This window comes from Ixodes scapularis, unplaced genomic scaffold (genome assembly GCF_016920785.2).
Source record: "Ixodes scapularis isolate PalLabHiFi unplaced genomic scaffold, ASM1692078v2 PGA_scaffold5__190_contigs__length_132052651, whole genome shotgun sequence".
NCBI classification, from domain to species: Eukaryota; Metazoa; Arthropoda; class Arachnida; order Ixodida; family Ixodidae; genus Ixodes; species Ixodes scapularis.
The window spans coordinates 31,387,299-31,509,194 of NW_024609880.1; the positions used below are offsets into that span (position 1 = coordinate 31,387,299).

A 121,896-nucleotide genomic window follows, 5' to 3' on the forward strand; every position below is an offset into this window, starting at 1 on the left:
AGAGAGTTGGCGGAAGTCACGTGGTTGTGAAACTTTTTTTCTTCAATCAACATATTTGCGACTTTTTAGAAGCCACAAAAGGGTATTATATTTCTTTGCTAGTGCATTGCTAGTGCAGTGGTTCTCTCCTCCGAGGACAGCAAGAACGACATGTCCCAGAACAGTGTTATTCTTTGTGGCTTGAGCCACAACGGCGGGCGAGATTCGGATACGCGTGCTGTAGCGAAGATGTCAGCTGGCACATTCTCTTCAACGTTGCTCCCAGGTAATGGAAGTCTACCAAGTGCATCAGCATGATCTAGATTCCTTCCTTTTTTGTAGGTCAGCTTGTACTTGTACACTGAAACCTTGAGAGCCCACCTGACAAGCCGAGGTGAAGCCTGGACAGGAACTGGCTTGTCGGCACTCAGCGATCCGAGGAGCGGCTTGTGGTCCGTGAAAGCTTAAAAAAGGCCCCCCCCCCCCCCAAGTACTGGTGGAACCATTCCACCCCGTAGACCAAGCCTAACGCCTCTTTGTCAAGTTGACCATAGTTTTGTTCTGCTTGGGACAAACTCTTTGATGCAAAAGCAATGGGTTGCCCTTTGCCATCGGCTTCACTGTGCACCAGTGGAGCGCTCGACAACTGTTGGTAGAGCGCTCCACTGGAAATGGAGAGGTCCCTTGTTTGATACCAGGACCAGGCAGATTTTTTCGGTCGAGCACCAGTCGCCAAGCTGTGTTTGTCCTTTGTACCCCTTATTCAGGGATTATTTTCGTCATTCTTGTCCAGCTCGCTTGCACTTTTGCATTTAATTGCATCATCGTCATACTTTTTTCTTTCTCATTGGAATGAGAGCAGTTTTATTACTGAATATTGCCTTTTGCACAAGCTGCTATGGAGGTCTCCTGCTCCTGGGGATGAAAGTACTCATTCGTTCATTACACCTTTAAAGGCTCTATAGTCAGCCATTTTACATGATACAAATGGAACTATCAGGTTGTCTACAGCCAACAGTCCTGCTGTCTTAGGGAACAAAGTAACATTAATATATCACAAGTCAGTGTTGCACCAAGGTGTTTATAAGGGAAGAGTATTGATCAGTTCAGAGGCAATGAAATATTGGATGTGCATTTCCAAGCAAAGTGAACCAGTTTACTTGCAAGAAACGGACAATTTAGTAGGTAAATCATTAATAAATATAAGTAACAGCACTGGACCTACCATAAAATACCGGGCAAGCGCCCACTTAAAATTTAGAGATAATGGCAAAAAAATGGGGGGTGGGCACTTGTCCGGTCATCAATTTTACATATAAATGTACTGTGCATATTTTTTCATATCTTAAGAAATTTGAATATGGGCACTTAATGTGGAATGGGCGGATGCACGGTATTCTGCGGTAGTATGAATCCCTGTGAAACCCCAGAATTACTGGCACATTTTGGCCTCAGCAGCCCTTGTGCCGTAAAACCAGTCATTGCCCATAATTACCAGGCTGTGGTAAGTTGGCCACTGGCCAATACCGCCATAAACAAGATAACTTGCCCCGCGAAAGCGGACAGTACTACGTCTAAAATAGTTGTTTGTTCATGTTTAGGGTTCCTGTTTACCAAGGCTGGTTGAAACATTTCCGTACGAACGTGACCGATTATGTTTACCTTCAACCATTTATTTCAGCAGTCAACTCTTCCTTTCCACAGAACACATTCAATTGAGGCATGACCACCACCACATTTAAGTAACAAAAATATGTTCTATTTTTGGTCTGAAACTTTACAGGGATCCATGATGATAAACTTTCGCCCAATGCTTTTCTAGGCATGCAGGCTGTAATTTACACCTCGCTCAAGTTATTTTGCGTCTTGATCGACTACAGAAGCCAAATTATTCGGCAACACAAAAACACATCAGGTGGTGGCCTATATTCAAAGTTAGGACGTGCCTGCGATCGAGCAGTCGGCACCTATGCACTTTGAAAGAGAACAAGTATAAGCATGGTTTCACACACTACTTTCATAAAACGTATGGTTCTCCTTAATGCTGTGCAAACACTGCTCTGTGGCAAACATTTTCCAGAGAGGGGCACAATTTAAAACAGGTCTATGTTTCCAATTTTACTTCTTGAGCCAACTCCACCGAGCTTCAAGATTCTTCCAAAAAAAAGAAATGATGCTGAGTAGCTTTCATGCAAACGAATAAGGTAACTGATGGAGGGTGTTCACCAAACTATCTATATGTAGTGACATGGCATTTCCTTATGGCTTCCCACCATTATGAGCCCTTGATTCCAACATGGACACAAACCAAGTGTCATATTTAAATAAAATTTCTCTTGATTTTAAGCTTCAAGTTAGAGAAAATGCTGACAAAGTATGTCTGTTTCCCTCTTAAGGAGTGCAATGCCAAAGCTCACCTAACGCGCTTGTACACCGTTGTAAGAGAAGGTTAAACGGGACCAATTGTACACCCTGTGGACCAGATACCCAGAAATCTGGATCCTAACCACCATACCAACATGGTTGAAAAGCTGAACACGATATGGAGATCCGGCATCCTCTTTGATGTACATAACCATTCTTTCTTCCTAAGGCCTTTCGTGATCTATCAGGCATCGAATCGTCTCATCAGGGGATATGCCAGGTCAACTTCCAAGTGTCCCAGAATAAACAAATGGGTGTGGAGCTTTATGTTAAATCGTGTCTTGCACCTCCGAGTTTGCGCCATGTCGCCATGGCACCAATTCACCTGAGTGATGCCCAAACCATGCCAAAAGATTCAAGCACAATTAGAAAGGATAAAAATCAATTTAATCACATGAACAGCCAAAACAAGTTTTGCAGCAGCACTCGGGCATTTACCGGCTATGGTAGCGCCTCTTCCGAGGACGGTATGTTGCGGCAGCTTGGGCCGGTGGCTCCCTGATGTCGGCCACCTTAAGAAACTGGCGGATGCACAGCCAGTTGTCAAGACCGATCTGGTCGAGCTGGACCCCCCCATCGCTGTTCTCGCACACCACAGCACCCCTGACAACACCAACTTCCACCCAGAAGTGTTGGTCGAGGTAGGTCTTGTGGCTTCTCACCCTCTGTGTAGCCGCCTCTTCAGACTCCGAGGCATACTTCATCACCTCCTTGATCAGGGTGGGACTCGCACAGACCCGATCGAAAGCGCCGGCGTAACGTCTGCCACGGGAGCCCGTAACGAAAAGCACCGCACGGTACAGCATTGACAAGTTCCGACGCGTCACCTCCTGGAGCTGCTGGGTGACGGGATAGTTGGCTAGCACCGGACCCATGTGAACCCGAAGCAAGTGGTCGTTGTCAAGCAGGTATTTGGGCAGCAGTTCCAGTAGTGGGCTTTTCTTGCAGTTCCTGGGGCATATGTTCAGTGACCTGAGGACAGTGTTGGCTTTTATGATCTGATGGACAAGGTCCATTTCAGCTGGCCCGAAAGACCACCGATCCATGCTCAACTCCGAGATGCTTCTGTTGTAGGAGATTCCCTTTAAAAGGGTGTGGGTCGACTCCTTTGTGGTCTTAAACTCAAGCGTCGCTTCTCTCAGGGTCTTGGTGGATGCCAAGAAGAGTGCTATACAAGTTGCAGCATCTCCCTCGACCAGGTCGTCTCCCAGGTACATGGAGAGCTCCCTAAGCTGATGGAAATTAACCAGCTGCTGCAATGCAGAAGGCGTGGGGACCTCGCTCCATATGCATAAATACCGCAAGTTGAAAGGCTCTGGGTAACTCAGCACTCCTGCAAGGTCAGGAGCTTCATACTTGTCAGTATCAAACTCAACCCTTGCCTCAGTCCCCGTCTCGTGCAGAATGTGGCAGAAGGCAGTTTCTAGGCAGTTGCAGATGTTTCGTAACGTGACTCGCTGAAGCGATTTGTTACAAGACAGGGCTTCCAAGAACCTTTGGTAGACACGGACATCCACATTTTTGTGCTGAACCAGATTCAGTGAAAGCTTTTCCAGTGTGGTACTCTTACGAACTGCATCGGCAAACGCATCATAAGACCTCACTAAACCGGCCGAAAATCTCAGTTCGCGAAGGCCCGTGTTCCGACCCACAAGTTCGGCAAGGGGAGCCCCGCCCACGTCACCCTTATCCCAAACCTCTAGAAGCTTTAGGGATCTGAGCATTGCTACACTTTCTGCAAGTGATTCCATTTCAGGCTTTGCCAAACTGAAGCCGTTCAAGCACAGTTCCTCAAGGCTATTATTCGACTGCAGTCCCTTGAAAAAGTTGTCAAGGTCGGTTGTCTCTGAACTGACACAGCCTTCAACGCGCAGCTTCTTCAATGTGACGTTCTGGGCGACGTAGTTCGCAAAGACTACACCTCCCCCTGGCTGAAGAAAATGGCCCGATACACAAAGTTCGGCAATACTTGAGCCCAGGCTCTGCAGCAGATGTTTTGCATCTGAAGGATCAACGCTTGAGCAATTAAGCTTAAGTGACGTCAAGACTGACGTCCCCTTGAAAGCAGTTGCCAAGTGTTCCGCACTGCCACCAGGGTTTATCAACAAGCGAACAAACGAAAGGGACCTCAAAAATGGCATCCTCATAATGGCAGTTGCCAGCGATACTGCGACATTCACCGACAAAGTTAACGGTTCCAAGTAGAGCTTCTGAAGATCTGTCAGACTATTGAGGGCCAGTATGACCATTGGCCACTGTTCTCTACTGATCACACAATCAATTGTCAGCTCTTGTAGCCCGGAGTTGAGGCAGAGAGCGTCGAAGCAGACATTCCATGGGAACCGGGGATACATAGCTATGCGAGGAAGCTTCACGTGAGTGATGCAGCAGTGCTCCTTGAGAAGCCAGTGAAGCAATATACATTCAACGGGACCATAGTTTTCCGGTCTCCCGCTGCTGTGGCGATAAGGCAGGCAGAGCAGGCTGAGTGTTTCGGGTGCTGTTTCCAGCAGTTCCATGTCGCTTGCCAACAGGAACCGGCTCCAGACACTGAACTGGTCCAGGAGGTGGCATGGCTGGCTGTCACTCTTGGTGCACGGTGCAAAGAACTGGCTTAACCTTGCATAGCCACTGATGCTGCTGAGGAGGGAAGTGATGTCCTTCAACGTTGATACACCCCGACATCCCCGTTGGAGGGATGAAGCATATCGGCGGAGTTCCAGGGCGGCCGTCCTGAAGAGAGAAGAAGCAATATACGCTCTGATGAGTGACATATGAACATCATCACCCTTCAGATTCAAGGGTGGTATTAACCATGACTTTAAACTAAAATATGAAGGCTGTTACCAAATTATGAGATTCTGTTCTCAAGCTCTATCTTAAAGCAGTGGCTCGGTGGCTCCAACTTAGCAGTGTATCTTGTATACATTGGTGGCACATTCAGTACTGCACTGCGTGCCCTTTGGGACCCAGTGTTTTTTTCTGCCTTGTCAGCATCGGACAGATTTGGGACAGTTTACAAGAGGCCGAGAAAGCAGTGTTAACGTTGTATTTACCGGCTATATATTTAATAGTGATGGGCCAAACTTTTGCCGAATCCAATATTTGGCGCTGAATCTTGGGATTCAGCAGTGACGAATTTTCAACAAACTTTTCTAAAGATTCGGCAAAGATACATTGTTGCCAAAACTAAAAGTTAATATTTCATTTTTTAGGGTGAAAATATTTTTAGGTTTTTGTTTTAATTAATATTGACAGTTATTACTAAATAAGGTGATATTCAACATGGTAATTGTATCGGTGTCATTTTTATGTGATTACTGGCAATTTTACAGTGACTTTTTGCAGAACTGGTGTGGCAACGAGGTTGGGTAGTAGCAGATGCAGTCACAATACGAGTCAGTTTTTAGTCCTCATAAGTGCAAGCGTAGATTACTTTACAAGTTCATCACAGACTGCATTGATATTCAGTGTTAAAAAAAAAAAAAAAAAAGATGTGTGTGTTTTGTTTAGACAAATTACATTGTATAGTGTTTCTATTAACATGCCCTGTAAGTTCAAGTACACCAGACCTAGTCAAGCTACCTCGTGGAAGCTTTTTGTCTTGTTCCCTCAGCACAAAAGTGCTGAAATAAACAAGTTCAAGCTCAAGCCTGCAAAAGTGTACATTGTTGAAATACAGGCGGCAACACTGTTTTCTTACTTTCTCTGCGAGTCACCGTTTTGTGCGTGAAAATGAATGAAACTGCTGCTGAGCCTCCACCAGAAGGGGTAACAATATTATTGTAAAAAAACATGTTTTTTCGATTTGCGTCCCTTCAGCTTTCCATTACAGTGTGCGCCCCATATTTGCAATGTCTCATTTTTAACGTTTAGAAAGGCTGGTGCCTGATGTTAGGACACACGCAGACATTTAGGAAGATGGGAAGAGTTAGGAATATTGAATGTGCAACGTCAAGCATGATATTTTTGTGTTTAATCTTATGCGGATAAATAAAAAAATGTGAAATAGTGTTAATTAAAAGCAATATTATTAGGTTTTGGCACAAACTACTTGTGAGCCGAAAACAGGATTGCTATAATGGCGAGGAGCGCTTTAAAAGGACACTGACACCTACCAAACATTTTTTTTTTATTTTTTGCCAGGCAATTTATTACAGTATGAGAAGACTACCCAATCAATATTTTGCTACAGCGTCACATATATTCTTAAAAGTAAAAAAACTCCAGTGCGCGAAACCAAAACCGAACTGGAAGGAAGAAACATAAAAGAATGAGAAAGTTACCAGAAGTCACGTGGCTGTGCAGCTTTTTTTCTTTTCAATCAACGTATCTTTAAACGTTTTAGAAGCCACAAAAAATGGGCGTCTTATTTTCAGTCTTTTCTTAGTATTGAGTGCGTGCCTTCGATGGCCCACGACTCTGATTATCTTTGGTGGTTGTGGCTAAACCACAGAAAATAGCTCGTGACCATGGGAAAGAGAGTGAGTGTGACTCAAAACGGCCAGTTCTCGATTGGCAGTTTTCGTGTGGAAAGAAAACGAATTTCGAGCCGTAAATTGTGTTCTGGGTAGTTAGGGTGTCATGCACAAATAAAAACCTTGGCAAGCATCAACACCCTGTCAGTGTCCCTTTAAAGTTTGTGTCAGTCAATGTTGCAACTACTTTGTTGCAACTTTAGAAAGATCAAATAAAAATCACGTTATCCAGAAAGTATCGCATCATTTGTCACTTGCGACTGCATCAATTCCTGTTCAATCTTTTGTTCTTGAGGCAGAAAATATTGAAGAACCACACTCGCAAAGGCTGACAACCACACAGTTTCCATATACCCCACACCTCGCCGTAACCACTGGTAGTACTTCACTGTACGATGGTGACCATACGACGCCCATCTGCAATCCATGGCCCTGTCACATTCTCGCGAATGCGCAGACGTTTGCCGAATTTTTGCTGAATCTGAAGTTTGGCGAATTCGGTCCATCACTCATTTTTAATGTTGTGTGATGCTCTATGCAAGTATGGAATTAGCTTATGCATCTTTTATCTTGACATGGCTGCACCTTTAGGTTAGAGGGAGTACCCTACGTTTTGAATCCTTTTTACTTGCTGTACGAAACCGGTTGTCATCTGGTGTTTGCAATAATCTGGTGTTTGCAAAGTTTTGCAAGAGCCACCTAAGACATGTTATGGCAACCCCCCTCTTTTCCAATTTGGAATGGGCACTTATGAAAGATACAAGTCCTTCATATGTTCACCACAGCAGGGCAAAAACTGTACTGGGAATTCAAATGACCTAGCCACAATTTCTGTATCTTGCTCTTTACGAAGTTCATTCTCCTGCAACCTCGTGTTTTTCGTTCTCCGTCTTTTTGGCTTGCCACGTTTTTGTTTTGTTGTTATTTCTGGTATTAAAGGTTGGTTGACCTATCTTTTTTCTTGAAAAGTTTGTTCTCTTGTTTGCCTTGGTAATGAAATGGAAGAGGGAAGCTTTCAGGTCACGCCTCTTGAAATTGTCGCTAGTCCTGCCTTCGGACCATAACCAGTTTACTGTGCAAAAGTTGCCCGTGGGAATTTCGCTTCCTGGACCGCAATCATATGTGAAGGACTCCTTGCAAGAGGCCTGCGCAGCCATCAACAGCCTTTTTGAGAAATGTCTCCAACAAGATGCCAAGGAAATTAAGGAAAATGTATGGGTCGCACAGCAAGACTACACGAGCCAAGATAGTCTGCCTTGCCAAAGAGCAAGGCAACACAGCAGCTGCAATTGAGATGAGAAAGATCCTGGGGCAGCCCATAAGTAACAGCATGGTATCATCACTGAAAGATATGTATTTATACTCAAAGTAAAAGAAAGGTAAAATTGGGGAATTCGAATCAGGATGTGCAACGTTACATTCGGAGGCTACAGGAGTAGGGAGGAATTGTCAATCGGACCATCATCGTTGTCGCTACTTGGGGTACTGGGAAAGTAAAAAGCCAACTATGCTCATGAGAAGGGTGGCTCGGTGACAGTTGCTGCACTGTGATAGCGCCCGCGCTGCGTCGAACTATGTTTGAACCTTTAAAGTAGCACTCGACGCAAATGCGTGAAACAGCACCCTTAAAGATATTGATTAGCCGCCACAGATACTGATGCTTTGCAAAGGGAAGAAATCATGAACTGATGGCAGTAGGGATGAACGCAGTGTGTACAAGGAGGCTCACCGCCAGGCCCGTGGCCAGTACCGCGTGGCCAGTTCTCCTCTACTGAGTAATAAAGCAATCTATTTAAAGGAAATTAAAAAAAAAAGAATCCTCTGAAGTGGGAAATTTAGGTCAAGATGCCTGGATCCAGATATGGAAAAAAAAAACCTAGCTGGGGATCCCCTCCCCTGCTGCGCACAGGATCACCACTTATGCATCAACTCACAGCAGCCATGACTGGGTCTTTGAATGTCAAGTTTCAGTGAACAAGCCCAAGGTTTTCTGCGACATATTAACAATTTTCTTTATAAGTTTATATGTGCACCCTCGAATACACAACGGTGTCTTGCAGTGCACCCTTGTCAGCATTCACGTGTAATACAGGACTACTGCAATGAAAGACCGCAGTCCAAGTTCACGTTGCAGAAACAGTTCTCCCAGACTGTGTCTGATTTTGAACTGCCAACTTGTTGCGGTTAAAATTACATTAATTCCTGAATTCACTTACCTCTTCAGATTGGCCGCTATCAGAAATATTGGTTATTATAGGAAATTTTCGTTGCTAGACGTCCGCTCTAAAGTTAATGTACACATAATATTTTTATCGCCTAGGCGTACTATTGTCAAACACTTAATGTGAATCGTTAAATCGTGAATCTTGCCAATCGTCCCGCTAAGAACATCTTTATATACGCACATTGTAATTCACATCATATGTACATTGCGCATACCGCGTGGGTCCAATGGCTTGAAGGCACTTAAGAAAGTGTGACATCTTTTTTTTTTTTTTTTAGAATATTTAAGAAAACACTGGCATCAATCAAAAGTTATAAATAAAGACACTTATCTTCCTATTGACAAAGAGCAAGGGTATTCCCTTGGGCTGAAGCGCACACCCAGCTCGCCGCGCGTGGAGCGAAAGCTCGCGCTGCAGAACCCAGGGATCCTGGGTTCGAGCCCCACCCCTGCCCGTTTCGATCTGGATGAGCATCGTACCGGCGTGCGGTCGTGTATCACTACTGCGTGATGCACGTTAAAGACCCCAGGTTAGCAGTCGTACTGCACTGGCAAAATTGCTCATCTACAGTGTAAACCAGTGTCGCCTCATCCTGGCAGACCAACCTTACACTGTATAAACACTAAACGTCCAATTTGACTTTGATTATTCCCTCTGAGAAAAAACCTTTCTTGTTGGCTATTTGGCTGTTCGAGCTAAACAAGGATGCGGCAGGAGGGAAATCCGTCTGACCTTGCTTTCAAATATTTTGTTCAAATGCCCCCAAAACTCAAAAACTTTTTTTTTTTTTTCAGGAGCACGAAAAAGGCTTATTTTTCTTTCTCTGCCCATAGAAAAATTAGCGTCTTTATTTGTAGCTTTTGATGAAGGCAAGTATTTCTTTTACAATTCTCAAAAGACATGTCTGCCACTTAGTAGCGCCTTCATGACGAATTCCAGCACCATAGCGCGCCAAACATATTTTGACGATTTTTTACAAATACTTTTGATCCATTGGGCTTACGCGGTAGATGGCATGCCAAAAAAAGAAGAAAAAAGAAAAGCGTCTCGATTTTTGCTTATTAATAAGCCTGTGCCGTCGTGTCTTTGGTGAAATTTGTATTTTTTAAAGTTGTGCGTGTGTTTTTCTTCTGGATCGATCTACCGTAGTATACCGCGCATCCGCCCATTCCACATTAAGCACCCATTACCGAAATTTGTAAGATCTCAGAAAATATGCACAATACATATATATGTAAAATTGATGACCGGACAAGCACCCATCCCCCATTTTTTTGCGATTAATTATCTCCAAAGTTTGAGAGGGCGCTTTGCCTGGTATTTTACGGTAAGTTGTTTATGTAAAATTCACAAGAAAAACCAACACTCGCACGTGGAGAGCTCATATTTTCATCATATTATTTTATGAAGTACCTTTCTGCAAATTTTTGGCTAGTTGGTCAAACAAAAAGACACATTAGTCGTTAGTTGTTTATACAACAATAGTTTAGTCTACCAGAACATGGCGACATTGCTGCCCACTATAAATGACCGGGTTACTTCTACCGTGTTACTTCTTTGTCTGGTCCTTCGCCTTTTGCGCTGTTTTTATATCCCGAAGTATGTCGCACCAGCTCGCTCAGGCCTCAACTTGAGTAATTTAGCCAGTGAGTATGACTGTTAGCCTGGGATCTTTACGTGCACCACGCAGTGGTGGTACACGACCGCACGCCAGTAGGATGCTCATTTAGATCAAATCGGGCTAGGGGTGAGGATGGAACACAAGCATGGGCGTACCAACCGGGGGGGCAAGGGGGGCGCTTGCCCCCCCCCCCCCCCCCCCCCCAGTTCTCAGAGTGGGGGGCAAGGCATGTGTTTTGCCCCCCCCCCTGAAACAGCTGCCACTGGGCAGGGCAAACACTGGCCGGCAGCACCCAAGGGATAGTATACTAAGGGCGCCCACCGGCCTTGGCGGGGGGAGGGGGGAGGTTTGGTTTGCCCCCCCCCCCCACTCAAAAACAAGTTGGTAAGCCACTGAACACAAGATCTCTGGGTTCTGCAGAGCTAGCTTTCGCTCCACGTGCTCTGAGCTGGTGTGCGCTAGCCCACTCGGCCACTGAACCCCTGCTAGTTGGTCACTGGTGTCAGCTAGTTTTGCAAGCTAGAAAGTATTCGCAGAAGACAACATATTTTGCAGTTGGCACGATGCGCGTTGCCTCAATTCAAGGAAAGTAGCTACAAAAATAATCATAATTATCCTCCTTAACTGAACCAACTGGTGATTATTTCCCCTGCCCTGTGATAATTGCAGCGGTTTTAGGGGAAAGCAGATTAGTGTAGCAAACAAAAAGTGTCAAAAAAGTTTAAGGGTAGGTGGCGCAAGCTACCGCCTGGTAAAAAGAGATGCAGACTGTGTTAGTTTACTTACCCATTTTTGCATAAAAAAGATCATGATTAGTCTGAAAAGTCGCGCTATAATTTTGAAAATTAGGCTTTTATTTTTAAAAAAAAGAAATCAGAGTGCGTTTTTGAAGAAACTGCGCCCCGTGTCAGCCTAAAATACTGTTGGTCTAATGGTTAAAAAGTAGAACGCTGGAGTTTGTCATGCGGCAAAAATAACCCACCAAGAGATGCTAGCTGTCACCTAGAATCGATTTATTTCCCTTCGACACGCACATGGTTTTGGTAGGATATCCCGTGACTTGGGACGTTTTGATACCGCTGATGGTGATAAGATTTCCTAACTGTGGCAAATGTACTGCGTGATATGTGTGATATTGCATTCTGGCTGTGAACTGTTCGGATCACAGAAGAACGAAGTTACAACGATCGCAGCGATAGCGGTGATACCGCGTAACGCCTCTTCAGGATTTTTCCAGCGAAAGCTACCTATGTCGTAGTGATCGCGGGTGACCCGGGTGAGTGTCCTTTTTGACCAGCCGCTAGCTATCTGACGCCGTGCAGCTTCCGCTCAGTTATGCGTATTTTGGGGGTTCGACACTTGGTGGCTCGTAATAAATCGTTACGTTCTTTAACTAAAACCAAAATGCATTTCTGTGTCGCTCTTTTTCCTCGCGGTAAATAAGAGAAGCCAGGCAAGTATTTCTGGCTTCGATAAAGAAAAAATAAGCGAAACAAGCATATTCACTAAAACATTGTTCGCTAAAATGTCATTCGCTGAAATGAGCAGTATTCGCTAAAATATTGATTCGCTCAAATGACCTCTTTTCGCTAAAGTGTCATTCTTGGAGCACGCGGAGCGAAAGCTCGCGCTGCAGAACCCAGCATCCTGGGTTCAATCCCCACCCCTGCCCGTTTCGATCTGGATGAGCATCGTACCGGCGTGCGGTCGTGTATCACTACTGCGTGCTGCACGTTAAAGACCCCAGGCTAGCGATTGTACTGCACTGGCTAGATTGCTCATCTACAGCTGGGAGACTCGTCGCCCGTTGAGGCAGACCAAGTTCTAGGCTGTATAAACATACACACAACCCAATTTATGGACCCGTGCCGTACACGGCGGCTGATCACGCCGGTGACATCTTTCAAAAAATGTTCCCGGGCTAAAAGTAAGCTAGTAACTACGCTTGTGCTCGAACCTAGACAACTGCGATAGTGAAGGGAAGGGCTGAAAAAGAGATCGGCAATCTTAGTAGTTTATTGAGCGTGCTGTTCTCGGTCGCGCCTGACGGGAGCAATGACGTTGGCAACGAAGCCAAGCTGGCCAAGCTTTATCCCATTGTAGCCAAGTTTTGTGACTACATCAGTTTACGTATTTCCTCACACAATTGTAATGATTTTTTTTTTTTTTTTTTGCGTACTCTGTAGTATTTTTAGCATTGTAGGGTTGGCAGGTCTGTACACAACAGATTCCCACGATATTCCCGCGCCAGCGGACAACGTGGCGTACTCAAAAGAGAAAGCGACGTCACTCTGACTACAGAGATCGAGTTAGTGCACCGGGCACCCACGCCTATTCATTTTGCGAACAGCAAGACATCAGTGCCTGAACCTTCGCTTATATAATTCCCTGCTAAACAAAGAACGAACCGGTAGAATCGAGCCCCAAAGGAGACACTTACATGATGGGTTTAGGAGGAACCGCCGGACGTTTCCTGAGCTGTGGAGGCATCGTCAATGTCCATCAGCCCCAACGACAAACGCGTGTTTTTGTCCCTTTGTGAAGCTCACGTCCTCACGTGAAGCTAACAAAATACGATGCAGGTTGCCCCCATTTCCACTGCACCAACGTCCAATTGACTTCACCGCGCAAAAAAGCATGGAAACCAGAGCAACCAGAGCGCCAGAGGGTGGATGGACAAATGATTATTGACTGTACCCTTTATATTAGGTGGTAGCTATCGCCATCTAGTTTAGTATAGCTTTTCAATTATATTTCGTCTCTCGTTAAAACCCCTCAATTTTGCCAAATTATATATCTAGATATTTCTTCTTAAAAGCTACAATCCGTGTGGTGGAGGCGCTTCTTGTAGCCCAGTGCACCCGCCTACCGCCCCACAGGTCGTGCGCCTAACCCAACGAGGTTGCCCTAACCCCACAATTTTGTGACATAACACACTTCCCTAGATCGTTTCCACCAATCTTCAAACCTTCTCTTTGTTATTGTAATTATTTTTTCCTCTATCCTCCCACTCCCATCAACAAAACCCAGAGCTCCTGCCAAATGTATTCTCATCCCGTCCAGAAGGGTGGGACGAAGTCCTGGGGGGCTATGTTCGACAAATGTTTTGTTTCTGTTAAAAAGAAACAGAAGTGACGCAAGTGGCGATATCGCGTCTGATTGGATAGAGGCTCAAATGATGAAAGTTCCCTCTTTGGTCATTTGAGCCTCTAGCCAATCCGACGCGATATCGTCACTTCTGTTTCTTTTTAGGAGAATCGAAACATTTGTTGAACATTGCCGCCCTGTGCGATTTACATAACCACATGTTCTATCGTTTCTTCCTCATTGTGGCATATGGCAGTCAAGATTAAAAAAACTTGTCCTTGCCTCAAACAACAGAGAGTAATTAGGCAAGCCACGCTCAAACGAAGTAGGTTCATAATGAGCCAGCACTGATCAGTGATGAGTAGCTGTTGTGTGCAATATCCTGTAAACCGTGACGAAAAAAATATGTACCTTCCCCCCTCTTTCCCAGCCACTGGATGCTGAATCAAGCACGTTTCTGGACTGCGAGTGCTGCGGGTTACAAATACAGTCGTCAGAGTAAAGTAAAATGCTGCTCCAGAGGCACATACAGCTTCATGCACGTTGCACTCACAAAACATATCCACACGGTGTCGATCAGGGCCGTAACCAGGGGGGGGGGGGGGGGGGGGCGGGGGGTTCTGACCCCTCCCCCCCCCCCCCCGAAAGTTTTTTCTGGGTACGGCCCTGGTCGGTGCACTTGCAGCCAGCCGATTTTAATCTCCACCTCTGCGCACGCGCAGTGGCACCGTTCGGCTACCGGGTACCAAACCGGGACCGGTTCTCCGGTTGGCTGTAACTCTCCATTATACGCCACCGATGCACATGATTCATAGGCGAAAATAAGACAACAGACACTTTCAAAATGGCCGCCGTTGTCCCCGAAACCCGCCCCCCCCCCCCCCCCCCCCCCCCCCCGAAATTTTTTTCTGGGTACGACCCTGGTGTCGATTCTTGATCGGTATCCAAGCGTGTGAAGGCACAGAGAAGCAGTATTTCGGCGTGCCAAAGAAGCTTAATTTGATCACGCTGCAAGACCGGCAAAACTTGCTTTCGACGAGTTATACCTTTTTCCTGCGGCAGTGCGTTTCCTTAAAAATGTTTATATATACTCAACGGCGTCTCATGGCTTACACAGTTTTAAAGAACTTCGGCGAATGACGACAAACGAGCAGAAAACATGCCTTCAGCACATGCCGCCAGCCTTTGCAACGCTAGCAAAATCACAATTTCGCTGCATGCAAGATGGACGTTTGGTGGCCGCACTCGCGCTGCAGCGACCAAGCCGACAGAGCCGTATATGCAGAGAGTTTGGCCCACACCGAAGCGGGCTGGGCGTGTTCCAGGGCGTCTTCGGAAATTCGGCCAACTTCCCTCTACCTTTCTGCCTCAAAGCGCAGTGCTTCTCCAGCTGTCCAGACAGCTAGGACACCTTTTCTGTAGTTCACAGCATTTGCTGTACTGGCAAGCAGTTTTTTCTCCGGTTCTGGTCCACTTTGAGACGTTACATTTGCCGGAGGGGAAATGCCTAAGCTTCCGCCCAAGGACAGAAGCTGCCTTTTGTTTCTGTCCTTGGGCGGAAGCTTAGGCGTGCTCATTGCGTGGGTCTGGACAACCCCTCACACGCTCTGTTGGCAGCTATGGTCAAAGCCTCCACTGGTGTCAGTGCCCGACCTCCCGAGAACAAGGAGAGGAGGCGAGACGTGCTGTTTGCATGGTTGATGTCCTCACTAAAACATGTGCACACCATTCACAATCTTGAGAAGCGTGCTTGCTTTTTTATTGCTGCGCACGACATTTGCTGTGTCCTGTTTGGGGCAGAATATGGGGCTGCTTTCACAGGCGGTGTCTTGCATTCTGGTGTGCGTTCCTCATGCCGTTCGTCGTTTCAGGATAAAATGTTGCATTCTTGCATGTGTTTTTTTTTTTTTTTTTTGCTGTTTGCTGTGCCGTGGGGGCCAGTACAGCCTAGCTCATCAGCTGATCGTGTTTCGGTGATTGCATTGTTTTTGTACAATGTACTGTTCAGTCAAGGCCAGTTTTAGCTACTGTTCAGAATTACTGACGCAGTATTGCATTGTGAGGCTGGCAAATCTCAGGGCTTAGATAATACGTAAAAACACCCAAGAATGCAGTATATTTCATCCAGAATGGTGCGTCGAATGCATGCCTGAATGCAAACTGCTTATCGTCTGCAGAAGCACCACACTGGTCAAATTGCTCCTCTATACAGCAAAAACGGGTTTTTCTTTCACATTGTAGGGCAGTGTAATTTCTCTTTAACTAAACATCTGCGCATGACCAATCTGACATTACTTTTGATTGTACATATAAGCATGACTTGGTTATTCATTCACACAGTGAATGTTTAGACTAAATCAATCGAAACGATTCCTCTTTTTATGAGTAAGTGTAGTGTTGCATCTTGCGTGTCACTACTGTTTGATGCACATTAAAGACCCCGAGCTAACAGTTGTACTGCATAAGTTTCTGATCTACGGCAGAGGCACGAAACACCCATTGGGACTAACCGATTTCACACTGTCTAAACATACAACACAACTGGCAATCTTTCATCAAAGCTGTGAACCGAGCAGCTCTCAAACGTTTACACTGTAAAAATGTCGAGGTTACGGTTTTTCAGTATTTTTCACTATTGGCTGCTCTCTGGAGTGCATCAAATCAGTAAAAGTGCACCCTCAGGAAAGCAAGTACGCTCAAAGCAACAGTGATATTCACACACACATTTGTCAGGTTTAATTGCCGCCCACCATTTTGGGCAATAAAAACTAAATTGTTAGGGTTCATGGTCAACACACATATTGCACGAAAGCCAAACCTGACGAGCACACTGCTGTGTCAAGCTAGCATGTCTACAACCAGTTTCCGTGAAGTTATTAACTTCCACAGATTAACGCAAATCGAATGCAAAAGTTTAATTTTATGTATATTAGCACAAACCCTCGTGAGCTTTATGAAGTGCATCTAGCAACTGGGGCATTACCTTCAGAACTGCTGTTCCCAGAGCATGCAACTAAGCCCAGGAAATCTGACATTTTTCTTCATGTAGCACCACACCTTTCTCTTTATAAAAAAAAAAAAAAAATGCAACTAAAAATGTTATACTGCTGCACCTAGTTACTGCTCAAGCAAGGACTGGTCTCAGGGTTAAAAAGCATTATAAAAAAAGTAACACTTGCGCAAACCTGATTTTCTTTGCTATTGAGAAGGGAACCTTTCCTTTCGGTGGGGACTGGCCAACACCACCTAGATAGCAATGCTGTAGCGCTGAATGTACCACATCAGCCACAAGAGAAAAGCGTGGGGCACAAACCGGACATGAGGGCTGGGACTCGCATTTACTCAGCGAGAACGCTTCTGTGTAAGCCACCTTGACTAACTCTCATAAGGAAAAAAAAAAAAAAAATCTCTCCCAAGGCCGTGCATGTCCACACTTGGCAGTGCTGTCCATATAGTTGCGTCCCGTTAACACGGGCACCTCCATTCTTCCAAAAAGTCGTCCATAATGCGAGTCATCCACAATAATGAAACAAAAATGCACGTATTTGCCAAGCTCGTTGCTGAAAATTTTGTTCGTATAGCGGGGTATTTGTGCTAACAAGGTCTGTATTAGTGAGGCACGACAGTATAACCACTTTCCCTTGACTACCGTTATAGAAATGCATGGTTATGACTAGGGTTCCGTGTCTTGGGTGTTAACTTTCCTTAAAATTTAAGGGCGTTTCAGTTTATTTTTCCCCACAATTCTGCATTTTTTTTTTTTACAAACTCTCCACTATCTTTATTCTCCCTATTTTTTGGTGCCAATTTTCAGTGTCGGGCAAAAAGTCGGCATGTACCGAGGCTTATGATAAAAAGAACAGGTCACGGGTGTGGGATTCCCCTGACCCCTGGGAACGCACGCACGACCCGAATACCTGGAAAATGTCTTTGTACCAATCAGAGAATGAAAGGAGCAGCAGCCTTGCAGTCAGTCCAGTGCAAGCTGTGTTTTTGGGCCAACAAAACAGAGCTGTAGATGAAGATTTTTTTTCCTGTGACACATGGCTTTTCCTTATTCAAGGACAGCTCCCATCCTGGGTTTCTTGGCCTTATTCTTAATTTTGTTAAAAGACCAGCTGGGGGTCACTTTTCAGCGTTTATCAATACATACTGAAAAAAAAAAAAAAAAAGAATCCTGGTTAGGATCTGGCACTCCAAGAAGGCTTCTTCTAGGAGTGGGCATGCTCCAAAATTAACTTAATCAGTCTCACTTCGGCATAAAGGTTTCATACCTTGGCCATCACTTGGCACATTTTTAAACACCTAACTCTACCTAGTGTTGATTTACCTGGCTGGGTATGTGGCATTACTGTCCCAAATAAATCACATTAACCAAAGTAAATGTTGAAATAACTAGATGAATCTTAAAGGACACATGCAGAGGAAAAAAACATTTTTTTAAACGGCTTAGATGGAAAAAGGACGCCATAAAACGACTTTCCAACGAAGAAAAAAATTTTTTAGAGCTATATTTAGGGGCGCAAAACGAATTTGTAGTTGGCGCCCGCGGGCACCGCGGAAAAGTGGTCCGTATTTATCACGTGGTACTTGTGCTCTATCGGAAGCTTCCTATGGCCTCTAAAAGTAACTTATTCATCTTTGTTTGAAGTATAAAAAAAAAAAAAAAATTAAGACGAATAAGTAACTTTTAGAGCCCAAAGGAAACTCCTGAAAAAGCGCAAGCAGACGTGATAGACCTGTGTGCCGGTCAGACTACGGCGGCGGCGCCCCGAAGCAGACGAACTTGTGCGGCGGCGGCGACGGCGGCTTGGAGAAACGCGTTGAAGCGGCGTTCGCACAACGCTCAGCGTGCGGCGGCGACGCAGCGCGGCGGCGCGCGGGCATACCACGTGACCAGCGGCGGCTCCCGCGAGCGCCAACTACGAATTCGTATAGCGCCGTAAATATAGCTCTAAAATTTTTGTTTCTTCGTTGTAAAATCGTTTTATGACATCCTTTTTCCATCTAAGCTGTCTAAAAAAAATGTTTTTTTCCTTTGCATGTGTCCTTTAAATGCCATAAATTCTAACACCATGATACCCTCCAGCAGGTAGGCTGCATAGTTACTGTAGGCTGCCGTTATTCCAGGAGGACAGCATTGTTATTGCTATCGACCCTTGCAGCACTGCAATTTTTGAGTCATGTTAGCTGAAGGCTTTCAGCTAAACAAGTATGCACTCCGTTGACAGCCTATTTTGGTGAATGTTCACTTTGACAACTGTTGACTCCAAGGAGTGTTTCAACTGACAAGCACTTGTCATGACAAGCTCTCATTGAGCATTCACACTGATGAGCGTTCACTCCGACAAGATGTTTAACATGGTAAGTGTCCACACTGACAAATGACCACCGTGTCAAGTGTTTATATTGACAAGCAGTTACCGTTACACGAGTTTAGAATGTTCACACTGACAAGCATTCACTTTAACAACAGACCCATCTGATGAGTTTTCACTCTGATGAGGCCTCGTTTCAATGGTGGATCACTCTGATGAAACTTCACTCTGACGGGGCACCACTAGAGTGAGTACTCTGACAAGCAGCTCTCACTGTGGTGAGGGCGGCAAAGTTTCGTTCCAATGAAGGTTCACACTCAGAAAAGTTCACTCCGATGAAGGTTCTCTGAGAAAAGTTCACTCCCATAAAGGTCCACCACAACCTACTCCGGTAATGGTTCCAATTGACCAAGATCATCCTGCTAACCCTGAGGAGTAATCAGTGCTGTGAAGAGTGCACAGATTGCGTCATTTCAAAGTCGCTTCCCTTCCACAAGCGCCTCGATGCCATTGTCAAAACGCAATCCGTCGCCCAGGGCAGGGGAGCGGACCCAGGGCCCCAACCAGACACGATACCACAAAGTACCCAGGGCTTCTCTCAGATTGCGTCGCAGGCCAGCATGCTAGCGCACGATGCCATCCCAGGCGAAAATTCTCATTAGATTCCAATTGGAATTTCCAATTGGTACCAGTTAGGTTTTCGGACAACCAATTGGTCACTGTAATGGGAACCAACGGGAACCATTTGAAACCCATTAAGTTTCCAACTGGAATATTTTTTCCAACTGGTGAGACATTGGCCAGTGTGCTTCCAATTGGAACCCATTAAAACCGATTGGTTCCAATTAAAACCAGTTAGAATTCCAATTGGATCGAATGATAATTTTTAGCTGGGATGGCGGCGCTCATACGTCGTCTGGTTGGTCCAGATGCCCTGTGCCTGCACCACCAGCATGTAGCCGGACAGGGCCACCGTCAGCATTTGGAAGAGGTTGAGGGTGGAGCAGAAGAATCCTCGCCAGCCGAAGACCCCCAGCAGCCAGCCAAAGTGGGGTGCCAGCTGGCCGAGCAGGAAGAAGAGCCGCATATGCCTCTCATGGACGCCACGCAGTAGTCCAACTGGTAGATTAGACTGTACAGCGTGCCTGCAAATGTGGGCATGAGGACAAAGTTGAGTGGAGTTTGTTTCCAGATCTCCCAAGGCATGTACTCAGATCTCCCAAGGCAGCAGTGCCTATTATGTAAAACTCCGAATCTGGTATCTCATGACGTGCCTTCCCGTGGCTATCCATCTGTCATGAAAAAAAAAGCCCACCGATTTGGACTCCCAAGAACTTTGAGTATTTTGGAGAGCATGAAGTACAGGGTGCACAAAGTACCTGAGAACACAACTTCAGGGCACATAACTTCTCATACTCTTACTATATCTGTCTTGACACTTGACTTTGACTTCTACTGCATCTATGTCATCTATCTAGTGTATCAATTTCGAAATGGCAGCTTCTGGTCTGACACAAGAAACGAAAAGGCATGCTCTCCTGATTTGCTTGGCTGCCAACCACAGTGATTGGGATATAGCCACCTCCTTGAAAGTGTCAATGTCTTTCATTTTCAAGTTCAGAAAACAGCTTTCGGATTCTGCTGGGGACTTTGCATCTGTGGCCAAGCAAAGAAAACATCCCCAGTGGTCAGACGTCGCCAGGATGCCCAAGTTTGTCCAGCTGGTGCAGGACATTGTGAAAGGCGGCCCCACCAAGCCAATGAGGGCCATTGCCAAGCAGCTCAAGGTGGCAGAGTATATGAAGCTTTTGGTGCATGAGGACCTTAGATACCAGTTCTATGTGATGAGGATCCGTGTCATTCGGTTCAAGCACTTGCTGAACAAGTTCAAGCTCCCTGTAAAAATGGACGTGCTTTGATTTATTTCCAGCGGCTCTGTGCAAGCCCCGATGAGGCCCCTACGGCAGTGGTGTATCCAGGAATTTTCCTTTTTGGATGGGGAGGGGGGTTCTTGAAGCCCCATAGGTTTCCCCGCTCACTTCGCCACTGCCCTACAGTCATGCATGTGGACAAAGTTTCTGTCATCTAGTGATAGTCGTAGCCATTGTGAGCACTGAGGTTTACAACATGCAGCCACACTCCTTTCAACAGGGGCTTGGGCCAACTCGAAGGCCTGCATTGAGACCTTGGCGTTGTAGTAAAACCTTGTATAGAAGGGGTGGTCCAGGGAGGCTGTACATTTTTCAACAGTACTCTGCTTCATGCCACACAGCCCACCACGTCGTGTTGGAGAGTAGACACTTAGGGCTGTGGAAAGGACTGTTCACGTAGCCAGGGGGGGCGAAGGGGGGGGGGGGGGGGGGGGGAGGCGGGCTCTTTTCCTTCCTCCACACCGAAACAAAATTCTGGCTACGTGCCTGTGTTGACTGCATATATGAGACGCTTTTGCGGGGCAACCTTAATCAAAAGAATTGTGGAACCTTTTCAGTGTAGCTGCTTATACTTTAAATTTGTTAAGTTGACTAATCTCACAGTTCCCGCTTGCAGATCACTAGGCCGGCCTTAGCAAACAGTTAAAAACGTGATCAATATAACGTTGGTAAATACTCGTGATTCTGTTTTCTTGTTTTCATGTCTTGCAGCCTACTAAAGAACATTTCAAGAATGATCTAGCTGGGTCTGCTGGCACAAGATCTATCAACAGAGGACAGTTTAGATTAAGATTTTAGGTGGTGTAATTCGGTACATCTGCAGTATCCCCAAGCACCTACTTTGGAGTAATGTTTTTACATTACGTTTTCAAGCCTTCTCCAGCAACAACATTTAGATCTTATTCTTTGTGCAACTAATGTAAATGGTTGACCCATACACACATTCTGATGCAACTGTTTGCATGGGTTTACACGAATGGACACCTATTTGTGAACAGGTTCCACATTTACGCAAATCCTATACAAACATTATCTGGGTAGGGCATTGTTTACAAAAAAAAAAAAAAAAAACTACAGCCGGGTTAGCATGGGCTTGCGACTTTGGCGAGCCAGAACATGCTCATGTGAAATGCCTTTTTATTGGAAGATTTATATAGATATTTCAATAAAAATGCAACAAAAAATCTCTAATATAGAGTTTTTTTATGTCTCTTTAGCAAAAGCACTCTGTGAAAGTGCCATAGATGTGCACATATTTTGGGAAGTTGAATGTTGAACGAGCTATCGCGCAACTGATGCAGCTTCTGCTGCTGTGTAATCAATCACTAACATCACAGTTTTTTTTTTTTGCATTCCTAACTGTGATATAGGTATGGTTGACAAATAAGATAGAAAACTTATCATGAAGAGAATAGAATAAAATTGATGATGCTTACCTAAAACGTGTGGCAGCGACATTTTTCATTCCAACGATTTGTATTGGGTTTGGAAAGGAAAGTATCTGATTTCTGCCTTTAATCTTTATGTCACAAATAAAAATTGCACTCCCGCAAATATCCTCAATCCAGCTTCTCTATTTCGTAGGACATGCTGTCAAGCAGTTGCAAGCTGAACGTCATTTGAACGAAGGACAGTACAGTGAAGACATTTGAATAATCAATTGGGAGCGACTTTAAAACAACTTTCGTGCTCTGTTGGAAACTGCTCATTCAAAGGTTTTGACTAGTTCCAGCAATGAGTGAACATACCTTGAATAAACTCGCTTTCACAATCTTTCAAAGAATGTTCCTGGCTTCACTACAATATTTGTTTCTTTAAACTAATAATTTTAACCTGAAAAGATACCCGCTGGTGGTTAATGTTCAATCGCAGGCAAGCAGAGAGGGCTTTGTCTACGCACGAAAGTACCCTACTGCCTTGGCTTTTTTTTCTTATATTTATTGGAACCGCTTCGGTATTGCAAATTACAAAAACAACGAGTAACTGGAGCAGCACTTTGTATAAACTATATTTTGAACACAGTCTTTAAACAAATGATTATTCCCTAAATGCCCATAAAGTTATAATTCTAAAATATCTTGTAAAATATGCTTTCAGAAATACAGAACCATGCATAGTTCAGACGTCTCTAGATAAAAGTGATTTGTTAAAGTTTGTCCCCAAGCAATTGGGGCCATATATAAACCACCACTTATGTATGTTTTTTGCACATCTGTTGGAACTCTGATGTGGACATCCCTAGGATATCCAGTACATCTCCGATTTGGATGTACAGAAATGGATGTCCTGTGTACACCTATGAATGGCAGTTCTCCGGATATCTGCTGAACGTCTGATGTGGATATCCCTAGGATTTCAGTACATCTATGATTTGGATGTACAGAAATGGATGTCCTGCGTACGTCTATAAACGGAAGTTCGGCGGACATCCGTTGAAAACCTGATTTGGACATCCCTAGGACATCCAGCACATCTCCGATTTGGATATGCAAAAACGGATGTCCAGTGTACGTTCTACGGACGTCCGCTTCAGGCACAGGATATTCGCACCTTCCACGGACGTCCGACGGATATCCGTGGTTTGTTGGGATGCGACCTAAGGTTGGCTGTCTGACAACCTCCACGACCACGTCAACCCTAACGAGTGGCCTCCTAACTCTCTAGGTGTAAACTCCCTGGACTATTATGTTTGGGGTGTTGTCGATAGAAAGACCAACAAGCAGCCTCACAACCTTAAAGAAAAAGGCTGCCATTGAGGACGCTGCGGCCAACATCAACAAGGAGCCCCAGGCAGCACACCAATGTCGGTCCTACATTGGCCTAACATAGGCAAAGACCGGCCTCAATATTGGACAATATTGGAAGCGCTACCCTTTCCAATGTTGGCTCAGTGATTGGTGCCGATGTTGGGCCGCTGTTCAGCCATCGTTCCAGCCAATGTTGGCCCATCATTGGTGCCAACGTTGGGCCATTGTTAAACCATGGTTCCAGCCAAGGTGCTCCCACATTGGCGAAGACCGGCCTAATATTGGACAACACTGGAAACGCGACCCGATCCAATGTTGGCCGTCATGCTGAATTTCGGCCATCGTTGCACTTGCCCAGCTCTTTGCAAGTGCTCTCGCCAAGTTGTTTGCAAAAAGGAAGGTAAACAGACACAAGGGATTGTTTTGAAATCTCCTAAAAGTTTATTACACATAGATTATTCTGTAGACAAGCACAATCTTAGCAATTTGTAATATGTGAAGAGGTACTACTCAGCTGTGATGCAACTAAGATTGCAAAGCAAACAACAACCGGGGTAATTCTTGAGTAGTGTCCAGTCTCCCGGCAGCTGGCAGAATTTTTTCCCCAAAATTCTACCGCTATACTCCGTTTCACCTTATGTTCTACCGCAGCGAAGGCTGGAAGCGCGAGCTCATAGCGTTGACAGCTGCCCTTACTGCACGAGAGCTTGCGCCGCCGAGATGTGCCCCAGAGCAAGGAGCTCGTGCTTACAGCCTTTCCTGCGGTACAACATAAGGTGAAACAGAGTATAGTCGCCCCTCATTGGCGGTGCAATCAGTTCATCGAACTACATTTCATAGACAGATCGTTTCATCAACACACGATGTTTCATAGAAAAACTCAAAATATGTTTTTTTTTCCTTCTTTTTTTTTGTGTTGCAATGAACCGCTTCAGACTTAGCATGAAGCAGCGTGAAAGGGTGGGCTGGTTCGGTGAGCACGCGCCTCAGGAATACACGTGCGTTGAAATACACCTACAGCGAGCAATTCGCGCAACGAATGTCGATGAAACGTAAATGTCGACCAGGAAGGTGGCCACGAAACGTCTTTTTGCGAAACGCAGGGAGAATAAAAAAAGTCAGTATTCTACCTGCAGTTGTGACATTATTTTAGACAGATAATGGCAGGCGACTTTGCGGGATTGCGGGAAAATTATTCTCCCGGCTGCCACGAGATAGGCACTGCCCAATTCTAGAGGTTATCCGGAAGATAACCTCTAGAACGGACAATGATCACCAAGTAGGTTGCAGCACACTTACGTTGAATATACCGGACTTGAAAGATATAATCCGAAGTATATGCATCGACACGGACACTGCAGAACAACCACTCAAACACAAAAACTAGAAGGAAGTGATCCGTGAAGATTCAACACGATGTAGCACACGCTGCCATTTGCCGAACCGAACACTAAACGATTCACAAGAATGTCTTGGGCTTCTTTGAAGAAATCGACACGGGTAGGACTTTTCGAACGAGATACCATTTACCACAGAAGCGAAATCCACAGCGGGCCTGCACCCCGCAGGCCGCATCACGCGCGAAACTAGGTCCGGTCTTTGAGACGCAGGCATTCCGAGTTTGTCAACGGCTAATGCGTCATCCGCCAAACCACGTGATCACGCTTTTGCCGTCACCCGCGCACAGAGAGCGGATTCAAATGATAAAACGTGTAGGAGTCATTCGTCCGGCGAGTACGCACCGTCTACTGCGCCTTCAGCTTAGGGAGAGAGAGAAAAAAGAGAGATGGAGTACAAAGCAAGCAGGCCAGAACTTTGTACAGATGTACATAGTTTGTAAAATAAATTGGTTCGCCAAAGAACTCGCAAAGTCTCCATCGCCTCCTGAGAACTTCAAAGACCATCGGCCTGCAAAACTTGGCAGGACCAAAGTACCAACAACAAACGAACCAACATTCACTGGCGCGCCAGTAAATGTTGGTTCGTTCGTTGTTGGTACTTTGGTCCTGCCAAGTTTTGCAGGCCGATGGTCTTTGAAGTTCTCAGGAGGCGATGGAGACTTTGCGAGTTCTTTGGCGAACCAATTCATTTTACAAACTATGTGCATCTGTACAAAGTAGGGGAAGTTGGCATACTCGGATCGAACAGGTCTAACAGATCTCCAAATCAGTCCAAAATCGACCTCCCTCGCCCCGTCCGAGGCTTTTGAAGGCACTCACTCCCTCGCCCTCAGGGAAGTCTTAACCAATGGTTTCAAACTTTTTCGAAGTCACGGGGCGTCAGCCCTCCAATGGTCAGCTGGGGGCCGACCCGGCCGTCCATCAAGTTTGCAACGGCCACAGCTGACAGCTCCGTAACATTGGCACAGCCTTGGGTTCCAGACAGAGTGGCGCCGCACCAGAGCTCCTGGCCCGAAACTCGATCGTCGCCAGCGTACCCTGTGGGACGCTGGAGCCCACAAGAAAACGCGCGCACACACAAAACAAAACGTCCCCTTCGCGGAAGAGACAACGTCTTCGCCGCGGGGTGCCTGCTCGAGAGGACCGCGGTCACCCGTCGAAAGTAAAGAAAACAACGACAGCCAGGGTGCGTCCGCTTCCCCTCTTCCCCACACCCCCGCGCGGCCGTAATGAGGACCACCCGGTGAGGGGGTCCCTCGCGACTCCTTTACGCCTCCCCACCAGGAGTGTTTCTGGTCCTTCTTGGACCTGCTAACAGTTTTATTACCCCTCCCCCAAGACGAAAGAAAAAAACGATAACAAAAAAAAAACAAAAAAAAAAAAAAACACAGAACTACGGAAAAACCAAAACGGTTATTTCCGCGACAATCACAATGCCCGTACACATTGGCCGGCACAGATAGTAAAAGCACAAATTATCACCAAGCCAAAAGACGAGCCACGCCGAAAAATCGCAAAGTCTCCATCGCCTCCTGAGAACTTCAACGACCATCGGCCTGCAAACTTGGCAGGACCAAAGTACACCACCAACGAACGAACCAACATTTACTGGCGCCAAACATGCTCCCACCGCGATAGCCGAGGCGTCGGTGTAAAGCCAATAAGGCCTTTCCGGATCTGGCGTGTACAGCGCCACCGCGTCACACAGCGCCTTCTTGAGTGCCACGAAGGCCCTGTCAGCTGCATCTGCCCAGGGCAGTCGGTTCGGGACCCTCTTACTGGTTAGCTCGGTGAGCGGTTTCGCGATCTCCGCATAATTCGCTAGTCCCTATAATACCCGCATAGCCCCAGCGCGCCACGCAGCTCCCGCTTAGTGGTAGGGACCGATAGGCCCTCGATGGCGAAGACGTTGTCTCTTCCGCGAAGAGGACGTTTTGTTTTGTGTGTGCGCGCGTTTTCTTGTGTGCTCCAGCGTCCCACAGGGTACGCTGGCGACGATCGAGTTTCGGGCCAGGAGCTTTGGTGCGGCGCCACTCTGTCTGGAACCCAAGGCTGTGCCAATGTTACGGAGCTGTCAGCCTTGGCCGTTGCGAACTTGATGGACGGCCGGGTCGGCCCCCAGCTGACCATTGGAGGGCTGACGCCCCGTGACTTCGAAAAAGTTTGAAACCATTGGTTAAGACTTCCCTGAGGGCGAGGGAGTGAGTGCCTTCAAAAGCCTCGGACGGGGCGAAGGAGGTCGATTTTGGACTGATTTGGAGATCTGTTAGACCTGTTCGATCCGAGTATGCCAACTTCCCCTACTTTGTACAGATGCACATAGTTTGTAAAATAAATTGGTTCGCCAAAGAACTCGCAAAGTCTCCATCGCCTCCTGAGAACTTCAAAGACCATCGGCCTGCAAAACTTGGCAGGACCAAAGCACCAACAACGAACGAACCAACATTTACTGGCGCACTCCCCCTCTTTCGGCCTTCACACCCCTCCCGGCCCTTTCGCAGTCGCCGGCCTAGCCCCCGCACTCGGCAGTTCCGGCTCGCTCGGCCCTAATCCACGCTTGGCCCTTCCGCGAGGGCCGGCCGAACTGGTAGTGACCCTAATCTTCTAGGGGGACAATGGCTGTGTCCGGGCTACACAAGCGAGATTCCGAGCAAGAGGGGACTCCCTTCTTTCCGACTTCTTGAGCTGTTTGGTACAATGCGCGATTTATGAGTTGAGGAGGAAAGCTAAACAAAAAAAAGTTGAAAAAGTGTTTCATGACTCCTTTAATGTAAAAAATACTAACAATCGACGAAGCGACGTTAAGTGCTGGATCTATAGGCTTCTTGCACTGACGTCACATCGCATACTTTTGCACACCAAGTAAAAGGAGGAGAAGGAAGCTGCTTTTGTAAGAATTTTGAGCGACAGGTTAATCTTCTATAATCTTCTGGGAGGAGAATAGCGACGCTGTGCTAATCCGGGAGGCACAAAGGAGGGTCCTGATAAGAGGGGAGCTCCTTCTTCCCCTCTTCTCTGGAGGGTATCGGAAATGACGTCATGTGCAAGGGGCCTATCCACAGAGAATGCGAGCTTGACCCACTTCGGCTTTTGTGCTGAGCTGGGACCGTGCATGCTGCATTGTTCATGCAGGCCGGAGTGGAAACAAAAGGGCCCCCCTCTCCCTCATCGGAGAACACAAACTCCAGCCGAACGCTGACGCCGCGTTCGGTTATGTCGGCCGAGCGCTGAGTCATTGTATATTTGCTGTCCCCATCCATGTAGTTCTAAAGTTAACCGCTTGGGGTGTTACGGTCGCTCCTCCCCAATAGGGAGGTTCTAGTGAGGGTGGCCGCAACTCAAAACCTGGAGAGCGTTTGCAATTTAATGGCGGCGTCTGAGGGAGAGGATTGGGAAAGGATATGCGCAATGTTGCCTCCAAGAGAGCAGACGCCCGCTCTGTTGCTCCATGCGCCTTTCCTCTCCTCGCCTCGCGGCTGCAGGTCGGGGAATATTCTAACTTTTGCCTCGTGATTACATGGCGGAATCGCAACGTTTTGAAGGAACGAGGTGTGTTTTCTGTCTTTTGTGACAAGATGAACAATGTCAAAAGTATAAGATGCCAATTCTTTCAACAATAAATCGTTGCACAGCTCCTTTAACCCTTTGCCTACCGCGAAAATTTTGCAAAAAAACTGTTTGAAAATATCGATTCTCTTTTTGTGCCCCATAAATTTAATATGCAATACAAAGGCCAAAAAAAATTATTATATGAGAGATCTTTGAACACGCTGCGAAAGAAAAGGGGACTCAAGTTCGGCTTCACTGCATTACCGCAGACAGTTCACATCACCTTGCACATGGACGTTCAGGCCGAGCGTAGCAGTACTGCAGGCAGTTCACATCACCTTGCACGCAAAGTGAACACAAAACGCAGCGGGGTCGGAAGGGGATTTTTTACGTTGATTCTAGTCCAATGCCTACATGTCCTCATCGAAATCGGAGTCATCTGAGCCAAAAAACCAATAACTCGGATGCATCGCTCTTGCTGTCCGACGAACGATTAATTTCCTCGTCTTCCGAATCTGAGGAGACACCACAATATCTTTGTTTTTGTCCCAATTTTGAGGCAAGAACGTCCCTATGCACGCAGCGGCCAGAAGTCATAGAGATCATGCATACTAACTCTACAGGGTGATTCAAGGAGAGGCCACCAGGATCTTTAAATCAACCGCAAAATTAGGTTTCACGCTACGACCTTGTGCAGCGTCGGCTACAGATGGTGCAAAATTTTTTTTCTAAAATTTGCAAAGAGCAAACTTTCCTGAGGAAAAAGTAAAGAAAGAAAAAGGCTTAGCTCCTATGGAAACGCAGCAACACCACCGGTCTTCAAACAACACGGCGCCGTTTCGCACGGGAAACAAGAGATGGCGCAACGAACGAGCATACGGCGAATACGGCGCCGAGATGGCCGAGAGCCAGCGTCTTTGGCGGACAATCTTTTCGACTCAAAAGCGGCGCGCGTTTCGCAGGCGGCGACATTCACAGAAACAAAAACGGTTGCGGTAACAACAAGGAACTACAGTTTTTTTTGTCTGCTAAAGACGCCAGCTCTTGGCGTCGTATGCTCGTTTGTTGGCGCCAGTTGGCGTCGCGACCGCTTGCACCATCTCCTGTCTCCCGTGCGAAACGGCGGCGTGTTGTTTGAAGACCAGTGGCTTTGCTGCGTTTCCATAGGAGGTAAGCTTTTTTCTTTCCTCACTTTTTCCTCAGATAAGTTCGCTCTTTGCAAATTTTACAACAAAAATGCACCATCTGTGGGCAACGCTTCACAAAGTCGTAGCGCGATAGGTTAAAAAACCAAATTTTGTGGTCAATTTAAAGAGCCTGGCCTCTCCTTGAATCACCCTGTAGAGGAAAAGGTCCGCCATTTTCCCAAGCATTCTGGCTGCCGCCCCCGCAACGTTACTAAAACACTCAGTTGGGAAACTCGCCGTCGAAACCTGGGCCGCTGGCGTCCACCGAGACCGAGCTAAATGCGACAACAGCGCCACTCTTTATTGTTTGTCTGTACCGTGGTCACCTTGAGCTTTTTGAAAGTCTGTTTTTGCGTAAGAACAAACGGAAAAGACTCTTTTTGTATAAAATTCATTGGAGTTTAGTACAAAAAGAGGGGCGCGTTATGTTTTTAAAATCTTTAGTTTGCATGGTTTTGCGGCACAATTAATATTGTTTTTATACAATATTTTTGCTTAGCGTGCCAATGTAGGCCTCCAGTCAACGCTAAACTAAACCAGATAACCGGCTTCGTGGGTGGGGCGCGAGTGGGTGCGCCACTGATCTCTAGATCAGTGGGGTGCGCCCCAGGAATACGAAACCGTGAAACCACCAGATTGCCGAGATTTCGATAGAAGGGAAGTTAATGCAGCGTAATGTGCAAGTTGCTTTTTATAAGCGTTAGAATAGCTCAGAATTTAGTTACAACGTTAAATTATCACTTTGTATTGCCATGAGTTTTCAGACTTCGCGATTAGCATTGCGACTGTCGTCCTTCATCTGGCAACACTGGTTTCTTTTTCTCGTGTTCTGTCGGTCTTCCGCGTTCTTTCACTCAGGACCCCGGATGTCGGCGCACGGGATTTGCCACTCCTCCTCACCCACCTTTACTCCTGTGCCAGAACTTGACGCCGTCATTCTTAAATCCCCTGTTGCCTGCGTTGGGACAATTTTCCACCAAATTCAGAAATGTAATATGTTTTTATTTTCTGTGAAGCGCCATCTATCCACGGCAAACCTAACTAGAAACACGAGCCGAGCTCGCCTTCGTGGAGAGCGGTACAAACCAGTGGTACAAACAGTGTGGATGAACCCAGGTCGTCGAGGATAGGGAAAGGTTTAAAGAACTTCTTCGGCGAATGATGATGAACGAGTAGAAAACGTGTCTTCAGCACGCTGCCACCAGCTTCTGCAACGCTATCAAAAACGAGATTTTGCTGCATGCAAGATGGACGTCCGGTTGTTGCTTCAATCTTCAGTTAGGCTAAACACAACAATTTCTAACCAACAAATTTAAAGAGACGGTAACACCCCCCCAAATTTTTTTGTTTTTTGTTAGGCGATTAATGAGGGTGTCAGAAGACTACCCAATGAATATTTTGCCGCAGCATCACATATATTTTTAATAAAGTAAAAAAAACGCAACTGCTCGAAATTGAAACTGGACGGGGGAGAAAGAATATAGAGGAGAGAGTTGGCGGAAGTCACGTGGCTGTGAAACTTTTTTTCTTCAATCGACATATTTGCGGCTTTTTAGAAGTCACAAAAGGGTATTATATTTCTTTTCTATTTTTAATAATGAGTGTGTCTTCAATGACCCACGACTTTGATTATATTTGGTGGTTGTATCTAAACCATAGAAAATGACACATGACCACGAACAAGAGAGTGAGCCAGGCTCAAACCGGACAGTTCTCGATTGGCAGTTTTCGGTCGGAAAGAAAACGAATTTCGAGCCACCAATTGCGTTTTAGGTAGTTGGGCTCTCATGTCATGTACAAATAAGAACCTTAGCGAGCATAAATACCTGTCAGTGTACGTTTAAAGGTCCAGTCTGCAAGGAGGTTGCCGCAGCCGTTGGAGACTAGTATTTGTTGTATTTTCTTGATGTTTCTCCCTTACAGCACTACTGCCATGGCCTACTGCAGGTGTGCCACTTGTGCTGCTAACTTGTTTTGGAGTTTGCAGATGTGTCATCTCTGGCGTGTCATCTGTCACTTCCACACTTGGTCTTAGGCAAGCATCTCTTCCGTCCTCCGGCTCTGGTTGGCTTTGGTGTATGGAGTAACCACTACGTAGCTGGTCAATGTGACGATTCCAAGTCGCTTCTCAATGTGACGATTCCAGGTCGCTTCCAGGGGCCTCCGCAGACTCTCAACCTACGATGCAGCGTGCATCGCGCTGTGCCGTTCTGTTACGGTTTGAATAAACGGATTACCCCTGTTATATATATATTGACATGTTAGTGGCGCCCTCTTAGTGGCGGTTTGCCCTCGTGAATAAAAGTCAGGCCTAGCTGTGTGGTACACACACATGTTGGCGGCCCGTCTGAATCCATGGGTCTGGGTCTGATTCAATCGACAACAATCAATATATAACATGGTGTCAGAAGTTAAAATTTCGCAACTCGGCAACTCCCCGAAACAACTACAGTAAAGCAACAACTGTATCACCATGGCGTTTCCCCTGATCCAACCGCCCAAGCCGTTTGAACCAGGCAGCAACCCCGCCGAAACGTGGTCGGAATGGAAGACGGCGTATGAACTCTATGAGGCAGCCTGCGAGTATACAGACAAGCCCCCAGCAACCAGGCGAGCGCTCCTGCTACACGTCATCGGCCCAGCAGCACGGAAAATTGTCGACACATTCGTCTTTCCAGCTCCGGCAACTGGTGAGCCTCTAACAGACACAGTGGCCGCTATCTTTGCGAAGTTCGATGAGAAGTATCTGCCGTACAAAAACGTGACGCAGGCGGCAGCTATTTTCAACTCAATGTGCCAAAAAGAAAATCATCCGATTGACGACTTCATCGCTGAGCTACAAGGCCAATCGAGGAAATGCGATTTCGGCGACCAGCACGACCGCCTCCTAGGCGACAGGATAATCATTGGCATTCGCGACACAGCTCTGCGAGAGCGGCTGTTTCGGGAAAGGAACCTTACTCTCGAAAAGATCATCATGACGTGCAGAGCGGCTGAAATTTCAAAGCAGCACGTATCTTCGCTGTTGACGACTGCCGATAGACAAGAGGCGACGGTCGACAACTTGAACTGCGGAAGACAGCGGCAGGAAAACAGACAACAACCGAGAAAACAGCCCCAATATCAACAAAGAAGCAACCATCCACAACATAGAGAAGCCAAGCACCAGAAAAGCTGTAGTAGGTGTGGAACCACTCACCTGCCCCGACAGTGCCCCGCCTACGGATCCACTTGCTACGCCTGTGGCAAGTTTGGACATTTTGCAAAGCTATGCCGACAGAAACAACGAGTGGCACCGCGACACGTCCGAACTCTAGACGTGGAGGAAGAAGTGACTGTTCAAGATTTTGGTCTGGGCAGCCTGACTGTAAACGACATCGCAGAAGATTCACTCTCCGACTGGCTTGAGACTGTCGACGTCAGCGGCAACCCAGTGAATTTCAAGCTGGACACGGGTTCCGATGTCAACATACTTCCAGAGCAGCTTGTGTTTAAATGGGAACCCCATCCAGCTATCAAGAAGACTCAAGCAAAGGTTACAACGTATCTGGGTGAGCAGCTTGATATAGAAAATGAGTGCCAGTTCCTTTGCACTGTGAAGAATGCCCAGTCCAACGTCAAGTTCTTGCTTGTGAAAGGAAATCTCAAGCCCATACTTGGAGCAGCTGCGTGCACAGCCTTAAACCTTTTGCATCGAGTGAGGCACATCGAAGTGGCAAATAAAGCCTCTCATCCTGCTCCGGACTTTGAACAAATACTTCAAGAATTTCCAGAAGTATTCAAGGGCATCGGCAAACTCCCAGGAGAATACAGCATTCGCCTGAAACCGGATGTAAAGCCTACGGTGTCTGCCCCTCGCCGGGTGCCAAGTGCACTCGAAGAAACTGTGAAGGCCGAGCTCACAAGAATGCAGGACAATGGCATTATCAAGGCCGTGACAGAACCAACTGACTGGGTTCATCCCATCGTCATCATCACAAAGAAGGATGGAAATGTGCGGATCTGTCTGGATCCAAGAAACCTAAATGCAGCAGTTAAGAGGCAGCACTACCGCATTCCAGTTCCAGAAGAACTTTTTGCGCGGCTATCTGGGTGCACTGTGTTTTCAGTGCTTGATGCCAAAAGTGCATTTTGGCAGCTGGCTCTTGATGAAGAGAGCTCGTACCTGTGCACATTTGCCACACCTTGGGGTCGGTACAGGTTCCTCAGAGTTCCGTTTGGACTCAGCACAGCTCCAGAGCTCTTTCAGCAAGCCATTGACAGAATCTTCGAGCGCCAAACCATTGTGATGCCGTACTTTGACGACATCTTGGTAGCCTCTAGAACGCAGAGTGACCATGCAACCCATCTGCGAAAGGTGCTTGAAATAGCATGCAACAACAATCTGAAGCTAAACAAGGACAAGCTCAAGCTGGGACTGTCTACAGTAACCTACCTTGGTCACCAGCTTACCCAAGAAGGCATTGCTCCTGACCCTGAAAAGGTAAAGGCAATCCAGGCCTTACAACCACCAAATGACAAGGCAGAGCTCCTGCGATTTCTCGGAATGGCAACATACCTTATGAAGTTTATTCCAAACTTCTCAACAAAGACGCAACCTCTGCGTGAGCTCCTGAAGTCCGACGTGGCATGGCACTGGACTCGCGAGATGTCCAATGCATTCAACGAGATCAAAGACAACCTGACCACTGCTCCAGTGTTGCATTACTTTAATGCTTCGCGACCAATTGTGATATCAACCGACGCCAGCTCGTATGGAATTGGCAGCATCCTTCTGCAGGACGGACATCCAGTGGCATACGCATCAGCAGCACTAACGCCGGCACAGCAGCGCTACGCGCAAATAGAAAAGGAACTGTTGGCCATAGTGTTTGCGTGTGAGCAGTTCTACTACTACATCTGTGGTCGAAGCGTCGTGGTGGAGACTGATCACAAGCCCCTCATCGGCTTGCACCAAAAGGAATTCTACAAAATCTCCCCCAGACTCCAACGCTTGCTCCTTCGTATCCAGCGTTTCACGGTGAAGCTAGTCCATGTGCCTGGAAAACACTTGACAGTTGCTGACACACTGTCTCGTGCACCTAATCCAGCGCAGACCATCAAGACAGTAGACGAGGAACATGGTGTCCTGGTCTGCACATTGGTTCAAGCATCCACAGCAAAGCTGGCTGAAATCCAAGCTAGCACGGCAGCAGATGAGGTCTTGAAGCGTGTAACGACCTACATCGAACACGGTTGGCCAAATAAAATCTCAAAGGTCCACCCGTCAGTCAGACCCTTCTACTCAAGAAGAAGTGAGCTCTACATAGCCGATGGCTTCGTCTGCTATGGCGAACGACTAGTAGTGCCAGAAGCATGCAAGAAGGATGTGCTCTCAAGACTTCACATGACCCATCGCGGCATTGTCGCATGCAAAAACCTGGCTTCCCAAAGCGTCTTCTGGCCTAGGATGAACCAGGACATCGAGGAGCTGATCAGCAGCTGTGAAGTTTGTCAACGCCACCAAAGAGCAAATCAAAGAGAACCACTTCTTGACCGAGACTTGCCAATACGCCCATGGGAGAAAGTAGCCATGGATTCCTTCTACCACGGTGGCACCACTTATTTGCTTGTGGTAGATTATTACTCGAAGTTTGTGGAAGTCAAGAAAATGTCGACTACAACGGCATCTGCTCTTATATCAGTGCTCAAGGAGCTGTATGCGTGCCACGGCATACCAAGTGAAGTTGTCAGTGACCAAGGCCCCCCATTTAATTCTGTGGAGTATAGAAGCTTCAACAAGGAGTGGGATATCGTCCACAACCCATCGTCACCACTCTTTCCGAGGTCCAATGGACAAGCAGAAAGGACAATACAAACCATCAAGGCCACAATGACTAAGGCTCTCTCCGAAGGAAAGGACTTGGCACTAGTGTTGATGACCTACAGAGCAACGCCAAGTAACGGCCTTCCATCTCCGGCAGAAATGTTGATGGGAAGAAGAATAAGGACTTTATTACCAGCCTGTCCAAGCAGCTTGCTGCCACACTATCCACACAAGTCATTCTCCAAGCAGCTTCAAGCAAGGCAGCGTGCACAGCATAAACATGCGGATCAACATGCGAAAGAGATGCCTCATTTTCAGAAGAACCAGCCAGTTTGGTTTTGGCATGGAAAAAGTTGGAGAAAAGCAGTTGTGACACAGGTGGGTCCAGCTCCACGAAGATACCAGGTGACATCGCCAGATGGCCAGAGCTACGCACGTAACCGCCATCACCTTCGTGTGAGAATCGACTCCAGAGAGTCCAAGCCCAACCGGAAAGCTGACCCGAGGAAACCCCGACTGACGGCTGAGGACTACTATCCTCTAGACTCCTCGCCCACTGCCAGCAACTCCCCTCGTCAGTCCAATGCAACAGACTCGCCACCACAAGCTCAACCCCGCCAGACTCGCTCAGGAAGACCTGTGAAGATTCCGTCAAGGTTCCTGTACTAAACCCAGTCGGACATTTTATTTTTGTGCATTTGTTACTTGTGTGGCGGCATGTTATATATATATTGACATGTTAGTGGCGCCCTCTTAGTGGCGGTTTGCCCTCGTGAATAAAAGTCAGGCCTAGCTGTGTGGTACACACACATGTTGGCGGCCCGTCTGAATCCATGGGTCTGGGTCTGATTCAATCGACAACAATCAATATATAACAACCCCGAGTAAGTGAAAATGGCGACGAGGAAGTTTCTTGAAGGATGGATGACTCTGCTCATCACCGGACGGATTCCGGAGTTTATCCCCGGCGGAAACTGGAGTTCGTAGTTGGAACGCCTCGAATTCTACTTCAAGGCTAAGAACATCACAAGCTCCCAAAGAAGTGAGCCGTACTCCTGACGTCCTGCGGTGAATCAACTTATGACACCGTACGAGCCCTGCTCGCGCCCAAGAAGCCTTCGTAGGTCGAGTATGAGGACATCATCAAGGGCCTCAACGAACACTATGACCCCAAGCTGGCAGAACTACTCAGTCGGTTCAAATTCCACCAACGGAAGCAAACACCGACAGAGTCCATCTCAGAGTATATGGCCGCACTGCGAAAGATTGCCGCTGACTGTAACTTCGGCCCAGTGACGACCGCATCGACCACACCCACTCCGGCAATGGCCACGGCGGCCACGCCTGAGTCGGATGTCAGTTCATCATAAGAAAGCCGACAGGTTCCGCAAGCCCCAGCGAGAAAATTCTCCACGGTGATACCACTCCAGGTGATGCTGAGGGACTGATTTATTTGTGGCACCAAGGATTTCCAGCTTCAACAACGTTTGCTAGTGGAACGAAACATCACCTTCGACCGCGCCTACGCTCTTGCATTGGCAACAGAGTCTGCCGCCAGCCAGCAACTCCAGATGCGGAAACCAGAAGGAAAGGTGCACAGTTCTACTCCAACCACAAGTAAGGGGGCAAAACCATCAAAGAAACCATGTTTTCATTGCACGGGCATGCATTCACCTGATGAATGTAAGCACGCGAAAGCCACGTGCAAATTTTGCCACAAGAAGGGACACCTCTAAGCGTGTTTCAAGCGCAAAGCTCAACGGAAGGCGCAAGAACGCTCGACAAGTCATACTCATCAGTTGACAGCTACACAAGATGAGATGGATGGAGACCTCTTCGCTGTGAACAGCGTCACTCAAGGGGACAGATCGAAAATCGTCGTTCAGCCCCTAGTGGACGGACAACCTCTGAAGATGGAAATGGACTCCAGTGCATCGCATTCTATCATCGGCTCTAAGACTGTTTCTCGCGTTTGGCAAGATCAACTGCCTCAGCTTGAACGCTGTGATCTCTCTTTGCACGTATGGGCTGGGGACAAGATGCAGTTTGCTGGAAAACTCCCTGGCGTGTGATTCAAAGGGAAAGAAGCTCGTCTCAACCTCTATGTGGTTACTGGAGCAGGAGCAAGCCTCCTGGGGCAAGACTGGTTTTCTGCTTTCACATCAAGGTGTCCGGAGCACCATGCTGTGTCGCCGATAACTCTCAACGATATTATCGCAAAGCATGACAAGGTGTTCAAAGGATCCCTTGATGGACATGTCGGCACCCCACTGCACATTGACCTCAACCAAGAGGTAACACCAAAATCTTGAAGTGTCGACTAGTTCCCCTCGCTCTACGGACAGCGGTTCACGAGGAGCTGGACAAACTTCAAGATCAGAACATTTTGGAGCCAGTGAAGTCGTCGTCCTGGGCAACAGCTTTAATCATCGTTCGGAAGAAGAACGGCAGTCTGCGGTTATGTGGAGACTACCGATGCACGGTAAATCCTGCACTCAGGTCCAACGCATATCCGTTGCCCATGGCATCAGAATTGTTGTCAATCGTTAGAGGAGGCAAGATCTTCTCAACGATAGATCTTCAACAAGCCTATCAACAACTACACGTTGACGACGCCATGGCAAAATTACTGACCGTGGCCACCACGAAGGGACTCTACCGCGTAAAGCGAATCTCTTTCGGAGTTTCGGTGGCGCCGCTGCTCCTTTAGCAGTTCATGGATACCTTGCTAACCGGCCTAAAAGGTACCGGCGCGTGCCTCGATGACATCATGGTCACGGGGACAACAGAAGAAGAGTGCCTGCAATGCTTGGACGCCGTTCTGCAAAGGCTGAACGAGGCAAAACTGCGCGTATGCAAAAAGAAATGCAAGTTCGGTGTTCCGTCCATGGAGTTTCTTGGCTACCACGTGGATGCCAAGGGTGTGAGCCCAACTAAGAAGAAGCTAAAGGCAATCATCAAAGCGCCCATACCCACCAACAAAAAGGAGCTACAGGCTTTCCTGGGTATCCTGAGCTTCTGCAGTTGATTTTTGCAGAACCACGCATCCATCGCCGAAAAGCTGCATCGACTCCTCGACAAAGACGCCCAGTGGCGCTGGGGTAGCGAAGAACGCGAGGCCTTCCAGAAACTGAAGATCTTAACCTCAGCACCAATTTTGGCTCACTTCAGGGAAGAGCAACAACTTATCCTGTCTTGCGACGCGTCGAAATACGGCGTTGGAGCGGTTCTGTCTCAGCTCAGCGAGGACGGTTTTGAAGCACCAATCGCCTACGCTTCGCAAACGTTGGGCAAAAGCGAACGCAACTATGCTCAACTCAACAAGGAAAGACTAACAGTTGTATTTGGCATGAAGCATTTTCACCAGTACGTTGCCGGTCAACACGTGACTGTCTACACGGACCACAAACCGCTCTTGGAGATAATGAGCCAAGGACGCCAGATTCCACTCATGCTCTCACCGCGCATGACGCGATGGTGCCTCATGCTAGGTTGCTACGACGACTTGCGCTATCGGCAAGGCAAGAATCACCAGAACGCAGACGCGCTCAGCCGGCTACCTCTGCCAGACACAGAGGACGAACTGGCGCCACCAGGTGATGTACTCTTGCTGGAAGCCATGGAGAGTCTACCACTCACTGCTCAGCAGATAGCAAGTCTCACTCAAGATGACCCGGTGTTGTCGCAAGTGTACAAGGGACTGTAAGATGGCACAACCTCCAAGTGGACAGGTGACGATTTCACGCTGTACAAGCGTCAAGAACTTGAGTTGGCAACACAAAATGGCTGCGTAACTTGGGGAGCACGTATAGACCTTTTTCAAATACCGACAACACCAGGCGGTGGCTGCACGTACTAAAAATCGAGGAAGTGACCTACCTGCGCTACCAATCGATATTGGGAGCTACGCTACCAGTTGCTTTGCTCTCCGAGCTGCGTCGTGTGCCCAACGAGACTTTAAAGAGGGAAATCCATAGCGTCCATCCAAACGTCGTGTTTTTCTTTCCGTCCACTTTCTTTTTTTGTGTAGCACAATTATATATATGCTGCAATTACGTGTCCTACTCGTCGATCTACAGCCTCATTCCGAATTTCCTCGATTTTTCGTGCCGACCTCCACCGCTTGGCATCGCGCGTGCGCAGAACGCTTCTCGGAAAAGGTCCATTATCATACCACAAGCAGCGCGCGAGCAAGCCCTGAAGATGCTACACGCAAATCATCCAGGCATTGTGGCGATGAAAAGCATTGCCCGAAGTCTTTTTTGGTGGCCAAGGCTAAATGCAGACATAGAGGACACCGCAGCTGTGTGCTAGACCTGCCAGCAACATCATCGGTCAAAAACAGCAGCACCGACACCGGACTGGTCACCTGCCAACCGACCCTGGGAGACAATCCACATCGATTTCGCAGGACCAATCGATGGGGTTTCGTATTTGATTATCGTCGATGCATACTTCAAGTGGTTGGAATTGAAGCCGATGCGTGCCACGACGTCCACACACGTCATTGACGGTCTATGCTCCGTTTTTGCAACCTTTGGCGTACCGAGAATACTTTTCTCCGACAACGTGCCGAATCTCGTATCAAGCGAAATGAACGAGTTTTTGACAAAAAACGGCATCAAGCACCACACTAGTGCACCATACATCCGGCAACTAACGGGCAAGCAGATTGGATGGTGGGCGAAACGAAGAAAGCCCGCTTGAGGTTTACGGAAGGAACAGTTCAGTGCAGAATCGCCAGGTTCTTGTTCTGACAGCACACAACGGTCTCATCTTTCACGGGAAGAACACCAGCCGAAGCAATGTTCGGCCGACGAATATCCACACCCCTCGATCTCATGAAGCGAGGGTATACGAACAAAGACCGAGAGGTTCCCAGCGATGGAGTAACGGCAGATTATTCTATCGGACAACCAGTCTACGTGAGGAATTGCGGTGGAAGTCCAACCTGGCTGCCAGCGGTAATTGTGAAGCCGATGGGAATTCGATCATTCCAGACAAGGTCGAATGACGGAAGACTTAGGCGTCGACACGTGGACCACATTCGCCGCCGACAAGAAAACAGAGGAGCTCCGGACATGGAAAAGGAAATATCTTCCTTCATGAGCTACCCGAACGCCTAGACCGCCAACGAACCCCTAGGTTTGGGACAACCGGAACCACGCGGAGAAGAGATCACCACAGACGACAACACCCCGGACGGTTCAACAACCTCCGATTCAAGGACTAGTTTCGGTCGCAGATCAAGCACCAGCACATTTGCAAGGCTATGTCTTGAGTTTTAAACCAGAAGGGGGAAACTGATATGTATGCGGAGGGCAAGTTCGTCTGCTCCTTGCGCAGGGGGTAGCGGTGACGTCAGAACGCCGAGCCCTGATTGGCTGATCGCGACCCCCTATCTGAGCGTCGTCTGCTTCTTTGCAACGTCGTCTGCTCGCAACGTCGTCTGCGTCTGTCTTACGTTTCCTGCGACTTTCGGAAGTGCAGAGGCCAGATTCACGAAACGATCTTACGTCACAAATGTGCGTAAGGCAAAACTTAAGAACAAATTCGTATTCACGAAACGAAATTTTCGTAAGTTTTGCGCAGGTTACGGCGAAATCCTACGACAGCTCCGAAGCTGTCTTACGCGGGTCCATATCACAAGAGCGAATGACATTTTAGCGAACGGCGACATTTGAGCGAATGGTCGTTTTAGCGAATAACGGGGGCGCGCGTTAACCCATCCGTCGCGCTGCGCTTTACGCCGCTTCGCGGCGACAGTCTACGGCAACTCATTACAAAAATATGAACTCACTTGGCCCACCCGAAAACGCCGCTTCGCGGCGTCCGACTATTCGCTAAAGTGTCGTTCGATGAAACGTGGGCGTTCGCTAAAACGTCATTCGATCAACTGAGTGCCTCCCGTCTTACGCACTTCTTACGATCAAGTCAGCATGGCCGACAGCGTCGCGGTCGCGACGACCCACGGACGTTTATTTTTCTACGTGAGCTTCTCACGCGTCCTGACTTCAAGCAGCAAAAAAAAAAGTAAAAATTACTTGAAACAGAGCACGACGAACAAGAACGCTGGATCCACAGACACCGGGGAAAAGCTCCAACGGCGACAATTCCACCGAACGCGACCAAACGAGCTGGGCAGTTAGGCCTAGCAGGCACTCCGCGACTCGGCGACCGTCTGCCCACGACCGGCTGACGTGCTGAATGGAATATGCCCGCGCGACCCTTGTGAACCCTTCCCGTGTTATACTTTGATCGCTGACCTTAATTTTAGATTAAGAGGTCAATTTCTTCCTCTTGTTATCTCCTTGTTTCCCGAGGCAACGGTGAATCTCGCCGCTGAAAAAGCGGCGAATCTCCGACAGACGCAGGAAAGGTAAAGCAGCCATCGCTTTGACTAGCAGACGTAAAGCAACCCGCCGGCGCCGGTAAAGAGTGAGGGGTCTCGCCGCACACGAATGGAGGTAAAAAGTATTTGGGAGAGAACTTGCGGACACTAAGCAAACAAACCTCGGCGCCCCGGGACGCGTACCTCGCCAATGAGTCCTTTGAGTTCCCTCCTTGATGCGCGTCTGCTAGTTGTTAGACGAAAACAACGTACCGCTGGAGTTATTTCGTCTGCCCTCCCTTAAAGGCCAAGTCGAGTTCGCTCCGAAAGTCGCAGGAAAAGTAAGACAGACGAAGACGATGTTGCGAGCAGACGACGTTGCAAAGGAGCAGACGACGCTCAGTAGGGGGTCGCGATCAGCCAATCAGGACTCGGCGTTCTGACGTCACCGTTACTTCCTTTCTCATGCGCAGAAGACGAAAATGAGCCCACTTGCGAGGCGTATATGTATTGCTAGTATCCGGCGGCGCGCTCAGCTACATACCGTGACTATGCATATAAGAACCCTGGTGCAAAGTCCAACCGCCGATCGAGGCCCGCTCGCACGGATCAAGTTTCGTTCACAGAGACGGCTGTTACCTGGGGCCTCCGCAGACTCTCTCAACCTAAAGTCACTGGATCCTGAGAAAGTAGCGGCAAGCTCCCCGTATGGTCGCCACGTTGGTCCGTGAAATGAGCAATTTCTTCTTGGCTCCTCCTTTCTTGGTGAACCAATCTGAATTCGCTGGTAACAAGTAGCTTTATGGAGACGTTTCTTGAATACCGAGATTTTCCTATCCACACACCGGCAAAACAAACGTGCATCTTCGTACCACCACCAAATGCTGTGTTGGTGCTTGGAGGCACTGAAAAATAAGTTTACTGTCTTAAAATATGCAAGAACAATATAATTGTAAGAGTTCTGTGGAGATGGGCATGATTGATTAGTTGATTGCATACACAATGACAAAGACGCTTATATTGGCGAGGAACGTCTCCACTAGGATGATGCACCATGGTGATCTTGGCGCGACTGTTTTAGAACGACCCTCTGGAAGCTTCGAAGATTTGAATGGACCAAGATGGCGATCTCCATGGCAACGTAGACAGATTATCCGATTGCCTTGCGAGGTTTGGGTCATCTGTATGTTAGTACCCGTTTGTGTCCGGCGTGCAAGTAGGGAAGGCAATGGCGCTACTTTCCCAGGATCCAGTGACTTTATCTCAACCTACGACGCAGCGTGCACCGCGCTGCGCCGTTCTGTTACGGTTTGAATAAACGCATTACCCTGAGTATGCGAAAAGGGTCTTGCTTTGTCTACAAGTACATTTGTCCGTTCAGATCTGGTTGCAGAAGTGCCAGTCGAGCTCGCAGTTCACAACTGAAAAACAGTCCGGCAGCTGTCTACCAGTTGTACCATGTGGTGTGGTGGGATATGCCAACAGGAAGTTTGGCAGCTTTTTGTTTGTTAAAGGGACACTGACAGGGTATTTATGCTCGCTGAAGTTTTTAGTTGTACGTGACATATGAGAGCTCAACTACCTAGAACAGAATTTGCGGCTCGAAATTCGGTTTCTTTCCGCCCGAAAACCGCTGATCAAGAACTGGCCGGTTCAAGTCTCGCTCACTCTCTTTTCCGCGGTCACGGGCCGTTTTCTAAGGTATCGATGCGACCACCAAATTTAATCAAAGTCGTGGGTCACTGAAGGCACACACTCTATATTAAAAATAGAAAAAAATATGAAAACCATTTTTTGTGGCTTCTAAAAAGCTGCAAATACGTTGATTGAAAAAAAAGTTCCACAGATAACCGGAAGCATTCTGTGCGTGCGTCGTTTCGCGTATCGTGGGACGCGCAGGGACGGCGTTGGCAGCGGACGACGAACTGTCGTTCGCGGTACCGGCGAATTTTGTCTGCCTTTAAAAGAGAAATTTGGGACTGGTCAAAAGAATTGGTATTCATCCCGTACGACACGCCCGACCACCAAGCCGATTTGCACGAAGACGTCGCCGAGCCGTCGCTCCCTTCTTGTGGCTGAAGACATCGCTCGCGCAAACGTCAAGCGCAACGTGTCTACTTCGAGTTGAATATGCGCGCGTACGATTTCTTTACTAGGTGAGAATGTCGCCAATGCGTGGTGCATCCCGACTTCGACCCGGGAGTGCTTTTGCTACAGGAAAATCGGCAGCAAACTTTCCAACTTACAGTTTATCGGCTGAATTGTTACTAAGGAAAGAGATCCCCTACTTTCGATGCGCCCCAGTAGCTCGATAGGAGGAAGAAGAAGTGCTCGCCATTGAACGCCCGAATTTTCGCCTTCCGATTTTAAGTCACTTACTGGGGCCCTTGTGGCCCTGGGACCCGCTGCAAAGAAGGCAGCGATTTAGCAAGACGCAAGATGAGCTCCAAGGAGAGCAGCATGACGGTCCTCGTTGACCGGGTAAATGAACAGGCAGTGGAATGCTCCAAGCAGTCCAAGGAATATCGTATCATTCTTCCACGTCTACCGACAGGTATGCTAGTTACAAACTCCCTCTTTCTGCATGCGGACATGTCCGGAAGGCCCTACAAGGCAACAGACTTCAAGGAAGTTCTGTTTTCGATGATTGAACGAACCGATCTAATAGCATTGGGCCCATATCAAATGAGCCATGTCTGGATGGCCGTCTTCGCCAACGGAACCGCAAAATGCAAAATCAAGGCATGCGAAGAGCTTGAGATCAAGCAAAAAAGGTGCCTCGTGATTGATCCAACCAAGGACGAAATCAAGATGAAGCTTCTGTGGCTACCACCTCAGCTTCCAGACAGTGAAATCAAGAAGGTGTTGGAACCGTTTGGAACGGTCAAAGATATAACAAGAGAGAAGTGGAGATTTTCAGATCTCGAAGAAACAGACACCCTGACCCGAATAGTGACCCTCGCCCTCAAAGACCATCTCACGGTAGACAAGGTCCCACACACGCTGAACATCTACGGAGTGAACACCCTGGTGGTCATTCCCGGACGACCTCCGCTCTGCCTGCGCTGCAAAGCGATTGGCCATATCCGCAGGCAGTGCTCGACCCCCCGCTGCACGCAGTGCTGGCGATTTGGCCATTCAACCGAGGAATGCATTGTTACCTATGCATCTAAGCTACAAGGTAACGCCTCTCCAGTGGCTGATGTGAGCGAGCACATCATGGACGTCGATGAGATGTTCACGAAAGACTTGGAACCAATGGGCGAGTCTCAGGAATCCCACGAAAATACCTCCAGTTCAGGTGAAGGGCCCTCGGGTCAACATGATGAAGCACCCAAGCCTAGTCGGGAAGAGGTCTTAACGCAAGAAACGCCAACTAGAACCAAGGACGACAGCTCAACCAACAAAGCCAAGGAGGCAAGAAAGTTGTCCATCCAATCAACTTCGCCTACTTCGAATGAGGGAAAAGACGAGAGGACGACCAAGAAGGCGAAGGTGGACACAAGTGAAGCCCTTCTGATTGAGGAACCTTGCTGCTCTAAAGATGCCCTCGTCGTTAGTGAAGATGAACGAGGGCGCGTGGACTTGCAAGAACAGCGGGGAAAGTCGAAGTTTAAGGAACGGAAAAAGACAACCTAACCCGATCAGAAGCCAACGGGTAAATGACCACAGTCAACCTTGGCACCACCCAGACGAGTACTTTCACCATATGCTCACTTAACGTTCGAGGTATAAATTCGCGCAAAAAACAATATCAGCTGTTTCGGTTTTTAGAACCGCACAACATCGACATAGTAGCACTACAAGAGACAAAAGTTTCTGAAGGAAATGTTCTGTTCTCGGAAAACACCCTATGGGCAAGCTCATACGACATCTACCACTGCCCAGCAATTGATTATTCTGCTGGATGTGCGCTCTTGTTTCGAAAAGGTTTTGACTATCGAATGTGCAGTTTAATCGAAGGTGCGGATGCAGGAAGGCTCCTAGTTGCTAATGCCCTTATACAAGGAAACCCCTGCCGCATAGTCGTTGTTTACGCGTACAATGACCAAGCGCAAAGAGAAAACTTATTTAATCAAGTAAGGATACATGCTGATACCAGATTCGATGTTATTATGCTCGGAGATTTTAACTGTGTTTTGCATGTCAAGGACAGAATTCCGAACAAGAAAATTATGGACCCAAGTGTAGACGTTCTCCGAGCTCTGGTTAGGGATTGCGACCTTATAGATGTTTGCACAACACAGAACGTTCTTAAATACACACACTTTCAGGGTTCATCACATGCGCGTTTGGACCGAATCTACGTACCTGGTTCGGCCAGTAGAGCACTTAGTAACTACAATGTGATCCCTACATATTTTTCAGATCATTGCCTGGTCATTGTCAGTGTAGGTTCGGATCGAAAAAGAAGAAAGGAAAGACCGCAGTCATGGGAATGTTGGAAAATGAATGAAACATTGTTAGGAGATAATGAATTTCAAAATGCAGTAGAAGGTCTCATACATGACCTTGAACAAGTCAAAACCGGGTGGTGCCAAAGTTGGGATCTGTTTAAAATGAGGATACGGGAACAAGCGATTGAGAGGTCATCGATAATTAGGTATTATGAAAAACAAGAAGAGAAGCGCTTAAATGGAGACCTCTTATACCTATACAATCTTGAATGCCAGCAGCCAGGGATGTATAAAAATGAAATCAAAAACATTAAGAAACGAATCGAAGATTACGACAAGAAGCGCTATGAAGGAGCTGCTGTGAGGACTCGCACCCTACAACTAATTGAAGGTGAACAGCCCACGAAGAGAAACATTCATGCTGAACGAGAGTACGTCCGAAAAAAGTCAGTGTCAGTGATAAAACTAAATGGTCAAGAATTGACAAACGAAAACGATATTCAGAATGCATTCGTCTCTCATTACGCCGATCTTTTTGCAACAAGTAATAAGTCTCCCCATCCACGTCTGCGTGAAATAATAGCAAAATTGCCCAGCTTAGAAAATGAAACGAAGGAAAAACTAAATTCTCCCCTTGATATACAGGAGATTACGCAAAACATCACCGAAATGAAAAGTAATAAAGCTCCCGGTCCTGATGGATTGCCTGCAAGCTTTTATAAAAAATGGAAGGAAAGACTAACACCAATTCTTTGCAACGTTTTCAAAGAATCTTACGCCGAGGATACCTTGCCACTGTCGTTTCGGAAGGCACATACCATACTTATTCCTAAATTCAAGGACCCAATCAAGCTGCAAAGAGTTGAAGGCTACCGACCTATCAGTCTCTTGAACTGTGACTACAAGATTTTGGCTCGAGTGCTGGCTGGAAGACTTCAAACAGTAATAAGTCTAATCGTCGGTGATCATCAGACATGTTCCATCAAGGGAAGAAACATACAAACTAATCTCCACACCGTACGATCAATGTTGGAGATATGCCAACGTACACAAGACTCTGCAGCTATATTGCAACTTGACCTCGCAAAAGCGTTCGACAGAGTGGACCACTATTTTCTTTTTGCGCTCTTAAAGCACAAATATTGGCGAAATTATTGAAAAAGGCGTAAAGCTTTGTTACAAGGACATATCGACAAGATTACTTCTAAACGGATCTCTGACAAAATCTATACTAGTTCGAAGGTCGGTACGCCAAGGTTGTCCACTCTCGCCGCTACTCTTCAATATCTACCTAGAGCCTCTCTGCAGAAACATCATCAATGACAAAGACATACAAGGGTTTCGCCTTCATGCGTGCGAAGTCAAACTCCTGGCTTACGCGGACGACTTGGTCCTGATTTGCTCCAACAAACCAAGCATCGTAACAGCGATGTCACATGTCGACGACTACTGCCCAGTGTCTGGTGCTTTGGTGAATAAGGATAAAAGTAGTGGTTCGTGGTGCGGGGAGTGGGGTACAACACCTGCCAAGTTCGTCGACATCGAGTGGACAACGAGCAAGCCGCAGCTTTTAGGTGTGCCACTGAATGTCATGGACAATCCGAAACCCATGTGGGATTCTTTAGAAACCAAAGTCAAGTCGGCCGTTCGTATATGGAAGCTAAGATACCTTTCCACCTTTGGCAAAGTTGCCGTTTGCAATATATTTCTTTTGTCAAAATTAACATACATTCTTCAGGTCATGCACTGTTCTAGACTTACAGTTAACAGGTTTAACAGGATTTTTGCAATGTTTATTTGGAATTCAACGTACGAGCCCATGCGGAGATCAAACCTCTTCCGACGAACGGAGGACGGCGGCCTAGGTCTTGGGCATATCTTTGTTAGGCAGCTAATGGCGAGATGGAAATTTTATCGAACACCACAGCACCCGTTTCTAGAAACGTGTAAAACATATTTCTTATCAAAGTACACAGGAACAGCAGTAAATACAGAGTCATCGAGCAAAACGATCACTTTACGCGGCTTCTACAAAGAGGTAGCAGACACCATTGATTTCCTGAGAGCACGGTTTACCAGTGACTTCTTAGAGACATGTTCCAAGAAGAAGTTACTTAAATGTCTACTAACTTCTTTGTTTCCAGATCCACTGTACCGATTGGGTGTATTTGCTGCTCCCCCTAACTGCGAAACTGATGTTTTAAAAAGAGTCAAACGCTTGCCCATTCCACCGAAGTGCAAGTCGTTCTTTTTTCGCTTTCACTCGCGGACAATACCTGTAAAGGAGTGGCGAGAGTCACGGGGTTTTGACGTATTTTGGAGCACAAACTGCAGGCTCTGCAAAACAACTGAGACATTCACCCATGCATTTGTGCTCTGTGTTGATGCAGTCTTCTTCTGGGACGTTTTCAAGAGGACAGTGAAAAAAGACTTTGAAGTCGAAGAAAGTAATTTCCGTTACCTACATTTTGGAGACCAGTTAGATACGGTTCTCGACACATTAGTTGTGATAGGTTTATATAGCCTGTGGAAGACACGGAAAGTTGATACGGACGGAGGGGTTGCCAAACCGTCTTGGGTGAACTTTAAGAATATTGCCACATTCGTTTGTCAGAGCATGCTAGCGTGCTGCGAAGGTAATGAAGAATGGAAACAAGCCATAGAAGGCATCAGTCGTTCACCTGACGTCATATGAGTCTGTGTCACGAGACCAGGATTTTAACACTTTAGGGCCCTCTTTGCCAACTCCCTGTAGAGGAAAACTGAAGTGTGCTGTACATCCTTTGTTTCCAACTATTTCCGAGCTTTCTAATATTTCTAGTAACACTCTCCTTGTATAGGTTGACAACCGTTCAATTCTTTTGTGTCTGACGCTTTGTACATAATGTAAATTGTATATAGTGTTCTCGTGTATATACCCATGTAAATAAACACTTTTGAAAAAAAAAAAAAAAAAAAAAAAAAAAAAAAAAAAAAAAAGCCCCAGTAGTTTAGTGGGAAAGACGTCCGCTTCACACGCGGTAGGACCGGGTTCGATCCCTCGTGAAACCCTCCTTTTTTTTTTTTTTTTTCAAAATATTTTTTGATGTCTACATTTCTTTTTTTACAATTATTACTGAAGAAACAAACAAAAAAAAAATGAGAAACAAATGTTGTGGACGACGCGTCGCTGAATTAAATGGTATGGGATTTCCTTTTTGACACCCGCGAACTCAATGTAATCACTTTTCACAAAATGCAAGGAGCATATAAATCAGGTAGCGTCCGCTTTCCGAGGTGCCCGTAAATGGTCTACAGGAATTGCAGCCAGCCATTGGTCCCGATCCCGTTGATGTATCGGAAACTCTGTCGCACAATGCCACTTCTGTTTCGGACGCAGGACATGTGAGCCAGCTCTTCACGCAACATCTTGGGTGCATTCTTTTCGGAGCCGATCAAAATTCACCACGGGCACTCACTACTCATCTCCAACTCCTCAATGTACAAAACGACTCATCTTGGAGTACAGAACAACGAGCGGAACATACATAACTGCAAAAGAATCCCACGGCGAACAGTTCCCGTACGCCGCATGTCGTCTGCTACAAAAAAAAAAAAGCAAAAAAAAAAAAAAAAAAAAAACACGGTCGAGTGTAGCCACGTGACTTCCGCCACTCACTCTCTTCCCTCCACTTCTCCGACCTCCGTCGGGTTTCGGTTTCGGTTTCGAGCAGTTGCGCCTTTTGGCTTTATTAAAAAAATACGCTACTCTGTTGCAAAATATTAATTGGGTAGTCCTCCGACACCATAATGAAGCGCCTGGCAAAAAATTAAAAAAAAATTTTGGGGGGTGTCAGTGTCCCTTTAAGGACCTAACCTACCCTAACCTATTCCCCCTTCATGCTGTGCTTGAAGGATTGCACAAATCTTTCTGCAAGTTCATTTGTCCCAGGGTGGTATGGTGCACTAAATGTGTGTCGCACACCATTCTCATTGAGAAAGGTCCGACGTTCTCCTGCTACAAATTGGGGACCATTGTAGGTGACAACGCGTTCAGAAAGTTTGTTCCGTACAAACATGTCGCGAAGGATGTTGACAGTGTGTACTGCAGTTGTAGAGCTCATGACGGTAGTCTTCTGGCCATTTCAAGAATGAATCAATTGCAATGAGGAACATCTTGCCGAGGAACGGTTCTGCAAAGTCCAAGTGGACAAGATGCCAAGGTCCGCTGGGATTCTTCCAAAGACGGAGTGGTACCTTGGGAGGCAGGTTGCTTTGTCGGAAGCATCCGCTGTACTTTCTTGGTGATAGTCTCAATGTTAGCATCGATGGAAGGGGCCACCACACAAAGGAACGTGCAAGCGCCTTCGTCTCCACGGTGCCTTGATGTCCTGTGTGCAAGTCCCGCAGGATGGGTTCCCGGAGCTAAGCTGGAATAACTGTCGATTATTCCCTGATATACAGAGTTTGTCCTTTTGTCAGTAGAAGCGCAGGATTTCGTCATCTTGATTACAAGGGTTCCAGCCATTCAGGACGTGGAAATGCACTCTCAACAGGATGCGGTCGCAATGACTTGCTTGTCTGATTTGTTGTGCTGTCACGGGAAGGGGGGTCTCTACTTGAGCCATGTGGAAGAGTTCCGTTACAAGTGTTAACCGAACTTGCTTCCAATCGGCCAACGTTCGTCGGCGGCAAGAAGCGGAAGCATGACTCACATAGTTCAGTTCCAACAAAACTAACTGAGGGAGCCGTGTGGGCCCGTTTAATATTCAGACGTCATACTAGGCCACCAGGAGACCTTGTGGCGCTACGTGCTGGCCAGGAATATAACAGACCTCCCCCCTAAGGTACAAAGGTAAGTAACAGTTAAGGGGAGTACAGCTGCACGGGCCTCCTAGTCCTTGTGCCACCTCGCAGCTGGGGTGGACTGATGCTTGTAGAATGAGGAGTTACCCCAATGCTTGCGACACTGTCGCTTTCACCCACGCCTCTTTTGCCTGGCTCGAACAGAGCGCTGAGAGCACCAGCAAATGGACTCTTATTTAATACTTGTGGTTCCAACTGAACTGCAGCACCAGCAGGCTGACACGTCTCTGCCTTGGCCGTAGCTGTCGTAGAAGCATCGGTTGGTCTTGAACGCAGGTGATCGCCGTGCCAATGCCACAGTGTGCCATCTTCAAGGCAGACTTGTGCCAAAGAGTGACTTGTGCCAAAGAGTGACTTGTGGTATTGACGACTTGAGCAGGCACCCAGGACGTACCCTGGCGAACACGTTCTCCCCAGGAGAGAGCAGCGGTCCGTCGGCACCCTTTATCAGTATACAGCTTGTTTTAGCTGCTTGAACAGCACTGATGATTGGAGGCTGGGAAGCAGGATATCCAACGGTGTCTTGAACATCTTTTCCATCAACAACTTGCATGGTGCTCTGCCCATGGCCTCGTGCGGAGTAGTTTTCTGATGAAACAGGAATCTGGAAATCCGAGTCTGAATATCCCCAGAGCCACTTTTCTTGTGTTCATTCTTAATGGTTTGTACAACACGCTCCGCTGCCACACTGGATGATACGGTGGCACAAGCATGCGGCGAATCCCGCTGCGTGTTAAAAGTCCAAGTACTGCTCACTTGCGAATGCAGGCCCACTGTCTAACACAATCAGATCTGGTAGACCGTCCTGAGCGAAAGCCACTCGCAGGGTTGTAGGGTAGCCTCTGCAGAAGTTGATGAGACAGGAAATACTTCAACACATTTTGAAAAAGCATCCGCTATGACCAAAAAAGTATTCCAGGGCATCTGTTGAACTGGTTGTGGAGCCCGTTGATGAGCTTAGCAAACCGAGCAGCTCTTCACATCGAGGGTTATGTCGTTATCGATACCCGGCCACCAGACGCGACTTCTGGTGATCATTTTGCTCTTCTCGATGCCTGGGTGGCTCGAATGAAGCAGGTCCAGGACTTGAGCCTGCACATCCTTTTGGGATCACTATATGTGCTCCCCAGATTCAGAGCAAACAACCCCCTCATGCAGGCTAAGTTCCGAACTCCTTGCACAAAAAGGGCTAGTTTATGATGCTAGTGCAAGGTTCTCTCCTCCGAGGACAGCGAGAACGACATGTCCCAGAACAGTGTTATTCTTCGTGGCTTGAGCCACAACGGCGGGTGAGATTGGGATACGCGTGCTGTAGCATGAAGATGTCAGCTGGCACATTCTATTCAACGTTGCTCCCAGGTAATGGAAGTCTACCGAGTGCGTCAGCATGACCTAGATTCCTTCCTGGTTTGTAGGTCAGGTTGTACTTGTACACTGAAAGCTTGAGAGCCCACCTGACAAGCCGAGGTGAAGCGTGGACAGGAACTGGCTTGTCGGCATTCAGCGATCCGAGGAGCGGCTTGTGGTCTGTGAAAGCCAGGGTGTCGAACCGAAATTTTTATCGGTTCGGTTCCAGTTCGGGTTCACGGCTTTCGGTTCGGTTCCGGTTCAGTTCCGGGGAGCAAAAAATAACGGTTCAAACCGGTTCGAACCGGTTTGAACCGCTAAATTGAGAATATATTTTTTGCGTTGTTCTGGCAATATACACTATTTACGCCGTGAAACAAATAACTATATAGTTTTTCGATCGTCCATGCAATTTACTTTTGTTTTTAGGTGCCAAAAATATGAAATTCAGTTATTTATTTCGACGCAACAGTAGAATAAAATCTACATTAACATACATAACGTCGTGTTCATACGACTCAACATCCCTTTGTTTACCAGTAACACATATATTTCACCTGAATCAAAATGTTTAAGTACAAGAGTAAAGAGTTGAGCTTATTGGTACATGCCTGTAAATAGATCAGCTTCAAATTTAGAACTATACTGTATTTTCTTGTCTTTTCTTCACGTTTAAGTAAAATTCTAAAGTTCAAGCTGATCTATTTACACGGTATAAAATGTCGCGAAGTGTGGTAGGTCGTCTAAAATACCCGTGATTGGTACAACTTTGTGTCGCAGTATTAAAAGTGAAATTGTGTTCTTGAACTAAGGAATTAATTACATCACATAACATTATGAAATGAGATCTTCGTGGCGATATATATCATGAAATAAGGTTCACGAAATACACTTCACAATATATATGTATATGATGACGACCCAACTGAGCTAAAAGCAATGAAATTTTTAAAATGTAACAAATGTTTTAGGATAATTCCTTCCACTCTATTTTTATAGAAACACCGAGCGGCAATCCAAATGCCTGTTGTTCTAACCAAACATTGTTTACACTCAGCACCGCACGCATGCGACTAATCATGGAGCAAGGAGTAATTGCAATTGTTCACTCTAGTACATACGCACCTTCGCACTCGGATCGAATCTGGCCCAAAATAGCGCTTGCCCGAGTGAACATTTTCTTATACAGAATAAGCTGGCATAGCCTGGGTGTTGAGGTTTGTTCTTGACAAGATGCTGGACAATTTAATTTGCAAATGAGCATCACCCTTGCTAATTGATGATTTTAACACAATAGCATTAAGGAGCTCATGTCGCAGAAAAGCCGATGTTGGTGGCGTGACTGGAAAATCCTGGTTGGTCGATAGGTTCATGACGTCTGAGCTACATGCCCTTGCGCAAGAATTTCAAACAACCCAAAATGCTTACGTGAAACGTGACATCACGCATGGAATGAGAGATTAAAACATGACATGTAATGCGAGTTAAAGCTTGCCGTATGTCTCAAATGATTTCACTTTTGAAAGTAATTAAAGAAATGAAAAATTAAGAATTTTAGACGGGATTCGAACCCACGACCCTTTAGTTGCGAGTCAGACGCTTTTCACTAGGCCAGGCGAGGCACGCTTGCGCGGCAAATGAGAATGCGATGCAAATGAGACCCGTTGACGCTATTGCGTTCCACTTTTAAAGGCGAAGCTTAAGCGTCCTCAAGATTTTTTTTTGTTAAGTAAAATGAAGTACTATTTCACGTTTTACTCGACATGGCAGCTACTTAATTAGACACTTTCTGGCGGTTTGCCAGAAAGTGTCATCGTCATAGTTCCGCCGTGCGCCCCCTGTTTACTTTGTTTTTGTCCAGCCCACAGACACATAAAAGTAACGTTCACCACATAAAAGAGGCAATAACAGACTTCTATATGTTTGAGAAGTTATATGTGTGAGAAACACAAAACAAATAGTTATTTAAATTAGCTTCAAATCCGAAACGTATGTAAGGCCGCCCCATATCACTTACAACGTGTTTGTCGAGGATAAAAACGCCGGAAAATATTGGCAGAACACTTTTCAAATAATTTGGGGGGCATTGCTTTAGGGTGGTCGGCCCTCTATTTATGTTGTCAAATATTCAGTTAGTAATTAACAGGGATGGGCAAAATACATGCAAATATGTATTGAAATACAAATACAAAATACTTCGTAAAAACTTTATTTAATTACCAATCTAATTACATTTCTAAAAAAACATTTAAGTACAAGATACAAATACAACCAAATGTATTTGGTCTCCCTCCAAATACTTTTCCAAATACATTCCTCAAAATTTGCGTCAGCGACTTCAGGGCACCTGAAACGGGTTTCTGGGTATCTCATTTTAATTTTGCATCGTACACTCGGGAGTTAGTGTGCGAGGCTCTAGTAACGTAATAGAAATATAATCACAAAAAAATATAATCAGCTTGGACGTAATAGGTGAAGCAAGTACAGCTTCAAGCAGTTTTTTTTTTTGTCGATTACATTTTGGTATAGACCAACAAACAACCGAGACGACCAAGACGTGCAGCACTAGCTAGAGAATTTTTTTTATTGTTGATACTTGCACCAGTTACGAAAATCTGGACGACCCGCGCATTTAGAATGTTCCAGGCAAAAATATGGATGGAAATCAGGCTGGAAAGCATCACAAGTAGTCACAGGCACTTATTTAGCCAGTCTGCCAGTGAACGTCGATTTCGTCACTATTCTTGCCCTGGACTAGCACCGTAATCACAGAGTCTCTAAACGCTTGTGCTCGACTGACAGACACTGCATTAGGCGCGGGGCGTAGTTTTCTTCCTGCTCTGGACAGTGACAATAAATTTGAGGGATGTATTTTCGCCCACAAAATTGTATTTAATTACAATTGTATTTTAAATACCCACGTTTTAGTATTTAAATACTCACGTTAAATACATTACCCAATTTGTAATTACATACAAATCCAAAATACACAAAGTATTTGAAATACGTATTTCAAATACTTGTATTTGAAATACTGCCCATCCCTGGTAATTAAATATATATTTATATTGATCAATAAGTTTTACTTTATAAAGTTCGCATAACCGCTTGAGACCGACAGAGAAGGACGATACTCGAAACTACGCGAGCTGTGGAGTAAGCGTAAGAGTGTTTTACTGTTTTTTGATTGACAGTGTGAAACATCGGGTTGCAGGGCACGCTAAAAAGACTCTGTGCTCACATAATGAATTGGAAGTCAAATACACGAAATGTTCAAAAAGGGTGAGATAATTAATTTTATTTTTCCAAATAATCCCTTGCAGAACGCCTTACTGCAAAAAGAGATACGTAAAGATGCACGCAATGGAATTCATGATTTTACATAAATAGCGCAAAGGACAGACGAAGATTCTTAAAATCTTAGTATAAATTACATTTCATCAGCTTGCATGAGCTTGAAACTTCGCGAAATACTGCCTAATGTTATATTCTGTTTTACCTGCACTTGTTTTGGGCCCTCACTTTACAACACTATGCTAGAATAGTCATGCGCTCTAATATTTCTCTAGGCTGCCATATATAATCGCGAGATTGCTATAAAAACTGCACAACTTTACAATTAGGACATCTATTGCTAGTGTTGCAAACATCACATTTCACCAGAAAGCTGAACTGTTTAACATGGTACGCACGTGATGTCATCACCCTATAGGCTGATGGTCATTGTGATTTCTTCTTGCTGAGAAAATCGAATTCGATGGTGCGAAATGCACGCTGCAGGAGGTTGAAGCTCAGTGAAAGCCAAGTATTTGAAAGGCTAGTATTATTATTCTTAGTGCATCGTTGTGAGGAACGGCGCGAGCGTCTGGAATGACAAAGACGTGCTTTTTGGCGAGAGCGTTTTTACAAACAAAGTAGTTTCCGGAGTCACGCTTTTTGGTCTGCGCCAAAGATGCAGGGAAGAGGAACCTTTACAACACAGTATGCTTTTAAAACTCCCCCCCCCCCCCCCGCACACACACACACATACACACAGACGCACTTCTTTATACAGCGGTGCTGTTAAGGGCTAGTTTTCCAGTGTCGTATCCGTCAGCAAACAAATGATGACACTAAACTCTGGAGAGCTACCGCGATCTATAAATGACGACGGCAAGCAGACAACCGGCTTGCCGGTTGTCTCGTGGCCGCCGTTGCGCATAGATGGCGGCAACCTTTCGAGCCTTTCCACTCTGGCTTGCCCACTTGCGGCCGGCGATTACTTCATTCCCACCATAGTACAGCTTCTTTGGTCTTCCTTCTTCACCAGAGTGGAAAGGCTGAAAGTATTCCTGAGGAATTGCCTCCTCCGTTTGTGTCTGTTAATTTGACAATTTTATTTGACACTTAATAACCGCATCTCTTCATTGCTTTTATTTTTCACCCTGTGAAGTTTAAAAGGTTCATAAAACGATATGGGGTTGGAATGTTCATGACTTTTCCGAGGGTACTGGTCCTCTGGCCCAAGTGTACTCGCACAGGCCACCATTGATTCAGAAGCTTCTTTGTCGCGGTGCAATGGAGAGGATTAAACGAGACTATTTCTTTTAGTCTTGCCTTCGCAAAGATTGATATCATAATTGTGGGATCAAAACCACCCGCCTGTCGACAGTCGAGCGCGGCTCATGGATTGGACAGGAGAACTGCGTGAGCACCGTACATCGGCTCGTAACAATCAATGCCTCGGCGGACACTAGGGTAGTGGCTCGTGTCCAACCACTGCGGTGATGAGAATAGCCGAACTCTAACAATGCCTGGAGCTCAGCACGAGTTTTCTTCCTTTAAAACCCCAGCGTGGGGGTATGATTAACGTTGGCGGCATAAGACAGGCACTAGGCGACGTGGCCGCTTCTGGCTCCGAGTTGAGGGGATGAACGATGCTCATATATTTCTCTAATTTTTGGGCGACTGTCATTGCCTAGAAAAAAGAACAAAGCCAAGTTCAATCAGTTATTAACGTTTGGGAGTGATCCTGAGTAGTATTTAGTAATGTATAGAAATATTTTTATAGCTCATTTAAGCAAAATACAGAGGGGGTCGAAACTTGGGCAATAACTTGAAAACGACGCTCGTGTGAGACTTACAGCGACTGCCAACGTTCGGCTGTTCCTCTGAGGTCACTAAAATATCTCCTTTTTTTAGGTATTCCTTCCGTACACACGTGTACTTCTATGTAACGCCACATTAATAAGTCGCATTTAGTCATTTCAGAACTTCTATTCTCAGGAAAATCTTTCGGACGCAGTTCAGCAACAACGAAAAAACTTTTCGGTGCCTCAATAATGTAAAACTGGTCTTGCAACAGTTTTTTTTTTTGTATTTCAATAAATAGTGTTAAAAAATAACCCTTGACGTTGATAGCTTGCGGGAACATCCATTAGTTTTTCCCTAATAACAGATGCAGAAAAAATAAAGGGCAGAGACACTGTCGATATCTCCTCAACTCGCCATTTGAACAAGCGGCCACGTGATTTGACGCTAATTATATACCGCCAGTGTTCACGGTCATGCCCTAGGCGGCTAGGGTTTGGAAAGCAAAAGCTTGGCCTGAGCTTCAGATATTGTTAGAGGTGGGCTGTTAATTCTCATATTTAATTGACATTAGCCATTACCCGAATATTTGGCGATGCTGATTGTCACGAACCCGAGCTCTCAACTAGGGGTTATGAAAATCGCTTACGTCACGGTGTCACGTGACTCTCAGAGCGAAATCGTAATGTCATGTTACGTCATGCTGTGAATAATGTTAATACATCTAACGACTTCCTCAAATTAAATCGAGTTGACGCAGTGAGTCACGTGACGTCACGAGGCCACGTGACATTATTTGACAACATGTATTGACACCATGACGTCACGTGAGAACGTGACATATGATTAAACCTAGTGCCAATACAAAGGTGCCACGAAAACCCACAATTTATCACACATTGCAATTCTCTATATGACGATTTGATCAATAGATAGAAATACAGCCGCCAATTTTTTTTCCATGTGTTCATTTTGTAATACTAACAAAAAAGAAAAAAGAAATATTACCTTGAACCGTTCTGAACCGGTTACCGTTATATTTCTTTTCGGTTCGGTTCCGGTTCAGTTCCAAGATGGCGGCGAAGATTTCGGTTCGGTTCAGTTCCGGTTCGGCTAAAAATAACGGTTCTGTTCCGGTTTTCGGTTCGGTTCGGTTCCGGTTCGACACCCTGGTGAAAGCTTAAAAAAGGCCCCCCCCCCCCCCCCCAAGTACTGGTGGAACCGTTCCACCCCGTAGAACAAGCCCAACGCCTCTTTGTCAAGTTGACCATAGTTTTGTTCTGCTTGGGACAAACTCCTTGATGAAAAAGCAATGGGTTGCTCTTGGCCATCGGCTTCACAGTGCACCAGTGGAGCGCTCTACCAACTGTTGGTAGAGCGCTCCACTGGAAATGGAGAGGTCCCTTGTTCGATACCAGGACCAGGCAGATTTTTTCGGTCGAGCACCAGTCGCCAAGCTGTGTTTGTCCTTTGTACCCCTTATTCAGGGATTATTTTCGTCATTCTTATCCAGCTCGCTAGCACTTTTCCATTTAATTGCATTATCGTCATTCTCTTTTCTTTTTCATTGGAATGAGAGCAGTTTTATTACTGAATATTACCTTTTGAACAAGCTGCTATGGAGGTCTTCTGTTCCCGGGGATAAAAGCACTCATTCGTTCATCACACCTTTAAAGGCTCTATATTCAGCCATTTTACATGATACAAATGGAACTATCAGGTTGTCTACAGCCAACAGTCCTGCTGTCTTAGGGAACAAAGGAACATTAATATATCATGAGTCAGTGTTGAACCAAGGTGTTTATAAGGGAAGAGTCTTGATCAGTTCAGAGGCAATGAAATATTGGATGTGCATTTCCAAGCAAAGTGAACCAGTTTATTTGCCAGAAACGGATGATTTAGTAGGTAAATCATTTATAAATATAAGTAACAGCAATGGACCTACCACAAAATACCGGGCAAGCGCCCACTCAAAATTTAGAGATAATTGCAAAAAAATAGGGGGATGGACATGGGCGTACCAACTGGGGGGGCAAGGGGGGCACTTGACCCCCCAGTTCTCAGAGTGGGGGGGGCAAGGCATGCGTTTTGCCCCCCCCCTGAAACGGCCGCCACTGGGCAGAGCAGACACAGGCCGGCGGCGCCGAAGGAATACCAAGGGCACTGGCCCCCGACCCGCGCGGGCATATTTTTAACGCGCAGGCGATACAAACCTTAGCAACGGTGCTCACGCACGCCGGATTGGCTGGTTTGTGGAGCCTTGCCCCACGAACAAGGCTACACGGTAACCTAACGGAATCCATCCGCGAGACATGGGCCGGACGGGCCGTCCAGACCAGGACGTAGGCCCTTACACAAAATAAAGTTTTGCTTGCTTGCTTGGAGATAGGCGCTGCCGCCGTCAACATAGGCAGCGGATGCAATGCAAGTTTCCGAAGAGGTAGCGTAACTTAGTGGTGAGGTGTCTGCTGCCTCATACGTGTCAGACCCGGGTTCTATTTATGGTGTGGGCCGGCTTACTTCTTTTTATTTTTTTTCTCGAACATTTTGTTTTGTCGAGGCATTTGGCGATATTTACATTTCTTTTTTACCATTAACACTAAAAAAACGAATGTTGTTGACGAAACATCGCTAAACTAAATTGTATCGACTCTATTTACGGAAGTGCATGGGGGGCAGCGGGGCTTGGGTTGCAGACCGGACGCCGCAAAGCGGCGTGTACGGGGGGTGGGGGGGCTAGGTGGGTTAATAGATTTGTAATTAGCAGCCGCACACCGTCACCGCGAAGCGGCGTGAATGCAGGCGCGGGGGTGGGTTAACGCGCTTCGAGTGATACACGAGCAGCCCATCCGGCGTGAGCGTCGTTGTTAGGGGTTCTATCGCCTGCACCGTAAAAGGAGCAGTGTGTGCACCTCCTTTTTACGTCAAGTGACTCAAATCGAAAAACATGCATATTTACAATATTGTTATCTCTTCTGGTGAAGGCTCAGCAACCGTTGCATCCGTTTTCGCGCACGAAACGGCGACTACCAGAGAAAGTAAGAACGCAGTGATTGCCTTTATTTTAACAATGTAAACACACTTGCAGGCGTGCGCTGATGAAGCCTCAAAATCAAAGCTCTCGTAGTGTGATTCGTGACTGTGCCGGCTACTACCCAACCTCGTTGTCACGCCACTTTCTGGAAGCATACACCAAAATTACAAGTAAACACACAAAAGCGACATCGATAAAATTATCTTTTAGAATATCACCTTATTTAGTCATAACTCTTTCAATGGGCGCTACAAGTTGTATTTATTTTAAGAAGAAGAAGCAAAACTTTTTTCGTGAGAAAAAACAAAATATCAATGTTAAGTCTGGTAACGTTGTAATTTTGCCGAATCATTGCCAAATCTTTAGAAAAGTCGGACAAAAGTTGCGCCGAATTTTCGATTTGGGGGGGGGAGAGGGTCTGGTTTGCCCCCCCACTCAAAAACAAGTTGGTACGCCACTGTGGACGCTTTGTCCGGTCATCAATATTGCATATAAATGTACTGTGCATATTTTTTCATATCTTAGAAATTTGGATATGGGCACTTAAAGGGCAACTCCACTCAATTCTGAAAAATTTAGGCTTACATGTGATTCCATTTCACAAAGCACTACTAAACAGCTCTACGTCCTCGGATTCGCGAAATGTGGAATATTATTTGTGTAATCTTAATTCAAATGTCAGCTGATACTGAAACCGAAACTTTGGTTGCGTCAGGCAACATTGGTCTCGTGTTGTCAGAGTCATGGCGACGTCACGTCGAACCACGTGGTCTTGTGACGTTTGTGGGAGCGAGGGACAGGACACGCGACGCGGGCAGGTCGCTTTGCATGGCGTGGACGGTGATGGCCCGGGGGAGAGGGGAGAAGACAAAAGAGGAGAGGGGGAGCAGAGAAACAGACCGATAAGCGCACAGGGCAGCACAAACTAGCGCATCCGCGTTATGGTGATCACGTGGACGCCGTTCCGCCAACACCGGGAGGAGAAACTCATGACGTCATCGTTCAATTTCGCTCGGAGAAGTAAAAACAAACAAAATGTGAGAACGACGTAGTCATGCCTCTGACGTAGTGGCTCAACGTCGGCCGCTCCAACTCCGTCGCATTGACTGTGCTGACGATTGCGCCTCATGTCGCACGCTAGAGTTGGCAGATTTCGGCGACTTGGCTGATTTGAAAGTTTGCTGGCCAGTTTATTAAATATATAGACGGAATTAGACCGTAATATTTGACATGAGGTCTTCCTATATGATACTGAAGAGGGCTACATAGTTTTCTAAATATCAAAAATGAAGCGGAGTTGCCCTTTATTGTGGTATGGGCGGATGCGCGGTATTCTACGGTAGTACAAATCCCTGTGAAACCCCAGACTTACTGGCACATTTTGGCCCCAGCAGCCCTTGTGCCGTAAAATCAGTCAAATGCCCATAATTACCAGGCTGTGGTAAGTTGGCAACTGGCCAATAATAACACCATAAACAAGATAACTTTCCCCGCGAAAGCGGACAGTACCACTTCTAAAAGTCTTGTTTGTTCATGTTTAGGGTTCCTGTTTACCAAGGCTGGTTGAAACATTTCCGTACGAATGTGACCGATTATGTTTACCTTCAACCATTTATTTCAGCAGTCTACTCCTCCTTTCCACACAACACATTCAATTGAGACATGACCAACATCACCCTGTATTTAGGTAACAAAAATATGTTCTACTTTCGGTCTGAAGCTTTACAGGGATCCATGATGATAAACTTTCGTCCTATGCTTTTCTAGGCATGCAGGCAGTAATTTACAGCTTGCTTGAGTTATTTTATGTCTCAATCGACTACAGAAGCCAGATTATTCGGCGAAACAAAAACACATCAGGTGGTGGCCTCTATTCAAAGTTAGGACGTGCCTGCGATCAAGCAGTCGGCACCTGTGCAACTTTGAAGGAGAACAAGTATAAGCATGGTGTCACACACCACTTTCCTAAAATGTATGCTTCTCGTCAGCACGTGTCAGCACAAGCTGTGCAAACACTGCTCTCTGGCAAACATTTGCCAGAGGCACAACTTAAAACAGGTCTATATGTTTCCAATTTTACTTCTTGAGCCGACTCACCGAGCTTCAAGATTCTGCCAAAAAAAGAAATGATGCTGAGTAGCTTTCATTCAAACGAATAAGGTAACTGGTGGAGGGTGTTCACCAAACTATCTATATGTAATGAAATGGCATTTCCTCATGGCTTCTCACCATTATAAGCCCTTGATTCCAACATGGACACAAACCAAGCGCCATATTTAAATAAAATTTCTCTTGATTTTAAGCTTCAAGTAAGAGACAATGTTGACAAAGTATGTCGGTTTCCCTCTTAAGGAATGTGATGCCAAACTTGCGTAACGTGCTTGTACACCGTTGTAACAAAAGGTTAAACTGGGACCAATTGTACACCCTGTGGACCAGATACCCAGAAATCTTGATCCTGTCCACTATACCAACATGGTTGAAAAGCTGAACACGATATGGAGATCCGGCATCCTCTCTGATGTACATAACCATTCTTTCTTCCTAAGGCCTTTTGTGATCTACCAGGCATCGAATCGTCCCATCAGGGGATATGCCAGGCCAACTTCCAAGTGTCCCAGAATAAACAAATGGGTGTGGAGCTTTATGTTTAATCGTGTCTTGCACCTCCGAGTTTGCGCCATGTCGCAATGGCACCAACTCACCTGAGTGATGCCCAAACCATGCCAAAAGATTCAAGCACAATTAGAAAGGATAAAAATCAATTTAATCACATGAACAGCCAAAACAAGTTTTGCAGCAGCACTCGGGCATTTACCGGCTATGGTAGCGCCTCTTCCGAGGACGGTATGTTGCGGCAGCTTGGGCCGGTGGCTCCCTGATGTCGGCCACCTTGAGAAACTGGCGGATGCACAGCCAGTTGTCCAGACCGATCTGGTCGAGCTGGACCCCCCCATCGCTGTTCTCGCACATCATAGCACCCCTGACAACACCAACTTCCACCCAGAAGTGTTGGTCGAGGTAGATCTTGTGGCTCCTCACCCTCTGTGTAGCCACCTCTTCAGACTCCGAGGCATACTTCATCACCTCCTTGATCAGGGTGGGACTTGCACAGACCCGATCAAAAGCGTCAGCGTAACGTCTGCCACGGGAGCCCGTAACGAAAAGTACCGCACGGTACAGCCTTGACAAGTTCCGACGCGTCACCTCCTGGAGCTGCTGGGTGACGGGATAGTTGGCTAGCACGGGACCCATATGAACCCGAAGCAAGTGGTCGTTGTCAAGCAGGTATTTGGGCAGCAGTTCTAGTAGTGGGCTTTTCTTGCAGTCCCTGGGGCATATGTTCAGTGACCTGAGGACAGTGTTGGCTTTTATGATCTGATGGACAAGGTCCATTTCAGCTGCTCCGAAAGACCACCGACCTATGCCCAACTCCGAGATGCTTCTGTTGCAGGAGATTCCCTTTAAAAGGGTATGGGTCGACTCCTCCGTGGTCGTAAACACAAACCTTGCTTCTCTCAGGGTCTTGGTGGATGCCAAGAAAAGTGCTATGCAAGTTGCAGCATCTCCCCCGACCAGGTCATCTCCCAGGTACATGGAGAGGCTCCTAAGCTGATGGAAATTAACCAGCTGCTGCAATGCAGAAAGAGTGGGGACCTCGCTCCATATGCATAAATACCGCAAGTTGAAAGGCTCTGGGTAACTGAGCACTCCTGCAAGGTCAGGAACTTCATATTTGCAAGTATCAAACTCAACCCTTGCTTCAGTCCCCATCTCGCGCAGAATGTGGCAGAAGGCAGTCTGTAGGCCGTCACAGATGTTTAATGTGACTCGCTGAAGCGATTTGTTACAAGACAGGGCTTCCAAAAACCTTCGATAGACACAGACATCAACATTTTCGTGTTGAACCAGGTTCAGTGAAAGCTTTTCCAGTCTGGTATTCTTACGAATTGCATCGGCAAATGCATCATAAGACCTCACTAAACCGGCCGAAAATCTCAGTTCGCGAAGGCCCGTGTTCCGACCCACAAGTTCGGCAAGGGGGGCCCCGCCCACGTCACCCTTATCCCAAACCTCTAGAAGCTTTAGGGATCTGAGCATTGCTACACTTTCTGCAAGTGATTCCATTTCAGGCTTTGCCAAACTGAAGCCATTCAAGCACAGTTCCTCAAGGCTATTATTCGACTGCAATCCCTTGAAAAAGTTGTCAAGGTCGGTTGTCTCTAAACTGACACAGCCTTCAACGTGCAGCTTCTTCAATGTGACGTTTTGGGCGACATAGTTCGCAAAGACTACACCTCCCCCTGGCTGAAGAAAATGGCCCGATACACAAAGTTCGGCAATACTTGAGCCCAGGCTCTGCAGCAGATGTTTTGCATCTGAAGGATCAACGCTTGAGCAATTAAGCTTAAGTGATGTCAAGACTGACGTCCCCTTGAGAGCAGTTCCCAAGTGTTCCGCACTGCCACCAGGGTTTATCAACAAGCGAACAAACGAAAGGGATCTCAAAAAGGGCATCCTCGTAATGGCAGTTGCCAGCGGTACTGCAACGTCCTCCGACAAAGTTAACAGTTCCAAGTCGAGCTTCTGAAGATCTGTCAGACTGCTGAGGGCCAGTATGACCGTTGGCAACTGTTCTCTACTCATCATACAATCAATTGTCAGCTCTTGTAGCCCGGAGTTGAGGCGGAGAGCGTCGAAGCAGACATTCCATGGGAACCGGGGATACATAGCTATGCGAGGAAGCTTCACGTGAGTGATGCAGCAGTGCTCCTTGAAAAGCCAGTGAAGCAATATACATTCAACGGGACCATAGTTTTCCGGTCTCCCGCTGCTGTGGCGATAAGGCAGGCAGAGCAGGCTGAGTGTTTCGGGTGCTGTTTCCAGCAGCTCCATGTCGCTTGCCAACAAGAACCGGCTCCAGACACTGAACTGGTCCAGTAGGTGGCATGGCTGGCTGTCACTTTTGGTGCACGGTGCAAAGAACTGGCTCAACCTTGCATAGTCACTGATGCTGCTGAGGAGGGAAGTAATGTCCTCCAACGTTGATACACACCGACATCCCCGATGGAGGGATGAGGCATATCGGCGGAGTTCCTGGGCGGCCGTCCTGTAGAGAGAAGCAATATACGCTCTGATGAGTGACATATGAACATCATCACCCTTCAGATTCAAGGGTGGTATTGAACATGGCTGTTAAACTCAAATATGAAGGCTGTTAAGGCCCGCTTCAGACGGGGCAATTTCGCCCAGCAACTTGACGTCGCAACACCAGCAACACGGGCCGGCCGCGTTCACACACAGCAACCGAATTGCTAGGACTTGCCACCATCATCATAAAATTAGATTTTTCTTGCACTTTATAGACGCACAGCTACCCGCTAAAAACATGTTTTCATAACTTTGAATGGCGTTGGGAATACTAACTCGTCTTTCTGAAAAAGCTTATTTCCAAAACCAATCCATTTCAAACCAGAACTAAGTCTTTAGCTGTCATCATCACCACCACGAGGTGTCACGTGAAAATATTGTGTCCCTGATTGGCTGCTGCCGCTTCAAATGTATCCGAGTTGTTCGAGTTGCTCGTCCGTTTCGAGCCGGACCCGATCTCAGCAATTCGTGTCGATGTAGGGAAAGCTAGGGAACAACCCGCCATCAACTCCGAAATTGCTTGAAAAGTTGCACCGTCGGAAGCGGGCCTAACAAATTATGAGATTACGTTTTCAAGCTCTATCTTAAAGGCCGCTGTACAAACGGGACGTTCTGCAGGGAAGAACCTTCTCTCCCGAATCTGGAGACGGGGAGGGAAAGGGCCAGCGTTGGGTGGAAAGGGCGTCTAGAAAACGGGATCAGCCGGACGACACAGTGCGGTCTACTGGCTCTAGAAGGTGGCTCGGATGAAGAAAACTCGTTTTGCTTCAAAACTCTAAAAGCATTCTGGAACGTGAACTCTTGCCATAGATAAAAATAACACATACATGAAAAACTACAAAGGCACCTAAGCCTTCTCCTATGATGTGAGAATGCGTGAGCATTACAGGCAGAGTTATGTTGGCGCAACTTGCAATAAAGAAAGAAAAGAAAAAGTTATGTCGGCGCAATTAGTTTCACGATCAAGAGGGCCTAGCTTCGAAACCGGGCAGGGGATGGTTTTCTTCTCGTCTTCTTTTTTTATTTTGTTTATTTTTTTTTTGTTCGGTCACGTGAGAATAAAAATCACATGAACAGAATTTTTTTTTTTTTGGCCACGTCACCAGAGATTTTTTTTTTTTTTTTTAAATTATTTTTTCTCTTCTGTCCTTTTTTTTTCCCTTTTTTTCGGTTTACGCTCCCTTTTGCAAAACTCTTTGCACCTATTTCGCGTTACTTTGGCGTTAGCCAAATCATTTCATTTATGGCAGGGAATTCTGCCGTACGTATCTTATGTTACTATTACCAATCCTGGCTTGCAATACGCATAGAGGATTTCGTCCGGCAACCAGTTTGGGAATGACGAGACCAAATTTGTGTTATAATTTTTTTGAGGTATAAGCATAATTTCGGCATCGTTATCCGTCGGTCTCTATGATTGGCTCTTCAAGTATCTTTTGAGAAGGCAGACGACTGGCATTTTTAGAGTGCACGTGTGTCGACCAGAGTGAACATTGCTGAAGCGCCTCCAGTGTGATTTTGGCCGTAAATAACTGGAGGCCCCGGGCAAACCCACCCAATGTAGAAAAGTATCTACCTTTCTGGTTTCATAGAGAGCTATAAAGGGACGAATCCCAGCCGAGTCAAACTACCGGCTTGCAAACGCAATCGTGTTGACAATAGCTCCAAGAAGTTTGTATGACTCTCTCTGGCGGTGTGCAGAGGGTAAAGGCACGGAGGTAATATATGCTTTCGCCTAGTCACCTCGCAAACGGTTGGGTATTGGCTGCAGAGATTCATTTTGCTTTGTTTTATTACCGGGATTATAGCTTGATTTCTGTGTTCCTAATTTCACAGACAGAACAAAATCGCTTTTCTCGTGTGGCGTCATGGCGGCGAGACAGAAATCAATCAGTGTACCGGAATTCGACGATTGTGCTCGTTCTATAGCGCTTTTAAAACCGTGCGATCACGGCTGTGCAACGTCAACAATGCATAAAATGCAGTTACTTGTACTCGTATTGCATCGTGAGGGAACGACTATGACTGGGTAAACAGGAATACGGAGAATGGGTGCGTGTGATTTGTTGAAGTTCGAATCAACAAATCAAGCTTCAACGAATGCGATAGTATTGCATTCATCCAACCAGGTACCGTATTTTCCGGTGTATAAGACGCGGCTTTTTTCAAAAGTTCTTGCTGGTGCGTCTTATACAACAATGCGTCTTATACGCAAATTTTTTTTTTTTGCGAGTTCAGAAATTTTAAATTTACTCGGTTGATGTTCAAGCTTGTTTCACCAAAAACAAAATATCGCTACCGATCACGCGGTCGTAACACGGTGATACTTCAATACGGGGACCACCGCGTGCCACGTTTTAGGTGAACTCCAAGATTGCAAACATGCGGTCGTTGCGGATGCGGAGGTCCCAGGCGTAAGTAATGTGAAATGCCAACAGATGGCGACAATCACGCTTCTCGCCAAGACAAGCCAGGACAAGCCAGGACAAGCCGCCTCTCTTTTTCAGTCGCCATTTTCATCTTTGTTCGCTCTGCGTACGTGCGTCGTCGTGTTTTCCTGCCATCTGCCCGGTCTTGCTACAATATGCCACCGCAGTCGCGCAAGAGCTACACAGCGAAGTTTAAATTATCTGCGGTCGAGTACGCTACCGAACACGGTAACCGGGCTGCAGGTCGCCGTTTCGACGTCACCGAGAAGATGATTCGCACATGGCGACAGTCGTCCACCAAACTACAGGCGATGAAAAGTGGAAAAAAGGCTGACCGCGGAAAGAAGGCGTGGTGGCCTATGTGGATAAATTCGGGTGCGTCTTATACACGGGTGCGTCTTATATACCAACTTTTTCAATGAAAGCCTGCATATAGGGTGGGTGCGTCTTATACAAAGGTGCGTCTTATACACCGGAAAATACGGTATATGAGTTTTCAGACGGTATATACCTTCCAAGTATGCGATTCGTGTTCTGCCAGTGGTACCTCAGCTAAATTAAAAAGCAAAATCCACGTTGAAAAAAAAAAAGTTTACGGTGACTCGAGCCGCTCCCGCGCCAAATCATGTTTCACGTAAGCGTAATCTTGGGGTCGGTGCACGACGAGTAGTCTTCAATCATAAAAATAGTTTGATTACAAATATTGACAATGCTAAAAATTTGAAAGCCAAGCAATGAAGACAACGGTGTTCTTATAAACATTATATACATTTTATTTTACACTGTTTGAATACGCTGCCGTCGTTATGTTCTTGAATTATTGGCTAGCTTATGGCGGACAGGGAAGTCTTGCAGGACCATATGATAGGACCTACACTAAATTTGCTGCGCTTCGAAAAATGTTAGTCCAATGCATACAAGCTTGTTCAAGGCGGACGGAGCGTTGCGCATCCGGCAAAGCGCAATCGGTCGCTGCCCGCGGCGATTTTTTTTTTTTTTGACTAGCGAAATAGTTTTTAGTCAAGCAGCAGGCCCCCTCTTCGGCGGGTTAGGCCGGATTAACGGAGGCATCTCCTAATCCATTCTCCGTGTTGTCCCCTCGGGGGAGGGCGGTAAACAGGTGGGGGAGGGCGGTGAAGGAAGGAAAGGAGGGCAGGAGAGGAGGAAACGCAGAAAAGGTGGAAAGCGCGAACTGTACGGCGGCCTTTAAAGCAGTGGCAGGTATGCCATATGTAAACCCTCTAACAACTTAGCAGTGTATCTTGTATACATTGGTGGCACATTCAGTACTGCACTACGTGCACCTTGGGACACAGTGTTTTTTTCTGCCTCGTCAGCATTGGACAGATTTGGGACAGTTCACAAAAGGCAGAGAAAGCAGTGTTAACATTGCATCTACTGGCTATATATTTAATGGTGATAGGCCAAACTTTTGCCGAACCTTGGGATTCAGCAATGACGAATTTTCTTAATTTTTCCGAAGATTCGGCAAAAATACATTGTTGCCAGAACTAAAAGTTAATATTTCATTCTTTAGGGTGAAAATAGTTTTTTTAGGTTTTTGTTTTGATTAATATTGACAGTTATTACTAAATAAGGTGATATTCCACATGATAATTGTATCGGTGTCATTTTTATGTGATTACTGACAATTTTACAGTGACTTTTTGCAGAAGGGGCGTGGCAACGAGGTTGGGTAGTAGCAGATGCAGTCACAATACGAGAGTCAGTTTTTAGCCCTCATAAGTGCAAGCCTAGATTACTTAACAAGTTCATCACAGACTGCATTGATATTCAGTGTTAAAAAAAAAGAAAATGTATGTGTGTGTTTTGTTTAGACAAATTACATTGTATAGTGCTTCAATTACCATGCCCTGTAAGTTCAGGGCACCAGACCTAGTCAAGCTACCTCGTGGAAGCTTTTTGTCTCGTTCCCTTAGCACAAAAGTGCTGAAATAAACAAGTTCAAGCTCAAGCCTGCAAAAGTGTACATTGTTGAAATTAAGGCGGCAACACCGTGTTCTTACTTTCTCTGCGAGTCACCGTTTCGTGCGTGAAAATGAACGAAACTGCTGCTGAGCCTTCACCAGAAGAGGTAACAATATCATTGTAAATATGCATGTTTTTCGATTTGAGTCACTTCAGCTTTCCATGAGAGTGTGCGTCCCATATTTGCAATGTCTTGTTTTTAACGTTTAAAAAGGCTGGTGTCTGATGTTAGGACACAAGCGGACATTTAGGAAGATGGGAACATTTTTAAAGGTAAAAGAACGCCAGTGCTCGAAACCAAAACCGAACTGGAAGGAAGAAACATAAAAAAGGAGAAAGTTACTAGAGGTCACGTGGCTGCGCAGCTTTTTTTTTTTTCTTCAATCAACATATCTGAAACACTCTAGAAGCCACAAAAAAAGGGTGTCTTATTTTCAGTCTTTTCTTAGTATTGAGTGTGTGCCTTCCAGGCCCCACGACTCTGATTATCGTTGGTGGTTGTGTCTAAACCATAGAAAATGCCTCGTGACCATGGGAAAGAGAGTGAGTACGACGCAAAACGGCCAGTTCTTGATTGGCGGTTTTCGGGTGGAAAGAAAACAAATTTCGAGCTGTAAATTGTGTTCTGGGTAGTTAGGCTCTCGTATGTCATGTACAAATAAAAACCTTGGCAAGCATCAACACATTGCCAGTGTCCCTTTAAAGTATGTGCCAGTCAATGTTGCAACTACTTCATTGCACCACTGGAAAGATAAAATAAAAATCACATTATCGAGAATGCGTCGCACCATTTGTCACTTGCGCAGCGGACAGCATCAATTCCTGTTCAATCTTTTGTTCTTGACGCAGAAAATATTGAAGAGAACCACACTCACAAAGGCTTACAAACACACAGTTTCCATACACTCCACACCTCGCCATAACTACTGGTAGTACTACACAGTATGATGGTGACCATACGACGTCCATCTGCAATCCATGGCCCTGTCACATTCTCGCGCATGCGCAGACGTTTGCCGAATTTTTGCTGAATCTGAAGTTTGGCGAATTCGGTCCATCACCCATTTTTAATGTTGTGTGACGCTCTATGCAAGTATGGAATTAGCCTATGCATCTTTTATCTTGACATGGCTGCAACTTTAGGTTAGAGGGAGTACCCTACGTTTTGAATCCTTTTTACTTGCTGTACGAAACCGGTTGTCATCTGGTGTTTGCAACAATCTGGTGTTTGCGTTTTGCAAGAGCCACCTAAGACATGTTACGGCAACCCCCCTCTTTTCCAATTTGGAATGGGCACTTTTGAAAGATACAAGTCATTCATATGTTCACCACAGCAGGGCAAAAACTGTACTGGGAATTCGAATGACCTAGCCACAATTTCTGTATCTTGCTCTTTACGAAGTTCATTCTCCTGCAACCTCGTGTTTTTCGTTCTCCCTGTCTTTTTGGCTTGCCATGTTTTTGTTTTGTTTTTATTTCTGGTATTAAAGGTTGGTTGACCTATCTTTTTTCTTGAAAAGTTTGGTCTCTTAAGCGTGTCAGCCTTGGTAATAAAATGGAAGAGGGAAGTTTTTCAGGTCACGCCTCTTGAAGTTGTCGCAAGTCCTGCCTTCGGACCATAACCAGTTTACTGTGCAAAAGTTGCCTGTGGGAATTTCGCTTCCTGGACCGCAATCATATGTGAAGGACTCCCTCCAAGAGGCCTGCGCAGTCATCAACAGCCTTGTTGAGAAATGTCTCCAACAAGATGCCAAAGTCGTGCAGCAAGACTACACGAGCCAAGATAGTCTGCCTTGCCAAAGAGCAAGGCAACACAGCAGCTGCAATTGAGATGAAAAAGATCCTGCGGCAACCCATAAGTAACAGCATCGTATCATCACTGAAAGATATGTATTTATACTCAAAGCAAAAAAAAGTTAAAATTGGGGAATTCGAATCAGGATATGCAACATTACATTCGGAGGCTACAGGAGTAGGGAGGAATTGTCAATCGGACCATCACCGTTGTCGCTACTTGGGGTACTGGGATGGTAAAAAGCCAACTATGCTCATAAGAAGAGTGGCTCGGTGACAGTTGTTCCAAAATGAGCAGGGTCCATGTTGGGAAGAATGGAATTTGTCCACAGAGAAACAACGAAAACATCCAAGGAAGTTCAAAGTGATTTGGAAAGTACGAGTTGAAAATCCAGTTCGGGAGGAGGGAGAAGGAGGAGGAATAATAACTTTTTTTTGCACATTTTTTAGTATCCACTCGGCAGGGAGCAAGGCTAGGCAGAAAGGTTGGGTCCCTTATGCAGGTGCACCTACAAGCCCACTGCTGAGTGGATTAAAATATTTAGTAACTATAATATATACATGATTAGAAGAATATACAGCCCTCACATGCAAACATATATACATATACACACACACACGTGCATGCAGATATAGATATCCACATGAATACATATCCATGCACATATGCACACACACCCAGGCAAACATGCTGTACATTGTGTAATCTCCTGGAGCATCATGGTCCTCCCCTTGCTAACAAGAGGTGGCCATACCACTTACATAACCGTAGGCACTCCTCTCTGTCCTGTGGTAGGGGCTGACGTTCCCTCAGCGGAACTCCCCGATATTTGCTAGGATAAGTGTATGTCATTCCGTCTCTCTCCATACGAAAGTGCAATTGTTCAGGTTGGCCTGTACGCCTGTTCACACGTGCGGTTGTGGATAGGTAGGCTCCAGATAGGGAGCCGCAACACGCAGCACAGCAGACGCGTACGGGCGATGCTCCCTCATTGCTCGAGGAATTGCCATTCAGCAATTTTCAACCGGTTCCCGTACTGCTCCTGGTTAGCCCCTGTAGCTCGTGCACATGAAGTGCAAGTTCCTCTTTGGACACTCTCGATGTGAGCCCCAAGATGGTGTTGGGAAGGAGACCACACCGCACTACAGTATTCCAGCGTGGGCAGCACGACCGCTGTGTACGGCGTGCTGAAAGCCAGAGGGCTGCATGGCTTGGACACACGGGAGACAAAACCCATAGTACAACAGGCTTTAGCGACAGTACCAGTGACGTGGACAGAGAAGATGAGTGTTTCGTGTAAAAGTGACACCAAGTATTTTTAATGAGTTCCGCACGGCTATCGGAACATTACGTAGATGGTACATAGGATTTTCCACACTGTGTGAACTGCTGAAGTGCATCATATAGCTTTTAACCGGACTCAGTTGTAGGTGGTTTTGTTTTGCCCAGCACCCAATTTTGGTAAGGCAGTTCTGTAGATGAATGTGCGTGGCAGGCGAATCAAGTGCGGCCAAGATTGAAATGTTGTCTGCATATTGAACGAGGAGAAACTTGTCATCTTGGAGCATGTCGTTAACAAAAATTAGGAATAAGGTGAAGGCTGAGACCGATCTCTGAGGCAGACCGGAGTGAACCTACCGTAGAATACCGTGCATTCCACATTAAGCGCCCATTACCAAATTTGAGATCTGAAAAAATATGCACAGTGCATTTATATGTAAAATTGATGACCGGACAAGCGCCTATCCCCCATTTTTTTGCGACTGTCTCCAAAGTTTGAGTGGGCGCTTGCTCGGTATTTCACGGTATATGTTGGACGAGATAGCACCACGGTAGACAACTTGTGGATTGCGGTCTCTTGGAAAGTTGATAATCCACTTGAAAAGAGAGCACTGCACACGTTTTTGACACTTTGTTTAAAAGGACGCCAGTGTCATGGGTGTCGAAGGCGTTACTGAGGTCTAGCTGGATAAGGCTCATCTCCTCGAGGTTGTTGCTCACTTAGTGGGTCAGGGTCGCCAGGCCCAGCTACAGTTGTGGTGAAAGGCATGTTGCATCTGTGACGGGTATCCAGTTTGCTCCAGGAGGTCAAGATTGTGGGTGTTGACAACACGCTCGAAGGTGCGGCATGTAATAGATGTTATGGAGACGGGGCGATAGTGTTCACTGTTGCACGCCATCCATTGTCTTCCCCTTATCCTTGAGTATGGGCGTGACAAGGGCACATCGGCAGGTGGAAGGATGGCACCATGATAAAGGAGAGCCTGCAGTACCTTGGCTAGCGACGGCAGAGTGTGTTGCGCTATGTTGAAAAAAGCAGATGCCATATTATCTGGGCCAAGACTTTGAAATGGTTTGACTTTGGAGATAGCGGTATACAGCGATTCTTCAGTAAAGAAGACTGATTCGAGGAGGGAGTCTTCGCTATCAGTGCATGCATGTGCACTAGCGGTGGGTGGGGAGGTGGGGCTACCGTGCAGCGGCTCTACCACACTTTTGTACACAGATGAGAAATGGTTTGCAAATAGCGTTGCAACTTCGCCTGGGGCGTCAATCACTCTCCCACTTGTGCTGAAGCTAGGACGGTGGCCAGGTGCTCGAAAACGGGTCACATAGGACCGGAATACCTTCGAGTCATCCCTTACTTCCTTGGCTACTCTGCACCATAGAGTTGGTGAGCAGCGTGAATAGCGGACTTCAGGAAACGCCGAGTATCCTTCACAATCTGGAGAGCAATGGGACACATAGTTTGAGGCTTTCTTAAAAAGGGCTCTCTTTCTCCTTGCCGCCTTCATGAGAGGGGCAATCCATGGGGAGTATATTCATTGCGTAGAATGGGTGCTGGACAATCCGCATTCTTTCTGAATTGCTTCAGCCAGGTAGCACCAAAAGTTAAAATTGCCGAACGGGTCCTCCCCAGTCGTTGCCATGCACCATGGTGCAAGGTGCGCTAGGTGTGCAGGTGGACATGTTCAGTCTTATCGAATTTCTACAGCGTGCGAGCATGATGCACCCGGCGAGGCAGCGCTGCAGCATACGTAACTTCAACCGCAAGGTGCGCACTGACTTCAGCGCATAGTTGAAAAGAGATTTACACTGACGGCTTTACTCTAGTTCTTTCCAAGGAACTCTAAAACATCAAACCCTAGGGCATTCCTCGGTCAACCAATAAGCATGTGTTGGCAATGTTAAATGTATAAATTGAAAGCAAGAAAAAAAAAAAGAAAAAAAAAAAAAAGACTTGGGCAGGGCAAGTCACATAGGACAATAACTAAACATTCAGGTATGAAATTTAAAATTGAATAATCTTTTCTTGCAGAGAGAGAGTGAAGGGGTATTGACGATCCTTTCCTGGCACAGACTCAAGATATATCAAATTTAATTGCACCTAAACAGCAAACAAAACAAATAGTGACACAAAATGTTTTTATTAGTTGTGAACCGCAACAGTATTCAAAATTATTCTTCCGAGGTAACATAAAAAATACGCTAAAAAAAGGCGACGCTTTAAGACGCGCATGCCAGTCGATTGGAGATCACTCTCTTCACTAATAAAATTATAAGTGGGTTATTGACGCACATACATGAATTGCGATTCTACCGCTTTAACGGCAGCAATAGATATGCGCAAACACAGCAAGGTGTCGCGACGTATAGTAATAAATATTTTATTTAATTTTGTTGTTTGGACCTGCTCAAAATACCTGGGAACAGATAAGCGTTGGCCTTATTGACGTACCGTTTCGGTTTTTTTCAAGAGTGTGACCCAGTGTAGCGGTCAGGCTGAGCATGCCTCATCACTAGCTTCATTCGGATGAATTAGAACAGGCGCAGCATGCTTCCAGCAGCCGGTAACTCCGAGTTTGTAAGAGAACTGACCCGAGTTCAAAGAGTGTATGCGACAGCGCAGCTGTGTGCAAAAAGACAATTTAAACAATATTGCAACCTCATCTTTGTCCAAATAGCCCAGTCTTTGAAAAGCTAGCCAAACCATAAAGAAAAACAATATTTATCTTGAGGCGGATGTTACAGCGACTCTGCCTTGCACTTGCGAGATAAACTTCGCAAACGACAAATGTTCCTATGCATGGATTATTTCCCCCATCCCGGAGACCTGACACACAGACAACCTTTCTTTGCCTAGGTTCGCCTCCCTAGAAAATGATCGCAGTTTTTTAACCGACCGAAAGCTTCAACGCGGTGCTCGTCATTGCAACTGGCAGCGCGATGGGACGAGCGAATGGCTAATTAGGGTGAATTTGCGCCACGGCACGGCGCCAGTGGTATCGCTCCAGCGCGCCCCCTAGCCCAGCCGAACAATCCCATGGCTGATCAACGGACAATGATACTGCCCGAGCAGAATGCCCTTTTACAGCATTGTTGATTGAACACAACGTGCCGTTTGGGAGGCACTCACTTGATCAAATGACGTTTTAGCGAATGAAGCCCCACTCCCTACGTTTGATCGAATGACACTTTAGCGAATGGCGGCGCTCATTTGAGCGAATGACGGATCAGAGAATACGGAGGGAAAGCCGTCTGCTCTTTCGCGCAGGCCGGTGGCGTGACGTCACCTCGCCGCGCTCTGATTGGAGGATGGCTCCGGGCGGGAGCTCGGGGGTAAACAAAGCGGTGTCGTCTCTTCTCCGCAGCCATTGCGAAAGGCCTTTTCTGTGGCTCTCAGAAATCCACTGCTACTGCTTGAACGAGGACGCGGCATACGGAAAAAAGAGACCGGAAATACCTCGAAATGTACGTTACTTCGTTTGACGCGAAAGAATTTACCCTGGGAGCATACGAAGCACCAATATGCTTCCCGGTCTCCGGCGGTCGAATGTTGATGTGAGCCCCCCCAACGTCAGCACGGTGATGTGCGACGCGAGTGAGCCTTTCTACTTTTTGGCGGAGACCCTTTTTCGTCAGAAAGTGTCTCGGTGTCTCCGTAAAGCATCGAAGTGTAGCTGCAGCCCTCTTCGGCGAGCTGAACGGGCTGCCGAGCTTTCGAAGGCCGATCTCCCGCAGCGCTGGCACCCGGAGAACCGCTCCATGGCGCTCGCTAAGGTGAGTTACGTCGTCTATGTACACTTCGCATCATTCACAAACAGTTCGGGTCCATATCAGAAGAGCGAATGACATTTTAGCGAAAGGCGACATTTGAGCGAATGGTCGTTTTAGCGAATAACTGGGGCCCGCGTTAACCCATCCGTCGCGCTGCGCTTTACGCCGCTTCGCGGCGACAGTCTACGGCAACTCATTACAAAAATATGAACTCACTTGGCCCACCCGAAAACGCCGCTTCGCGGCGTCTGACTATTCGCTAAAGTGTCGTTCGATGAAACGTGGGCGTTCGCTAAAACGTCATTCGATCAAGTGAGTGCCTCCCCTGTCGGACAGTACATAACAAAAGGAGTATAGCAAAGTAAAACGGAATGTTACGGAAAAGCAGTGGATTAGGCGATCGGTGTGGTACGACCGAGCCGAGTGCGCAGTCGTCTGTTTTTAGTCTTTCCCCCCAGCGACAGTTTGTATGCCACTTGTCCAAACAGATAGTGTGGTAGGATATCTGTATGTGGGTCATAAACTTCGCAGTCACGACTCGGTGTTCGATGGTAGCGTATTTTAGCAGTGATTGCGCCGTGTCTAAGTGACATCCGATGTCACTTCATGCCAGTGGCGTAGCGAGGGAGGGGGGTTCAGTACCTCGCACCCCAGATCCCCCCCCGGCCCCCAAAAAACCTGGCTAAGCCAACGCTTCACGCGCGCGATAAAGCGCCGTCCTAAGGTGTTCAACTCAAGACGCACTGTTCTTCTGATGCGTGTTCCATCAGTCGCTCGCCGCTGATTTGTTTCACCATAAAGCGCCAGTGAGGCAAATGCTGCGGGGGCGAGTAGCATGTTTTCGTACCTGCCTGCATGTTTTCTTAGGTCCGTTAATCTGCAAGTGCTTGTGTTCCCCCTACCCCATCATTCCAACAGAATCCACCGGCTGCCGGGCTACTGAAAGGACCCTCTGCTCGGAGGACATGTTGCAGGCCTCGTGTAATGCCCTCGGCGCCTGTGCGACTTCCAGGGGGTCTGCGTTTCACGGCCCCGTTACCAGCTGGGAAGTTTTCCATGGAGGTAAGATTATGAAAGAAACCACTCTATGCACTCAGAGGTAGCTTTCAGAAGTTGTGGAAGCCAAATACAAATGCTGATATCTTTAGTAAAAAAAAATTCATATTACTTGCTTTATGACTTATACATCTCTATTTTGCAAGCCACATATGGCAGGAAAGTGTCACGTTATCTCAACCTGGTTGCTCAAGGCACTGAAAAGCTACCTTTTGCAGATCACTGTACCGTTGTCATTTATTATATGTTATTCCTTGGCAACGGGGGATTGGTGGCCGAGGGGGCTTCCACGCACCAGCTCGGAGAGTGTGGAGTGAAAGCTCGCGCTGCAGAACCCAGGATCGTGTGTTCAAGCCCCGCATTTGCCCGTTTCGATCTGGATGAGCATTGTACCGGCGTGCGGTCGTGTATCACTACTACGTGATGCACGTTAAGGGCCCCAGGCTAGCGGTCATCTACAGCTGGGAGAGTCATCGCCCGTCGAGGCAGATCGAGTTTGAAACTGTATAAATATACACACAACCCGATTCCTCGGCACGCTGCTGGTATTGCTGTGCTGATGTTTGGACTTTTTTTTTTTTTTTTTTTTGTCGTTGAAATGACTACTGTGGTGCTTGGGTGAAATAACCTGGTCAATTACCTCCTCGGCCGTAGTGTGTCGTTCACTTGTTACTCTCTCTTCTCTTCTGGTTAATGTGGCTCAGATAACAGTCATGAAGTCAGCCCGGCTGAAGTTCTCTCGACGCCACATTCTCACATCTCTGGCCGATCGTCCTGGTTTCGCGCCAAACTCACACAACTTGTATTCTTCGATACTCCCGAATGCGCCTCGGTCGCCCGCTCCGCCGCTAATTTCAGTCCCGTGCCCACTGTTTTATGGCAACCTCCTTGACATGACAAATCTAGCTTCTGTATCTGGCCATCAATATGGGTTAGTGCTCAATTTGTAAACTTGATGTTTCAAAGTAACAGTGCGAGCTTCCTCCAGCATCTACCAGCAACCAAGCAATGACAAAAACCAAAGCTTTAACTTCCAAGACTAAAAACCCAGGAGTATGAGAACACGCTGGCCAACCCTGCTGAGGACAAGCCAGGAGTGGGACAAGCATGTAATCTCAGTATATGGAGAGGTGTCCTCGAAGTTCGCAGCTTTAACATTGTGGTAGTGTTTGAGTTGGTTCGAGTCTCAAAAGAGCAAATAAGGCAATGTTATTTATTTTGATTTGCATCCCTTGGATGCTGGCAGGTGTTTGGTACGAAGGGAATAGAATAGACATGTTCATTTAGGCATTCGGTTGCTTCAAAATAGGCTTTCACTGATTTTAAGTTGGTAATGGCATGGGAGGACAAATACGCTGCTCAGGGTGTAACCGGACCGGATCGTTTGACTACTGAGACGACTCTTTTACAGGGGACGACATCCTGTCCAGCACCAGCTTCACCGTCTGGGACCAAGTGCACGAGGGGGTCGCATGGCAAGCACATGAAAGGAGGGCACTGCGACCTTGAGGTCAAGCTAGTGCATCTACCATTACAGAGTCCTAAATGGATGCCAATTGGTTCTGATGACCTTATGAAGGTGAAACGTCCCTGGATCTAAAGGGAAAATCTGATTGAAGGCGAGCTGAAGTTGTTTCTGACTTTATTCTCTTATGACTTGAAAGTAATCTGCCTACTTCATGAACTTTGAAGATGCAAAATTTGTTTCCGTAACTGTCCCACTTCAACGTAATGTGCACATTGAAACCTCTTCCTTTTCTTTTTGTTTTTTGGCGAGAAAAAAAAAAGCCAACGAATCTCCCTCTTCCTTTTCGCAATGGGGAGGTGTGGAAGACTGATTGGATATTTTATATACGCAACCAGTTTCATAAGTGAATGAAGATAAAAGCAGAATACATGTTCACAGATTATTTGTGAATCCTTAGACTTGGTGAAGTGAGTAATTTATGTTCAAGTCATGTAATTATGAAGTCAAAACCAGCTTTAGTGCATTTTTAAGAAGCCTTTTAGACCTGAGAGTTCTGCTTTGACTCAGCAATACACAACTCACCTTTGTTATTCCTATAGCACAGCCGAAACTATAAACACGAGCATGTTGCCTGACCAATGCTTGAACTGCCGTGAAATCGACGAAGTCCCTATCCTTCGAGAACAAGTTTCAATGGGGATAGTCGAAAGACCAGGGTATTTATTGCACACGCATACTTGATTTCAAGCTTGCAGATTGAAGTAATTGTTTATTGAATCCATTCTCAAACATGTTTGAGATTGTATTGGTTCATATTCACAGTATATTTATTTTTCATTTCAGCAAGGAATAATTTAGAGACAGATGTTGGTGTTCAGGCGTGATGCTTTTATTTTCATAACATGCAAGAGTGCAAAAAATTAGATTTGGGCTTTCAACTGATCTTTTTATGTATTCTTCCAAACAGCATAGCAAGCAATAATATAAGGGCTACAGCTGCAAAAGTGGCTACACCTGGCATCTCATTTGTTTTATAGCGTGTACAGGTGAGACACTATACTCCGTTTCACGGTCACTTGGCAAACATTGCGACCCAGTAAGAGCATCGGAGCCAGGCACATGACAACACTCCACAGTCGAGTACTCGTTATCGCCACAGCAAGAGCACCATCTGCGACAGAACATAGTTCTAGGCTTTGTTTTTTTTCTTTTTCTTCTTCTTTTAGTAGTGTTGCCGTCGGATTCTTCGGACCGCAACACTACACGACACGACACAATGTTACTTATTAACGACACTTAATATAGATCAACACTTTTGAGAAAAACATGGCTTGTGATCGATGTTTAAACAATCGTAGCCATGAATCGACCACTTCCGCTCAAGACATCGCCCTAGCATTAGCACCCGCCACAGATTCATGGGCAAATTGAGCATGTGGTTGCCTCATAAAAGTGTTACTAAAGACCTCGCTACTCTAGCGGACGGTAATGTTGCTGCAGTGGACGTCCATCCGAAGTTGTTTGGTTTCTGAGCAGACGACAGCCAGTTCTGGTGGGTGGTCCTTGCATTTGGCGCGGTGACACGGACGCTCCTGTGACATGCTGCCATGTGCCTCGCTCCGACATTCTTACTGGGTCGCAGGAGCCGTAGCCTCCACAGTTCACCAAGCTGTTGTGAAACAGAGTGTAGACTAAGTTGTCTGCTAATGAAAGTAGCGTTGCCAGCATCATGTATTATGTATGAAACAGTGTATACTTCGAGAAAACAAATAAAGCCATTCATCCTTTCCACTGATTGTTTTGGTTCATTAGTAAAACTTGGTTCAGTGAACTTTACATTTCAGCATTAGCATAGATACAACAGGTAAGGTCAATTACAAGTGCTTTAGAGCAGTCCAAACAGTTTCCAAGTGGCTCAGGCAAAGCAGCTGACATGGTATTACCCCCAGGAAAGAGACGAGACCTCCTTGATGAATCTACTTCAGCCGCAAGGCACACCAAACTGAATATTGGCGTTTCTAGGAAATTGGGATCAACCAAACAATTCCATGGAAAGGTACACCACCAACAGCTTTGGTGTGAGGGTGAGCCCTATCTGCAGCGACAATACTGAAGCCTCGCATGCCACCATCACTAACACATGCAAGTAGTCACTCAGTGCCTGGCATACTTGGGCATTGAAGCAACAAGGAGAGATCATCAGGAGTGGACTAGGAATGTGGATCCAAATGGGACTGTCTTCACAACCGCTGTATGACCACCATCTGTTGGAGTGTTTCTGGATGTCAACAGCCCATCTGGGACCTAGAAATGACAAATGATGTTAGAAAGTTTGTCACTTACACACTGAGTCCCAGTCTGCTGAGCGGACAAAACAAAAATATGTACATGTTAGCCATTGTTTACTCCCGTGTCAATTCCATGGGGCGCTCATTAGCTAGGCTTGGATAGTGCACGATATCCGAATTTTCATCTTGGTATGGGAACGAAAAAGGAGACAAGCGACACACAAAAACACGTCAGACACTGACAGCGTCGATGTGGTTCGAAGATACACTGCGCAACACATTTTGCAGAAAGGCGGCATCGGTAATTCGTTGGCAATTCGCTCATACTGGCTAATGTGAAACGGCAAATTTGTATTGTCCGAGTTGGTTCACTGTATTACACGTAACAGCCATTCCAATTTCATTCCTGAAAAAAAAAAAAAAAAAACGATCGCGTTTTTGTGGTAAGTTTTGAGCTCTGTGCTTTTCTACAGTGCCATGATTACAACCGTAGACTGCAACTACTATACCAAATACGATGTATGACTATACTGCGTCTCATCTAAGTGCGAACGAAGCGAAAATTACAAACGCGAGAACGCACTGCAAGATCGCACATGGCAGCTATGATCAAAGCTCGGGACTTGCCTATGTAGATTTAACTTCGATCGCATTTAAAATGAAACGGAACATAGTTTATACGGCCTCCGTGCAGTTTCGAGTCGAAATGACGAGTATATATTCCTAAATATCACCTGCGAAGATGGGCTTCGGAGGATCGCGAAAACGCTACATTCTCGGCTGTTTTTCGATTAATAGCGCCTATCGACTCCGCCACACAAGATTTCTAAAGACGTGCTAGAAGGAAAAATCTGTCGTTTTCGTAAAGGAAGAACAAGATAAAAGGCAACTTACCGGTACAATCGGGCGGCGGTCTCGTAGTGACCGGCGCAACCGGCGTTTCAATCACGAGGCTAGGCAAGCGCCTTCTCTATGATGCTCTTCGTCGTCTTCATCTTGGAATCTTCGAAATGCGTCTAGCAGACGACGGAGGAATCGTAAGGGGCACAAAGCTGCTCGATCTTGTGGACTCGGCAAATTTTAACCGGGCTACAATAAATAAAAGACTCGCGGTCGCCGCTACAGCACGGCCGCCATGGCCGACGCCGATGTTTGTTTACCCCCCGGCCTCCCCGACATGTGCGAGGGCGGAGCTTAGCCGGAATCGTCATCAACCTCCTCTCCCGCCTTCGCGCCTCCTTTCTCATGCGCAGAAGACGAAAATGAGCCCACTTGCGGTGCGTCTGCCGCGCCCCTTGATTTCTGTAATTTTTATCTTTTTTTCTTCATTCATCGTTTCTCACGTAAACTGTGACAATACTGAGTGCGACTGCAACCTGACCGTTTTTTCAAGACAGCGGCGTCTACGATCGCCGCAATGGCTGTACTATGTTACACTGCGCGACGCCATTTCAAAATGCAGGTGGAGGCATCTTGACACAATCGTAGCATGAAATACTGCAGAAAGAGGCAGTTCGAGAGATTGTAGCTGCTTTTATATACATATCGGCATATCGCAGGTGCCCGCGCAGTACCAGTACCACACTTTTGGAGCGTGGTCATGTGGCCATCACGTCTATGATGCAACATTGCGCCCATTTTATGATGCCGATGGCGGTGCGCGGTTTTGGCAATGATTCCCTTGCTCGCCTCCGTAAACGCATCACAATTTTTTAAGTAAGGTTATTTATTTTGTGTCACACAGTTATTAGCAATAAAATATGTGTTTATATTCATTGTACTTTCATTCGGAAGATTGATGCGAGACCATAGAGATATTATAGTAACTCAGTGTGCGGTATCAGATTCAGTTTCGTTTTGGGTGCCCTGGCGTAGCGGATCTGATGTCATAGCAACCCGTCGTAGCGTCTCGCACCTACTCGTACCAATCGTTTCGTCGTAAAGGCTCTTCTATAGGAACTTTTAGCAAACCGTTACCGTGTTCCGAGCACCGCAATTCCGGAGCCTTTGAAGCAAAGGCTCGCCCGGAGTGATACTGTGATTGCCGGGCGCGCGATTCCAAGGCTCCAGTAGTGTGGTATGCAGAACACGGTAACTGTTTGCTAAAAGTCCCCAATGTCAAGTGCAGCGTTGCCGATCACGCGCGCCTTTCAGGGGTCTTAGAGCACAAGATTTAAGATATGCGATTCATAACCATCGCTGCACTGCGATAGCACCCGCGCTGTGTCGAACTATGTTTAAACCTTTAAAGTAGCACTCGACGCAAATGCGTGAAACAGCACCCTTAAAGATATTGATTAGCCACCACAGATACTGATACTTTGCAAAGTGAAGAAATGATGAACTGATGGCAGTGATGAACGCAGTGTGTGCAAGGAGGCTCACCGCCAGGCCCGTGGCCAGTACCGCGTGGCCAGTTCTCTTCTAGTGAGTAATAAAGCAATCTACTCACAGGACATTAAAAAAAAGAATCCTCTGAAGTGGGAAATTTAGGTCAAGATGCCTGGATCCAGATATGGAAAAAAAAACCTAGCTGGAGATCCCCTCCTCTGCTACGCATAGGATCACCACCCATGCATCAACTCACAGCAGCAATGACTGCGTCTTTGAACGTCAAGTCTCAGTGAACAAGCCCAAGGTTTTTTACGATATATCAACAATTTTCTTTATTAGTTTATTTGTGCACCCTCGAATACACAACGGTATCTTGCAGTGCACCCTTGCCAGCATCCACGTGTAATACAGGGCTACTGCAATGAAAGACTGCAGTCCAAGTTCACATTGCAAAAACAGTTCTCCCAGACCTGTGCTTGATTTTGAACTGCCAACATGTCGCGGTTAAAATTACATTAATTCCTGAATTCACTTACCTCTTCAGATTGGCCGCTATCAGAAATATTGGTTATTATAGGAAATTTTCGTTGCTAGACGTCCGCTCTAAAGTTAATGTACACATAATATTTTTATCGCCTAGGCGTACTATTGTCAAACACTTAATGTGAATCGTTAAATCGTGAATCTTGCCAATCGTCCCGCTAAGAACATCTTTATATACGCACATTGTAATTCACATCATATGTACATTGCGCATACCGCGTGGGTCCAATGGCTTGAAGGCACTTAAGACAGTGTGACATCTTTTTTTTAGAATATTTAAGAAAACACTGGCATCAATCAAAAGTTATAAATAAAGACACTTATCTTCCTATTGACAGAGAGCAAAGCTATTCCCTCTGAGAAAAAAACTTTCTTCTTGGCTATTTGGCTGTTCGAGCTAAACAAGGACGCGGCAGGAGGGAAATCCGTCTGACCTTGCTTTCAAATATTTTGTTCAAATGCCCCCAAAACTCAAAAACTTTTTTTCTTTTTTTTTCAGGAGCACGAAAAAGGCTTATTTTTCTTTCTGTGCCTATAGAAAAATTAGCGTCTTTATTTGTAGCTTTTGATGAAGGCAAATATTTCTTTTATAATTCTCAAAAGACATGTCTGCCACTTAGTACATATATATGTAAAATTGATGACCGGACAAGCGCCCATCCCCCATTTTTTTGCGATTAATTATCTCCAAAGTTTGAGAGGGCGCTTTGCCTGGTATTTTACGGTAAGTTGTTTATGTAAAATTCACAAGAAAAACCAACACTCGCACGTGGAGAGCTCATATTTTCATCATATTATTTTATGAAGTACCTTTCTGCAAATTTTTGGCTAGTTGGTCAAACAAAAAGACAAATTAGTCGTTAGTTGTTTATACAACAAGAGTTTTGGTCTACCAGAACATGGCGACATTGCTGCCCACTATAGATGACCGGGTTACTTCTTTGTCTGGTCCTTCACCTTTTGCACTGTTTTTATATCCCGAAGTATGTCACACCAGCTCGCTCAGGCCTCAACTTGAGTAATTCAGCCAGTGAGTATGACTGCTAGCCTGGGATCTTTACGTGCACCACGCAGTGGTGGTACACGACCGCACGCCAGTAGGATGCTCGTCTAGATCAAATCGGGCTAGGGGTGAGGATTGAACACAAGCATGGGCGTACCAACCGGGGGGGGGGCAAGGGGGGTGCTTGCCCCCCCCCCCCCCCAGTTCTCAGAGTGGGGGGCAAGGCATGTGTTTTGCCCCCCCTGAAACAGCCGCCACTGGGCAGGGCAAACACTGGCCGGCAGCACCCAAGGGATACTAAGGGCGCCCACCGGCCCTGGCGGGGGGAGGGGGGAGGTTTGGTTTGCCCCCCACTCAAAAACAAGTTGGTAAGCCACTGAACACAAGATCTCTGGGTTCTGCAGAGCTAGCTTTCGCTTCAGGTGCTCTGAGCTGGTGTGCGCTAGCCCACTCGGCCACCGATCCCCTGCTAGTTGGCCACTGGTGTCAGCTAGTTTTGCAAGCTAGAAAGTATTCGCAGAAGACAACAAATTTCGCAATTGGCACAATGCGCGTTGCCTCAATTCAAGGAAAGTAGCTACAAAAACAATCGTAATTATCCTCCTCAACTGAACCAACTGGTGATTATTTCCCCTGCCCTGTGATAATAGACCCTTTCCGGAATTCAGTGCCATCTGATGATTCAAATGGCAGTTTATGTTTTACTATACTAATGGCGGCAATGAACCCGTGGTCTGCAGTATTTAATGGGGCACCGTCACTTAAAGGTCAACGGTAAACGGGAATGTGCACTTCACTACAATTATTTTTCAGTCTCTTTTAGTGTCGATGGCGAAACAAATGCAGCCAGTCGGTACGAAGCGCCAACCCACATATACGTCTTGATAGAGTTCTATACATCAAGGGGCTTTGAAGCCGAGTGTGTGCTACTAACACATTGACTGGGACGGAGTTAGAAATGAACGCTTACGCAGCTCTTGCGTCCAATTCCTGATTCACGCCGCTCTAACATCTAGAATAATATAGGCCTCGAATCATCTGCTTAGGAGCATTTTCAACTTCTTCCTTCATCAGTAAACAGAAGGCCACCATTAGTATAGACGCTTGACACACGCGCCAAATTACAGCCACCATTGCTGATCTTCTCTTGTCTTACCAAGATGCCGAGCAACTGAAACTGTAGTTGACGACCCTCTACAAAGGCCGATGCTTTAGAAAAGGACACAGTTGAATCTAATGCGGCAATAACCTAGCCTGCTCTGGTAAAGTAAGTGAAATAAACGAAATAAGAGGAAACAAAAACTGAAGGTCAGTTATGGCGGCGGCCATGCATAACTGCTGCAAAGCGTCCATAGCACATGGACCGTTTTCAGATGATGATGATTGTGATCAAAGTGGCCAGACTGAATTCCGAAGCAGATTAGTGTAGCAAACAAAAAGTGTCAAAAAAGTTTAAGAGTAGGTGGCGGAAGCTACCGCCTGGTAAAAGAGATGCAGACTGTGTTAGTTTACTTACCCATTTTTACATAAAAAAGATCATGATTAGTCTGAAAAGTCGCGCTATAATTTTGAAAATTAGGCTTTTGTTTTTAAAAAAAAGAAATCAGAGTGCGTTTTTGAAGAAACTGCGCCCCGTGTCAGCCTAAAATACTGCTGGTCTAATGGTTAAAAAGTAGAACGCTGGAGTTTGTCATGCGGCAAAAATAACCCACCAAGAGATGCTAGCTGTCACCTAGAATCGATTTATTTCCCTTCGACACGCACATGGTTTTGGTAGGATATCCCGTGACTTGGGACGTTTTGATACCGCTGATGGTGATAAGATTTCCTAACTGTGGCAAATGTACTGCGTGATATGTGTGATATTGCATTCTGGCTGTGAACTGTTCGGATCACAGAAGAACGAAGTTACAACGATCGCAGCGATAGCGGTGATACCGCGTAACGCCTCTTCAGGATTTTTCCAGCGAAAGCTACCTATGTCGTAGTGATCGCGGGTGACCCGGGTGAGTGTCCTTTTTGACCAGCCGCTAGCTATCTGACGCCGTGCAGCTTCCGCTCAGTTATGCGTATTTTGGGGGTTCGGCACTTGGTGGCTCGTAATAAATCGTTACGTTCTTTAACTAAAACCAAAATGCATCTCTGTGTCGCTCTTTTTCCTCGCGGTAAATAAGAGAAGCCAGGCAAGTATTTCTGGCTTCGATAAAGAAAAAATAAGCGAAACAAGCATATTCACTAAAACATTGTTCGCTAAAATGTCATTCGCTGAAATGAGCAGTATTCGCTAAAATATTGATTCGCTCAAATGACCTCTTTTCGCTAAAGTGTCATTCTTGGAGCACGCGGAGCGAAAGCTCGCGCTGCAGAACCCAGCATCCTGGGTTCAATCCCCACCCCTGCCCGTTTCGATCTGGATGAGCATCGTACCGGCGTGCGGTCGTGTATCACTACTGCGTGCTGCACGTTAAAGACCCCAGGCTAGCGATTGTACTGCACTGGCTAGATTGCTCATCTACAGCTGGGAGACTCGTCGCCCGTTGAGGCAGACCAAGTTCTAGGGTGTATAAACATACACACAACCCAATTTATGGACCCGTGCCGTACACGGCGGCTGATCACGCCGGAGACATCTTTCAAAAAATGTTCCCGGGCTAAAAGTAAGCTAGTAACTACGCTTGTGCTCGAACCTAGACAACTGCGATAGTGAAGGGAAGGGCTGAAAAAGAGATCGGCAATGTTAGTAGTTTATTGAGCGTGCTGTTCTCGGTCGCGCCTGACGGGAGCAATGACGTTGGCAACGAAGCCAAGCTTTATCCCATTGTAGCCAAGTTTTGTGACTACATCAGTTTACGTATTTCCTCACACAATTGTAGTAATTTCCTTTTTTTTTTTTTTTTTTTTTTTTTTTGCGTACCTTGTAGTATTTTCAGCATTGTAGGGTTGGCAGGTCTGAACACAACAGATTCCCACAATATTCCCGCGCCAGCGGACAACGTGGCGTACTCAAAAGAGAAAGCGACGTCACTCTGACTACAGAGATCGAGTTAGTGCACCGGGCACCCACGCCTATTCATTTTGCGAACAGCAAGACATCAGTGCCTGAACCTTCGCTTATATAATTCCCTGCTAAACAAAGAACGAACCGGTAGAATCGAGCCCCAAAGGAGACACTTACATGATGGGTTTAGGAGGAACCGCCGGACGTTTCCTGAGCTGTGGAGGCATCGTCAATGTCCAACAGCCCCAACGACAAACGCGTGTTTTTGTCCCTTTGTGAAGCTCACGTGAAGCTAACAAAATACGATGCAGGTTGCCCCCATTTCCACTGCACCAACGTCCAATTGACTTCACCGCGCAAAAAAGCATGGAAACCAGAGCGCCAGAGGGTGGATGGACAAATGATTATTGACTGTACCCTTTATAATAGGTGGTAGCTAGCGCCATCTAGTCTAGTATAGCTTTTCAATTATATTTCGTCTCTCGTTAAAACCCCTCAATTTTGCCAAATTATATATCTAGATATTTCTTCTACAATCCGTGTGGTGGAGGCGCTTCTTGTAGCCCAGTGCACCCGCCTACCGCCCCACAGGTCGTGCGCCTAACCCAACGAGGTTGCCCTAACCCCACAATTTTGTGACATAACACACTTCCCTAGATCGTTTCCACCAATCCTCAAACCTTCTCTTTGTTATTGTTATTATTTTTTCCTCTATCCTCCCACTCCCATCAACAAAACCCAGAGCTCCTGCCAAATGTATTCTCATCCCGTCCAGAAGGGTGGGACGAAGTCCTGGGGGGCTATGTTCGACAAATGTTTTGTTTCTGTTAAAAAGAAACAGAAGTGACGCAAGTGGCGATATCGCGTCTGATTGGATAGAGGCTCAAATGATGAAAGTTCCCTCTTTGGTCATTTGAGCCTCTAGCCAATCCGACGCGATATCGTCACTTCCTTTTCTTTTTAGGAGAATCGAAACATTTGTTGAACATTGCCGCCCTGTGCGATTTACATAACCACATGTTCTATCATCTCTTCCTCATTGTGGCATATGGCAGTCAAGATTAAAAAAACTTGTCCTTGCCTCAAACAACAGAGAGTAATTAGGCAAGCCACGCTCAAACGTCAAGTGCAATGAATAGGGGTGTCGCGAACCGGCCGCGGTTCGAGTCGACCAGGTTCGACTTTTTCGAACTTTTAGTGGAAATTTCGAGGAACCTTCTATTGAGGTTCGACTTGTGTGCGCATGCGCGACAGTCTGGCCAGTTGGCTTCGGATTGGATGATAATGGCTAAGAGATGAATTAAGTGCAGCGCTGATTGGTTATTTCAGTTAATACAGCACAAAACAATTAAGTTATCCGCCTCGCAAGTGGGCTCATTTTCGCCTTCTGCGCATGGGAAAGGAAGTAGCGGTGACGTCAGAACGCCGAGCCCTGATTGGCTGATCGCGACCCCCTGTCTCAGCGTCGTCTGCTCCTTTGCAACGTCGTCTGCGTCTGTCTTACCTTTCCTGCGACTTTCGGAAGTCGAGCGAGCTCGACTTCGCCTTTCAGAGAGGGCAGGCGAAATAACTCCAGCGGTACGTTGTTTTTGCCTAACAACTAGCAGACGCGCATCAAGGAGGGAAGTCAAAGGACCCACTGGCGAGGTGTACCGAGGCGCCTAGGTTTGTTTGCTAAGAACCGAGAGGTAAGCGTGTTAGTGTCTGCAAGGTCCCTCCCAAATACTTTTCCCTCCTTTCGTGAGCGGCGAGACCCCTCATTCTTTAACGGCGTCAGCGGGTTGGCACAGTTAACGCCGTCTGCTTTACGTCTGCTAGTCAAAGCGATGGCTGCTTTACCTTTCCTGCGCCTGTCGGAGAATCACCGCTTTTTCAGCGACGAGAGTCACCGTTGCCTCGGGAAACAAGGAGATGACAAGAGGAAGAAATTGACCTCTTAATCTAAAATCGAGGTCAGCGATCAAAGTATAATACGGGAAGGGTTCACAAGGGTCGCACGGGCATATTCCATTCAGCACGCCAGCCGGTCGTGGGCAGACGGTCGCCGAGTAGCAGAGTGCCTGCTAGGCCTAACTGCCGTACTCGCTTGGTCGTGTTCGGTGGAATCGTAGCCGTTGGAGCTTTCCCCGGGTGTTTGTAGATCCTGTGTTCTTCTTCGTCGTGGTCTGTTTCAAGTGCTTTTTACTTTTTTTTTTTGCTGCTTGAAGTCGGGACGCGTGAGAAGCGCACGTTATAAAAATAAATGTCCGTTGGTTGTCGCGACCGCGACGCTGTCGGCCATGCTGATTTGATCGTAAGAAGTGCGTAAGACAGCTTCGGAGCTGTCGTAGGATTTTGTCGTAACCTACGCAAAACTTCCGAAAATTTTGTTTCGTGAATACGAATTTGTTCGTAAGTTTTGTCTTACGCACATTTTTGGCGTAAGATCGTTTCGTGAATCTGGCCTCTGCGCTTCCGAAAGTCGCAGGAAAGGTAAGACAGACACAGACGACGTTGCGAGCAGACGGCGTTGCAAAGGAGCAGACGACGCTCAGATAGGGGGTCGCGATCAGCCAATCAGGTTTCGGCGTTCTGACGTCACCGCTACCCCCTGCGCAAGAAGCAGACGAACTTGCCCTCCGCATTAACTTCTTCAGTGATTACAATTGGTTTCTTTAATTGCAACTGTTCATAAATTTAAAAATAACCCTTCGCATAAAAAAAATTCTCCAAACGTAGACATGCTTCTATAAAGGTCTGGCCACACTGTCCACAAAGTCGAACCGGTCGAATTTGGTTAAAAGTTCGAAGGTTCGTCGAACCGGTTCGACCCAGTCGAACCCCGAAAGTTCGACCAAAAAATCTGGTTCGACAAAAGTTCGCGGGACCTTTTCCGAGAAGCGTTCTGCGCACGCACGAGCGCCCGATGCCAAGCGGTGGAAGTCGGCACGAAAAATCGAGGAAATTCGGAATGAGGCTGTAGATTGACGAGTAGAACACGTAATTGCAGCATATATATAATTGTGTTACATAAAAAAAGAAAGTGGAAGGAAAGAAAAACACGACGTCTCGGTGAACGCTACGGATTTCCCTCTTTAAAGTCGCGTTGGGCACGCGACGCTGCTCAGAGAGCGAAGCAACTGGTAGCGTAGCTCCCATTATCGATTGGTAGCGCAGCTAGGTTACTTCCTCGATTTTTAGTTCATGCAGCCACCGCCTGGTGCCGTCGGTATTTGGAAAAGGTCCATTAAGTAGGTTCATAATGAGCCAGCACTGATCAGTGATGAGTAGCTGTTGTGCGCAATATCCTGTAAACCGTGACGAAAAAAATATGTACCTTCCCCCCTCTTTCCCAGCCACTGGATGCTGAATCAAGCACGTTTCTGGACTGCGAGTGCTGCGGGTTACAAATACAGTCGTCAGAGTAAAGTAAAATGCTGCTCCAGAGGCACATACAGCTTCATGCACATTGCACTCACAAAACATATCCACACGGTGTCGATCAGGGCCGTAACCAGGGGGGGGGGTAGGGGGTTCTGACCCCCCCCCCCCCCCCCCGAAATTTTTTTCTGGGTACGGCCCTGGTCGGTGCACTTGCAGCCAGCCGATTTTAATCTCCACCTCTGCGCACGCGCAGTGGCACCGGTCGGCTACCGGGTACCAAACCGGGACCGGTTCTCCGGTTGGCTGTAACTCTCCATTATACGCCACCGATGCACATGATTCATAGGCGAAAATAAGACAATAGACACTTTCAAAATGGCCGCCGTTGTCCCCGAAACCCCCCCCCCCCCCCCCCCCCCCCAAAATTTTTTTCTGGGTACGGCCCTGGTGTCGATTCTTGATCGGTATCCAAGCGTGTGAAGGCACAGAGAAGCAGTATTTCGGCGTGCCAAAGAAGCTTAATTTGATCACGCTGCAAGACCGGCAAAACTTGCTTTCGACGAGTTATACCTTTTTCCTGCGGCAGTGCGTTTCCTTAAAAATTTTTATATATACTCAACGGCGTCTCATGGCTTACACAGTTTTAAAGAACTTCGGCGAATGACGACAAACAAGCAGAAAACATGCCTTCAGCACATGCCGCCAACCTTTGCAACGCTAGCAAAATCACAATTTCGCTGCATGCAAGATGGACGTTTGGTGGCCGCACTCGCGCTGCAGCGACCAAGCCGACAGAGCCGTATATGCAGAGAGTTTGGCCCACACCGAAGCGGGCTGGGCGTGTTCCAGGGCGTCTTCGGAAATTCGGCCAACTTCCCTCTACCTTTCTGCCTCAAAGCGCAGTGCTTCTCCAGCTGTCCAGACAGCTAGGACACCTTTTCTGTAGTTCACAGCATTTGCTGTACTGGCAAGCAGTTTTTTCTCCGGTTCTGGTCCACTTTGAGACGTTACATTTGCCGGAGGGGAAATGCCTAAGCTTCCGCCCAAGGACAGAAGCTGCCTTTTGCTTCTGTCCTTGGGCGGAAGCTTAGGCATGCTCATTGCGTGGGTCTGGACAACCCCTCACACGCTCTGTTGGCAGCTATGGTCAAGGCCTCCACTGTTGTCAGTGCCCGACCTCTCGAGAACAAAGAGAGAAGGCAAGACGTGCTGTTTGCATGGTTGATGTCCTCACTAAACATGTGCACACCATTGAGAATCTTGAGAAGCGTGCTTGCTTTTTTATTGTTGCGCACAACATTTGCTGTGTCCTGTTTGGGGCAGAATATGGGGCTGCTTTCACAGGCGGTGTCTTGCATTCTGGTGTGCGTTCCTCATGCCGTTCGTCGTTTCAGGATAAAATGTTGCATTCTTGCATGTGTTTTTTTAGCTGTTTGCTGTGCCGTGGGGGCCAGTACAGCCTCATCAGCTGATCGTGTGTTTCGGTGATTGCATTGTTTTTGTACAATGTACTGTTCAGTCAAGGCCAGTTTTAGCTACTGTTCAGAATTACTGACGCAGTATTGCATTGTGAGGCTGGCAAATCTCAGGGCTTAGATAATACGTAAAAACACCCAAGAATGCAGTATATTTCATCCAGAATGGTGCGTCGAGTGCATGCCTGAATGCAAACTGCTTATCGTCTGCAGAAGCACCACACTGGTCCCAAATTGCTCCTCTATACAGCAAAAACGGGTTTTTCTTTCACATTGTATGGCAGTGTAATTTCTCTTTAACTAAACATCTGCGCATGACCAATCTGACATTACTTTTGATTGTACATATAAGCATGATTTGGTTACTCATCCACAAAGTGAATGTTTAGACTAAACCGATCCAAACAATTCCTCTTTTTATGAGTAAGTGTAGTGTTGCATCTTGCGTGTCACTACTGTTTGATGCACCTCGAGCTAACAGTTGTACTGCATAAGTTTCTGATCTACGGCAGAGGCACGAAACACCCATTGGGGCTAACCAATTTCACAGTGTCTAAACATACAACACAACTGGCAATCTTTCATCAAAGCTGTCAACTGAGCTTGTCAGCTCTTAAACGTTTACACTGTAAAAATGTCGAGGTTACGGTTTTTCAGTATTTTTCACTATTGGCTGCTCTCTAGAGTGCATCAAATCAGTAAAAGTGCACCCTCAGTAAAGCAAGTACGCTCAAAGCAACAGTGATATTCACACACACATTTGTCAGGTTTAATTGCCACCCACCATTTTGGGCAATAAAAACTAAATTGTTAACGTTCATGGTCAACACACATATTGCACGAAAGCCAAACCTGACGAGCACATTGCTGTGTCAAGCTAGCATGTCTACAACCAGTTTCACTAAGCGTGAAGTTATTAACTTCCACAGATTAACGCAAATCGAATGCAACAGTTGAATTTTATGTATATTTGCACAAACCCTCGTGAGCTTTATGAAGTGCATCTAGCAACTGGGGCATTACCTTCAGAACTGCTGTTCCCAGAGCATGCAACTAAGCCCAGGAAATCTGGTATTTTTCTTCATGTAGCACCACACCTTTCTCTTTATAAAAAAAAAAAAAGAATGCAACTAAAAATGTTATACTGCTGCACCTAGTTACTGCTCAAGCAAGGACCGGTCTCAGGGTTAAAAAGCATTATAAAGAAGTAACACTTGCACAAACCTAATGTTCTTTGCTATTGCAAAGCAGCTTGAAGACCGATGTACAATTGGAGAGAAGGAAACCTTTTCTTTCTGTGGGGACTAGACACCACCTAGATAGCAACGCCGTAGTGCTGAATGTACCACAACAGCCACAAGAGGTAAGCGTGGGGCACAAACCGGACATGAGGGCTGGGACAGCGCTTGGCTGGGACTCGCATTCACTCAGCGAGAATGCTTCTGTGTAAGCCACCTTGACTAACTCCCATAAGGGGAAAAAAAAAAAAAAAAAAACTCTCCCAAGGCAGTGCATGTCCACACTTGGCAGTGCTGTCCATACAGTTGCGTCTCGTTAACACGGGCACCTCCATTCTTCCAAAAAGTCGTCCATAATGCGAGTCATCCACAATAACGAAACAGAAATGCATGTAGTTGCCAAGCTCGTCTCTGAAAATTTTGTTCCCATAGCGGGGTATTTGTGTTAACAAGGTCTGTATTAGTGAGGCACGACAGTATAACCACTTTCCCTTGACTAGGGTTTGCTACCATGCCACACTTAAGAGGGCCGTTAGAGAATGGCATGGTTATGACTAGGGTTCCGTGTTTTGGGTGTTAACTTTCCTTCGAATTGAAGGGCGTTTCAGTTAATTTTTCTCCACGGTTTCTGCATTTTTTTGACAAACTCTCCACTATCTTTATTCTCCCTATTTTTTGGTGCCAATTTTCAGTGTCGGGCAAAAAGTCGGCATTTACGGAGGCTTATGATAAAAAGAACAGGTCACGGATGTGGAATTCCCCTGACCCCTGGGAACGCACGCACAACCCAAATACTTGGGAAATGTCTGTACCAATCAGAGAATGAAAAGAGCAGCAGCCTTGCAGACAGTCCAGTGCAGGCTGTGTTTTTGGGCCAACAAAATAGAGCTGTAGATGAAGATTTTTTTTCCTGTGACACTTGGCTTTTCCTTATTCAAGGACACCTCCCATCCTGGGTTTCTTGGCCTTATTCCTAATTTTGTTAAAAAAACAGCCGGGGGTCACTTTTCGGCGTTTATCAATACCTACTAAAAAAAAGAAAATCCTGGTTGCGACCTGCCACTCCAAGAATGCTTCTTCTAAGAGTGGGCATGTTCCAAAATTAACTTAATCAGTCTCACTTTGGCATAAAGGTTTCATACCTTGGCCATTACTTGACACCTTTTTTAACACCTAACTCTACCTAGTGTTGATTTACCGGGCTGGGTATGTGGCAATACTGTCCCAAATAAATCACATAAACCAAAGTAAATGTTGAAATAACCAGATGAATGTTAAATGCCATAAATTCTAACACCATAATACTCTCCAGCAGGTAGGCTGCCACTATTCCAGGAGGACAGCATTGTTACTGCTATCGACCCTTGCAGCGCTGCAATTTTTGAGTCATGTTAGCTGGGGGCTTTCAGCTAAACAAGAATGCACTCCGTTGACAGCCTATTCTAGTGAATGTTCACTTTGACAACTGTTGACTCCAAGGAGTGTTTCAACTGACAAGCACTTGTTATGACAAGCTCTCGTTGAGCATTCACACTGATGAGCGTTCACTCCGACAAGAGTTTAACATGGTAAGTGTCCACACTGACAAATGACCACCGTGTCAAGTGTTCATATTGACAAGCAGTTACCGTGACACGAGTTTAGAATGTTCACACTGACAAGCATTCACTTTAACAACAGACCCATCTGATGAGTTTTCACTCTGATGAGGCCTTGTTTCAATGGTGGATCACTCTGATGAGACTTCACTCTGACGGGGCACCACTAATGAGTGTGTACTCTGACAAGCAGCTCTCACTGAGGCAAGTGCGCGCGGCAGTGTTTTGTTCCAATAAAGGTTCACACTCAGAAAAGTTCACTCCGATGAAGGGTCTCTGAGAAAAGTTCACTCCCATAAAGGTCCACCACAACCTACTCCGGTAATGGTTCCAATTGACCAAGATCATCCTGCTAACTCTGAGGAGTAATCAGTGTTGTGAAGAGTGCACACATTGCGTCATTTCAAAGCCGCTTCCCTTCCACAAGCGCCTCGATGCCATTGTCAAAACGCAATCCGTCGCCCAGGGCGGGGGAGCGGACCCAGGGCCCCAGCCAGACAAGATACCACGAAGTACCCAGGGCTTCTCTGAGATTGCGGCGCAGGCCAGCATGGTAGCGCACGATGCCATGGCGGCGCTCATATGTCGTCTGGTTGGTCCAGATGCCCTGTGCCTGCACCACCAGCATGTAGCCGGACAGGGCCACCGTCAGCATTTGGAAGAGGTTGAGGGTAGAGCAGAAGAATCCTCGCCAGCCGAAGACCCCCAGCAGCCAGCCGAAGTGGGGTGCCAGCTGGCCGAGCAGGAAGAACAGCCGCATGCCTCCCATGGACGCCACGCAGTAGTCCAGCTGGTAGATTAGACTGTACAGCGTGCCTGCAGATGTGGGCATGAGGGCAAAGTTGAGTGGTGTTTGTTTCCAGATCTCCCAAGGCAATGCTAAAGACAAAAAACTTTTTTTTGCCTATACTTATGTAGAAGTCCAAATCTGGTATCTCATGACGTGCTTTCCCGTGGCTATCCATCTGTCATGGAGAAAAAAGAGCCCACCAATTTGGACTCCCAAGGACTTTGTGTATTTTGGAGAGCATGAAGTACAGGGTGCACAAAGTATTTGAGAACACAACTTCAGGGTGCATAACTTCTAATACTCTTACTAAATCTGTCTTGACACCTGACTTTTCCTTCTACTGCATCTATGTCATCTATCTAGTGTATCAATTCCGAAATGGCAGATTCTGGTCAGACACAAGAAACGAAAAGGCATGCTGTCCTGGTTGCCTTGGCTGCCAACCACAGCGATTGGGATATGGCCACCTCCTTGAAAGTGTCGAGGTCTTTCATTTTCAGGTTCAGAATACAGCTTTCAGATTCTGATGGGGACTTTGCATCTGTGGCCAAGCAAAGAAAACATCCCCAGTGGTCAGACGTCGCCAGGATGCCCGAGTTAGTCCAGCTGGTGCAGGACATTGTGATAGGCGGCCCCCACCAAGTCAATGAGGGCCATTTCCAAGCAGCTCAAGGTGGCAGAGTCTATTATGAAGCTTTTGGTGCATGAGCTAGGACCTTAGATGCCAGTTCTACGTGATGAGGATCCGTGTCATTCGGTTCAAGCACTTGCTGAACAAGCTCAAGCTCCGTGTGAAAACAAACATGCTTTGATTTATTTCTAGCGGCTCTGTGCAAGCCCCGAAGAGGCCAATCGGTTAGCCAGCTGGCTCTGACGGCTACGTTGGCACAACCTCGACCAGGCGGGTCAAGACGGGAGCATAACGCGGCACATCCTGGGCACTAACATCTCTAGTACCTAGAGAAAGAACTAGAAAGAAAGCGACAATAGAGCAGAGAAAGCAAACAAAGGATTAGGCGTGTTCATTTTACCGCAACAAGTTGAAGTTGCTTGAGCGCTTGTCAACTTTAATTTTGTCATATGTGCGATTCCGGTGTTTTTCTCCAAAGTAAAAGAGCAAATAACAAGGTACAGACCTTACAGATGATGTTTTGCTGCTTTGTGCATACTAAGGCGTCGTCAGCGATATAGGCTCATCGGGACCAGCAACTGGGAGCACCGATGCCCGCTTCTATGCCACACTGTTCCGAAGCGGCCAAATGCATCAGACCTTTTGCTCTAGATTATCATATGACCTCTATGATCTCAACAAAAAGCTTCGTGGAAAGCAGTTCGTTTCAGGTGAGAAACCTCTTTGCGATTGACTGGGACAAGAAAATTTTCTGAAATGTGGCTATACAAGAACGGCTCTATGACTCTACGGCACTACTGCTGCGGCAAAAAGACGCCGAATGCCTCCAACATGGCACTGATGCACTGATAGCAGACGACATTGTTGGTTTGGATTTCGAGTCTAACCGGAAGTGACGTCAGGTGCAAGAGGCCTACACCAATGTTATTAGATTAGCTCAGTTATGGAAAGTGCTCATAGACGCTGCATGCACAAGCAGTACCCCCCCTCACTCACCACGACTTGCCTCCCGTCGTTCGACGCTCTGGACGGCTGCTTTGCAACTGCAGTGTATTCTAAGAGATAAGTATGTTTTGAAGCACAGCGTCGATGGCATTCCACTGTACTCAATGGAACACACAGTTCGTGAATGAAAATCTAGATTGCGCTTCGAACGACGAGAGGCAGACTGAAGTGAGTGAGGGGGGTACCCCCTTCCACTTCCACAAATGAGGTAATCTAGTCACGTTGGCCGATACCACCGTGGCCTATACAAGGCTTGTTCGATTTACTTGTACCTCCTGCATCAGTGCAGAAAAGTGTAGGGCGGTGTACTTCCGGTCGTATCTCGATACACATACCGGAAGTACACTTTTCTGCACCGGTGCAGGAGGTGCAAGAAATTCGAACGAGCCTACTGGCTCACCTTCGTGCAAGGCTGGACAGCCACCATTTGTACTTATCACATTCCAATACTTGCTTGGTGGCTCAAAAGACATCATGGCTAGAGTGTTTTGCATCCCAGCTTTTAGAAGCAATTTGTTGGTTCTTTGAACGGGCAGCAGGGGAAGGCTCACCGAAGAAAATGTAGACGAGCCCCATGACAAAGTAACGCTGGTTGAAGAAGCCAACGCAGCGTCCCGCGAACATGCAGTGGTGATCGTGCTTCAGGATGCACTGGTCGCACACGTTGCAGTGGTGCGAGCGTGGCGGCGCGTTCACCTGGCACACGGGGCAGTAGCGCCAGCCCGGCAGAAGCACGGCCGGCAGCTGACAGCCGGAGTCGCGCACGCCGGTGCCGGTCTGGATCACCCGGTACATGTTGCCCAGGATGTTGACTGCGATGAATACGGCCAGCACGCTGTGCAGGCACACCAGCGCGTCGATACTGTCGTGGTACTGGGGTAGCACGACCAGCAACTCGAACAGGGTGATGGCGGGCGTCATTACCGTCATCACGATAAACAGCGTGCGATCGCGACGACCCTTGGGAAGCAGGTCTTTTCGTGTCAGTGGGAGCTCAAGCGAGGTCATCTTGTCGCAAGCGCGGCTTGATGCTTCGGGGCTTCTGAAGGGTGGCCGATCAGAGGTTCTCCCGTCGAGCGCGATCACCGAACCTCGCCCGGCTGAGGGGAGGTGTGGCGGATTGGCAGCGCGTCAGAAAAGCGATTGCGATACATACACGGACTTCGGGGAAACCAAACCGGGCGTGGTAGAACGATAATGCTGCATAAAGTACAGTGCTGTAGGGCCGTGATTTGTGCTGCTGGGTGGGAAGATAAGACGCCGCTAAAACGCTACCAACGCTACGACGAAAACCGAAACGCCGAAACCAAAGAAGAAGCGGAGAAGGCGTTTCCATGGATATGCACACATAAACACGAACATTCTCAGCCAGAGTTTGGAAGATGTCTCGCGCCCTCTAGCCACGTATATGTTCAATTTCAAATGCGTTTCTTTTTTTTTTTTTTTGGTGGGGCACAGGCTTTGGCACAGGTAGGAAAAATTGGCAGATTGACATGTTTCAGCTGCCTCGTTGCATCACTGGAAATGACTGTGAGACTTCAATTACTATACTTCGTTTAGCCTTAAGCTGCGACTAGAAGCTTCAGCGCGAGCTCGCTGGTTTCCGCAGTGCTTTGATTGGGCGTGCCTTGCGCGTTCACACTTGAGTTAGCAAGGGCAGAAAGCTCGCGCTGAAGGCGGAGCTTCTAGTCTCAGTTTAAGGGTGAACGGAGTATATGTTTAAGTTTACACATATATATATATATACGAGTAGTAGCGCACTAAAGTTACCACTCGTGGAGCAGGTACAAGGCTAGCGGTTGCGGTAAGGCGCCCGCGCGATTTTTCCGCCTCTTATCTAGCCCCAGCCTTGTACCTGCTCCACGAGTGGTAACTTTAGTGCGCTACTACTCTTCTCAAGCGCTTAAAGTCTTTCTGAAAATGACTGATTTAGTGGTTTTTGATAACGCTCAGCAACTTTCTAATTGGAACCATATGTCTATATTTCCCCTAATTAAAAAGTTAATTAACAAGTTTTAATTAATTATCTGGCTAATTAGTAGGTTTTTGGCAATTCCTGACGTCCGCCGTGGCTGGTAGTTTGTTCCCGAAGAGAGTTTCTTCTTTTTTCAATCGCCCTAATTTTTAGGATCTTTGAAAGTCTTCGCAAAAACACCCGGTATATATATATATATATATATATATATATATATATATATATGGGTGATTTCATCTCAACTCAGGCACGGATTTAGGGTCGAATTTTTAATTTTGACGAAAAAAATATATGTTTTGGGGAAATTCCTTTAATAAAAGAAGACGCAAACGGTTATTTCGTCGGATTTTTTGTTCTCAAGTTATGGACCGTTGAAGCGGTCAAGGGGGAAATTGATGTTTTTCCAGCCTATCGGAGGTGCCATATTTCACTCCATCCCTTTTCCCTACTTTTTACGCTACATCAATATAACTTTTTGGGAACACTCTAGACATAGGCTTTTTCATGCTAATTAAGCGTCTAGGTCATAACATTCTTAATGATTTTTTTTTATTTGTCAAACCGCCTCTCTGTGACGGTATTTGACGAAGTTCAGCAAGCTGTGCTGTGTGACCTAATCAACATATTTTTATGATCTTTATATCACCGTAAAGCACCAATTATGCTCTTTCTTTTGAGTATAATTTCAATATTTTGCCACAAGTATATAATGCGCTACATGTGCCTGAAAAACGAATATTTCGAAAAACTAGCAAGTTTGGAGTCGATTTTCTAAAAAAAACCACTTTTTATTTTTTTCATTTTTTATTCACAGTTAGTTAATATAGTAGTCTATCAGGAACTACCAACAGAAATGGTAATATATTGTTTGTATGGCCGCTATTAAGACTCGAATCTCGTGCTATGAGCGTTTTGAACGGGACTCGCACAGGCGCTCTACTGAGCAGAATTTTGGCCTATATAAGGTTTTCTATTTATCGCTAGCAGTTACCTAATATCCAACCATAAACATTAAAAAAAAATTTGAATAGTGTTAAAGAAGAGTTACTTAGAAGTCCGTATTCACAAGTGCGAGCGTATCTTTTTCTCCCAATACGGGGGAATGCAGATCGTTAAAGAAGTCCTCTGAGGCCTTTTGCTTTCGGCTCCGAAATTTTACAGATGCCACCCCAGTCAAACACAACCGTGCCACTAATGCGCGAGCACTAAAAGAGACGCCTCTGCTGCGTGGCACTCAGATTACGCACGAGGCGGAGAGCGAATGTTTAAGTATGGATCGACGGGAAGATTGGGGACCCAAAGGAAGCCGAATCTTCGCACGTCTTCTAACTGATAATAGCCTTTTCGGTCCCTTTCTGGCTTTTTACTTGAATTCCTAAGCCACGGCGGAAAGCTGGTACTCATTCTACCTCTGTGCTGTCTGAGCTGGATGAACTTAAAACTGCTCCTGGTTTCAGAAAGCCAGAAGTGTTCGTTACTGCCATGGTTAATACATTATTCAGTTCAAACCGGAAAGTGTGCGCCGACTATTCAAGGAGACACAAGAGAATAGTGTTTTACGGACGCCATTTTCGTCAAGTCTCGGAGCTAAACCTAAGTTTTCTTAGGCAAGTTCTACCGGCTGAGGACGCCCAGCGCGTAAGCCCTGGAGATGTTCTGTGCAATAACTGCTACACAATGTTCTTGGGTCAGATTGAAGAACATAAGCAAGGACAGGAAATGTTGTCATCAAGCTCATCGTCATCATCCCTGAAACCAGCGGACAGATCACTCGTTGACGAGGAAGCCCTGGTCCAAGGAGTGTCTGAAGCAATTGATGCTGCCAAAGTAAGTGTGACACCACTTAAACTCCCTTCTAGCGTGACCCCACGAAGTCGTACCGGCTATGTTAAGCGAAAAAAATCTGAGATAACCGCGGACTTCAAAAAGATAATTGGTCGTAAACTAAGTGACGTGTACGGAGAACCTACGGGCTTAGACAAAGAAGGTCCATACTCCTCGTGCTCCGACTGGGGCAGCAATTTACGAGCAGCCTACGTCAAGAGCGCGTCGCAGGTAGAACGCTACCGCCTCTTAACTCTCTTTCCATCTAAACTCAAAAAGAAAGATATCCTGAAAGCAATTCCTGAAGTGACGAAGCATGCTTTGGACTAATCAAGAAAGCTGAAAAAAAATGGGGGTCTGGGCGTCACCTGACCCATACCAAGGACATGCTCTCAACGAAAACGATGTCGCTCTTGCGTTGACTTACTACACATCAGATGCGAAAGACTGCTCAAGACAAAGCCCGAACAAGAAGGATGTCGTAAGGCTTTTTATTGATGGTCAGGAAGTCTTCGTCACGAAGCAATTTATGACGAGATCTATTAGGGAAACCTAAAAAGAATTCAAGGCGGCCAATCCCGAGTCAAAAATGGGCCTAACAAAATTTTATTCTCTTCGGCCCAAGTGGGTTAGGAAACACCCTGTACATGAACAGTGTGTGTGTGCATGCTGCGCCAACTTCATACTCTGTCTGACATCTCTGTCAAATGCGGCGGGAAGACCATGACCTTTGAAGACGTCCAGAATTTTTTTTTTTTTTTTTTTTGTGAAAATCCTTCCTAAAACTGCTTCTTGCTGAGGTGTGAAGCCTGTTCGAAACGGAAGGACATATCCCTCGAGATGCTAGGGATGAGCGCTGAAGATGAACTGGAGTTGGCACTGTGGGAATCTGGTGGCGAGTTGGTGAAAAAACATTTGGAGGCCACTGCTTTTCTTAACGAACTCAACAAGTGGACGAAGAAATACATACCCCATTATTATATTCGGCGCGCACAACAGAGAGCAGTATGGCTTGAAAAAGCAAATGTGAAGCCACGTGTCGTAGTCCTCCACTTTGATTTCGCCGAAAACTGGAGTATTGTGCTCCAGCGTGCAGTGCAGGGATACCACTGGAAAACCAAGATGGTGACAATCTTCACCTGCGTTGTGACGACCACGAAGGGAACACTAAGTTTCGGCGTCGTGAGTGACGATTGGGGAGGGGGACAGACCGTTACGCCCCAAGCGGTTAACTTATCAACTACACGGATGGGGACAACAAATACAATGACGCAGCGCTCGGCCGACATAACCGAACGCGGCGTCAGCGTTCGGCTAGAGTTTGTGTTCTCCGGCGAGGGGGAGGAGGGGCTCTTTTGTTTCCACGACGGCCTGCATGAACAATGCAGCATGCACGATCCCAGCTTAGCACAAAAGCCGAAGTGGGTCAAGCTCGCATTCTCAGAAGATAGATCCGGCACTTAACGTCGTTTCGTCGATTGTTAGTATTTTTTACATTAAACTGTGCCCCGCGCTTTATTGTAGAAGATGACATGGCCATGCCCATAAGGCCTGTTGGCATGTGTACAGGCCTTGTGTTGAGTAAACACCGAGCGTGGGGAAAACAAACGGGTCAGAGCGCCCCCTATAGTTCGATCTCCTGCCCAATACCTGTCATGATTCTGCACACGCGCTCTTTGCGCTCACAATGATTGAAGACAGGCTCGAGGAACTCTTGCCCGTTTTTTTTGGAGCTAATCTATGTTTCGGACGGCGCTCCAAGCCATTTCAAAAATCGGCACCAATTACACAAATTTCAGAAGAACTTTGTTGTCAGCAGGTGGATCTACTCGGCGTCAGGGCACGGCAAAAGCGATGGAGTGGGTGGTGTGCTGAAGCATCATGCGTCCCTGCATAACTTGAAAACAACTGAGCTGAGCTCCATAACTAACGCGCGTACGTTCGTTGAAGCTCTCGGCCAGAAAATCAAGGGGATAACGCTTCTCTTCATCGACCAAGAGGAGCTGTCCCGTTATCGGGAGCTTAAAAGGAAAAGGTGGGAGAAGGTAACCCCATCGAAAGGCATCCAATCTTCTCATATGTGGAACAGGGGGAGGTGATGTGGTCCTAGAAAGAGTTTACCGAACTTCAGAATAGACAGAGCTAAATGGTGGGACCGTGAAAAGGCCGGACCGTTTCAACAGTGCAGTCATCCTTGTCCCCCTGTGAGTGCGCGCTATGTGATCAGACGACGCGCCATAGACTTTGACACTGAACTGACTGCAATTTGGACAAAGCGAAAACTGGCTCAGAATCGCATTAACCTCTTGTCTAGAAATGTGCTACGTCGAACGATGACTATCCCTATCCCAGGTGTTTATCACTGTTTTTGTGTGAGCAACGCCGTGTAGTATTGAAAAGGTACTGCGTCGTCTATCCGTAAACCAGACGGAATTTGGCGGTGTTAAATTCGTTTTAAAGTTTATATTTGTATTAACTTTGAGTGTATTTTATGTTAATGAGGAGTATATGAGACATTTGGTCAACACATTTTTATATATTTTATGAAATGAACATGTTAAGGCTACAACATGAAATATTACTTCCCTTCTCTGGTTACGTGTCGCATATTGAGTTTAAAATTCCGAACTTTATATGTAATTGTCATATTTTCTTATGTCAAACAGATATGCAGTGAATATGCATATGTGCGATTTAGTATCTGACGCTTAGGAAGTACGGTCTATTTTGTGCACATACGGGCTCTTTCGTAAAATAACGAGCATTTTGTGGCGTGTAAGGACGAGCATTTCGTGGCGTGTAAGGACGAGCATTTCGTGGCGTGTAAGGACGAGCATTTCGTGGCGTGTAACGCTTCAAATCCGTTAGTCATGTGTTTAGGTTTCATTTCTATTTGCAGTGATTCATGCCAGGTTACTTAGACTTTTCCCTCGTGACTTAAGTTTGTCCGTGAGTTTAGATGTTACGTACTTCTCCGTCAATACATAAAGCGAAGCTCACACTCCTTTCAAATCACCCCAGTGCCAAGTAAATAAATATTGTAAGGATAAATAGTGTTACTTCACTTGCTTTTACGCTCAGATATTGTGGTAAGTACTAACATTAAATAGAAAACTTTACATCGGCCAAAATTCTGCTCAGCAAAGCGCCTGTGCGAAGTCCCGTTCAAAACGCTCATAGCACGAGATTCGAGTCTTAATAGCGGCCATACAAACAATATATTACAATTTCTGTTGGTAGTTCCTGATAGACTACTATATTAACTAACTGTGAATAAAAAATGAAAAAAAAAAGTGGGGTTTTTTAGAAAATCGACTTCAAACTTGCTAGTTTTTCGAAATATTCGTTTTTGAGGCACATGTAGCGCATTATATACTTGTGGAAAAATGTTGAAATTATACTCAAAAGAAAGAGCATAATTGATACTTTACGGTGATATAAAGATCATAAAAATATGTTCATTAGGTCACACAGCACAGCTTGCTGAACTTCGTCAAATATCGTCACAGAGAGGCGGTTTGACAAACAAAAAAAAATCATTAAGAATTTTATGACCTAAACGCTTAATTAGCATGAAAAAGCCTATGTCTAGGGTATTCCCAAAAAGTTATATTGATGTAGCGTAAAAATTAGGGAAAAGGGATGGAGTGAAATATGGCACCTCCGATAGGCTGGAAAAACATCAATTTCCACCTTGACCGCTTCAACGATCCATAACTTGAGAACAAAAAATCCGACGAAATAACCGTTTGCGTCTTCTTTTATTATAGGAATTGCCCCACAACATATAGTTTTTTCGTCAAAATTAAAAATTTGACCCTAAATCCGTGCCTGAGTTGAGATGAAATCACCCATATATATATATATATATATAGACGCTTTGCAGCAGCTGTGCATGGACGCCGCCATATAACTGACCTTCAGTTTTTGCTTCCTCTTATTTTGTTCATTTCACTTCATCATTACCATAGCAGGCCAGGTTATTGCCATATTAGATTCAACTGTGTCCTTTTCTAAGGCATCGGCCTTTGTAGAAGATGGTCAACTACCGTTTCAGTTGCTAGGCATCTCGGTAAGACAAGAGAAGGTCAGCAATGGCGGCTATAATTTGGCGCGTGTGTAAAGCGTCTCTCTCTCTCTCTCTCTCTCTCTATATATATATATATATATATATTTCTATTATCAGCATTGTTGTTTAGTTTCACATTAGAGACACATTTTAACACTTATTTAGCCTTGAAGATGATGCACCCCAAGTTTTTGTGGGCAAAATTAATATTGACAGTTTTCGTCAGCGCTGTGCTAAAATCTGACTTACGATTACACTTAAGTTTTCTTCAGTTTATGTTTGTTGTGCTTGCTCCTTTTACACTTAAACAGTGTAGTGAAACTAATTGCCTCACAGGTGACAAGTGCAGTTTCAGCCTGGATAGTGCTCTTTTAGCTGTTGCGCGAACGTGATGAAGCAGACGTATTCCTGCGAAGTTTGTGTCGTAGTGCAAGACAGCCGTTTTACTCGTATACTTTTTTCATAAATAAATTTACTGAAACTCAAAAATAAAATACATGAAAAATAAATTAGCTGCTTTGTAAGCAACACTCATGAAATACCTTAAGCTTTGTTGAATTATTCTCCTGACAGCTCGAGACCAGAGTACGCGTCTTAGTAGTACTATTTTTAGTGGACACCAAGTCTACGAATATACATACAGAGCACAGGCGAGCTGGTGGCAGTTTATCCTTACGATTTATCAGTTCTGTGGTGCAGTGGATCTGCATATAACGGAGGTGTTTCAGGGAAATCATTTAGCTGAGGGACGTATTTAGTAGTGTTATATGGGACACGATTGAACCGGAAATAAACAAATTATGGTCCCGCACACAGACGTTAACAAATTCAGCGCACATACTCAGCACGCGCCTCGGTTCAATGGTGTAGCATTCTCCTACGTGACCATGACGTCACGTTCCTACGCCCCCTTCCCACGCCCATGGCCCCATTACCTATTAAAACTTCTTGTTGGCCCAGTTGGTTCAAGCTACAGTCTAGAAGTTTTTGTGCGACACAGGGGACAATCACAAGGGAGTAGACACGGACAAGTGCAACTTTCAACTACTTTATTTGGGCTTAATCAACCACGAACATCCAGAAAGGGCATGCGCAGCACGCTACACAAAAGAAAAAAAGGAAAAAAAAACAAAACACACACACATCAAGACACATTTCCCGATAGTCATTATCACACCAGCAACCGAGACAAAAACTGGACTTCACCCTCAAACAAAAAAAAGCGCGCTAACACCCCCAGGTTACGTCCCTTCTTTATGTAAAACACTTCCACCAGTTCTCTGGCTGTGGTGAGCTGTGTCCTCAATGATAATGTTTCTAAGACCTGTGTAACACGCTCAACGAAAATATAATCTTTGAGCAGTTTAACATTAATTTTCCACAGTTCCCAATTAAACTTATTTCTAGGTTGCGTGTATTTCCCAAAGCAACTGTCACTAAGCTGTGGTCACTGAAAAATACTAGCTTCACATTGTAGTCAATTACCTCACTTACAGCTTCAATTGACACATAAATGCGATCCAAACGAGCCTGAAACGATGACTGAAAATGAGTATAACGAAAATTAACTTTTAACCCCATGAGTTGCGCGACATCTTCTAAGCTGCATTCGTTCAGTTTATTCTTCAAACTTTTCACGCTCCTATCTGTGTGCAGTCTAGGCGGCGTACCATCTTCACTAATGCATACGCAGCCATGCTCCTGCGAGCAAAACGACTTTCTCACACTGCAGGAACGTCTGCAAGCTCGCGAAAAAAAGATCTCTTATATCAACCCGATTTGGGACATACATACACAGTATCCGCCACTCGAAGTTATGCAAGGTGAAGTCGCACACTATCAACCGCCCTTGACTGACGGTTACTATACTTAGTCCTTGGAATTGCACAGTCTTCAAAAGAAAAAAAAAAAAAAAAAAAAAAACAGTCTGCGGAGAAGTTTACCGCGTGGCTCACACACACCTCGTATCGGTGAAGAAAAGGCCTCAGAGCTCGTTCAATGTCGTTATCGTTCTCCATTTTGGTTTCTTGTATGCAAACAATGTCTGTTTAGAAATAGAAAACCTTACATACGTCAAAATTCTGCTCAGCTGAGCGTCTATGCGAAGTCCCGTTCAAAACTCTCAAAGCACGAGATTCTAGTCCTAAAAGCGGCCGTAAAAATAATATATTACAATTTCTGTTGGTAGTTCCTGATAGACTACTATATTACCTAACTGTGAATAAAAAATAAAAGAAATAAAAGGTAGGCTTTTTAAGAAAATCGGCTCCAAACTTGCAAGTTTTTCTAAATATTCGTTTTCCACGCAAATGTTCCGCGTCATATGTTTATCGCAAACTATACAAATTATGCTCAAAAGAAAGAGCTTAATTGGAGCTCTAAGGTGATGAAAACATCATAAAAATATACTTATTAGGTCACACAGCACAGCTTGCTGAACTTCGTCAAATATTGTTGCAGAGAGGCGTTTTGAGAATTAGAAAACAAAACAAAAAACATTAAAGATATTATAACCTAGGCTCTTTATTAACATAATTCACTGTTTGCATCTTCCTTTATTAAAAAAATGTAGAGGTAGCTACTAAAAATTTCAGAGGAGTTAATTATGAGTTAGTGTATTTTTGTGAGTCACTTAAATTACTGGGCGACAAGAGAACAAAAACCAAAATGTAAGCTTTCATGGCCGCCATACAAACATAGTATTACATTTTCTGTTTGTTTTACTTTATAAAGCACTGCAATATGTAGCTAGAGAAAACCGATTAGTCAAATAAAGGTAGGCTTTTTAGAAAATCAACCTCTAATTCGCAATTTGTTTTTAAAATAGTCCTTGCTTTACGAGAAAATAGTGCCTTTTCTTTTTTTACACAGAACATAAAATTTGCTATAATTAGGAGTATACTCTAAACTTTTTTAAAATACTAAATATGCTAAGACACCTCATATAAGCCACACAGAAGAGCTGGTGAACTTCAGATATCGTCCAAACACGTCATATATTGGGAAATTTTCTAAAATATATTTTATATAAATAATCGCGTTAAAATAATTTATAAGAGAATAATTGCATTCGCAGGTATCTATTAAAAATAAGAGGCGCCAATTCTGAATTACTGTGTTTTTGCGAGTAAGTTGATTTACTGACAAAACAGTCAAACAAAATCAGATTTCAAGCTTTTATAGCTGCCATACAAACACAATATTACCTTTTTTTATTTATATTAGCTTATAAAGCACTGCAATAGCTAGCTAGAGAAAAAAAAACAGCCAAATAAAAGGTGGGGTTTTTAAGAAAATCGACCTCCAATTTGCAAAACTTTTTAAATAGTCCTTTCTTTACGAGTATACACTGCCCTTTCTCTTTTACACACAACGTTAAACTTGTTATTAATAGAAAGAGTATACTCTTAGCTTTCTAAGAAATACTAAATATGTTACGATATCTCAAATAGGTCACGCGGAAGAGCTGGTCGAACTTTGACAAATATTGTCAAAGGGACACACTTTGACATTATTTAAAACAAAAGCTAAGATAAATAATCATAATAAAATTATTGACCATAAATAACCCCTATTCTGAGAGTGGCCGAAAAAAGTTACATTGCATTACCAAAAAAAGGCAAGAAGTAGAAAGGAGCGAAGCTTGACAACTCTGACAGGCGAGAAAAAGGTCAGCTTGCACCTCGGCTGCTTAAAATGTCAATACCTCGAGAACAAAAACCCCCGAACTTGCGGTTTGCACTGCTTCTCACAGAAGGGTTTTCCCCAAGACATATATTTTTTCGTCAAAATTAGAAATTTGACCCCAAATCTGTGCCTGAGTTGAGATGAAACCACCCATTTAAAGTGTCCATATGTTCCATGCCGGCGCATCTCCATTTCTCCCGGCTCATGCTCCACACGGTAGGCATGCAAGGCCTCAGCGACACGTTGACCTTCAAGATGGTCTGGTAGCCAAATGATTTTTATTTTTATGTCGCGAGTGTCTCGGTCTATAACCAAACATTTTCGTCCTTTCACGAAAAGTTCTTTTCGTTGACATAGCTTCTCTTTCGCGAGCGGGTTCGTGCAGGTGATTATCCAAATGTGACTCATCTGGTATTGTCCGGTTGCCTCAACGTCTCGGAGATCTATTACGTCTTTGAGGGCATCGCGAGAGTCTGGCGCTAAGCAAGGCCCAGCAATTATGTCGGCATGAAGGAATGCGGAGTTAAAGTCAGGTTGCCGGTTGGAAAATGGGAAAGGATTACCTCGTAGTCGGTTGTACCGTTGTCAGGCGATACGGGTTAACTCGGCCGGTGGCCAATATGGTGTTCCCACCAGGCATCAGAAGTTGCAAGACTTGGAGTTTTATTTCTTTTTTTTTTTTTTGTGTGTATTTGCATCGTGTCTTGATTTCAAGACGAGACGAGGCGCAGACACGTCTCAACTAGTTGCTTCGATGAGACATTTCTAGCGCGCGCGCGGTCTCCTCGAGAGAGCGACCTTGAAGCGGTTTGACTGGTTTTTGCTTCTTTCCGCCCACCGTCTTGTTTTAGTTGGTTACTGGCAGCGTCGTCGGACGTGCGCATCCTACAGCCATTGCTTAGAGGAAAATCTGCGTTAAGCCTTGCGAGTTAAACGTCTACTGCGATTGCGCAGCATATGACTCCCAGGGCCTACAGCTTTGGGATTCTATGAAACTGCTTCGCATCGTTTTTCTCATAATCTTCGCGCTACAAGGTGAGCAGACTAAAAGCCTCGCGTTTTCCTTCCTAATAAGACATTTTGTTTCAGCATCGCGAGGCGGCCAAGGCAACTCAGGAGGCGCGAGAATTTCTGCGGGATCATGTCATAGCGGCTGAACACCTGTTACCAGTGCGGACTGGTGAGTCACGTATCTACAGCTTGATGACTTCATCACCGTGTCACTTTCTTTCTTTTTTTTTTTTTTTTCAGGTGACGATAGCGGTGTGGAGGATAGCTATGTGGACAGTGAATAACATTTGGTACTATGTGTGACCTTCTCATCGGTGAGAAATCCGTGTATGACGGCATGAAGTTGTACCAAAACGTGTCTTCCGCGCATGCAAAAGTAGTAGAACATAAAGAATGACTTGACAAAAAAGCGGTCGCTGACATTGGTCAAAAAAGGACTAAAAAATGTCAACGCGTTCGGAGGATAAAAAAGCTGATTAACTTGCTCGCCCTATTGGCTTTTCTTTACAGTTTTCGGTATGCCATCTGTCGGTCCAGGCTGGAGAGAATCCCCCACAAAGCTGCGCTGCGGAAGCGAGCAATCTCTCTCCTGTTCTCACGCCCTGACCTTGTAAATATTTTTGGACTGTATCGCGTTGCTCGCGAGATGTAATTTCCCATATGTCTACCGCTGCGTTTTTTTTTTTTTTTGGACACTCACTGTCAAGTTCGGACGTCTCCTTCCTGACGACAGCATTGGTGTGACTGTGCACTTTTGTATAGTAAATGAGCTGCGCTTAGAGTATCGTCACTTCGTTCCCCGACATTGTTGTGGGGGCCGCCGTTTTGGTGCTTGCGCAGAGCGGACACAACTACCGATCGTTATGATTCAAAAGTGCTACTTCCCCAGCATTAGATTATGTGTTAGGAAGATGTAATATTGCTTTGCTTTGTCACGAACTCTTTAAACATTTGTGGAGGACGGAAAGGTGTTTCCTGTGATTTCAGATAAAGCTTCAAATAGCTAGCAACCATGATTTTAAGCCACAATATGGCCAAGTGTCGTTACTCTGAAGCGCAGCTTATTTAGTGTCACTAGTCAGGTCCAAACCGCATTTGTGGACGGTGATATCAGTAGTTCGATTCAGCGACTCTGCACTGAAATAGCTGCCCGGTTGGAGCATTAGTGAGTTTTAGTATTGCGTATACGAGCAAACGCAAGCGCTGTGCGCTAGCGTTTGCGTTGCGTTCTCCATGTTGCGCATACACGAAGTCGCCATGCGCCAATCCAAGGCTGCAGTTTGGGCTCCGCGCACACGCAGTGTGGAACACGCAATGCCAACGCAAACGCACAGGGCTTGCGTTCGCTCGTATACGCAATGCTAAAACTCACTATTATCAGGAACAATGCTCGGCATTCTTTTTTGTAGGGATAAAAGTTTGTACTATTAGTTTGGGACATTTCCTTCCTCCGACCATTGGTTGCGAAAATTTCACTCTGCCCAAGCAACTTGCCTCTAAGCAGTGCCTCGTCAGTGTCCGTGAGCGTCTTCACGAATCTGAACGGGACATGTGCTTTGTGTTTGAGGTGCTCGCCGTTTTGCATCCTGCGAGCGGGTTTTACAGAGGAAGAGCATCCTCGTATCGTGAACATATGTGCCAGTATATGTTTCCGAAAGCGTTCCATGTAACCTTTCCACAGGAGATTAACGCCTTTGAGCGGAAAAAATTGGTCTCAGTGAACGTGTTTGGTTATGGCATCGAGAAAAATTTTGTCTACCCACTGAAGGTAGTTAACGACGAGTTGGAGCAGCATGTCGATTTTCTCCTTCTTGAGAACCATTTTGTAGGCATTACAAACTTTGCGAGACTTTTTCCAATGCCAACATCCTACGCTTTCGTTGTAAGAGGTGTCTGACCGGGTTTAGGAGGCAAGAAACCCTGTCTGACCATCTCTCAATGTGCAGGGACAAGAATCCGGGCAAAACCATCTTTTCAAACAAAGATGACGAACTGTACTTTCGGAGCGCGCATGTCATGGAAGAGTTTCCCTTTCATTGCGTTTACGATTTTGAAGCGATTCTGGAACCGACTCAGTCGATGTTCAGGACAATCACGTCCCAGCTCTTTCTGTCTTCTCGTCATCCGCTCAAACGACTCGTCCATTGTTGAGGAATACCTCTATCGCGGACCTGACTGCGTAGAAAGGTTCATTTTGATCCTCAACTTTCTAGCGAAGGAAATACCCCGATTGATTAGATCGAGTGAATTGCCTCTTGAAATGATTCAAGAGAACGAGGCTTCCCACGCTGACTCTTCCCGCTGGGGCATTTGCTACAAAATCTTTAGCAAGAAAATTAAAACTCGCGACCACGACCAGATGCCTTAGCATGTGTCGAGGTCGCCTTAGCACTGGAACAAATCTGAATTTGTTCGAGTCATAGGATTTTGACGTAATCGAAAGCACGTGCCAGAATTTTAAATGGTTAGAGATAGGCACCCTTCGCTTCATAGACAGGCTCGGATTTCTTAATGCAAGCCTGGAGACGCTCGGGCAAAACCTCCACTCTAAGGGCACAGAACAGTTTTGTTGCCTTAGGTAGTCCTTTCCCGAGCACGTCGACCTCCTTGCCCACAGAGGAGTGTTTTGTTATAATTTCATTACAAGCTTTGAGAGTTACGAGGGGCAGAGCCTCCCGCCGCGAGAGGCTTTTTTTTTTAACAAGTTGACTGGGGGCGGGGTGTCTGAAGAGGACTACGAACATGCACAGGTCGTTTTTGGTACATTTAGTTTGAAGAACCTCGGAGAATACAGCGACGTTTACCTAAAGACGGACTGCCTCCTACTGAGCGATGTTTTCCAAAACTTTAGACTGTGGACGCTGGAAACGTACAAAATTGAGGCTTTGCATATCGTATCGTTACCGTCCCTAAGCTTGTCGTGTGCGCTGAAACAGTCGCGAGTAAGACTGTAGCTAATGCACGATCCTGACACCTATCTCATGATAGAACAGGGTATTCGCGTAGGGATTGCCCAATGTACGACCCGCCATGCTGTCGCAAATGTTCCGGGAACGGATACGTTTAACCCGCAGCCAGAACCGTCTCAGATTTTAGACTTGGCCGTGAACGATCTGTTTGCGACAACAATGAGAGAAGCCCTGCCAGTGTCGGACTTTGAGTGGATGATGGAAGACGAGATTGCCTGCCTGAACATTGATGAAGTTCCAGATGACGCTCCGACGGGCTACATTCTGGAGGTGGATCTCAGATATACTCACAACTTGGACGGTACTCATTCTGACTTTCCTTTGGCCCCGGTGAAACAAAGCGTTTCCTACGAGTGGTTATCCGACTATCAAACAAGTCTGATTGACAAGTTTGAAATGCCCAAAAGGAATACACTAAGAAGCTGTTGCTGACACTTCACGACAAAACTAAGTACGTTTTGCATTATCGGAATTCGAATCTGTAGACCCACTTAGGACTAGAGGTCACCAAGATTCACCAAGTTCTCAAATTCTCGCAGCGAACGCTCTTGAAGGAACTAACTGATTTTAACCACCAGCTTAGAGAGCAAGCTACCAACTCCTTCCAGAAGAATCTTTCCAAACTGTTCATGAATAGCATATACGGTATGGCAAAACGATCGAGAATGCACGCAAACATGGAGGCATTAAACTGTGCGTTAAAGAGGACAACATACTGGAAATGCTTCAGAAGCCGAACATGATGCACTTTCGAGCACTGAGCTCGCAGGTTGTAACTTTCCAGTTCGCTCCGAGCATGATCAAACTCAAGCAACCACTCTACGCAGGGTTCTCAATTCTTGAGATATCAAAAACAGTAATGTACGACTTCGTTTATAATCAACTTCGTAGTGCGATCCCCTTAGCAAGGGCTCTTTACTGCGACACGGATTCCTTCTTCCTACACCTTCACAAATGATGCAGACGACAAACTCCTCCAACTCCGAGACGGAAGCTTGGATACCTCTGAATATCCAGAGAGTCGCAAGCTCTTTTCAACCGAAAACAAAATGAACTTCGGTGTGTTAAATGTGAATATCCGTCTACCCACTTACTGGCGTTTTGTTGTTTAAGACAAAAGCTATAATGCAGCTTCAAAAGAAGCAGCAACACGTGTTGCGTAAGAGCCAAGGGAGTAAATTGTGCGAGTCTCGCAAGTGACTTACTCTGTACAAGCACGCTCTAGGGTCGAAAACTTCGCATGGAGTGACGCAGCACTTGATTGCTCGAAAACGTAACGAGAAAAAAAACAAAAAAAAACATCTCGGTCGAAAAAATTGCTCTGAATTTGTTTGACAACGAGCGATACATTTGCCGCGACGGGATTATGACGTTTCCTTTTGGGCATAAAAGCGTTTTCGGAAGCGAGCAATCTCTCTCCTCCATCGCACACACCCCTCTTGTAAACATTTTTGTACTGTATCGCGCGTTGTTCGTGAAATGTCATTTCACAACTTTTTTTTTTCTTCGGATATGTCTTGAATCTGCTTGTGTTGTACATTTTTGTGTAAAGTGTTTCCAATAATGTCTTTGTTGCGTACAGCGAAAAAAAATTGAATGCCACACCTGTATTTATATCTCTGCGTGTTTCTAGAGCGAACGCCCATATCTGTCTCATCTTTAGCGTATGAGTGCGGCTACACTCCGTTCCATTTCTTTCCCCACTCTGCTCTGTTCAACAGAGAGATGACTATAAAATTAGCGAGAGATGATGCAAGCGAGAGAGTTGACACCATCTATCAAGCTGGCGCTAAAATTATCGAGAGATGTCGCGCGATTACAGATAATGCTAATACGCCTAAAACCATCTGGGCGGATTTAAATTGTGCACGCGCGAAAGCGAGAATAGGAAATATTCAGTTCACATACAGAACTAGCATTCCTGACGTAGCTCGATTCTACTTCCAGCTTTCGAGCAGTCCGGTCGCAAGAATCATGAGCTCCGTCAGAGCGGCTACAGCGGTACTCGAAGGGCATGGAACTTCTGTGTTTGGTGCTTCATCGTCATCTACTGAAGACCACAAGGTAGTTTTGCCTCCGATGCCATCCGGGGAAACCTTTATGAACTCTGTTATTTTTCACTGTGACCTGAAGGGACGGCCCTACCGCATCGAGGATTTCCGCCAGGAACTGAAGTGGACCGCCGCCTTGCCGGTCATCGTTTCGCTGGGTGCGTTCCAGATGAATCACGTGTGGTTGGCGACACTGCGCACACCGGAAGCAAAAGAACGGCTCCTGAACCTCAAGAAGATCAAGGTGAAAGGTCTTCGTTGCCTCGTCATGGATCCTGGTTCCACCAAGATCCTCCTACGCATCCACTGGGTGCCATTCCACGTAGCGGACGACGCGGTTCGGAGGATTTTCGAGCCGTGCGGGAAAGTGCGTGAAGTTGGACGCGAGAAGTGGCGTGTCAGCGGTTTTGAGGGCATTGAATCTACCAACCGATTCGTACGCATGACCTTGAGGAAGAACACCACGCCCGACGGAATGTCTCATCGTCATCCCGGGAAGAGCGCAGGTCTGCTTGCGGTGCAGGCGCTCCGGGCACAGTAGGCGCGACTGTCGCGTGTCGAAGTGCTCGGAGTGCTCCCGTTTCGGGCATCGAGAAAGAAGAATGCGTACGGACGTACGCTGGCGTCACCGGTAGAGCTGTGACGATCGAGCCGTCCCAGTTCATCATGGAAGCGGAGGACACCGAACCTGCGGCAGGTGCTCTCAAAAGTGACTCCCCACCGGGCATCGAACAACCAAAGCAACCTCCCGGAGCTAACGACAACGGCGGCAAGGTGACGGCAGCAAACGCCCCGATGCCGGAAGGTGCGGCGCTCGCACCTGTGGTGACGTCGCTTGAGGCCAGTGCGGCTTTGCCCTCTGCCGACCGAGAAAGACCACGAAGGCGTCGTCGACAGCATGGGCGAGAACACGGACTCCACCAAGCGTGGGCTCGACGAGACGACTCCGACCGACACAACCCCGAACCCGATCACGTGGTCTGATGCGAGCAAGCGAGGCCAGTACAAGCAAGTACCGGGCGCCCCCTCGGACGAGAGGTGACGCAACGACGACCAGTAAGGCGTTAACGCCTGGTCTATGAACTCACTCGCGATTTTCGAGGCAAGCGTACCATCATAACCCTTTATGAATTGTACACTCGACCCGGCTATCAGGTCGCATCATTAAATGTTTGAGGTTTCAACATGCGTAAGAAACAATACCAAGTACAACGTTTGTTGGAAAGTCAGAAACCCGATTTCTTAGCGATGCAGGAAACCAAGATGGCCGATAATGGCCGATAAAGAGCAGGTTGCAAACGCACTAAAGTCTTTTTTTTTATCTTCTTATGAAGTTTGTGTCACACACGCTGTCGGTGTTTGGGTAGTTGTTCTTTGTTTTTGAAGAGATCGTTTCCCTTCTCTGAGCTAAGTGTGACCGTCGACACCGAAGGTCGTTTTGTTATGTGTGATTTTTTGTTCGCATAGCAGTTCACTGGCGGCTTATCTATGTATACGCCCACAGTATACGGTAAAAGACCGAGTTTCCTTTCTTTCTGGCTTGCGCCGTATTGTTGATTGTGACAGAACAGTCGTGTTGTGTGGGGACTTTAATTGCGTTGTTCGAAGGACAGACAGAGCTCCGTCTGTACAGCGCATCGATAGAAGTGCGACGATTTTAGGCGAGCTGCTCGAAAATTTTAAGCTGGGAGACGCAGGAATCGTTAGAAACGAAGCACGTGAGATGCGTTTCACCCACTTCCAAGCGTCCCCCCACGTCGGATTAGATAGAATCTACATCTCGGCCTCTGTGGCAGCATTGTTAACCAAGTATCGTGTTACACCAGTCTTTTTTTCCGACCATGGCTTGGTTGCGACAAGGATCGGCGACAAAGCACAGCCGTAGGCGAAATTCAAGTGGAAACTTTGGAAGCTAAACACCTGCTGCTCGACGACGAATCTTTTCTTAAGGGTGCAAACAACATTTTCAAATCGTGTTTTGAAAATGTGGGAGGGGCTATTTTTGAGGCGTGGAAGATCGCAAAGCTGGAAATCAAGATGCTGGCGATAGAGAGGTTGTCTGTTTTGACCTACTAAGCGCGTTGCGCCGAACAAAGTTTAAACGCCGTGCAGGCACTCTCTCGATCGGAGTGTGTAAATCCCAGCGTGTGTTTGACGGGTCTAGAAAGCGTTAAAGGGGCACTGACACCCCAAAGGTCGTATTTATTTTTATTGTCTAAAACGATGCAAGTTGCAGCCATAGACACGCAAAAAAAAACCGCATCGCGAAAAAAAATTTTCCCGCGCGCGCGCGCGCCTTTTTATTTTTGGCGTTTGATTTTCCCGCTTCTCGCCTCCTCGCTTCTTTTGATCGGTGACGTCAAAAATCAGGAAATTTAGAAGCTTTGTAGGCGGCATCTTTATAACATTTAATGACGGCTATCCTAAAACATGTTTTTTAACGCAATTGCGAACGCACTACGGCCCTTCTTTTTGAAATACCAAAAATCGGGAGTTCGTTGTGGTGCCGTCTATTGGATTTGTATCCTCCAACGGAAAACAGGCGACACCGCTCAAAACCGGTCCGCCGCAACGCCGGCGCTAGCCGGCGCTCGCTCCTTTCCTCCTCGCTTTGGGTCGCCATGGCAACAGCAGGGAGTGGTGACAGGAAAGGGGACTCTCAGGTCTCCGCAATTTTTGACGTCAAGGCACCGGCGCCGATCGCGCGGGAACTTCGAATTCGGCATTTGGAAATTGTTTTTTTACTTCACGAATACTGAATTCCCAAATTTCAAATTTTGAGGGTAATGTCCCGGCATCGTTTTCGACCGTTTCGGATAATAAAAAAAAATATGATTTTGATGTGTCACTGCCCCTTTAAGGAGCGGCTAGAACAGCTTTGCCAAGAACGTTATCGCGGCGCCGTGATTCAAGCGCGTGCGGAGAAATACCTCCTAGGCGAGCAGCCAACGAAACGGGCCTTAGCGGACGAGAAGCGATACGCCCTACGAAACGAGATAGCTGAAATCGATGTCAGCGGTGTTAAGGGCATGAGCTCAAACAGCGTTCAGCAGGCATTTTTTGCGCACTATAAGCGTCTCTTTGAGACGAACGTTCAGGGAAGAGGGGACCCCTCGGAAGCTTCTAAAGTCGCTGCCGCAGTTAGCGGAAGAGGAGACGGAAAACCTGTCGCTGCCGATCTCTATTCAGGAGGTTGAATGGGCAATAGACGACCTGCCAACCTCGAAAACGCCGGGACCCGATGGAATATGTGCCGAGTTCTTCAAAAAGTTCAAGGGCGTACTCGCCAGTGGGTTGTTGGAAGTTTTTAGTGAAGTGTATGAACGGAAAGTGTTACCACCGCCTTATACGCGCACGTATGCTGTTTTCATTCCGAACAGTGACAATGTCGCGAAACTACGTCAAATCACGGGTTACCGCCCGATCACCCTTTGTAACGTTGATTACAAAGTGTTTGCAAAACTTTTAGCGCGACGATTTCAAAGTGTTGCTTGTAAGCTTACCGGGGAACACCAGACATGTGGGATCCAAGCCAAACTATCATAACGAATGTATACATGCCTTGCACCTACGTCACATGATGACGTCGAACACCGATATCCACCATGCTGGTGGTTGACTCGATGGCCCTTAGCAGCGAGAGCAATGGTTAATTGCGCCGCGCTCGACTGTAGTAATTACTGGTTATCCTGACGACCGTCCGATCGTTTCGTCGGCAAGCCCCGCGGGACAGAGTAGCCGTGAAGTTAGCGAAAGTACGAGCGGCAGGATGGGGATGCAGCCATTACCGAGTATGCGGGACGCATTTCGTAACGGCGAGCGACGGCACTTTTCTACCGTTGTTTACGTTCACGCACGCCTTTGCATCGGCTGTTGCCCGTTCGTGGTGTAGATGGCCTTTGTATTTCGTTACACAACGCCGTTTCCACGAATCAAGCGCACCTTTGGGGCTCCCGGGCCGAGTACGGGCGATTGTCGCGAAGCGAGCCCGGCCAGACGGCGATCGGTCGGCGGCGGCCCCCGTGTGCAAGCTCGCAGAGACGCCGCCGCGAGGCATCGGTTTGGGCCATCCGCAAGAACGGTAATTTTAGCAAGAAGCGAAAGTATGCAGGCGAGCCGGTTAGGAAAGATCATAATATAAACCCTCTATTATTTGATTTGTCCTTGTCTCAGGGTTTAGATTTTGACGGTAGCCTTGCATTGTTTACCAGTATTTCGCAAAATCGTAACAATTTTTCTACAAGCGACTCCTAGAGGCGCTCGTCAAATGTCGAAACACGCAATTCAGCTTTTCTTCTTTTTTTTTTTGCGACACGACAGTTTTTATGTTTTAAAACTGCGTCGGGAGGCATATCGAAACTTTCTGCTCGTAGCGCGATCGCCCCAATGCCGGAAAATTCTTCACGTACTGGCTACGTCATCATCGTAAGCTCGGCACGTTTTTCCAAGGTCACATGTAACATAACTGGTACCTTTGTTGAAACTATGGTGCATGTCAGCGCATGTCCGGGCACTTAGCGGCATCCTACGCATCCGCGCTGCGCATCCGCGCGGCGTGAAGTCAACCACCAGTATGGTGCGTGACCCCGTTCTTCCCTAGCATGACGTCACTTGCCTGTATATGTAGCGCGCAGCGTGTTAGAAGCGTGTGATGGGGGCATGGGCCAAGTAGACATGCTCCAAATAGATCTAGATAAGGCGTTCGATCTTGTCAAGCATGACGTCCTTTTTGATGTTTTAAAACTTGTAAACGTGGGTGAGGTCATTTTGGAAGGTGCCAAAATGGCCTACAAAGATTGCACCACAAGGCTCATCGTAAACAAAGAAGTGACTGAGCAGATTCATGTGCGAACGTCCATAAGGCAAGGATGCCCTATGTCGCCGCTTTTATTTAATTTGTATTTGGAGCGTTTTTTCCCCAAGTGTTTTGAACAGTAAGGATTGTCAGGGCGTTCCGCTGGGAAAAGCCGACATAAAAGTTATGAGTTACGCAGACGATATTGCAGTATTTTCCAGTGATAAGCGAAGTGTCAGTGCCGTGGTTGCTTTGGTAAAATTTTTTGTGACGCTACCGGCGCAGCTATGAACTGGGACATGTGCCGCGGTTCTCGGCGCGGCGCATAGGCCACATCGCCTACGAAGTACGAGGCCGTTAGCGGGGACCGCGGTCCCCGCGCATACTTTGTTGTGCCTTTACATTCGTGCGGCGAGAGCAAAACCTTTTGGTCGGGGGTCACCACCGACCTGGACAGCCGCGCTTCTCGTTGGAAGCATCGTGATCTGTCCATCTTTGCGAGAGCGACAGTTCGCAATATTCTTTTT

The 121,896-nt window shown here is 46.3% G+C and overlaps 5 protein-coding genes and 1 long non-coding RNA gene across 6 annotated transcripts; 3 read left to right on the top strand and 3 right to left on the bottom strand.

Annotated features, from left to right (window-relative positions):
• Nucleotides 1-2,768: 2,768 nt before the first annotated feature.
• Nucleotides 2,769-13,384, bottom strand: LOC115324203. Its single transcript, XM_029984719.3, has 2 exons — nucleotides 13,168-13,384; nucleotides 2,769-5,136 (listed from the first exon to the last, which is right to left on the bottom strand). Exons 1-2 carry the CDS (start codon nucleotides 13,215-13,217, stop codon nucleotides 2,838-2,840), a joined length of 2,349 nt encoding a protein of 782 aa, XP_029840579.1. The 5' UTR covers nucleotides 13,218-13,384; the 3' UTR covers nucleotides 2,769-2,837.
• An 18,807-nt stretch (nucleotides 13,385-32,191) lies between these two features.
• Nucleotides 32,192-36,626, top strand: LOC121837957 (uncharacterized protein K02A2.6-like). Its single transcript, XM_042293889.1, has one exon. The coding sequence runs from the start codon at nucleotides 32,420-32,422 to the stop codon at nucleotides 36,419-36,421; it is 4,002 nt and encodes a 1,333-aa protein (XP_042149823.1). The 5' UTR covers nucleotides 32,192-32,419; the 3' UTR covers nucleotides 36,422-36,626.
• A 26,895-nt stretch (nucleotides 36,627-63,521) lies between these two features.
• On the bottom strand, nucleotides 63,522-89,267 carry LOC120846080. The gene is made up of 2 exons (XM_040217744.2): nucleotides 89,066-89,267; nucleotides 63,522-65,886 (listed from the first exon to the last, which is right to left on the bottom strand). The coding sequence occupies exons 1-2, from the start codon at nucleotides 89,254-89,256 to the stop codon at nucleotides 63,591-63,593; spliced, it is 2,487 nt and encodes an 828-aa protein (XP_040073678.1). The 5' UTR covers nucleotides 89,257-89,267; the 3' UTR covers nucleotides 63,522-63,590.
• On the top strand, nucleotides 77,604-81,513 carry LOC120846082. Its single transcript, XR_006078359.1, has 2 exons — nucleotides 77,604-78,260; nucleotides 79,666-81,513. It is a non-coding gene; the product is annotated as an uncharacterized LOC120846082 (long non-coding RNA).
• A 5,204-nt stretch (nucleotides 89,268-94,471) lies between the features above and the next one.
• LOC115324200 (probable palmitoyltransferase ZDHHC24) lies at nucleotides 94,472-100,324 on the bottom strand. Its single transcript, XM_029984717.3, has 2 exons — nucleotides 99,540-100,324; nucleotides 94,472-97,378 (listed from the first exon to the last, which is right to left on the bottom strand). The coding sequence occupies exons 1-2, from the start codon at nucleotides 99,994-99,996 to the stop codon at nucleotides 96,966-96,968; spliced, it is 870 nt and encodes a 289-aa protein (XP_029840577.2). The 5' UTR covers nucleotides 99,997-100,324; the 3' UTR covers nucleotides 94,472-96,965.
• An 11,746-nt stretch (nucleotides 100,325-112,070) lies between these two features.
• On the top strand, nucleotides 112,071-117,877 carry LOC121837958. The gene is made up of 2 exons (XM_042293890.1): nucleotides 112,071-112,164; nucleotides 116,471-117,877. Exon 2 carries the CDS (start codon nucleotides 116,498-116,500, stop codon nucleotides 117,113-117,115), a length of 618 nt encoding a protein of 205 aa, XP_042149824.1. The 5' UTR covers nucleotides 112,071-112,164; nucleotides 116,471-116,497; the 3' UTR covers nucleotides 117,116-117,877.
• The last annotated feature ends 4,019 nt before the right edge of the window (nucleotides 117,878-121,896 follow it).

Bases quoted from the DNA above. Each gene is read 5' to 3' on its own strand.
- LOC115324203 (XM_029984719.3), bottom strand. From the start codon at position 13,217: ATGCCTCCACAGCTCAGGAAACGTCCGGCGGTTCCTCCTAAACCCATC. The intron at 5,137-13,167 runs GTAAGTGTCTCC...TTCTCTCTTCAG, and splicing joins GTTCCTCCTAAACCCATCAT to GACGGCCGCCCTGGAACTCC.
- LOC121837957 (XM_042293889.1), top strand. From the start codon at position 32,420: ATGGCGTTTCCCCTGATCCAACCGCCCAAGCCGTTTGAACCAGGCAGC.
- LOC120846080 (XM_040217744.2), bottom strand. From the start codon at position 89,256: ATGCTTTTTTGCGCGGTGAAGTCAATTGGACGTTGGTGCAGTGGAAAT. The intron at 65,887-89,065 runs GTAAGTGTCTCC...TTCTCTCTACAG, and splicing joins GTTCCTCCTAAACCCATCAT to GACGGCCGCCCAGGAACTCC.
- LOC115324200 (XM_029984717.3), bottom strand. From the start codon at position 99,996: ATGACCTCGCTTGAGCTCCCACTGACACGAAAAGACCTGCTTCCCAAG. The intron at 97,379-99,539 runs GTGAGCCTTCCC...CCACATCTGCAG, and splicing joins GCTCGTCTACATTTTCTTCG to GCACGCTGTACAGTCTAATC.
- LOC121837958 (XM_042293890.1), top strand. From the start codon at position 116,498: ATGAGCTCCGTCAGAGCGGCTACAGCGGTACTCGAAGGGCATGGAACT.